The 144,179-nt window shown below is 37.4% G+C and overlaps 1 protein-coding gene across 1 annotated transcript; it reads right to left on the reverse strand.

The window, feature by feature from the left end:
- Positions 1-2,138: 2,138 nt before the first annotated feature.
- LOC100340243 (amine sulfotransferase) lies at positions 2,139-107,326 on the reverse strand. Its single transcript, XM_089333753.1, has 6 exons — positions 107,188-107,326; positions 102,882-103,090; positions 17,114-17,240; positions 16,188-16,282; positions 4,023-4,209; positions 2,139-2,257 (listed from the first exon to the last, which is right to left on the reverse strand). Exons 1-6 carry the CDS (start codon positions 107,324-107,326, stop codon positions 2,139-2,141), a joined length of 876 nt encoding a protein of 291 aa, XP_089189879.1.
- Between the last annotated feature and the right edge of the window lie 36,853 nt (positions 107,327-144,179).

The following is a 144,179-nucleotide window of genomic DNA, read 5'->3' on the forward strand; positions in this document are numbered from 1 at the left end:
AATTCCTTTCTGTTCAAAGTTTGCTGAAGTTTTTATCATGAATAGTTTTCTCAAATGCTTTTTGTGCATTCATTGGTATAAGCGCATGATCACTGTTCTTTAGTCTGTAATATGATGGATTCCATTAATTTTCAAATGTCAAGCAACCATGTCCACCTGGACTACACAATTCATATTATGAATTGCTGGATTAAATTTGACAACATCTTGTTGAGAATTACTGCAATTATGTTCATATTGTATAGTATTTCTTTCTTGTAATTTCCTTGTATATTTTTATTACTACCATAATGTTGGCTTCATAGCATGAGATATGAAATGTTCCTACTTTATTTTGTTTTCTGAAATTGTAAAGATTTTGTATTCTTTTTTCCCCAATATTTGGTAAAATTTATTAATTAACCTATATCAGAAATATGTTTTTTTTAAATTATTAATATATATCTATCATTGCTCCTGATCTAGCCAGAGCTATGTTCTTTTGTGTGATATGGGTAAATTATATCTTTCTAGGAATTGTTCCATTTCATCTTCTTATCATAGTTGCCAGCCTAGACCTATTCATGGTCCTTTATTATTCTTTTAATATCCAATGGCAATCTCTAAATGTTTCTGTGTTATTAATTTGTGTCTTTCTTTTTTCTTCTTAGCCTTTGACAGGTTTACTAGTTTTCCACATTCTTTCAAAGAACCAGCTGTTTGTGTCATTGATTTTGACCATTAGTATACAATTTCCAATTCAATTTTCTGCTCTAATTTCTATTATTTCTTCACTTCTTCTTACTTTGTAGTTAATTACTTATTTGTTCTAATTTCTTAAAGTGGAAACACAGACAACTTTCAATAATTTTACTCTTTTATTATTACTTTTTCTCACTGTGCTATTGAGTGTATCATCATATTAATAATATAACTTATTTATTTACATTAGTTTACATGGAAATTTTGCTGTTTCTGTTTGAAAACTATTATAAATTATACTCTTAGAAAGAGAGATACTCCTTTCTTTGCTTCACTCTCCAAATGGCTGCAATAGCTGGAAATGGCCCAGATTAAAGCCAGGAGCCAGGAATTCCAACCTATTCTCCTATATGGGTGACAGGGGCCCATTAGTTTTGTTTATTACCCACTGCTTTCCAAGGCACAGTATCAAGGAGCTGTATTAGAAGCAGAGCAACTGGGAGTTGTGTTGGGACTCAATATGGATGCTGGCATCACAAGTGCTTACTTATTTCACTACACCACAATGCTATCCTCAATTCAATAAAGTTTGTAAATTTCTTCCACTGCTTTCATGCTGTACCTTTTCTTCCATCTGAGAATTATGCAGAATTTCACCTGTATTTTCCCAGTCAATTAAAATGATTATCTAAATATTTCAATGTTAAATGTATGCAAAATTAATTTCATTATTGATTATGGTGGAGAAAAGTATTTTTATTAACGTTATTTAATTATTTTAAAGATTTATTTTATTTTTATTTATATAGAAGGAACTAATTTCATGCACTCATATTCACAGTTTTAGGAGCACAATAAAACTTCCCACCCTTTTATTTCATATTATATACTTCTTTGGTGTCTGATATTTAGTGCAAACCATGCAGTTAATTACTAAAAAGATATATGTTTGTGTATTATTTATTCCACTTACATCATATTTCTATTTTCACTTTTATACAGAGCCCAGAGATTAAAGTTGAATTACAAGAAAAAGGAATTTTTGGGTTTTACTGATTCTTATTTTAATATAGATAAAAAAAGAAAAATATAAGCCACAGAGCACTTTCAGCAGACATTTACAATTCTTCAACTATGCTTTGCATTTTTCACATTATTATGCAAAGTAACAATGCTATTTTGCCATTTGTTTTACTCATTATTATGCAATGTGATAATGGTATCTCTGAAATAAATTTATTAATTTTGAAAATTTTCATGACTGACCGATTTTGAGTTTAGATCCTCAGTTTGACTAGTTGAATATGAGTCAGCTATTTTTAAAGAATTTTTTTCTATGAAACTCATGGCAACTTCTACTACTAAGAATATTTCACTCATTTTATTTATTAATATATTTGTGTAATTAAGAATTAAATCAAAGTTACACATGATTAATTTTCAATGTGATCACATTTCTACTCATTTATGTCCCAGATGAATTTCAAAGGAAAATCTTTCATCTTTCTCTGAAATATCTTGTCAAATCTTTCACTCTGCTCCACAGTCAAATGATGTTTCCAATCTCCAATAGTACCTAGTGAGATAAGAACAGAAAAAGGTAACCATGTCAGCATAAAGATTGCTTCACTCATTGTAACCTTTTCTCTAAGCCACTCTAAATATCTGCTAGCTCTACCTAGGTTTTGATATATCATCTTTCCACATCACGAGATGAGCTAAGAAAATATCATAGGAATGCAGCAACAGTAATTAGAAGGGATCTTTTAAAAGTTCATGGAAAATACATATCATGAAAGAACTACTAAGGGATCTCCAAAATATTTGCAACAAAATACACATATTATTGAGTTCAATTTTCTGTGAAATTAATAAATGTTTATTTATTGAGAAGTAAAGAGAGAGAGAGAGCTAGAAAGGGACAGAGGGAGAGAGATGGAGAGAGAAAAGAATTCCAACTACATTTTCACTCCCAAATGTTCTCTATGACAAGAAGGTATAATGCTGGAGAAAGGAACACAATCCAGGTCTGCCATGTGGTTTACAGAAGCTCAATTACTTGAGCCACCATTGCTGCCAGGTCTGCATTAACAACAAGTGGGAATTGGGAGCTGGTACCTGAAATTGAACCCAGGTTCTCCATTGTGGAACATTTTCTTCTTGGCCACTAGAGTAAATGCCTGCTCCTATGTGAGCATTTTAACATTTTATTTTACTATGTGAAAGACATCATATTAAGTAAACTGTTTATATGTTATATAAGTAATACTTATATAATGTATCATATAATATAGTTCACAGTACAGCTTTACATACGAGTATTTCTTCAGTTTTAAAGGAAAGATGAAACTTCTGATGTTTCAACCAATTGAGTGAAGGTGCCAAAACTGCCATAGATTTTTTATTGGGTAGTACTTTGAATATCATTATGAAGCATAAAAAAATCAATCATAATAATTTGACAAATTTAATGATCATATTCTTGTGTAAACATTAGCATTTGCATTTGGAACAGATATCAAGCTATTATAGACGTGTGAATTACATTACACCTGATCTAGTTGAGGAATGACTAGCAGGAACTGAAAATAAATAGAAATAAAGAAGGAATAGAATTGTTTTCTGCATGAATATCAAGAAATTTCGGTAAGGAGTTTGCACAATTATCCGTAAATAAACATCCATCATCATAATGGAAAATTATTATTAAATTATAGAATAAAATATGAAAGATAATTTCAAATTACATTAGATTGATATCTATAAATTATACTCAGATATTAAAATTTTGAACTTATGGGTTATTGCTGAGTAAAATAAATATATTCACATTAACAGTAACTGCTGGTATATAATAGAAAAACATAATATGTAAAATTTTAGAATAATTGAATTCATAGAAAATCAAGTTAATAGCAGATCACTCTTATTTTATATGGAAGAAATAATAAGCAATGTCCTTTTCTAACATTTTAAAAACACATACTGAGTTTCCAACACAGAGTATTTAATGAAAAATAAAGAAAAATAGAAAAAGGAATTGATCTATTAAAAAAACTGCCTCTTTAAAGCAGAGTTTGCCAAGCTGTTTTCAAGAGATATAGCATGTGGTCTAGAAGGAAGGATTATACTATTCATTAAGCAAAGATCAGTGGTCATGGTGTGTACTAAAACACTTTTGTTTTCCTCAGAAACTGTTCAGAGCTGCTTTCAGTTTGGAGTTTTGCTACCTGTTCAGTCCTAAGTGTCTGTATAAGTTGGAAAGACATATAAGAAACCCTGAATAGTTTACCCTGTGTCCAAATCACAACATTTTTCATCTATACACAACTTAACATCACCTTTCCGCATGATCTGTCCTTCCTGGTGTCTCATCCCACATTGATTTTCTATAATATTAGTATAGTTTGCTTGTGGAATAGACTTCATGTTCTCAAATGTAGCCTGATTCATAACAGCATCCACAACCTCTTCACTCAGTTCTTTCTCAAGAAATCTGCTGATTTTAAGCACTGAGCTTCTGAAATTCTGAAATAGTAATGGTGATGAAAAAATTATTTAGGTTATGAAGAATGCATGAGTTGCAGCCCAACATACACTTTGATTGACAATGAATGCTAAATTGGTTCAAAATTTTAAAACTAATCACTGCAATATACCACATGTACAGAAAGGAGAAATATGATTATCTCAATTGACACAGAAAGAGCATTTCACAGAATTTAATTCTATATTGTGATAAAAACATTCAACAAATCAGGAATAGACTTAATCTTAATCAACATAAAAATACCTATAATTAAATGCTTTTTCAATGAAGAAATCTTAGAATATTATTATATAAATTATGGAACAAGCACAACGGTTTTTCTTCTATTTAATATAATGCTTGAAATAGTAGTCCTAGCAATTAGGAATTAGAAAAATGGCATCAACTTTGGAAAGAAAGAAGTAAAATTATGTCTGTTAATAGACATTGATCTTATGGATCTTATGTAAAAAAAAAAGCTAATGATATCCCCTACAAAAGAAAAATCAACATTACAGGATCCTAAGTCAGCAAAATAATCAGAATAATTTCTAAAAACTAGTAAGTATCAAACATAAAAAGGTATTAAGATAGTTTAAACTACATGAAAAGTATTAATATTCTTAGTAATAAAATTGATCACAAAAGTGAATGACTTATCTATTAAAAAGCACAAAACATTACCAAATGAAAAGAAATGTAACAGAAACAACTGAAACAATATGCTAAGCTCATTAATTTAGAAACCATAGTTTTAAGATTCCAAAATAGCCACAGTTTCAAGGCAGCTCTTGTCAATGTACAAACTATGTATTCTGTAGAGATAAAAATTACATCTTAAAATTTATACTGAGTCTTATGGGATCGTAAAGGCAAATAGGCTTGAGAAAGAATAATAAATTCAGTGTTTGAAAACTTGCTGCAATATCATCATAATCAAAACAGTGACATATGATATTTGTAAGCTATGCAACTTATAAAGGATTAATATCCAGTATATATAAAGAGCTCAAGAAATGCAACTGAAACAAAATAAGAAATGCAGTTAAGAAATGGGCAAAGGACATGAACAGGTGTATCTCAAAGGATTAAATTCAAATAATCAACAGACACAGAAAAAATTCTCAGAATTACTAGCTGTCAGGAAAATGCAAACCTGAACTCCAGTGAAGTTTCTCCTGACCCCATTTAGAATGCCCATCATACAAAAATCAATAAACAATAAATACAGGCGAGGATTTGGGGGAAAGGTACCCTAATTGCTTTCTGGTGGGAATGTAAACCAGTATAACCATTTTGTAAGACAGTATGAAGACGATTATCAATGTATATGCACCTAATTACAGGGCACCGATTTATTTAGAAGATTTGTTAAGGGACTTAAAGGGAGACTTAGACCCCAATACAATAGTACTGGGGGACTTCAATACTCTACTCTCAGATCAACAAGACAGAAGATCAACAAGGAGACAGTAGATTTAAACGACACTATAGCCCAAATGGATCTAACAGATATCTACAGAACTTTTCATCCTACACAGAAAGCATTTACATTCTTCTCAGCAGTACATGGAACCTTCTCTAGGATTGACCGCATACTAGGCCATAAAGCAAGTCTCAGCCAATTCAAAAGAATTAGAATCATACCATGCAGCTTCTCAGACCATAAAGGAATGAAGTTGGAAATTAGCAACTCAGGAATCCCTAGAGCATATGCAAACACATGGAGATTGAACAACATGCTCCTAAATGAACACTGGGTCATAGAAGAACTTAAAAGAGAAATCAAAAATTTTCTGGAAGTTAAAGAGGATAACAGCACAACATACCAAAACTTATGGGACGCAGCAAAAGCAGTGTTAAGAGGAAAGTTTATATCAATAGGTGCCTACATCAAGAAATTGGAAAGGCACCAAATAGATGAGCTTTCAATTCATCTCAAGGATCTAGAAAACCTACAGCAAACCAGACCCAAATCTAGTAAGAAAAGAGAAATAATTAAAATCAGAGAAGAAATCAACAGGATTGAATAAAAAAAAAATTACAAAAAATCAGCCAAACGAGGAGCTGGTTTTTTGAAGACGGTATGAAGAGTACTTAAAAATCTATCATATGACCCAGCTATTCCACTCCCTGGGAATTCATCTAAAGGAAGTGAAGTAAGCATATGAAAGAGCTATTTGTACCCCCATGTTACTGTAGTTCAATTTATAAGAGCTAAGCCTGGATCAATGCAGATGTTCAGAGACGGATGAGTGGGTAAATAATATACACTATGGAATACTACTCAGCCATAAAAAGAATGAAATCCTGTCTTTCGCAAAAAATAGATGAAACTGGAAACCATTATGCTTAGTAAGATAAGCCAGTCTCAGAAAGATAAATATCATATGTTTTCCTGTGATACCTGGCAGTTATATGATACAAAAATATGTATAGGAAAAAAATGAATATTTTGTGGTATGTTTTTTGATTTTTGTCTTCGTTTATACTCCAGTGGAACTGTGGTCTGCTTACTTTTTAAATGTTGTATATTAATATAGAGTGGATGCAAACTTTTTTCACTGGAAAATCCAATGAAAGGAAAAGAGGAAGGAGGGAAGGAGATCCAGTTGGAGGGAGAGATGGATGGAGGTTTCTTGTAACTGAACAAATGGAATGAATGAAGTTTGTTCTCTTTTATTAATATAATTTTATTTGCTTAAAAAGTGATGTATGCAGCAGTGGAAGAAAAAGATGGACCGATTTAAAGGAACCAAGATCACAGAAGTCAATTTTCACATGTATTGTCAAATGATATATCACAAGTACCAAACTTTCAATGGGAAATAACAAATTATAATGGAAAAATTTTATGTCTACATGCAAATAATAAAATTGTATCCTTATCTAATATCATGTATAAAAATTATTTTAAAAATATGTGAAATATATATGAGAGCTAAATATGTGAAATTCAAGAGATAGACATGGGGGAAATAATTTACAACATTGAATTTGACAATAATGTGACACAGAAGACTCAGATGATGACAGAAAAAATAGATCAAGGCAGGAGCCCTGGCTCAATTGGCTAATCCTTCATCTGCGGTGCCAGACCCCCGGGGTTCTAGTCCCAGTTGGAGCACTGGATTCTGTCCTGGTTGGTCCTCTTCCAGTCCAGCTCTCTGCTGTGGCCCAGAAGGCAGTGGAGGATGGCCCAAGTGCTTGGGCCCTGCACCCGCATGGGACACCAGGAGGAAGCACCTGGCTCCTGGCTTCAGATCAGCACAGTGCACTGGCCACAGCACACCAGCCGTAGCAGCACTTAGTGGGGGGGTAAACCAACGGAAGGAAGACCTTTTTCTCTCTCTCTCTCTCTCTCTCACTGTCTAACTCTGCCTGTCAAAAAAAAAATAAAAAAAATCAAATGAACTACACTAAAATTTAATACTTCTATACATCACCAGAAACAGTTAAAAATCCATCTATGCGATGAGAAAAATATTGCAAATATATATCTGAGAAAAAAATGTTAATTGGAATACATAAACAACTCATAACGTAAGAACAACACCAGCAATACAATTAAATAACTGTTAAAGGACTTTACATTTCTTCAAAGAAGATGAACAAATGTCTACTAAGCACAAGAAAATATGTTTAACAACATTCATATTGGGGAAGTTTGAATGAATCACAAAAAGATGTAACATGACTTTAGTATGGTTATTCTTTAGTAAAAAGACCAGAAAAGAAAATGGGGCAAACATATGAAAAGTTGGAACTCTTTTGACTATTTGCAGAAATGTAAAAGATACAATTGTAATTTAAAATGGCATGGAAATTCTTGAAAAAATTAAAAATAGAGTTACATAAAATTCAGGATATCTATTTCTGGTTCTATACCCCAAATAGTTCAAAGTAATGTCTCAAAAATGGGATTTCCAAACATCATTGAAATTACATCCAGTAAAAATAGTATGCATGAATTTCAAAAACTTGTTGATGAAAAAGTACATTTATTAATTTTATTTTCCACAAATTTTTGTTATGTCTTCATATATATACACTTATGTTCATTTTTTTTTTTTGACAGGCAGAGTGGACAGTGAGAGAGAGAGAGAGAGAGAGAGAGAAAATTCTTCCTTTGCCATTGGTTCACCCTCCAATGGCCGCTGCGGCTGGCGCGCTGTGGCCGGTGCACCGCGCTGATCCGATGGCAGGAGCCAGGTACTTATCCTGGTCTCCCATGGGGTGCAGGGCCCAAGCACTTGGGCCATCCTCCACTGCACTCCCTGGCCACAGCAGAGAGCTGGCCTGGAAGAGGGGCAACCGGAACAGAATCCAGCGCCCTGACCGGGACTAGAACCCGGTATGCTGGCACTGCTAGGTGGAGGATTAGCCTATTGAGCCGCGGCGCCGGCCTCACTCATGTTCATTATTTACAATCACTAAAATTACAATTTACAATCACTAAAACATGGAGGGAGCCAAGTGTAAATAGATTAATGAATATAAAATGAATACTGTATACATAAATGGAATATTATTCAGGCTTTAAAGGAAGGTAATTCTGATACATGTTAACAGTGGCACATAAAGAGATTTTATGTTAAATGACATGTCAGTCTAAGAAAAAAAAAATTAGGGACTTGGATCAGAAGCGGAATAGCCTGGACTCAAATGATGCTGGTATTGTAAGCTCCAGTTTATCCTACTATACCACAATGCCAACCCCTAAGAATGATTTTTAAAATAAACATGTTATTTTACTCAAGGAGCTAAAAGACAGTACAAAAAATGGTGCCAGACTAGTATTATAAGTGTCATAGCTGATTAAATATAGATCCCAATTTCTGAACAGAAATGAAAAGCTAGCAGAGTAAATTTTATAGCAGATCAAACAGAAGTGAATACAGCCAAGACTGACCTTAGAGCAAGGGACATAATGACCCATTGATAATTATGCATCATGTAAAGATAAAAAAGAGATGGTTATCTACAAACAGAATTTCTGCTTGTCAGATGATTCCTATGGCTCTTTCTTACATTTCCTTAAGTTTCTTCTCTTATGTTAATTCTTCCCTGATTCCTTGAGATACTACTGCCCATAAGTATGAGTCATATTCTACAAAATAGTACACTGTTTTTTTTTTTTTATTTTGGAAGGACACAGTGAACACTTCTCATCTTAACAGCTTCTGTGTCTAAAATGTACTATACCAAGGCATAAAAAAATAAGGAATTTCTTCAGTGAAATCACCAGCCATATGTGAAAAAATTTCATAGCATAGGAAGAATAAAATTTCTCACTCTATTAGATTATCCCCGTAGATATTTTACTAGATTCTCACTTCTTTTAAGATCAAATTCTTTTTAAACTTTTGTTACACTTTAAAATGTCTCACTTATAGAAGAGACATAAGACAAACATGCAAACTGTTGAACTATGAAATGAGCATTCATGATTTCAACATACACTTCAAAAACTTGAACAATGTAAATATTCCAGAATCACATCACAAAGTTCAGTTCTTATAAACTTTGTAATTACTCTCAAAAGGTAACATATCTTCTTTTTATGCTAATAAATACTTTTTAAAATTTAAATACCTAAATATGACAATTTGAATGTCTCACTAATCATGACTATATTCCAATTACTTACTCCTGGACACTTAACACAGCGAAATAGAAAACAACTGTACAGTCTCTATGGTCCTCAGACTATGACTTCCTATCAGGAAAAACCTGGAAACTTCTCTAACAAAATCACCTTGCTTTCAGTGCCATGATAAATTTATTATTGGAAAAGGACATAAGGACAGCATTAGGCAAAGGGACCAAGACATTTATAAAGCAGCAAATGAGAGAAGACCTAACAGTTACTCCAAATTTTATTGCTACCCAATTGCTGGAGAAATTTGGGAGCAGCATTTAAGACTGAGATAAAGAAACTCCACAACAACAAAACAAACGTCTTAAGAGATGGGCCGAGCACCAAAAAGGAAACCTGTTGAAGTGAAATGGACACTATGAGAAATTCTGACTTGATCAGTCCTTGCCCTGTTGATGAACAACTTAATACTTTATCCCTCCTAGTATTTTTTTGTTTGTTCTATTTAATATGATTGGTTGAATTCTATAATTAATACACAGTTATTCTTTAATGTTGAAACTTAACTGAAAAGTGAACCCTGTTAAATATAACAGGGGGAATAAGAGAGGGGAGAGATGTACAATTTGGGACATGCTCAAGCTGACTTGCCCCAAACGGTAGAGTTAGAAACATACCAGGGGATTCCAATTCAATCCCATCAAGGTGGCATGTACCAATGCCATCTCACTAGTCCAAGTGATCAATTTCTGTTCACAATTGATCATAATATTAGAACTAACAGCCAAAGGGATCACATAAACAAGACTAGTGTCTGAAAATACTAACTGATAGAATCAAAAAGGGAGAGAACGATCCAACATGGGAAGCGGGATACACAGCAGACTCATAGAATGGCAGATGTCCTAAATAGCACTCTGGCCTCAGAATCAGCCATTAAAGCACTCAGATCCAGCTGAAAAGCCCATGAGAGTATTTCAGGCATGGAAAGCCAAGGCACTCTGTCAGAAAAAAAAATGACCTAAATGAAAGATCTCTGTGAGTGAGATCCCAGAAGAAAGAACAGGCCATCAAAGAAGGAGGTACCTTTCTCTGAAGGGAGGAGAGAACTTCCACTTTGACTATGACCCTGTCGGAATATCAAAGTCGGTGAACTTAAAAGGCTTCCATAGCCTTGGCAGCTCATGGCAAGGGCCTAGGGTGATTACTGATGCCATAAACAAGAGTGTCAATTTGTTAAGTCAACAACAGGAGTCACTGTGCACTTACTCCTCGTGGAGGATCTCTGTCCTTAATGTGCTGTACAGTGTGATTTAATGCTATAACGAGTACTCAAACAGTATTTTCAGTTTGTGTTTCTATGTGAGTGCAAACTGTTGAAATCTTTACTTAATATATGCTAAACTGATCTTCTGTATATAAAGAGAATTGAAAATGAATCTTGGGCCGGTGCCATGGCTCAATAGGTTAATCCTCCGACTATCGGTGCCGGCACACCAGGTTCTAGTCCCAGTCAGGGCACTGGATTCTGTCCCGGTTGCCCCTCTTCCAGGCCAGCTCTCTGCTATGGCCCAGGAGTGCAGTGGAGGATGGCCCAAGTGCTTGGGCCCTGCACCCCATGGGAGACCAGGAGAAGCACCTGGCTCTTGGCTTCAGATCAGCATGGTGCACCAGCCGCGGTGGCCATTGGAGGGTGAACCAATGGCAAAAAGGAAGACTTTTCTCTCTGTCTCTCTCTCTCACTGTCCACTCTGCCAGTCAATAAAAAAAAAGAAAAAGAAAAAGAAAATGTATCTTGATGTGAATGGGATGGGAGAGGGAGCAGGACAGGGGAGGGTTGCAGGTGGGAGGGAAGTTATGGGGGGGTAAAGCCATTGTAATCCATAAGCTATACTTTGGAAATTTATATTCATGAAATAATAGTTAAAAAAAAAAGAGATGGGCCAAGGATCTCAATAGACATTTTTCAAAAGAGGAAATCCAAATGGCCAACAGACACATGAAAAAATGATCAGGATTACTAGCCACCAGGGAAATGCAAATGAAAACCACAATGAGGTTTCACCTCTCCTCGGTTACAATGGCTCACATACAGAAATCAACTAACCACAGATGCTGGTGAGGATTTGGGGAAAAATGGACACTAATCCACTGTTGGTGGGAATGCAAACTGGTAAAGCCACTATAGAAGTCAGTCTGGAGATTTGTGAGAAACCTGAATATAGCCCTACCACACAACCCAGCCATCCCACTCCTTGGAACTTACCCAAAGGAAATTAAATTGGCAAATGAAAGATCATCTGCACCTCAATGTTTATTGCAGTTCAATTTACAATAGCTTAGACATGGAATCAACCTAAATGTCCATCAACAGAAAACTGGATAAAGAAATTATGATATATGTACTGTATAGTATACTATACAGCAGTAAAAAACAATGAAACCTGGTCATTTGCAACAAAATGGAGGAATCTGGAAAACTTCATGCTGAGTGAAATAAGCCAGTCCCAAAGGGACAAATATCATATGTTCTCCCTGATCGGTGACAACTAACTGATCACCTCAAAGGAAACCTGTAGATGTCAAATGGACACTATGAGAAACAATGACTTGATCAGCTCTTGTCCTGACTGTCGTGGAATAACTCACTATTTTATTCCTTTTAGTGTTTTTTTTTTTTGTTCTATTTAATACCATTGACTGAACTCTTCAATTAACACACAATGATTCTTAGGTGTTTAAATTTAACTAAAAAGTGATCCCTGTTACATATAAGAGTAGAAATAAGAGAGTGGGGAGATGTACAGTTGGGCACATACTCATTTGGACTTACCCCTATTGGTAGAGCTAGAAACGTGCCAGAGGAGTCTAATTCAATCCCGTCAAGTTGGCATGTACCAATGCCATCTCACTAGTCAAAGTGATCAGTTTCAGTTCATAATTGATCATAATGATAGGATTATGTGTCAAAGGGATTGCATAAATAAGACCATTGTCTGCAAATAATTGATAGAATTAAAAAGGAGAGAACAATCCTGCATGGGAAGCAGGATATACAGCAGACTCATGGAGTGGCAAAAGCGCTAAACAAAACTCTGGTCTCAGAATCAGCCCTTAAGGCATTTGGATCTGGCTATAAGCCCATGAGAGTTTTTGCAGGCTTGGAAAGCCAAGATATGTGGCAAAAAAAAAAAAAAATGACCTAAATGAAAGATCTCTGTGAGTTAGATCCCAGTGGAAAGAAGGGGCCATCAAAGAAGGCAGTACCTTTCTCTGAAGGGAGGAGAGAACTTCCATTTTGAGTATGGCCTTGAAAAAATAAGATCGGAGTTGTTGAACTCAAGAGGCTTCCATAGGCTTGACAGCTCACGACAAGATCCTCAGGGATTACTGACGTCATTAATAAGTGTGTCAATTGTTAAATCAACAACAGGAGTCACTGTGATCCTGCTCCCGTTGTAGGACCTCTGCCCATAATGTGTTGTATTATGCGAATCAGTGGTAAAACTACTACTCAAACAGTACTCTATACTTTATGTTCTTTGTGGGTGCAGTCTGTTGAAATCTTTACTTAGTATATACTTGTCGCTCCCCCTCTTCGTGGAGGAACGACACTAAGCCCTGCCTAGGCTTCATATCCGAGTCACGGCACCATTATGTCGCTCCCCATCTTCGTGGAGGAACGACACAGGACCCTGCGCTGTTCTTTCGTCTGCTCGGCCCTCCCCGGGTTTGCTGCTGGTTCTTCCCGGGTTGGCTACCGACCCTTCCACCTCCATGGAAGGGTGGTTCCCCCTGCCACATTCCCCACTTCCGCGGGGGAGCAGCACACCGCCGGCCGGCTCTCTCGGGGGCTGCACAGGTGTTCCCCTTAGATGTTCCTGGTGCATGCCGTCTCTCTCCTCCTTTATAGTCCTCCTCTGCCAATCCCAACTCGGCTGCCCACACGCCGAGTACGCTGCTCTCCTCCAATCAGGAGCAAGTCCTACAGTTTATTGGCTGAACTGGAGGCAGCTGTGTAGAAGCTGTTTTCTCCTCTCCCAGCGCCATATTGTGGGAGAGTAGATGCATAGAATAAGTCTTAATTCCAGTAACAGTCTAGTCCGAGTTGCTCCCCACAGATCCCCCTTTCTTTTTATTTTTTTGGCGTTGATACGTGCCTGTCTTCGGTGCCCCGCGGCACACACTCTGCTCTGCTTGCTAGAGTTGCCACAGGTTCTTACAAGTCCTATCAATCAGGCAAACCGAATCCAGGTCCTCTCTTTGCCATGTTGTGAAGAGGTTTTTAGGCGCTGATGCGTGCCTGTGTTCGGTGCCCTGCAGCGCATGCTCTGCTCTGCCTGCAGGTGCTTACAAGCCCTATCAGGCAAACCGAATCCAAGCCTTCTCATTGCCATATTGTGGGGAGGCTTATTGGTGTTGGTTCGTGCCTATCTTCGGTGACCTGCAGCTCACACTCTGGTCAAGCTGCCTGCTGGTGCTTACCGCCTTACTAATCAGGCAGACCGAATCCAAGCTCTCTCATTGCTGTGTTGTGGGGAGGCCTTTCTCTATTTCTCTATCTCCGGGCATTCCTATTTCTCCTATTTTACTTCTATCTACCAGCATTCCTATTTCTCTCATTTTACTTCTAAACTTCTGTTTCTCTTATCCCTGCGGCTTCCCGGCGCCCGCCCCGAGGCTGCTTCTCGGCACCCGCCCCGCGGCGGCTTCCCAGCTCTGAGCCGCTTCAGCCCACGCCTCTCTCATCTGCGCGACTTCCCGGCTCTGAGCGGCTTGGCTTCGCGCGCGCACTCCGCGGTCTCCGCGCTAGCCCCGCATTCCCTATCTACTTGTGCCCCGCACGCTCTCTCTGCACACGGCAGCCTCCGTGAGTCACACAGCCTCAGCTCATGTTTCCGCCACTAGCATTCAATCCAAGTTCCCCTGGCTAACCTGGCGAATTCAACCCAGCTCACGTTTCCGCCCCACGATTTGGCTTCCCGTCCTTTGCTCCCCGGGCTAATCTGATGGATTCCAACCTGGCTTACGTTTCCGCTTCTGGTTTTAACTTTTCGCCCCTTATTCCCGGGCTAACTTGAGAATCCCAAAGTAGCTTTCGTCTCCGCCTCAGCCTGCCCCCGTGGCTACAATTTCCCTAACATTTTTCTCTACCCGGTATGTTTCCCCAAGCTTTCCTCCAACAATACTCCTCCCTCATTTCTCCTGGCCTCTCCCCACAGTCCGCATCCGAGTCTGTTTGTTCTAGCTTTCACTTTCGCTTTCAACCTTGGAGATTTCTCCCAGCTTCCCCCCGTAGTCTGTATCTGAATCTATGCCTAGGCTTTCAATAGCTTCTTCCGGCACCTTTTTCATCTGGCTTTTCCCTAGGCTGTTTGCTAGTCTCTCTCTCCGATATTTTCCCACTTCTTCCCGTTTCTTCCCTCCTAAGTTTCCTATCTGAGTCACGGCACCATTATGTCACTCCCCCTCTTCGTGGAGGAACGACACTAAGCCCTGCCTAGGCTTCATATCTGAGTCACGGCACCATTATGTCACTCCCCCTCTTCGTGGAGGAACGACACAGGACCCTGCGCTGTTCTTTCGTCTGCTCGGCCCTCCCCAGGTTTGCTGCTGGTTCTTCCCAGGTTGGCTACCGACCCTTCCACCTCCATGGAAGGGTGGTTCCCCCTGCCACATTCCCCACTTCCGCGGGGGAGCGGCACACCGCCGGCCAGCTCTCTCGGGGGCTGCACAGGTGTTCCTTCAGATAGATGTTCCCCTTAGATGTTCCTGGTGCATGTTGTCTCTCTCCTCCTTTATAGTCCTCCTCTGCCAATCCCAACTCGGCTGCCCACACGCCGAGTACGCTGCTCTCCTCCAATCAGGAGCAAGTCCTACAGTTTATTGGCTGAACTGGAGGCAGCTGTGTAGAAGCTGTTTTCTCCTCTCCCAGCGCCATATTGTGGGAGAGTAGATGCATAGAATAAGTCTTAATTCCAGTAACAGTCTAGTCCGAGTTGCTCCCCACATATACTAAGTTGATCTGTATATAAAGATGATTGAAAATGAATCATGATGAAGAATGGGATAGGAGAGGGAGTAGGAGATGGGATGGTTTCGGGTGGGAGGGAGGTTACTAGGGGAAAAGCCACTGTAATCCAAAAGTTGTACTTTGTAAATTTATATTTATTAAATAAAAGTTGAAAAGAAAAAAAGAAAGAAGAGAGATCTGACAAGCAAAGTAATCAAGAGAGCAGGAAAAAAATAAGACACTTAAACAAAAGCCTTAGAAAGTTGGTTAGGTGTGAAGATGTCTGGGAGAATGTAGTTTACTGGTACTAAAAGAAAAAAGGTATTTTAATGAAATGATTTCAGAAAATAACCTTCTCATCTTACCTTTTTCATATCTTCATACATCATGAACAGTATATCGAAGTCATGTTTGTGTTCGTACCAGCCTCTGATGTGATGAAACCAAAGGCTTCCTACCACTGTGAGAAAGATTGATTTATAAGATCAAGACATTGCACTCATTTTCAGCACCCTATATTATTCCTTTACTGTTTTGGAATCTTCAGAACTCAAAATTAAACTCCTGCTACTGGCCATCTATATCCATAAAATGTTTAGTGTTCTTGGGAACATTTCCATGATTTTCACAGTAACCCCCCTCAGCAATTCTACTCCATGTTAGTAGGAAAGTTTCACTGCAGAAATTAGGCAAGCATCTGAGTTTGAAGATAGCTTTTGGGTAAGTCCCTTTTTTTTCTTGCCTTCCCCACCTGAAAAACAAATGCCTCTATTTCTCCTATTATTCTCTAAGATCTAGGATAACAATATTTGCTATCAATATGAAGCTAAAACCTAAATTTAATCATCTAAATTAATGAGAGCCTGTTCCCATGATCCACAAGCTGCTTATGTCATTGTATCCTCTTAAGGAGCAGAATGAAACTGTCCACAGAGCCATATTAGGTTTTTCTACAGTTGGATAACATAGCATCCAAACCTACTCGTTAGGTATGCTGGATACAAATCCAGTTATGCAGTTAGCATGTGTGAATTACAAGAATACTTGTGGCAGTTTAATGTTCTAGTCATAACATCTTCTAACCTTTACAGTCCTCAAATGGTCCTGGAAACAATAGATAATTCATTGGGCTGCTGATTAAATTATTGTCTCCTTTTTTTTTACCACTATAGTTTTTTTCACTCTCATTGCAAATTTCCATCACAATTAAGTATGTTCCTTATATTCAAGAATTGTACTAAATGAGTTTATCACTTCATATACATATTGCTTGATAAATAATGGTAATTACCTTTTCCATCAAGAAACTTCTCCATGAAATGTTCCATGGTATCTGTAGGTTCAAATGTCATTATCCAATTTGTAAAATAAAAATATGAAACCAAAACATCCTTAGGATTTCTGTAAACATAAATAATCTGCAGAGAAAGTTATGAAGTGATTTAAAATTTTCTCATTTATTCTTATTATCCTTGCAATCCTATAATATTACATTACATGAATGCATAAATATTGTTTACACTCAGTCTTCTCGTGATAAAAATTTATGTTATCATCAAATTTGTATACCATTAAAAAGAATGTTGAAAAAATAATTTTATTCATATGACATTGCACATATGTTTAAAATTTTAGGATAAATGTCTGAATGTGAAGTTGATTATTTGTAGACTATAAATATTATGTTGCAGATTGTATAATAGCTGAAACATCTAATTTTCATAAGTATTATGTGATATTTGATGTATATCCAAGGTAGCTTTTGAAATTGTGAAAAAATGAAGAACTACTTATGATGGAAGAAATAGTTATCCATATGGAAAAACAATGCACTTTTATCACTCATCATGCTAAACATTGTTTCCTAAATTATTAATTTAAATATGAATTAAATCATTGGCATCCAGAAAACCAAAAATATATTTCTAATCTTTCAACATGGAACAAAGAAGAAAACACTTTTTCAAAATAAAATTTGGACCGTTTACTACATTGAGAGTGATTATTATCAAACATACCATAAAGTTACACAATCATGCAAATTATGAGAGAAACAACACAAGAAACAGTGGATCAATATCCAGAATATATATAAAGCATATTTAAGAGAACAGTAACAAGTAATAAAATATTGGGCAAAAACATTGTCCCTTCACAGAATAAAAAAGAATTATGGGGACTGGCACTGTGAGTGGTAGGTAAAGCCACTGCCTGAAGTGCCAGTATCCAATTTGGGCACTGGTTCAAGTCTGGGCTGCTCCACTTCCAATCCAGCTCTCTACTATGGCCTGGGAATGCAATGGAAGATGGCCCAAGTTCTTAGATGCCTGCACCCTTGTGGGAGACCTGGAAGAAGTTCCTGGCTCCTGGCTTCAGATTGGTACATCTTCAGCCATTGTGGCCATCTGGGGAGTGAACCAGTGGATGGAAGACCTCTCTCACTCTGTAACTCTGCCTTTCAAATAAAATAAAATAAGTAAATCTTAAAAATAAAAAAAAGAATGACTAGAAAAAGTACTGGTAAAACTATGAGTCATTAATCCATGTCATGAATACTTAACAACACTCTTTATTTCTAAAAAAAAATTATGGCAACAAACATAACAGGAAGTACAACATGTAACTGATGATTATGAATATTCCAATAAAGATCATTTTTTTTTGACAGGCAGAGTTAGACAGTGAGAGAGAGACAGAGATAAGGTCTTCCTTCCGTTGGTTCGCCCCCCAGATGGCCGCTATGGCTGGCGTGCTGCGCCAATCTAAATCCAGGAGCCAGGTGCTTCCTCCTGGTGTCCCATGCGGATGCAGGGCCTAAGCACTTGGGCCATCCTCCACTGTCTTCCTGGGCCACAGCAGAGAGCTGGACTGGAAGAGGAGCAGAACCAGGACAGAATCTGGTGCCCCAACCGGGATTAGAACCTGGAGTGCCAGTGCTGCAGGAGGAGGATTAGCCTTGTAAGCCGCGGCGCTGGCATGAAGATCATTTTGAGATGTACTTTTGTATGCACCACATTGACAAAATATGAAAAAGATCATTATCAAAGATTATTAGGGAAAATTTATGAGAGAAAAATTTAGAACTTGTTAATTACTGGTTTCATTATAAGCTTATACACTGGCTTTATTATGGAAATATTGCACCATCATATAAATTTGGATATTCATGTACATGGAACTTGGTAATCCTGTCCTGGAAATAGATCCTACAGAATGTTTGAAGTTGTTTCCAAATAACATCCTAAAGAAAGTACATAGCAGCACTTGTTACAAGAGCAAAATTGATGAAAAACCTAATCATTCAAAGAAGGATAAGCAGAGGTGTAATATGTATGTTTTTATACCAATTGTGAAATTATAGAGCAGCAAAAATAGTATTGAAAATGAGGCACAAACAAAAGTACATGGCAGAATTCCAGCATCAAGAAAACAAGTGTCAATGTGAATATAAATTTAAGTAAAATTTGTATCTAAATGATCTGGCAGGAAAACAAATGGTTTACACTGATAAACAGGACAGAAATTTTTTTGTACAGGACAATATAATATAATAGGTAAAGGGAAAAATTCTAGTAAGTTCATAAATAATTTGATTTGGCAAGAATCCTAATAGGAGATTTATACACACTTATGTTTAGTGGTACTTATACAAAGCATTAACAAAATCGATTTAATAATTTTTTTAAAATTCACTTGATATCTGTGTGAACCAACCCCTACAAGAGAATTTGCATAATTTTTTTTACAAACTTTTTTTTTTGACAGGCAGAGTTGACAGTGAGAGAGAGAGAGAGAGAGAGAAAGGTCTTCCTTTTGCCATTGGTACACCCTCCAATGGCCACTGTGGCCAGTGCGCTGCGGCTGGCGCATCACGCTGATCCGATGGCAGGAGCCAGGTGCTTCTCCTGGTCTCCCATGGGGTGCAGGGCCCAAGCACTTGGGCCATCCTCCACTGCACTCCCGGGCCATAGCAGAGAGCTGGCCTGGAAGAGGGGCAACTGGGACAGAATCTGGCGCCCCGAGCGGGACTAGAACCTGGTGTGCCGGCGCCGCAAGGCAGAGGATTAGCCCAGTGAGCCGCGGCGCCAGCCTGCAGAATTTTTTCATGTAGCATACAACATATGGCAATATCAACATTGTAATTGTTCAAAAAACTTCCTAATAAATCTCCCAAATTAGAATCTTACAGCACCATTACCTGACAGTAGTATCAGAATACTAATAATCAGAAAGAAAAAAACTTAAAAAGAAAATTATGTAACTATACAAAATAAAAATTCCCCAAAATAACAGACTGCTAGAATATTAAAACTAAAAAGAATTATTTAGAAGTTAACAGTATATACACAGATATAGAAAAGTGGTAGCCATCATTTGCCAGTTAATATTTTACAAATAAATATTCTAATAAATAAATGAACCATTAAATTAAAGAAGATAGACACAGAAATGTAAAAACAATATGTGGGCTGGCGCCGTGGCTCAACAGGGTAATCCTCCTCCCATGGCCCTGCACCCCATGGGAGACCAGGAGAAGCACCTAGCTCCTGGCTTCAGATCAGCACAGTGCACCAACCCAGCACGCCAGCTGTGGCGGCCATTGGAGGGTGTACCAACGGCAAAATGAAGACCTTTCTCTTTGTCTTTCTCTCTCACCATCCACTCTGCCTGTCAAAAAAAAAAAAATATGTGAAGTCATTAAAATGAAAGCAAAAAATTAAAAAAGTATAAAACAATGAATTATGTTTAAAAATTAGATATTTCTTAAAAGATAAAAACTGATGTTAAATGGAAAACTCCTCATTCCTAGAAAAAAAGTACTATAAAGAACTTCATTATTATTCTAAATGAATAAAAAATAAATCGCAGAATTGGAGTAAAATGGTAAAAGTAGTAAATATACACTATTTTCATTGTTTTGAAATGTTTCCAGAGGGAAGCTAATAATCATATACAACACATTTGGTGCATGGACGAAAAGCTGAAAAAGAGTCACATCAGGAGGCTGGAAAAAATGTAGGAATATTTCAATTCTTGTTGTCCTAGGTGTGTTTACACACACACACACACACACACATATGTATAAATATAATATGAGTGTGTTTGTTATATATAATAAATTAAAATCAATATCTATAGTCAATGAGAGTTTAAATCTTCTTCAAAAAGTTGAAGTCCTTTAAGGTAGTTTTAAATTTTTTTAAATTTGTTTAAGGAATATAACTTCATGAATTTAATATACATAAATTTGGGAACATGGTGATTCTCCCTCTCCCACTCAAACTCCTAACTTTCTTACTCATCCCTCTACCTTTCAAAGATGCTAAGTGATGTGCTACACACAGAAACACAGAAAGAAAGCCATCATCATGAAAGAATGCAAAGACAGAAATCCTCAAGTAAAGTGCAAAAAAAAATCCAAAGTAAATTACAGAAACATTCACAGAAAAGTGAAAGGGCCAGTTACTTATCAATAGTTACCTTGAATGTAAATGGCCTCGAATCTCCAGTTAAAAGATACAATGGTTGGCCGGTGCCATGGCTCAATAGGCTAATCCTCCACCTTGCGGCACCAGCACACCAGGTTCTAGTCCCGGTTGGGGCGCCAGATTCTGTCCCAGTTGCCCCTCTTCCAGGCCAGCTCTCTGCTATGGCCTGGGAGTGCAGTGGAGGATGGCCCAAGTGCTTGGGCCCTGCACCCCATGGGAGACCAGGAGAAGCACCTGGCTCCTGCCATTGGATCAGCGTGATGCGCCAGCTGCAGCGCACTGGCCACGGTGGCCATTGGAGGGTGAACCAACGGCAAAGGAAGACCTTTCTCTCTGTCTCTCTCTCTCACTGTCCACTCTGCCTCTCAAAAAAATAAATAAATAAAAGATACAATGGCCAAATGAATTCAAAACAAGGCCAATATATTTGCTGCCTACAAGAAACACACTTTGTCAAGAAGGATGCATGAAGACTGAAAGAGAAAGGAAGAAAAAATATTTCATGGTAAAATAGTTTTAAAAATAGTTGATGAGGTGATTTGCCTATTAGTTACAGCATATAAACAGTGAAGAGCTGCTACCTACTAGACAGATGTGTACATTTAGAATAGAGAATCCAGATTTGGAAGACACAATACAGAAATTTAACATATCAAAATTAGACTTCACAATACTGGAGCACTAATAAAGTGAGTAGGAACCATGTTGGGTCAGTTAGCTAACTACCATGGCAGATGACACACAATATTCCTATCTAATATTACATACTGGCTGATGTACATTTACTAACTAAAAGAAAAACATACAAATTAATTTATTAATTAATTACGCTATGCTGAGGCATCCCAAATAGCAGTGTATTCAACAAGCTAGCTGCTGGGAGTCAACAGAGAAAATCAACAAAACTACATTAGATTGTAACCATAGTATTGAGTAAATGGACTCAACCTTCATTTTCAATACATTCCACCCAATAGCTACAGAATACACTTCCTCTCATTAGTGCATTGAAAATTTTCTTGGCTAGACCATATACCAGGACATAAATCAAGTCTCAGTAAATTTTAAAAGATGGAAACCCTCCCCCCTGGCCAGCCCATGTCGTTAGCCCCAATTGCAGAGTGAACCAGCGAATGGAAGGCACTCTCCCGGTATCTGCCTTTCAGAAAAAAAAAAAAGCTTAAAAGATGGAAACCATACCATCTATCTTCTCAGACCACAAGGAACAAACTAGAAATCAACAAGAAGAATAAGAAAGCACTCATAAATACATGGCATTTAAACAGCATTCTACTGATTGGTCAATGGGTCATTGAAGAAATGAAAAGATAAAAAAATTTTCTTGAATTAATTGAAAATTAAAGGAAAACATTCAAAACTTGTGGGAGATAGACAAAAAAGTATTAAAAGGAAGGTTTAGAGCATTATAATAACAAGGATCAAAGCAGAAGTCAATGATATTGAATATAAAAATACAAAAAGCAAAAAAGCAAAACTCTGGTTTTTTGAGAAGATAAACAATAGAGAAGACTTTTTCTAGATAATCAAAAAAGATCCTAAAAAAGTAAAATAAAAGATAAAAAAGGAGGTATTACAACCAACACCATTGAAATACAAACTTTCACAAGAAATTAAATGCATTGTATATGAACAAAATAGACAATTTGAGATTTGATTGTTGTTTATAGCCTTTGTCTATACTCCTGAGGGAGAGTTTTTTTTTTTTAGTTGCTTGTTGAATTCTTTTAAGTAGAGGGTTACTCTTTGTGATTGTAAATTTAATTGAAGTCATATAGTTGTAAAAAGATAAAAAAATAAGAAAGGAAGGAGGAGATAGAGTGGGAAAAAGGGACAAATGGATGATACAGTGGGAAGTATCATTATATTCTTTAACAATATATGAAATACATATATTTGTTCCACTCTTATAAATTCCAAAAAATTAAAAAGTTTATGCTAATGAACCGGAAAGATTCACATAAATGGGTAAATTCCTGGATACATATAGCCTACCGAGAATACATTAAGAAGATACAGGAAATCTAAACAGATACATAAGCAATGAGACTGAAAGAGTAAATAAATTCTTCCATCAAGGAAAATCCAGGGTGTGATAATTTTAGTACTGAATTATATAAAATAATTAAAGGAGAACTTATTCCCATAACTTTCAAACTATTCCAATGTACTGTACAGGACTGAACCTTGCTAAATTCAGTAGGTTTCTATATGCTAATGATTAACATGTGGAAGTGCTGAATGGAGTTCCTGGCTCCTGTCTTTGGCCTGTCCCAGCTCTGGTTGTGGGCATTTGGGGAGTGAGCCATGAATGCAAGAACTCTCTCTCTCTCTCACTCTCTCTCCATTCTTTTCTTCTGTTACTGCACTCTGCCTTTCAAGTAAACTAGATTAAATAAATGAATAGTTTAAAAAAATCTTAATGTTTAAGGTAAGGAAAAAAATTTCCCCGGATAAATGTTTTTACAAGACTAAATAAAAGGCACTCTAAAAAATAGGCATGAATGGACAGGGTATTTAAAAGTTTATAAAAATATAGATGGGGCTGGTGCTGTAGTGTAGCAGGTAAAGCCACTACCTGCAGTGTTGGCATCCCATATGGGCACTGGTTCAAGACCCAGCTGCTCTACCTCCAATCCCACTCTACTATGGCCAAGGAAAGCAGTGGAAGATGGCCCAAGTCCTTGGGCCCCTTCACCTGCATGGGAGACCCAGAAGAAGCTTTTGGCTCCTGGCCTTGGATCGGTGCAGCTCCGGCCATGTACCACTGTATTCAAATCCAGGTCCATATATACATGGGAAAGCACTGAAGTAAGAAAAAGATTCATGGAAAACAATCCCAAATTATGAACCATTCTACCCCAGAAGTCACAAGTTCTTACAATGCTTTATGCAAAGAATCATCTCAGGAAGAGTACAAGGAGCTATTATAATCACTTGGAAAAAGTCCACAAGCAACAGAAAAGATATGACAGCAGCAAGATGTGTTTCGTATGTTCATAATAGCTGTTGTTCCCTTACTGAGAACACTTACTATTTTGGGTCCGTTCTTCATCTTTTTACACATACCTTAAAAGTGAAATTTCCTATTATAATGACAGTACTTGATTATTTGTTTTCCTTTTTCACATCATTGTTGCTGGTCTCAATATATTTACTTAATATATACAATTTCATTGCTAATATATAAAATTATATTTAATATATAATTTTATTAAATTATGCAAATTATGTAAAATGTAATTTTGTTTCAGACAACATGAACAGGTCAACAATCATGTAGTATTTCTCTTGGCTCAAATTTTGATTTTTCCATATTTCCTATCAGAATTGACAATATGTGCATTGCAAATAGCTTTATACTATTGAGATTTCAGGGTATGCTGTTCCTAATCATAAATACTGTTTATGATTTAAATGTGGGTTGTGCTGCTTTTGATATCTGAAAAAGGTACATTAGTACATGTTCTTTTTTTTTTTTTTTTTTTGACAGTTGGTTATAGACAGTGAGAGAGAGACAGAGAGAAAGGTCTTCCTTCCGTTGGTTTACTACCATAATGGTTGCCACGGCCGGTGCTGTGCCAAAGGAGCCGGATACTTCTTCCAAGTCTCCCATGCTGGTGTAGGGACCCAAGCACTTGGGCCATCCTCCACTGTCTTCCCGGGCCACAGCAGAGAGCTGGACTGGAAGAGGAGCAACCAGGACTAGTACCCAGTGCCCCAACCGGGACTAGAACCCAGGGTGCTGGCGCTGCAGGTGGACGATTAGCTAAGTGAGCCACAGCGCCGGCTAGTACACATGTTCTACTAAGGCTAAGTGAAGACTGGTATCACATGAGCCACTCCTTAAGCTTACCTGATTTTGGATAGGTAATTATGAAAACATCATCATCTCTAATTTCAAAGTTGTCTACATTTTCTAATAGGTTCCTATCCAAAGAATATTCAAATTTGCAGCCTTTAAAGTTGACTATATTTGAGCTTGCATTGTCCATAATTTTTCACCTGGAAGTAAAAACAGATAAAAATCTCTGCAGATTTTGAGTGTTTTATAAATATAACTAATGATAAGGGAGAGTTCAATACATGCCAAGCACCATATACATGTCTATGTGTACCAACTCATTTGCCAAATAGTATTCATATTATATATATCTTACATTAGTCAAACTATACAGTAATCCAATATTGCTTTACTGTTTTTAATCACTGTTTTAGGGAAGAGCAAACTAAGATGTTATGAGCTTAAATAGCTTCCTCTAAGACAACACAAAGGATAATTATCATGATTCCAATGTGATAGATGACGGCATTGAGGCACAGAGAAGTCAATCACATTACCCTTGGATGCCCAGTTAGTTTGAGTAGCATAGGGAAGATTTGATGTCAAACAATTTGGTGTAAGAAACCAACATTCTATTCTGGAGATTCTTAGAATTTTATATTACTTATTTGCTAATTGTTACAGAAAAAGAACATTTTTAAGGAATGTATTTTTATTTTTGTTTTATTTCTCTTAAAGTTGAATAACTGTTGTCTATGAAAGAGGCTTCTGAGGGTGTGGAATCTGATATATTGTTTTATTTTATTTCATTTATTTTTCAACTTTTGGAATGTATCATGTATTTAAACAACTCTCTATTCTTAGACACTACCGTTTCATTTCTGATTACAAACATAAGCAAGAAAAACATGGATGGCCATATATCTTTAAAAAATATTCCAAGTATTTGTTTTTTTTCTGAAAAAATAGGAGTTGAGTCAAATCAAATGCAAATATTGAAGAAGTATAATATTGTCTTATAGAAAGCTTGTGTCTACTAAAACACACTGGGAGCTAACAAATCATGTCTAAATACCCGAAGGCTTGGCACTGTCTCTGAGTTGTTAAGATGACACACTCCATATTGAAGTGCCTGGGTTTCAGTCACATCTCTGCTCCCAATTCCAGGTTTCTGCTAATGAGCACCCTCTGAAGCAGCAGGTGATAGCTCATGTAGCTGAGTCCCTGCTCCCCAAATAGGATACATGGATTGACTTTCCAACTCCAAACTCACTATATGAGCATTTGAAGATTGACACATTATGAGATCTATCTCTCTCTCCTTCCCTCTTCCTCTTCTTCTGCTCCTGCTGCTTCTTTTCTTCTCTCTCCTCCTACATTCCTAACTGTCCCTTTGTCACCTCCTTGACTCTCAACCTCTCAAATTAATTAGAAAAAATTTTTTAAGCATAATCCTATAATCCTACATCAGTTATTAATTCTATACAAGCTTAAAATAAGTTTAGGGCATAGGAACACTTTTATAAGGACCATGTGTCTTTGTCAAGTTACCTTAAAAAAAAACACTAATAGATATGGTATTTACCATATAAGTATTTCTGAAGGGTAAGAGTCTATTTACAATTATGCCAGTTGTCATTTTTTTTAAATGTAAAACAACACTAAACAAAATTCTAACAATTTATCCTAATAAGAATTTAAGGGTGCATTTTAAAAAATAAAATGCTATCATCTTGACAAAATAAACAGTAGGTATCAGAACAACTTACATAAATATAATTATTTAAAAGTGTGATGAAACCTATTTAAAAGAGTAAGAAAATTGGATAATCAAGCAAATGAAGTTGAGTCCTTTTACTATCTATCACCCCAACCCTCCGGATGCTGTCAGCAGAGGAAAGACTAATTCAGACCACACGGACTTTCCGGGAATGAATGGCATTCTTTCTGTCATTTATTAAGATTAGTCACTCAACTGATCTGTCACATACAGTTTCAGAAAAGAAAGTTATAGCAACTGTGCTGTCACAGATACAATGGAATAGGTAAAGAGTGTGAGGGGAAATCATGTAGGTCTCAACACTGTCAAGGTATTGTTGTTTAAAATTGATTATTTTAATACAAGGAATATCTAATACTCCCTCTTTCAATGTGGTCACCAAGAAAAGAGGGAAAAGTAGAAAATTAGGGAGAAAATAGTAAATATGGATGTTATGCAGAAAGAAAATGAGATTTGCAGGATGCTTTAAGTCTATACTCTCCTACTCACCGTTGTAGATCAGCTGAGCAAGTAAAAACCTCTGACAGGATTTTAGGGATGATAGGCACTGATGAATTGCTCAGAAATAAATATTCCCCATAGAGTTTGTTTTGGCCAATGACTGAAGTTGTAGAAAATGAGCAAGCAGCTCAGCTTGGAAGATTTTGTTGACGTTAGGAAAACCACATCATGTTGTTGCAGAAATGTGAAAAGACTCAAATCTTTAGAGATACTAAAGAGAATCGTGCTTAAACACAAATCATAAGCACACAATTTTGATAAATATGAAATAAACACTACATCTTGCATCTTCAAAAACAACTTCCTTGTACATCTTTTATGGTAAAAAAAATTCATGTAGACATAATTTAGGAGGTCAGTATCCAAATCAGGCCTTTATTCATTCCATTCCACTTCTTTTTCTACTCTTAGTCTCATCTAATTTGTACCCTGTATTGAAAAACTGGCTGTACCAATTTAAGATTCCAAATCCTTATATACCCATATATCATATAATTTCACTTTCCAATGTTGTTATTTTTAATTATGTTCTGTTAATTCTTAATTTATTTTAATTCTTTAATTTGTAAAAGGCTGTTATTATTACTGATTCAGCCTGCCTTTTAATACTCAAAAATAATTTATACTTTGACTCAAGTCTACACAGATATTACCTCTGGACTTGTAAACTGTCATTTACTCTTCTGTTGCTCAAATTTTTTGCTGTTGATAATGATTTTCACATTTCTACTAAGTGGAATTTTTTTTTCTTTTTTTAATTTGTTTTTTATTTAGTAAATATAAATTTCCAATGTACAGTTAATGCATTAGAATGGCTTCCCCCCCCATAATTTCCCTCCCACTCACACCCCTCCCATCTCCTGCTCCCTCTCCCATTCCATTCACATCAAGATTCATTTTCAATTATCTTTTTTTTAACTTTTATTTAATAAATATAGATTTCCAAAGACAGGTTATGGATTACATTGGCTTCCCCCCCCCAATGACTTCCCTCCCACCCGCAAACCTCCCCTTTCCCACTCCCTCTCCCCTTCCATTTTTATCAAGATTCATTTTCAATTTTCTTTATATACAGAAGATCAGTTTAGTATACATTAAGTAAAGATTTCAACCGTTTGCACCCACATAGAAACACAAAGTGAAAAATACGGTTTGAATACTCATTATAGCATTAAAACTCAATGTACAGCACATTAAGGACAGAGATCCTACATGAGGAGTAAGTGCACAGTGACTCCTGTTGTTGACTTAACAAATTGACACTCTTGTTTATGGCATCAGTAATCACCCTAGGCTCTTGTCATGAGCTGCCAAGGCTATGGAAGCCCCCTGAGTTCACTGACTCTGATCATGTTTAGACAAGGCCATGGTCAAAGTGGAAGTTCTCTCCTCCCTTCAGAGAAAGGTACCTCCTTCTTTGAAGACCTGTTCTTTCCACTGGGATCTCACTCACAGAGATCTTTCATCTAGGCATTTAGGTCCTTTTTTTTGCCAGAGTGTCTTGGCTTTCCATGCCTGAAATACTCTCATGGGCTTTTCAGCTGGATCCGAATGCCTTTAGGGCTGATTCTGAGGCCAGAGTGCTGTTTAGGACATCCACCATTCTATGCGTCTGCTATGTATCTTTCTTCCCATGTTGTATCGCTCTCCCCTTTATTTATTCTATCGGTTAGTATTAGCAGGCACTAGACTTGTTTATGTGATCCCTTTGACTCTTAGTCCTTTCATTATGATCAATTGTGAACAGAAATTGATCACTGGGACTAGTGAGATGGCATTGGTACATACCACCTTGATGGGATTGAATTGGAATCCCCTGGTATGTTTCTAACTCTACCATTTGGGGCAAGTCAGCTTGAGCATGTCCCAAATTGTACATCTCTTCCCTCTCTTATTCCCACTCTTATATTTCACAGGGATCACATTTCAGTTAAATTTCAACACTTAAGAAAACTGCATATTAACTGCAGAATTAAACCAGTATTATTAAATAGAACAGACAAAAAAAATAGTAAGAGGGATAACGTATCTTTACATACAGAAGATCAATTCAGTATATATTAAGTAAAGATTTCATCAGTTTGCACCCACACAGAAACACAAAGTGTAAAATACTGTTTCAGTACTAGTTATAGCATTACTTCACATTGGACAACACACTAAGGACAGACCCCCACATGAGAAGTAAGTACACAGTGACTCCTGTTGTTGACTTAACAATTTGACACTCTTCTTTATGGCGTCAGTAATCTCCTTAGGCTCCAGTCATGAGTTGCCAAGACTATGGAAGCCTTTTGAGTTCGTCGACTTCGAACTCATTCTGAAAGGGTCATAGTCAAAGTGGAAGTTCTCTCCTCCCTTTAGAGAAAGGTACCTCCTTCTTTGATGACCCGTTCTTTCCACTGGGATCTCACTTGCAGAGATCTTCCATTTAGATCTTCTTTTTTTTTTTCCAGGGTGTCTTGGCTTTCCATGCCTAAAATACTTTCATGGGCTCTTCAGCCATATCCGAATGCCTTAAGGGCTGATTCTGAGGCCAGAGTGCTATTTAGGACATCTGCCATTCTGTGAGTCTGCTGTGTATCCCGCATCCCATGATGGATCGTTCTCTCCCTTTTTGATTCTATTAGCTAGTATTAGCAGACACTAGTCTTGTTTGTGTGATCCCCTTGACTCTTAGACCTAACAGTGTGGTCAATTGTGAACTGAAATTGATCACTTGGATTAGTGAGAAGGTATTGGTACATGCCACATTGATGGGGTTGTATTGGGATCCCCTGGCATGATTCTAACTCCACCATTCGGGGCAAGTCTGATTGAGCATGTCCCAAATTGTACATCTCCTCCCTCTCTTATTCCCACTCTTATATTTAACAGGGATCACTTTTCAGTTAAAATTTAAACACCTAAGAATAATTGTGTGTTAATCACAGAGTTCAACGAATAGTACTAGAACAAAATAAAGAGAAAATTCTGAAGTGATAAAGTTTTACATTGTACATAAAGAGGACAAGAGCTGATTTACCCAAAGGAAATTAAATTGGCAAAGAAAAAGCTGTCTGCACATTAATGTTTATTGCAGCTCAACTCTTAATAGCTGAGACCTGGAACCAACCCAAATGCTCATCAACAGTAGACTGGATAAAGAAATTATGGGACATGTACTCTATAGAATACTATACAGCAGTCAAAACCAATGAAACCCAGTCATTTGCAACAAAATGGAGGAATCTGGAAAACATTATGCTGAGTGAACTAAGCCAGTTCCAAAGGGACAAATATCATATGTTCTCTCTGATTGGCGACAACTAACAGTGAATGTGAGCCATTCTAATCAGGGTGAGGTGAAACCTCATTGTGGTTTTGATTTGCATTTCCCTGATAGCTAGTGATCCTGAACATTTTTTCATGTGTCTGTTGGCGATTTGGATTTCCTCTTTTGGAAAAATGTCTATTGAGGTCCTTGGCCCATCTCTTAAGTGGGTTGTTTGTTTTGATCTTGTGGAGTTTCTTGATTTCTTTGTAGATTCTGGTTATTAATTCTTATCTGTTGCATAGTTTGCAAAATTTTTTCCCATTGTCAGTTGCCTCTTCACTTTCCTGTTTCTTTTGCAGTACAGAAACTTTTCAATATGATGCAATCCCAAAAGTTAATTTTGGATTTGACTGCCTGTGCTTCTGGGGTGTTTTCCAAGAAGTCTTTGCCAGTACCTATATCTTGCAGGGTTTTTCCAATGTTCCCTAATAATTTGATGGTGTCAGGTCGTAGAATTAAGTCTTTAATGCATGTTGAGTGAATTTTTGTGTAAGGTGAAAGGTAGGGGTCTTGCTTCATGATTCTGTACGTGGAAATCCAATCTTCCCAGCACCATTTATTGAATAGACTGTCCTTACTCCAGGGATTGGTTTTGGATCCTTGATCAAATATAAGTTGGCTGTAGATGTTTGGATTGATTTCTGGTGTTTCAATTCTGTTCCATTGGTCTATCCATCTGTTTCTGTGCCAGTACCATGCTGTTTTGATTACAACTGCCCTGTAGTATGTCCTGAAATCTGGTATTGTGATGCCTCCAGCTTTGTTTTTGTTGTGAAAGATTGCTTTAGCTATTTGAGGTCTCCTATGTCTCCATATGAATTTCAGCATTATTTTTTCCAGATATGAGAAAGTCCTCAGTGTTTTGATTGGTATTGCATTGACTCTGTTAATTGCTTTTTGGAGAATGGACATTTTGATGATATTGATTCTTCCAATCCATGAGCATGGAAGATTTTTCCATTTCTTGGTATCCTCTTCTATTTCTTTCTTTAAGGTTTTGTAATTTTCATCGTAGAGATCTTTAACATCCTTGGTTAAGTTTTTTTTAACTTTTATTTAATGAATATAAATTTCCAAAGTATGGCTTATGGATTACAATGGCTTCCCCCCCATAACGTCCCTCCCACCCGCAACCCTCCCCTTTCCCACTCCCTCTCCCCTTCCATTCACATCAAGATTCATTTTCGATTCTCATTATGTACAGAAGATCAGTTGAGCATACATTAAGTAAAGATTTCAACAGTTTGCTCCCACACAGAAACATAAAGTGAAAAATACTGTTTGAGTACTAGTTATAGCATTAAATCTCAATGTACAGTACAATAAGTACAAAGATCCTACATGAGGAGTAAGTGCACAGTGACTCCTGTTGTTGACTTAACAAATTGACACTCTTGTTTATGGCATCAGTAATCACCCTAGGCTCTTGTCATGAGTTGCCAAGGCTATGGAAGCCCCCTGAGTTCACTGACTCTGATCATGTTTAGACAAGGCCATGGTCAAAGTGAAAGTTCTCTCCTCCCTTCAGAGAAAGGTACCTCCTTCTTTGATGACCCATTCTTTCCACTGGGATCTCACTTGTGGAGATCTTTCATTTAGTTTTTTTTTTGTTGTTGTTCCCCCAGAGTGTCTTGGCTTTCCATGCCTGAAATACTCTCATGGGCATTTCAGCCGGATCTGCATGCCTTTAAGGGCTGATTATGAGGCCAGAATGCTGTTAGGACATTTGCCATTCTATGGGTCTGCTGTGTATCTCACTTCCCATGTTGGATCATTCTCTCCCTTTTTGATTCTATCAGCTAGTATTTGCAGACACTATTCCTGTTTATGTGAACCCTTTGGTTCTTAGTTCTATCATTATGATCAATTGTGAACAGAAATTGATCACTGGGACTAGTGAGATGGCATTGGTACATGCCACCTCGATGGGAATGAATTTGAATACCCTGGTATGTTTCTAACTCTACTGTTTGAGGTAAGTCAGCTTGAGCATGTCCTGAATTGCACATCTTTTCCCTCTCTTATTCCCACTCTTATAGTTATCATCGGTCACTTTTCAGTTAAGTTTCAGCACTTAAGAAGAATTGTGTATTGATTACAGTATTCAACCAAAAGTATTAAGTAGAACAAACAAAAAAATACTAAGAGGGATAACATATTAAGCTGCTCATCTACAGTCAGGGTGAGGGCTGATCAAGTCACCGTTTCTCATAGTGTTCATTTCACTTTAACAGGTTTCCTTTTTGGTGCTCAGTTAGTTGTCACCTATCAAGGAGAACAGGTGGTATTTGTCCCTTTAGGATTGGCTTATTTCACTCAGCATAATATTTTCCAAATTCCTAACAGGGATCACTTTTCAGTTAAAATTTAAACACCTAAGAATAATTGTGTGTTAATTACAGAGTTCAACCAATGCTACGAGAACAAAAAAAAATTTTTAAAATAGATAAAGTATTACATTGTCCATCAACTGTCAGGACAAGTGCTGATCAAGTCACTGTTTCTCATAGTGTCCATTTCACTTCAACAAGTTTCCCCTTTGGTGCTCAGTTAGTTGTCGCCAATCAGGGAGAATATATGATATTTGTCCCTTTGGGATTGGCTTAATTCATTCAGCATGATGTTTTTCAAATTCCTCCATCTTGTTGCAAGTGACTGGGTTTCATTGGTTTTGACTGCTGTATAGAGTTCTATAGAGTACATGTCCCATAATTTCTTTATCCAGTCTACTGTTGATGGGCATTTGGGTTGGTTCCAGGTCTTAGCTATTGTGAATTGAGCTGCAATAAACATTAATGTGCAGACAGCTTGTTTGTTTGCCAATTTCATTTCCTTTGGTTAAATTCCAAGTAGTGGGATGGCTGGGTTGTATGGTAGGGTTATATTCAGGTTTCTGAGGAATCTCCAGACTGACTTCCATAGTGGCTTAACCAGTTTGCATTCCCACCAACAGTGGGTTAGAGTCCCCTTTTCCCCACATCCTCTCCAGCATCTATTGTTGGTAGAATTCTGAATGCGAGCCAATCTAACTGGAGTGAGGTGGAACCTCATTGTGGTTTTGATTTGCATTTCCCTGATTGCTAGTGATCTTGAACATTTTTTCATGTGTCTGTTGGCCATTTGGATTTCCTCTTTGGAAAGATGTCTATTGAAGTCCTTGGCCCATCTCTTAAGTGGGTTGTTGGTTTTGTTTTTGTGGAGTTTCTTGATTTCTTTGTAGATTCTGGTTATCAACCCTTTATCAGTTGCATAGTTTGCAAATATTTTTTCCCATTCTGTCGGTTGTCTCTTCACTTTCCTGACTGTTTCTTTTGCAGTACAGAAACTTCTCAATTTGATGCAATCCCAAAAGTTAATTTTGGATTTGACTGCCTGTGCTTCTGGGGTGTTTTCCTAGAAGTCATTGCCGGTCCCTATATCTTTCAGGGTTTTTCCAATGCTCTCTAATAATTTGATGGTGTCAGGTCGTAGATTTAAGTCTTTAATGCATGTTGAGTGAATTTTTGTGTAAGGTGAAAGGTAGGGGTCTTCATGATTCTGCACGTGGAAATCCAATCTTCCCAGCACCATTTATTGAATAGACTGTCCTTACTCCAGGGATTGGTTTTGGACCCTTGTTCAAATATAAGTTGGCTTTAGATGTTTGGATTGATTTCTGGTGTTTCAATTCTGTTCCATTGGTCTATCCATCTGTTTCTGTACCAGTACCATGCTGTTGTGATAACAACTGCCCTGTAGTATGTCCTGAAATCTGGTATTGTGATGCCTCCAGCTTTGTTTTTGTTGTGAAAGATTGCTTTAGCTATTCGAGGTCTCCTGTGTCTCCATATAAATTTCAGCATCATTTTTTCTCGATCTGAGAAGAAGGTCTTCAGTGTCTTGATTGGTATTGCATTGAATCTATAAAATGCTTTTGGGAGAATGGACATTTTGCTGATATTGATTCTTCCAATTCATGAGCATGGAAGATTTTTCCATTTCTTGGTATCCTCTTCTATTTCGTTCTTTAAGGTTCTGTAATTTTCATCATAGAGATCTTTAATGTCCTTGGTTAAGTTTATTCCAAGGTATTTGATGGTTTTTGTAGCTATTGTGAATGGGATTGACCTTAGAAGTTCTTCCTCAGCCATGGCATTGTCTGTGTATACAAAGGCTGTTGATTTTTGTGCATTGATTTTATATCCTGCTACTTTGACAAAATCTTCTATGAGTTCCAATAGTCTCTTAGTAGAGTTCTTTGGATGCCCTAAATAAAGAATCATATCATCTGCAAAGACGGATAGTTTGAGTTATTCCTTCCCAATTTGTAGCCCTTTAATTTCTTTTTCTTGCCTAATAGCTCTGGCTAGAACCTCCAGAACTATATTGAATAGCAGTGGTGAGAGTGGGCATCCCTGTCTGCTGCCAGATCTCAGTGAAAATGCTTCCAACTTTTCCCCATTCAATAGGATGTTGGCTGTGGGTTTTTCATAGATTGCTTTGATTGTATTGAGGAATGTTCCTTCCAAACCCAGTTTGCTTAGAGTTTTCATCATGAAAGGGTGTTGTATTTTATCAAATGCTTTCTCTGCATCTATTGAGGTAATCGTATGGTTTTTCTTCTGTAGTCTGTTAACGTGGTGTATCACATTGATTGTTTTGCACACATTGAATCATCCCTGCATACCAGGGATAAATCCCACTTGGTCTGGGTGGATGATCTTTCTGATGTGTTGTTGCATTCTATTGGCCAGAATTTTATTGAGGATTTTTGTGTCTATGTTCATCAGGGATATTGTTCTGTAATTCTCTTTCAATGCTGCATCATTTTCTGGCTTAGGGATTAAGGTGATGTTGGCTTCATAGACAGAATTTGGGAGGATTCCCTCTTTTTCAATTGTTCTGTATAGTTTGAGAAGGATTGGAGTTAGTTCTTCTTTAAATGTCTGGTAGAATTCAGCAGTGAATCCATCTGGTCTTGGGCTTTTCTTTGTTGGGAGGGCATTTATTACTGTTTCAATTTCTGATTCGGTTATGGATCTGTTTAGGTTTTCTGTGTCTTCATGGTTCAATATAGGTAATTTGTATGTGTCCAGGAATCTATCCATTTCTGATAGGATTCCCTGTTTGCTGGCATACAAGTCCTTGGAGTAATTTCTGATGAGTCTTTTTATTTCTGTGGTGTCTGTTGTTATGTTTCCTTTTTCATCTCTGATTTCTTGATTTGGGTCTTTTCTCTTCCTTTTTTAGTTAGTTGGGCCAATGGGGTGTCAATTTTTTAGTTTTTCAAAAAACCAGCTCCTCGTTTGGCTGATTTTTTGGAATGTTTTTCTTGATTCAATCCTGTTGATTTCTTCTCTGATTTTAATTATTTCTCTTCTCCTACTTGTTTTGGGTCTGTTTTGCTGCAGATTTTCTAGATCCTTGAGATGTATTGAAAGCTCATCTATTTGGTTCCTTTCCAATTTCTTGATGTAGGCACCTACTGATATAAACTTTCCTCTTAACACTGCTTTTGCTGCATCCCATAAGTTTTGGTATGTTGTGCTGTTATCCTCATTTACTTCCAGAAAATTTTTGATTTCTCTTTTAAGTTCTTCTATGACCCAGTGTTCATTCAGGAGCATGTTGTTCAATCTCCATGTGTTTGCATATGCTCTAGGGATTCCTGAGTTGCTAATTTCCAACTTCATTCCTCTATGATCTGAGAAGCTGCATGGTATGATTCTAATTCTTTTGAAATGGCTGAGACTTGCTTTATGGCCTAGTATGCGGTCAATCCTAGAGAAGGTTCCATGTACTGCTGAGAAGAATGTAAATGCTTTCTGTGTAGGATGAAAAGTTCTGTAGATATCTATTAGATCCATTTGGGCTATAGTGTCGTTTAAATCTACTGTATCCTTGTTGATCTTCTGTCCTGTTGATCTGTGTATTTCTGAGAGTAGAGTATTGAAGTCCCTCAGTACTATTGTATTGGAGTCTAAGTCTCCTTTAAAGTCCCTTAACAAATCTTTTAAATAAACCAGTGCCCTGTAATTAGGTGCATATACATTGATAATTGTTATATCTTCTTGTAGAATTGATCCCTTAATCATTATATAGTGCCCCTCTTTGTCTCTCCTAGTAGTTTTTGTGGTAAAGTTTATGTTGTCCTATATTAAGATGGCTACACCTGCTCTTTTTCATTTCTGTTGGCATGGTATATCTTTTTCCAGCCTTTCACTTTCAGTCTGTATGGATCTTTGTTGGAAAGATGTGTTTCTTGTAAGCAGCCAATAGATGGGTTTCATTCCTTAAACCAATCAGCCAATTGGTGTCTTTTAACTGGACAGTTCAGGCCATTAACATTCAATGTGACTATTGATAAGTAGTAACTTTGCCCTGCCATTTGCCAAAGATATTTTCTAATATATGTTTTGAACTTCCTGTGATCTTTTGTTGTGAGGTTTCCTTCATTTACCTTCTTTCATATTGATGACCGTGTTTCTGTGTGCAACACATCTTTAAGCATCTTTTGCAGGGCTGGACGAGGGGCAACAAATTCTTTCAATTGCTGTTTGCTATGAAAGGTCTTTATTTCACCTTCATTCACAAATGAGTGCTTTGCAGGATATGATATTCTGGGCTGGCAGTTTTTCTCTCTTAGTACCTGGGCTATATCTCGCCATTCTCTCCTAGCTTGTAGGGTTTCTGATGAGAAGTCAGCTGTGAGTCTGATTGGAGTTCCTCTGAGAGTAATCTGACGCTTCTCTCGCACATTTTAGGATCTTTTCTTTATGTTTCACTGCGGTGATTTTAATTACAACGTGTCATGGTGAGGATCTCTTTTGGTCATGTTTATTAGGGGTTTTATGAGCTTCCTGTACTAGGATGTCTCTGTCCTTCTCCAAACCTGGAAAGTTCTCTGCTCTATCTCACTAAAAAGGCCTTCTAATCCTTTCTCCCTCTCCATGCCTTCAGGAACTCCTCGAACCCAAATGTTGTTTTTTTTTTTTTATAGTATCCTGAAGATTCTCGACAATATGTTTTAGATTTCTAATTTCCTCTTCTTTTCTTTGGTTTGACTGTATATTTTCCTGTGCTCTGTCTTCTAAGTCTGATATTCTCTCTTCTGCTTCACCTATTCTGTTTTCAAGGCTTTCTAATATGTTTGTCATTTGATCTATTGAATTCTTCATTTCATTATGATTTCTCGTCACTATCACAGTTTCATGTTCTACTAGTTGTTTCATTTCATTTTGATTCCTCCTTAATATTTCATTTTCACGAGAAAGATTTTCTATCTTGTCCATTAAGGATTTCTGTAGTTCAAGAATTTGTTTTTGAGAACTTCTTAATGTTCTTATCAATTTTTTGAGGTAAAATGGCACCTGCTCTTTGTCTTGCTCGGCTTTGTAAGGTGAGTGGAGAGAGAGGCTAATGTCCGTGCAGGTTCCCCTTATTCATTTTTTTTCTCTCCTCCAGTCAGCCTGGTGAACTTTCCCCAGTGGGGCTTCAGGCCTTGTTCCCTGTAGGCTCTTTCTGCCTTTCCCCACCAATGTCTTGGGTTACCGGGGTTTTTGTTTCACCTCCCCCTCCAGTGCTGGCACACAGACTCTGCGGCTCGGCCTCTGCGGTGGCTTGGCTCCCATGGCTCGGCTTCCATGTGGTGGGTTTCCTTGCTCTCCTTGTAGGTCTCTGTGACACATCCACTAGATACGGAAGAGTTTCCTCTGCAATTTTTCCTGAGCATTTTCCTGAGGCTACAGTAACTCCACTTTTATTAAACTATCTTTTCCTGGACTATTGGTGTGGGCCCTCACTATTTTATTTTTCATTTTCTAGTGACTATCTTTTCACCCTCAATTCTTCTCATTCTTCTCTCACTGGCTGCTGGGATTTCTGACACTGAAGTGAGATCTGGAGGTTGGAAAGTGATATTGTCTTTATCCTGTGAGTTAATAGTTTGGCAACCCATGGTGTTACTTGGTATATGATGCTATGTACTAAATTTTCACCTTCCTGAGTGAGTAACCAAATGTTTATTTATAGCCTCGATTATGTTCTTTGAAAATCTATATTGTCAGTATATTAAAAAGTACCATGTTTTTACTTTTATTAAATTAAGCTTAACTTTTCCAGCAGTAATGTTCAGTTTCAGGACTATTAGTTTTTTATTGTGATAATAGAGATAACAATTAATCTCCTTTAAATGCATAAAATAGTCCATAATTTTACAGAAGAATTTACATTTCCTCATCATATAGTACTAACATGGATTTATAGACTTTGATCTTTTTACTAATTCCATGCAGTTTTGATTAAAGTTGGTTTACATTATGTTAAAATAAGTAGTGAGATACATTGCCTGTTGTCTTCTGCTTTACTAGAAAATATAATCACTAATTTTTAAAATGTCTTTGATGTCTAATACATTTTTATGTTTATTTAAATTTAGTTTTCAAAGCTTATTGGGATTCTGATGGTGTGTGTATACTTATACATATATAAGAAATTTTATTACATTTTAATCTTGTTTCTCTTCTATAGAAAGCACATACCACTATTCCATAGATTGTTGTTTCTCTACCTTCATAAAGTCTTTTGCCATGTGTGTTACATTTCTTCAAAGATATTTTATAATTTGACATCTTTTTAAAGCACCTTCTATTCTCCCAATTTCTATTTCTAACAGGCTATTTTCTTAGGCAACCTTGGAATTACATTCCTCTAATTTTTCTCACAAAAGATTCTTCTGTGAAGACTGTTCTTGGCTGAAGACCTGCATTCTTCACATTGGGATCTGCCAAGGCTTCCACACTGAAGCCAAGTGTTCACCTGACTATTCCATGCCAAAGACTGCATAAAGCAGCCATACTAGTCCCATTTCTTTTCTCCTAGGATGAGACCCTCCAATAAAGCATATTGGGATGGTCCTCCCACTGGCATTGTCAAGACTCCGCAGAGCTATGTAGAAGTCAGAGGCTCTCCCTTCTTTCTTTCACTGCTTTCACAGGCGCAAACTGTATTATGGTATGAACTGCTTCCTTGCTAACCCCTTGATCCTCACTGGCATGTCCCTAATCATTATCTTTAGTGACAAATTCTCATTACTTTTCAGTGATTGCCCTCATGGGAACCTAAACTGACATTTGTCCATGTAAAATATCAGATAATTTTTGGATTTCATTTTCAGACACCTTGGTAAATTTTCTATTATTTTTAGTTAAATCTCAGATGTTTTTGTGTAAACAAGTACATAACACACATCATTTTAACTGAGATATGAATGAGCTGTTATTCTTTCTACAATATGGGCAACATGGATGGAGATGAATAAAGAGGTAAGAATTGGATGTTGGGCACAAATACACATTGGCATGTGTATTCAGGACTAAGGATCATGTAGCAGATAAGAACAATTAAGCTTTAGGTGAAGTACAGCTCTTATTTCTTATTTTACTTCTATAACTTACTAACTGTAGTGGTTTAGTAGCCCATCTAAATCTCAGTTCCACAAATTAAATATTGAGAGTTAAAGTATATTTTAGGATAAAGCATACCATTCTCAAACTAGCTTTCCTTGAAATCAACTCTTAGTATTATACCCAAATTATAAATCCAAATTTTATTATAATCAATTAAAACAGCTCCATAGCTTAATATAGTATTTATCACCTTACCTACATTTTTCAATCATTCCTTTCATTTATCTACCCAATATTAGTTTAAATAATTGAAAATGGAATGGAAGTTTTAATTTTGTTGAGGCAAGGAACTTTTTTACTTTTGATTTGAACCTATATAGCCTCAAGGTCTAAAAAAATCTGAGAAGTTAATCTTAAATCTGTTTATCAGATATAAGTATATAACTCAATTGTTATCATGATTACTGTGCAGTATTGATGGTAAATCTATAAGATATTTACCCACAAAGATTATATATCACTGTCCTTGCTCTATAAATTTTAAAATTTATTGTAGCTATAGTTATAAAATAGTTACTATGTGTATAATACAATATATTATATTAACTATATATTATATTATATATTATATATTATGTTATATATAATTATATATTAATCAATTAATAATTATTAATATTAATATTAATAATATAATTAATATATATTAATATAATTTCTTAGCTATATTTAAACTCTATTTCCAGTGTTCTATCACTGTTCACTGTGGGCATTAAGAATTAAGGCTGCATTTGAATCCCAGTTGTATAATTCGCTGAACCTTGGTTTACATCTGTACTGGTTCGATGTTGCATATTACTTAATGAGAATATTAAGTAAACTCTTTTAAATTGGAGTCATTGTAATATAAATTACAGTTTGCCACAAGGAAATAGATGTCACACTTATACCTATGGAAGAAGAAGAAAGGATACTGTACACTGAAATGGTCTGGTAGAAGGAAAGCCTGTAGTGTACCCGAAGACTAATTGAGACAAGAGAATTTCTCTGTATGTTGAGAGCTTTGTGAAGGTGGTTGTCTAGCAGAATCTAGGGTGGGCCTCAGCTAGCCCACTAACCACGTCTCAGTGTGGAGACAGGAATATGCTCTGCCTCCCACCTCCCTCAAACTGTCTTCCAGAGCAACTGGGGAAACCAGACTTAACACCATAAAGAACGGTTGTCTCCTGCTACATGTATTGGACTTCATCCACAGGAAACCTAGTGTACCTGGACTCTCATGGTCCTAAGAATGTCATCCAGTACCAATGAAGTGAACCTTCTTATCTACCTCAATACAAAGTTGGAATACATAGTCCATATGCTGCAAAATCTCTAGCCATATTAGGTATGAATGGTTTGCTTATGGGGTCTTTCCTTCCTGTTGTTGATATTCATCAGTAATAGGGTTATAAAGAAGCCAAATATCTCCACTGAATTTCTCTTGCTTTTAGGCCTGTCAAGTGACCTCTTTCTTCTGTACTCTGTACATGGCTATTTATTTTTCTGTCATTTTGTGAAAATAACTGTGATTTCAGTGAATTTTAAGATAATACAGAAAAACAATTCCATATATGAAGGGAATACCATGTGACTAAAATAAGATGTTTAACAGAATGATTAAAATAATTATGTTAACAACTGAAATCTTGAGTGAAAAATGATAAAGAAAGTGAAATAAAGCAAAATAGAGCATCAACAACTCAACTGATCTGTTAGTAGAAAGACTATATCATCTGATTAAGCAGAAAAAAATCTGTGAATTTAAAAATAGATTATTTAAAAATATCCATTAGAGGAAGAATCAAGAAAACAATGGAAACAAATCAATTGATATAACAAAAAGAGCAACATATTATTGTAAGTCCTAGTGATGTAGGATGGCCCCTTTCTAAGCTTGGTCTAAATTCCTTGCTTTACAGGACAAAGAATTAATAGAGGAACACAAATAAAGGTGAGAAGAGAAGCAAGAGTCATTTGAAGCAAAGGAAAATTTCACACTCCAAGAGTAACTACAGGCAACCCTTCCAGCTGGCACTGGTTCTACCTTTGCAACATAGCAGAAGTTGTGGTTTCTTATAAGTGGAAGGCAAAGATTAGGCTGCTCATGGAAATGGAGGTCAGGCAGTGCACCAAAAGTTGTTTGGCAATACATGGAAAGACTGTTTGAGCAGTGCAAGGACAGGTTTGCTATATCAATGCATGGACAGTGTTTTGGATTACATAGACTAGACTGTACACAGATCATTCTGCAGTGTTATTGCAGGCCAGCCACAGTTTCTTTTCCCACAGGCCTGGCTAGGGCTGTCACAGTGAGTGCCTGAGACTGACATGCTTGGGGCCATGCCATACTCTCATGACTCATGTCATGCAGGGCTACATCAGGCCAGTACTGTCAAAACTTGGGTCCTTTCATCTAGCTACCTCCCTTTCTCCATCACAGGGCAGAATAATTTGGGAAGAGAAAGAAATACAAAGCTTCTAATTGAAAAGGATGAAGTTAGATTATCCTTATTGAAAGATGATATGAAATTATATATAGAAAACCATAACAACCCAACCAAAATTGTTGTAAATGAGTTATTACTACAGTATAGCTGTGGTATGTTAAAATCAATATAGAGAAATCAGTATTATCTACTTACATTAACTTGAACTATTAAAAAGATAACTGCATCCCATTTACAATAGCTAAAATTGTAAATCACTTAGGACTATATTTAAACAGGGATGTAAAAAAATTTTACACTAGAAACTACAACATAATGATGAGAGAAATTGGGAAAGTATCCTTTGTTCATGAACTAGAAGAAATGACTTGTTAAAGTATCCACTATCCAGGTGATAAAGAAGTTTAATATAATATCCTTACAATACAATGAAATACTTCAAACAATAAGTAAAAATGATTCTAAAATCCTTTTGAGATTCACCAAAGATCCTGATTACATAAAATAGTATAGAGAAGAATGAACAAAAATAGAAATACCAAACTAATGAATTTCAAACTACACTATAGTAACAAAATGGCATGTACTGATATGAAAACAGACAGATATTCAAATGGAAGAGAATAGAAACCCCAGAAACATATCTATATATTTAGAGCCAAATACTCTTCAAAAAAATGCCAAGAACATACAGTGGGAAAAGGAAAGTATCTTTCATAAAAGGTGCTAGAAAAGTTGGATATTCACATGCAGAAGAATGAAACAGGACCCTTATCCCTAACCATATATAAAGTCTACGCACAACCAAAGTTTTAAATATCAGAAAAAAAATCCATGAAACACCTAGGAGAATTCATTATGGAAAATTACCTGGAATTGGTCTGGGAAATGACTTTCTGAATATGAACTGAAAAGCAAAAATAGACAAATGGAATTATATCAGATTACATAGTTTTTTTATTTTTTTATTTCTTTTTTTAAAATTATTTTTGATAGGCAGAGTTAGACAGTGAGAGAGAGAGACAGACAGAAAGGTCTTTCTTTTCCTTTGGTTCACCCTCCAAATGGCCGCTATGGCCCACGTGCTGCACCGATCCAGAGCAAGTAGCCAGGTGCTTCCTCCTGGTCTCCCATGCGGGTGCAGGGCCCAAGGACTTGGGCCATCCTCCACTGCCTTCCCGGGCCACAGCAGAGAGCTTGACTGGAAGAGGAGCAACCAGGACAGAATCTGCACCCCAACTGGCACTAGAACCCAGGGTGTCTGCTCCGTAGGCAGAGGGTTAGTCAAGTGAGCCGCAGCGCAGGCCCAGATTACATAGTTTTTATAATGCAATGAAGTGACCAACAGAGTGAAAGGACAATGTACAGAATGGGAAGACATATTTATAAATGGTACATTTCATTAGAGTTCCCAAATTTATTATGGACACAAAAAACTATGTAGCAAAAAAAAAATTACCTGATTTTTAAAATGGTAAGATTTTGAATACATTTTTCTAAAATAGATATACAAATACCAATTGATATTAAAAATAGTCAACATCACAAGTAATCATTGTCATGCAAATAATGAATCAATAAGATATCACATCATTCCTGTGAGAACTGGGACTCTCAGAAAGCAAAAGGTAAGTAACTGAAAAGTATATGAGGCCAGCGCGCCACGGTTCAATAGGCTAATCCTCCACCTCTGGCGCTGGCACCCTGGGTTCTGGTCCTGGTCAGAGCACTGGATTCTGTCCCGGTGGCTCCTCTTCCAGTCTAGCTCTCTGCTGTGGCCTGGGAGTGCAGTGGAGGATGGCCCAAGTCCTTGGGCCCTGCACCTGCTTGGGAGACCGGGAGAAGCACCTGGCTCCTGGCTTTGGAGCAGCACGGTGCGCTGGCCGCAGCGGCCACTGGGGGATGAACCAATGGAAATGGAAGACCTTTCTCTCTGTCTCTCTCTTTTTCACTGTCCACTCTGCCTGTCAAAAAAAAAAAAGAGAAAAATATATGAATAATGATAACCTTCCCTATTTTTGGTAGGAATGAAAATTAGTATGGCAGTTACAGAAAGCAGTATGGACACACACAAAAAGAGACACCAGGTGATTGTGTAAATGATAATACCAATCAAAAGTGGGCTCTAGCAGAAAGATTAGGAAGAAAAAAATCAGATCATAGCCATGCATGAAAAAAATAATGTTTAATAGAGACTTGTAATGAAGCATCTGAGCCAACTAGCAAGATAGTTCTGACCATTTCAACTCTCTTAACAACATGTCTTTAGCAGCTATGGGCTGGTGTGTGGGACATACAATAAGAGTGTCCATTGCTGAGTTTTATAACAATGAAGTGGCATGCAGACCACGAACCCCTTATTGGTGCTCAGGCATTTTATTTAGCCCCCTAAGGGGAAGAACCCTGACTATATGTATAGAGATAAGCAGGATCAGTGTGATCTAACTTCTCACATTGTGGCAAGAAATAACTGGTCTACCTTGGGAAATAAATTATTTGAGCCATCATTTAACTGTCCTCTTTGCAGGACTTAGCATTTTTAGCAGTTAAAATAGCAATGCTCACTATCCATTTATCAATTCTGACAGTTTCTGATGCTTTGGACACAGCCAGTAATTAGGACTGGGACCAATACCCCAAAGCACCCATAAAGGGCAGGCATACCATTTATTTGGTGTTTAAATTTATTAACAATTTTCAAAGTACCAGCCAGCCATGGTGGGCTCTCTATATTTGATGGTCATTTGCATACTTGTTTTGAAAAGTTTACTCAGGTATATTGTTCCTTAATCCACTGTTGGTGGGAATGTAAACTACTACAGCTATCGTGGAAGATAACATGGATAATCCCCAGTAGTCTGAAATAGATCTACAATATTACCCAGCCATCCCACTCTTGGGAAATTATCCAAAGGAAAAGAATTCAGCATGTGAAAGAGTTATCCATACCCCCATGTTTATTGCAGCTCAGTTCACAGTAGCTAAGATATGGATTCAATCCAAATGTCCTTAAATGAACTACCAGATAAAGAAATCTAGTGTATATAAATTATTGAATACTACTCAGTCATTAAAAAGACAAAATCCTGTCTTTTGCAACAAAATGGATGCAGTTGTAAAGCATTTTACTTAGTGAAATATCATATCATATATTTTCCCAGAACTGAGGTAAAAAGCATAGTACTAAAAAATGCAGTGTATGAGTGAAATCGACATTTGGAGTTTTGGTTGTTTACAGCCCTTGTCTCTGCTGTGGAGGAACAGTGTTTTTTAATTATTATTCTGATTATATATTGAATTATTTAATTTTTACATAGTCACTTTTTTAAACTTTTATTTAGTAAATATAAATTTCCGAAGTACAGTTTATGGATTACAATGGCTTCCCCCCACCCCATAACTTCCCACCCACCCACAACCCTTCCATCTCCCACTCCCTCTCCCATTCCATTCATATCAAGATTCATTTTCACAAAGTAAAAATACTGTTTGAGTACCAGTTATAGCATTAATTCACATTGTACAACACATTAACAACAGAGATCCTACATGAGGAGTAAGTTCATAGTGACTCCTGTTTTTGACTTAACAAATTGACACTCTTGTTTACGGCATCAGCAATCACCCTTAGGCTCTTGTCATGAGTTGCCAAGGCTATGGAAGCCTTTTGAGTTTGACAACTCTGATCTTATTTAGTCAAGGTCATAGTCAAAGTGGAAGTTCTCTCCTCCCTTCAGAAAAAGGCACCTCCTTCTTTGATGGCCCATTCTTTCTGCTGGAATCTCACTTGCAGAGATCTTTCATATTGGTTTGTTTGTTTGTTTGTTGCTATAGTGTCTTGCTTTCCATGTGCTCTTCAGCCAGATCTGAATGCCTTAAGGGCTGATTCCGAGGCCAGAGTGCTGTTTAAGACATGTGCAATTCTATGAGTCTGCTGTGTGTCCTGCTTCCCATGATGGATTGTTCTCTCCTTTTTTTTTTAAACAAAATTCACATTTTATTTAGATTCAAATAAACTATACAAAATCAATTTTTCTTCACCAAAAATAACAGCAATATTTTCTGTATTATTTCTAGAGACCACAAAACACTTATTTTTGTAGGTTTTCCAGGTTTTGCTTATAAATCAAGACAAGGCAGTAGTCATGGAAGAAGTCAGAGAAACAGGTGAGTCAGTTTTCAGTATCCATGGACTCTGACACTGTCTTGACCATTAAACACGAGTATTTGACATAAACCTGCCAACAAGATGTAGGCTCAACAAAGGAATGTAAACAGCAACACCCAGATGAGGAATGACAATAGCAGGTCCTTCCACTTCTAACTTACTCCTTTAGGATTCATTTGATCAAGACAAAATTTACACTGAAATCCTTGTGTGGTAAGATCACTAACTTCTCTCACGTAATTGTCCATTTCAGAGTTTTAACTCCTATTAGTCAAAACTCTCATTAGTCAAAGGTCAATTGTGGGCATCATTGTAAATTTCTTAAAATCTATTCCTTTCTCCCACACATCCTGAAAATTTATTTCTTCAAAACATTGCTAATTCAAATGTGTTCTCTCCTTTTTAATTCTACCAGTTAGTATTAGCAGACACTAGTCTTGTTTATATGATCCCTTTGACTCTTAATCCTATCATTATGATCAGTTGTGAACATAAATTGATCACTTGGACTAGTGAGATGGCATTGGTATATGCCACCTTGATGGGATTGAATTGGAATCGCCTGGCACGTTTCTAACTCTACCATTTGCTGCAAGTCCAACTGAGCATGTCTGAAATTGTACATCTCCTCCCTCTCTTATTCCCACTCTTATATTTAACAGAGATCACTTTTCAGTTAAATTTCAACACCTAAGAATAATTGTGTGTTAATTAAAGAGTTCAACCAATAGTATTAAGTAGAACAAAAAAAAATAGTAAAAGGAATAAAGTATTAAGTTGTTCATCAACATTCAGAACAAGGGCTTATCAAGTTACTGTATCTCATAGTGTCCATTTCGCTTCAACAGGTTTCCTTTTTGGTGCTCGGTTAGTTGTAACCGATCAGGGAGAACATATGATATTTGTCCCTTTGAGACTGGCTTAATTCAGCATAATGTTTTCCAGATTCCTCCATTTTGTTGCAAATTCTTTACTTAGCGGATGGTTAAGCTTATGGATATGAAATAAACTGAAGATACGTCATTTAAAATTTCAAGAATAAGAAAGGAAGGTGAAAGGAGGGTGGGAGCATGGGTGGGATAGAGGGTAAAGTGTGAAGTATCATATGCCATTAAATCTGTATATGAAATACATGAAATTCAATGTATATAAAATATTTTAAAATATTTGTTTTCTTTGATAATTTTTGTGTGTCTGAGCAGAAGTAGACTTCAATACCAGGATGTGATACTTTTGAAGGCTGTCTCGCTTATTCTAAGGTTAGCAACAAATATATAAAATATAGAAAATCCCACAACAAATGACAATATAAAGATAATGTAGTAAAATTGTTCACATGCAGCAAAAGAAGTACTGACTGAATTTTATAACATTACCTAATACAACACATAGGTTTTAAATAATACAATAAGAATGATTCAAAAACAGAAAAACCATTATCAAAACAAATTCAAATTTGTAGAAGGAAAGAAATAATAAATTCTCAGCAGAAATGAATGAAATTGAGGTGAAAACAGAAATTAAATGAATAGTTAAATTGCTAAAGTTTATATCCAGTAATAATTTACTAGACTAGCCAAGTATCAAAAAGAGTTCATCAAAATAAATAAAATTAAAGATTAAAAATTGAATTATGATTGATATGATAGAAATGCAAAAAGTAATTGGAGATTATATGAACAATTATACTGCAAGAAATTGGAAAATATAGAAGGATGGCATATATTTCATGATACATGCAACCTGTCAAAATTGAACCATTTGTATATGTAAACCTGAACAGACTTACGAGTAATCAAACTGAATCATTAATAATATGCATATCAACAGCAAAAACCCTAGAACCAAGTAGCTATACTGTTGAATTACACTAAATATTTATGGAAAAATTGATACAGAGTCTCTGAAACTATTTTAAAAACTGAAGAGAATAAAACTTATTCTAAAGAACAGGATTATTTTGATGGTCAAACTAGGGAAGGAAACAAAAAGAGAAAATTAGAAACCAATCTCCTGTAACAGATACCAAAATTCTCAATAAATTCCTAAAATTAAAATGCAATATCACATCAAAAATATCATTTTTTAAAATTTTATTTAATAAATTTAAATTTCCAAAGTACAACTTTGAATTATAGCGGCTTCTTTCCCCTATAACCTCCCGCCTACCCGCAACCATCCCATCTCCCACTCTGTCTCCCATCCCATTCATATCAAGATTCATTTTCAATTATCTTTATACATAGAAGATCAATTTATATACTAAGTAAGTATATACTAAGTAAAGATTTCAACAGACTGCACCCACACAGAAACACAAAGTATAAAGTACTATTTGAGTACTAGTTATGCCATTAATTCACATAGAACAACACATTAAAGACAGAGATCCTACATGGGAGTAAGTGCACAATGACTCCTGTTGTTGATTTAACAATGGACACTGTTATTTATGACGTCAGCAATCACCCTAGGCTCTTGTCATGAGCTGCCAAGGCTATGGAAGCCTTTTGAGTTCGCCAACTCCGATCATATTTAGACTGGCCATAGTCAAAATGGAAGTTCTCTCCTCCCTTCGGAGAAAGGTATCTCTTTCCAAAAAGATCATTTATCACAATCAAGTGGTATTCATCTCAGGGATGCAAGGTTGATTGATCATATAAAATTAGTAAAATATATATACATATCTAGTATAATACATAAACAGAATGAAGGCTTTAAAAGCATATGTTCATTTCAATTTATGTAGAAAAGGGATCCAATAAGATTCAGTATCCTTCATGATCAAAAATTAATATAGTCAAATTATGTACAGTATGAATATACCACAGCATAATAAAGAATATATTGGACAAGCCAAAGGCTATCAGTGTATCTAATTGGGAAAATATAAGGTTTTCTTTCTAAATATGTATGAAACAAGGATGCTCACTTTCATCACTTTTCTTCAACATATTACTGAAACCCTTACTCATAGCAATTAGGCATGAGAAAAAATAATGGGCATCTGAATTGGAAAAGAAGAAATCATACAAAGTCAATATGCAAAAATCAGTATGATTGAGGCTGGTGCTGTGGTGCAGTGGATTAATACCCTGGTCTGAAACACTGGCATCCCATATGGGAGCTGGTTCAAGACCTAGCTGCTCTACTTCTGATCCAGCTCTCTGCTATGGCCTGGGAAAGCAGTAGAAGATGGCCCAATTGTTTGAGCCCTTGCACCTTCGTGGGAACCTGGAAGAAGCTCCTGGCTCCTGGCTTCAGATTGGCACAGCTCTGGCCATTGTGGTCAATTGGGGAGTAAACCAGTGGATGGAAGACCTCTCTCTCCCTCTCTCTCCCCGCCCCCCTGCCTCTTGGCTCTCTGTGTAACTCTGACTTTCAAATAAATAAATCAATCTTAAAAAAAAAAACAGTGGGATTGTTAACCACCAATGATGAATTATCTGAAAAAGAAATTAAGAAATTATATTTCCAATGGCTATAAAAGTAAAGTATCATCCAATAAATTAAATAAAAGTGGTGAACAATGTCAAAAATGAAAATGATACTTAATTGACAAAGTAAATTGAAGAGAACAAAGAAAAATAGAAATGTACATCGTGTTTATGCTTTGGAATAATCAATATAAGATGTGAATAACAAACAACAGAACATACAGATTCCATGCCATTGTTATCAAAATTTCAATGAAATTTTTCACATAACTGTAGGGAACATAGCTGCTGCCAAAGCACTGTCAGTTGAGAACACACTTCCCCTGAACACAGAGTGTGGCCACAGAATGTGGGAACAGCTCTTGCCAAAGCATTCTCAGTTGAGAACACATTCTTCCTGAACATAGGGTGTGGTTTCAGGATTGGATTAGAGATAATAGATGGCCTATTATCAAGAAGAACATTGAGTTCTCACGTGAATGTTGGCTCCCATGCAGCTACTTTTCTTGACTTACTTATATAGTAAACTAAGTCACAGGCACCCACCAATGTTTTGACAATCATTCTGTATTTATCAAGTCATTTTACAAGTAATCTTAGAGCACACATGTGTGCTATACAAATGGATGATGTAATCCTTGTCATTAAAAGAAGCACACTGGTATAAAAGGAGCACGTTGTATAATGCAAAAAGTATTTAGAAACATAGCAACTGGTTCTTACAAGGAGTAAATGGGGCTAAGAATCAGACAGAAACATCTGGATTTGACCTCTACAGATGAGTAGAAGACAGAGAAGGGTATTGTAGGCACCATTTCTTTGAGTTGTATAGATAATAATAAATTTTAAAGAATTTGAAGCCTTTTTGCAAGACTTGTTTTCAAACTCCTATTCCTATTCTGTATGTACTGCTCAATTAATTTCTCAGATACATTGTTAGGTTTAAAAAATGCTATTTAATCATGTCATTAATTATATAGAGAAAGGGATATATGAGCACAGAGAGAGACATGCGCAAATATCTATTTCAAATGCATTCATTTATTTGAAAGACTACATGAGGCATCACTCATACTTGCTGTCCCAGAGGAAGGATTTTGAGGGACTACAGACTCTGTGCTCTTTCTATATTGTTTGATTTGATTACCCCCATGTATTACCAAATTAAATAAATGTATATATTCCTTACAACAAAACAGTTTTTATGACTGTTCCAATTGCTAAATAGCATCATTTACCCTGAATATTCTTAGGCGTTTAAAATCATTCAGCAAGTGTAATACTTTTTGCATTATACAACGTGCTCCTTTTATACCTGTGCAAATACTATTATTGAGGATTTTTTTTGTTTGCTTATTTGTCTGTTTTAAATCCATGGACAGTTTGTGAGTTTCTTAAAGCTTTTATTTCTCTTTGAATCCCCATTCCCTAGTATAGTGTCTGGTATATAATAGATGTTCAGTAAATATTTGCTTGATTGAAGAAAAAGGTGAAAGAATGTTAATCTTCATTGTTCGTAGCTTCCATGTTACATCTCCTTGTTGTTGTTTTTTGATATTTGACTTGAAATATTTATCTTTTCAATGACATCGTATTTTAAAGCAATGAAGCAGGAAAAAAATTATAGGTGAAAAGTAAGATGAATAAATTACCTGGAAATATTTATACAATTCAACTTTTATACATTTTCACGAGAAAAATAGGTAATCCTTTCCATTTTTGTGGCATCGGTTTCTGGGGAAAAGCTATCATGGCCAAAATAAATCTGTCTGCAACCTTAATCCTAAAAAAAAAAAAAAAAAAAAAAAAAAAAAAAAAAAAAAAAAAAAAAAAAAGAAGCACACTGGGACAGCAATAGGCATTGTGGCAGCACTCTTCAGAGGAAGAGTTCCTGTGTTCTGTCTCTTTTTGTTTGCTAACACACCCCAATATATAACTAACAGCTGAAATGGAACCAAAAAAGACAACAAATAGACAAGATCATCTTGAGAACACAAGTAGGAAGTAGAAGGCCTTGCAGGATCTAACTTTAAAATATATTACAAAACTCTAGTAATTAAAACATGTTATTGGCATGGAAATATTCAGAGACTAGTGGAACCGAATAGAAAACCTAGACATAAACATGCATATCTGCTGTCTACTGAAAATTGAAAAAGGTTAGTTAACACACTGAAACAAGGACAGTCTTCAATAAAAGTTGGTGGTAAAATTAGAAATCTGCATATACAAGAATGAAACTAGTCTTCATGCCTCACCATGTAGTAAAGGCATTTCAAAATGAATTAAACATTCAAATGCACTAGAATGAGGAAAGATTTCATGGCTCAGACCCCCAAAGCACAGGAAACAAAGGCAAAAATAGACCAAAGGGTTTTCTTCAAATTAGTTTCTTCACAGCTAAGGAAATCAGAAACAGTAAAGAGATCACCTACATTATGGAAGAAAATATTTGTCAACTATACCTTGACAAGGAGTTTCTTAAATTTAGAGATATTCTTAAATTTTTTTAAACTTTTATTTAATGAATATAAATTTCCAAAGTACAGCTTATGGATTACAATGGCTTCCCAACCATAACGTCCCTCCCACCCGCAACCCTCCCCTTTCCCACTCCCTCTCCCCTTCCATTCACATCAAGATTCATTTTCGTTTCTCTTTATATACAGAAGATCAGTTTAGCATACATAAGTAAAGATTTCAACAGTTTGCTCCCACACAGAAACATAAAGTGACAAATACTGTTTGAGTACTAGTTATAGCATTAAATCTCAATGTACAGCACACTAAGGACAAAGATCCTACATGAGGAGTAAGTGCACAGTGACTCCTGTTGTTGACTTAACAAATTGACACTCTTGTTTATGGCATCAGTAATCACCCTAGGCTCTTGTCATGAGCTGCCAAGGCTATGGAAGCCCCCTGAGTTCACTGACTCTGATCATATTTAGACAAGGCCGTGGTCAAAGTGGAAGTTCTCTCCTCCCTTTAGAGCAAGGTACCTCCTTTGATGACCCGTTCTTTCCACTGGGATCTCACTCGCACAGATCTTTCATTTAGGTTTTTTTTTTTTTTCCCCAGAGTGTCTTTGCTTTCCATGCCTGAAATACTCTTATGGGCTTTTCATCTGGATCCGCATGCCTTAAGGGCTGACTCTGAGGCCAGAGTGCTGTTTAGGACATCTGCCATCCTATGAGTCTGCTGTGTATCTCACTTCCCATGTTCGATCATTCTCTCCCTTTTTATTCAGCTAGTATTTGCAGACACTATTCTACTATTCTTTTTTTTTTTTTTTTTTGACAGGCAGAGTGGACAGTGAGAGAGAGACAGAGAGAAAGGTCTTCCTTTGCCGTTGGTTCACTCTCCAATGGCCGCCGCTGCAGCCGGCGCACCGCGCTGATCCGATGGCAGGAGCCAGGATCCAGGTGCTTTTCCTGGTCTCCCATGGGGTGCAGGGCCCAAGCACCTGGGCCATCCTCCACTGCACTCCCTGGCCATAGAAGAGAGCTGGCCTGGAAGAGGGGCAACCGGGACAGAATCCGGTGCCCCGACCGGGACTAGAACCCGGTGTGCCGGCGCCGCAAGGTGGAGGATTAGCCTATTGAGCCACGGCGCCGGCTTGCAGACACTATTCTTGTTTATGTGATCCCTTTGGTTCTTAGTCTTACCATTATGATCAATTGTGAACAGAAATTGATCACTGGGACTAGTGAGATGGCATTGGTATATGCCACCTTGATGGGATTGAATTGGAATCCCCTGGTATGTTTCTAACTCTACTGTTTGAGGTAAGTCAGCTTGAGCATGTCCCGAATTGCACATCTCTTCCCTCTCTTATTCCCACTCTTATATTTAACAGTGATCACTTTTCAGTTAAGTTTCAGCACTTAAGAAGAATTGTGTATTGATTACAGTATTCAACCAAAAGTATTAAGCAGAACAAACAAAAAAAAATACTAAGAGGGATAACATATTAAGCTGCTCATCTACAGTCAGGGTGAGTGCTGATCAAGTCACCGTTTCTCATAGTGTTCATTTCACTTTAAGAGGTTTCCTTTTTGGTGCTCAGTTAGTTGTCACCTATCAAGGAGAACAAGTGGTATTTGTCCCTTTGGGATTGACTTATTTCACTCAGCGTAATGTTTTTCAAATTCCTAACAGAGATCACTTTTCAGTTAAAATTTAAACAGCTAAGAATAATTGTGTATTAATTACAGAGTTCAACTAATGGTACTAGAACAAAAACAATACTAAAATGGATAAAGTATTACATTGTACATCAACTGTCAGGACAAGAGCTGATCAAGTCACTGTTTCTCATAGTGTCCTTTTATTTCAACAAGTTTCCCCTTTGGTGCTCAGTTAGTTGAAGAGATTAAAATATCTTGGATTGGATTAAGATGGTAGAGTAGGTAGTGAGCTTACCAGTCCAGACCAGGAGAAGATAGTTTTTAAAAGGTGGCAAGAGCACAGTCTCAGGGAAAAGTCAGGGAGAAAATGGCAGAGGAAACACCATGCAAGTTACAGGGACAAAGTGGACCTATGTGGAGGGTGTGGCCATGCACAAATCATCAGCTGAGAACCTCCGCACCAGCTTTGGGCAGAGGTGAGACCAGACTTCAGCAGCCAAATCCCTGCAATAAAGCTGCAGGTAGTCAGGAGAGAATCTGGTTTGAATCCCTGTTGGGGATACTGTACCTGCCAAACCAGAGTAGAAAAAAAATGGGGGGCACATTTCTCTCTTCCCAGTCACCTTGCAATGGTATCCTATAACTAGCTGATACAGAGTGAGCACCATTTTGGACATACATAACACCTGCACCAGCTCATTTCTGCACTCAGCATCCTGCAGAGCAGAGACTCATGAGTTTGGTGGGGAGAAGTGATGGGGAACTGGGTGCTCATGACTGTGGGAGGCTTGTGTGCCAGGACTGTGAAAACACTGAGACTGCCAGGCTCTGAAAACACTGAAGCTGTGTGGGAAGGCTCAGGGTGTGGTTGGTACTTGGGGCAGTCACTGTGGAAGTCTCCACATACTCAGGGTTCCCTGGTTCCCTGGTCAGGGACGTTGCTGGGGAAGCTGCTTACACCGAGGACTGCACAGATCCTTTGAGTGGTCTTTATGGAAGTGTGGATAAATATTACACCCACTGTGGCTAGTGCCCAGGAAAGGGTGTCCTTTGAGAAGAGGAAATAAGCTGAGTCTACCCCAACAGAAGAAAAACCTCCCCTCTGGAAAAAAAAGAGGCTTACCATGTTCAACCTGGACACTTGCTTTACCCTGGAGCCCTGAACAAAGTTCTCTGGCCAGACCCACCACATGCCTCTAGGTGTTTGCTGAAAGCAGACACTCGACTAATCCAAACAGGTATAGTTCCAAGATAAAAGCCGCCAAAACAAACAAACAAAAAAACCAATGAGTATATCCACAAATGCAGAGTAATAAACACACCAAGTCAAGAAACAAGAATAAGGAACACAACATGACACCCCCAAAAGAATATAACACTTTAATACTCGATTATGGAGATGAAGTTTTAATAATACAAGAAATGGAATTCAAATAAGTACTCATAATATTACATAGAAATAATCAGAAGCAAATTCATGAGCTAATGAAATTGGTACAACATGAAAGAAAATTTCTTCCATGAAATTTAGATCTCAAAGAGAAAGCAAGGGCTGGCACTGTGGCACAGTGGGTTAACACCCTGGTCTGAAGCTCTGGCATCCCATATGAGCGCCAGTTCAAGACCTGGCTGCTCCACTTCCTACCCAGCTCTCTGCTATGGCCTAGGAAAGCAGTAGAAGATGGCCCAAGTGCTTGGGTCCCTGCACTCACATGGGAGACCCAGAGGAAGCTCCTGGCTCCTGACTTCAGATTTGCGCAGCTCTAACCATTTGTTGGGCCAATTGGGGAGCGAACCAGCCAATGGAAGACCTCTCTCTCTCTCTCTCTCTCTTTCTGTGTCTCCTCTCTCTGTGTAACTCTATGAAATAACTAAATAAATCTTTTTTTAAAAAAGGAGAAAGCAAAATGAAATCTTGGAAATAAGGAATTCAGTAGAACAAATAAAAAATGCAGCCAAGCCTTAACAACAGAATCGGTGAAGCATAAGAAAGAATATCCAAATAAAAAGACAAATAGAGAAAATTATACAGTCAGACAAAAAATAAGAAGGAATTAGAAAGCTAAAAAACACTATTGGGAATCTACAGGATACTATCAAACATCCTAACATATGGGTTCTAGGAGTTCCTGAAGGCATGGAAAGAGAGAAAGGATTTAAACGCATTTTTAGTGAAATAATAACAGAAAACTTCCATAATTAGAAAAAGAGAGGGACATCCAAGTACAGGAAGCACATGGAACTCCTAACATACATGACCAGAAAAGATCTTCAGCATGATACATTGTAATTAAACTGTCCACAGTAAAACAGAAAGAAAAGATTCTAAAATGTACATGAGATTAATGCTGGATTACTTACAGAAGATCTCCAATTGAACTCACAGTGGATTTCTCACCAGAAACCCAACAGGCTAGGAGAGCATGGTGAGATATATCCCAAGTCTTAAGAGAAAAAAACTCAAACCAGAATATGTACCATACAAAACTCTCACTTAAAAGTGAAGATGAGATAAAGACCTTCCATAACAAATAGGAATTGAAAGAATTTGTCATCACCTGTTCAACCCTGCAGAAGACATTTAAGGATGTGCTACGCAGAGAAATACAGGAACATGGTCATCACCATGAAAGGAGGTGAAGGGAGAAGATCGCCCAGGAAAAGTACAAAGGAAATCCAAAGTAAACAATGAATGTTTATGGAAAAATGGCAAGGAAAGTGGTTACTTATCAATAGTTACCTTGAATACAAATGGCCTCAACCCTGGTTAAAAGACACAGACTGGCAGTCTGGATTAAAAAACAAAACCCACCTATTTGCTGCCTACCAGAAACACATCTCACAAACAAAAAAACATGCAGACTGAAAGTGAAAAGGTTGAAAAAAGATATTCCATCCTAACAGAAACCAAAAAAGAGCTGGAATAGCCTTCCTAATATCAGACAAAATAGACATTAACACAAAATCTGTTAAAAGAGACAAAGAAGGGCACTATGTAATAATTAAGCTATCAATTCAAAAGGAAGATGTAACTATTATAAATGTATATGCATCTAATTACTGGGCACTGTTCTATTTAAAAGAAATGTTAAGGGATTTAAAGGAAGACATAGAAACAAATACAGCAGTAATGGGGGACTTCAAAGCCACAATTTCAGCAATGGACTGATAAACTAGACAGAAAATCAGCAAGGAAACAACAGAGTTAATCAACACTATAGACCAAATGGACCTAAAAGATATCTACAGAGATTTCTATCCTATAGTTTCAGAATACACATTCTTCTCAGCAGTGCATGGAACTTTTTCTAGTATGGACCACATGCTGGGCCATAAAGCAAGTATCAGCAAATTAAAAAAATAAAATCATATCATGTATCTTCCCTGACCACAATGCAATGAAGCTGGATATCAGCAATGCAGGAATATCAAGAAAATATACAAACACATGGAGACTGAACAACATGCTCTTTAATGAACAGTGCATCACTGAAGAAATTAAAAGAGAAATCAAAAATTTTCTGGAAACATATGAAGATAACAATACAACATACCAAAACTTGTGGGATACAACAAAAACAGTGTTATGAGGCAAGTGTATAACAATTGGTATCTACATCAAGAAATTGGAGAGGCACTAAATAAATGAGCTATCAATGCATCTCAATGATCTAGAAAAACTACAGCAAACCAAACTAAAATTAGTAGGAGAAAATAAATATTTAAAATTATAGAAGAAATCAACAAAATTAAAACCCAAAACAACAAAAAAGATCAGAAAAATGAAGAGTTTTTTTTTAAATAAACAAAATGACACACCATTGGCCCAACTAATCAAGAAAAGGAGAGAGAACACCAAAATCAATAAAATTTAGATAAAAAAATGTAACAACAGACATCACAGAAATAAAAAGAATCATTAGAAATTACTACAAAGATCTATATGCCACAACTTAGGAAACATAGAAGAAATGGAGATTCCTGGACAAATACAATCTACCTAAATTGAGCCATGAAGACATAGAAAACCCAAACAGACCCATAATCAAGCAAGAATTGAATTAATAATAAAGTTATAATTATGAAATGTATCAAGTTTTAAATGTAAAGCTGTATAGTTTTGCATACATTCATATGGACTTACTTCTAAGGGTTTAAATTAAAATCTTGCCATGGGATCCCAAATCCCCTTAAGTGGGGTGGTAAAATTACCATCTTAAGTATTAAAGTGATCTTTTGGCTAGGATAAGTGTCTGGTAATAATAATAGATAGAATTAAAAAAGCATGAATGCTCCAACATAAAAAGTAGTTCTCACAGCGGACTCATAGAATGACAATCACTTTAAATAGCACTCTGACTTCAGAATCAGCCCCTAAAGCATTCTGGTCTTATTGAAAAGCCCATGAGAAAACTTCAAGCATGGAAAGCCAAGACATTGAGGCAGAAAAATGTCCTACATGAGGATCTCAGAGAGTGAGACCCCAGTTGAAAGATTTGGTCATCAAAGAAGTAGGTACTTTTCTCTGAAGTGAGGAGAGAACTTCTACTTTGTGAATGGCTTTGTCTAATACTTATGAAGTTTGCGGATTCAAAAGGTTTCCATAGTCAAGGCAGCTCATGTCAAGTGTCTTGGGTAATCACTGACATCATACTTAAGAGTGTTAATTGTTAAATTAACAACAAGCATCACTGTGCACTAACTTCTCATGCAGGACCTCTGTCCTCAAAGAGTTGTATTATAACCATGTCTAAGTGCTCCTAAAAGATGTATCATTCTTGGATGCTTCCTTAATGTTAACTGAAATTTTAAAAAAAGGAAAGTGAAATTAATTCAAGATGCAATGATTTTTGAACAACCCTGTCTCAACTGTTGAGGAACAATTTTTTGTTTTGTTTTGACTTCTTCTTTTTTTACTGTGCAAATTGTGGAACACTTTACTTAATATAGAATTGGTCTTCTGTGTACAAATTTAATCAAAAATGGATGAAAGTAAAGAATGCGGTTGGGAATGGGAGAGAGAGGAGGTGAAGGTTTGGGAGAGTGGATGGGAGGGCAGATATGGTGGGAAGAATCACTATATAACTAAAGTTGTATTATGAAATGCATGAAGTCTGTATTCCCTAGTTAAAAGGTTTCTTTTTTTTTGGGGGGGGGGATAAAATAAAATGCAGGTTAAAAAATAAGAGATTAAAACATCTTGATAATAGAAACTTCAAATAATCCAATATAAAAAATGAATAGTATATCTAAAAGACATTTCTCAACAGGATATATATATAAATGACCAAGAAGTATATATATATATTTTTTCATCACTTTTCATCAGGTAATTGCAAATCAAAGCAAAAATGTGATATTACCTTATTCTCATTAGGTTAAGAGAAAAAATAACAAGTTTTAGTGAGAATACCACACACTTTAGTGCAATTGTAAATAAGTACAGCCATTGTAAAATTAATATGGAAATTCCTCAAAAAAATCACAACTGAAAGCAGGAGTACTATATGATCAAACAATCCTACTATATGTTATCTAATAGATATAAATCAAGGGAAATTGAATTAATCTGTCAAAATGACATATTTCCTATGTTTATCACAGTACTCTGCACGATATCCACAAAATGGAAACAAGCTATGTTCCCATCCACTAATGAATGAATAAAGAGAATATGGTAAATGTACACAAAGGAATACTACTAGTCCTAAAAAGAAATAAAATCACTCACGACAAGGATGAAATTGCAACAAGATGAAACTGATATTGTTGTAACAATATCACTTGTAAGTGAAATAAAGAAAGCACAGAAAGATTCACAGTTAACTCATATGTGGAGTCTGATAAAAAAAGGTGCTCTCAAAAAACTTAAAACTATAATGATGGTCACCAGATACAGGGGAAGACACAGGGGATGGGAAACGGGGAATATTGATTAATGAGTACTAACTTATAGCCAGATAGGAGTAAGGAATTCTTGGGTTTCTCTTGCATTTTAGGAAATCCAGAAATGTCAACATGGTGTATATTATGGCAGAAACATATAGAGGCACCACCATTGGTGCCTCCAAGCATATTTCTTAGTAGGAAACTGCAGTCATTAGGCAGAGGTGAGAACTGAACCCATGTACTCAACAGGTGAGATGTGGGAAACTTAACACATTTTAACTGGTAGTCTAAATACCCACCCCTCCTTTAATGATTCTTCTACCACAAGGAAGTTTTTGGGGAAAATTGCTTAAAGTACATAAGCAAGTCCTAGGGCTAGTCCCTGTCAAATATTAACTTAGACCTACACCACAGGAAAGTTCTGCGTTGATGCAAACTTTTCCTGAAAGGAAATAGTAACTACTTGCCACAGTGTTAGAAAGATTTACAAAGTTGCTAGCCCATGAAACTCTTGGCTGGATGAAGATTTGAACCTGTGTTTATAAACTTTGTATTAATTTTTAGGCCTGAACTTACAATATAACAGTTTTACCCAAGTGTCTTCCAGGAGAAAAGCTACCCTCCCCATACCAGAATTAGTGTATGATCATGCAAGATCCCTACATTTCTGGCATGGACATTTGTGCTGATTCATTTGAAATGCACCTGGTCTCCATTATGTAAGAGCAAGTAGAGGCACTGGGGATGGAATAGGGGAATTGAATGCTTTCTCTTACTATTCGATCACAAGAAATGGTAAATGCTTAATTCATTTTTCATTTGTTATTGCATCAATGGCCACTCTAACATCTAGCTATTCAACTCTCCAGCTCAGCTGAGCTTCTGAAACTGGGTTAATAGAAAATAAATACAAACAACAGAAAATGTGTGTTCTAGATGGAGAATAAAATGATCTTTATCATCTTTTTGGTTATTATACCATCAAAAGTAGTAGCTCAAATAAATTTTTAAATTATGTGTTATTAAGATGTCCAACAAAATGAGATTTAATGTAATTAAAACACTGCTTAAAAGGATCTCATTTATTTACTAATTGAAGGAATAAATGCATTCTCTAATCATAATTAAACACCATATTTTGTTCAAACCAATTGACAATCAAAAGAAAGGACAGAAGTCTGAATTACTGTAATGTCATGAATTTCATGATTTACAGTATAAGAAGATATTATTTTAACAGACCTTATGTCATGTATAAGATGTTCCAGAGATGAGTTAAAACAAGATAGCTTAATATTTCAGTGATAAAATACATTTTCCAGGCTTAGTCAAATTAATCACATTATAAGTGGCTAGATGCTTAGTTGCCTTTGGAAAAAGCATATGCTCCAGGCCAAATGTTGGAATGAAGGGCTGCAATGACATTTCAGATTGAGATTTGAGGATAACTGTGTTGTCCATGCAGGTTATTGTACATTTCTGAAACCCAAATAGAAATTCCAAAACTTAACTCCTAAATAGACAAGAATCTGCTGTGTAACAAAGAAACTATTTAAATAAATCTTAAACACACACACAAACACACATGCATGCACATGCATTTGATATAGAAAGAAAAACTGGAGTATATGTTTGTCCTACTAGCTAATCCACTTGCATTTGATGTATATGTGACTGGCTTTAAATCCCAAGAATGGCTCATGACTTTAGCTTCCTGGGAGGCAGTGGTAATGATTCAAGGAATTGGGTTACTTTCAATTATGTAGTAGCCCTGGATTCCGTTCCTATTTTCTGGCTTCAATCTCTTGCTGTGAGTGTGTTGTGGTGAATCAGCAGATGGGCTCCATCTCTGTTTGTGTGCCTCTCAAATAAATTTTTCTTAAAAAACTAAGCAAAGCAAGAAAAGTTAAATGTCATCACTTTAATGCTAAATCAGGAGAGCATCTCATGAATGCTTTGGCATGATGTAAACTATGACCAGGTGTCCATTTTACATCTGTAGCAAGTTTTCCTAAGGGAGGTGATTCTTATCTAGTAGAGGGAGTAATCTTTGATGGCCAAATAAAAGATCAAATCACTGTTATGGAAAACTTACAGTTCGAAGAGCAAAGGTTACTCCAAAACAAAATAACTAAGGAACAAGAATTTGGAGTCAAGTATGGATTTAACAGAAATCAAAAACCAATACCACTTGTAATATTTTACTATGATTGCATCATGTGGTCTGTTATCCTTATTTTTTCTTTTCAACTTTTATTTAATAAATATAAATTTCCAAAGTATAATTTTGGATTAGAGCAGCTTTTTCCCCCATAGCCCTCCTCCCTCCAGCAACCATCCTGTCTCCCACTCCCTCTCCCATCCCATTCTTCATCAAGATTCATTTTCAATTATCTTTATATTCAGAAGATTAACTTTGTCTATACTAAGTAAAGATATCAACAGACTGCACCAACAAAGACACACAAAGTTTAGAGTGCTGTTTAGAAGTAGCCTTACCATAAATTCACATAGTACAACACATTAAGGACAGAGTTCCTACATGGGGAGCAGGATCACAGTGACTCCTGTTGTTGATTTAAAATTTGACACTCTTATTTTTGACGTCAGTAATCACCTGAAGCTCTTGTCATGAGCTGCCAAGGCTATGGAAGTGTCTTGAGTTTACCAGCTCCAAACTATTTAGATAAGTCCATAGTCAAAGTGCAAGTTCTCCCCTCCCTTCAGAGAAAGGTACTGCCTTTTTTGATATGGCCCCTTCTTTCCACTGGGATCTCACTCACAGAGATCTTTCATTTAGGTCATTTTTTTGCCACAATATCTTGGCTTTCCAAGCCTGCAAAACTCTCATGGGCTTTCAGCCAGATCCAAATACCTTAAGGGCTGATTCTGAGGCCAGAGTGATGTTTAGGGCTTTTGTCATTCCATGAGTCTTCTGTGCATCCTGCTTCCCATGTAGGATCATTCTCTCCTTTTTATTTCTATCAATTATTTGCAGACACTAGTCTTGTTTATGTGATCCCTTTGACACTTAATCCTATCATTATGATCAATTATGATCTTACACTGATCACTTTAGCAAGTAAGATGCACTGGTACATGCCACCTTGATGAGACTGAACTGGAATCCCCTGGCACATTTCTAGCTCTATCATTAGGGGTAAGTCTGAGTGAGCATGTACCAAACTGTACATCTCCTCCAACTCTTATTCCTACTCTTATAATTAACAGGGGAAAGTTTTCAGTTAAATTTAAATGACTAAGAATAATTGTGTTTTAGTTAAAGAGTTCAAACAATGGTATTAAGCAGAACAAAAAAATAATGTGAAACCTCATTGTGGTTTTGATTTGCATTTCCCTGATTGCTAGTGATCCTGAACATTTTTTCATGTGTCTGTTGGCCATTTGGATTTCCTCTTTTGAAAAATGTCTATTGAGGTCCTTAGCCCATCTCTTAAGTGGGTTGTTTATTTGATGTTGTGGAGTTTCTTGATCTCTTTGTAGATTCTGGATATTAATTCTTTTTTTTTGACAGGCAGAGTGGACAGTGAGAGAGAGAGAGACAGAGAGAAAGGTCTTCCTTTGCCGTTGGTTCACCCTCCAATATCCGCCACGGCCGGCGCGCTGCGGCCGGCGCACCGCGCTGATCCGATGGCAGGAGCCACGTGCATATCCTGGTCTCCCATGGGGTGCAGAGTCCAAGGACTGGTGCCATCCTCCACTGCACTCCCTGGCCACAGCAGAGAGCTGGCCTGGAAGAGGGGCAACCGGGACAGAATCCGGCGCCCCGACCGGGACTAGAACCCGGTGTGCCAGCGCTGCAAGGTGGAGGATTAGCCTAGTGAGCCGCGGCACTGGCCCTGGTTATTAATTCTTATCTGTTGCATAGTTTGCAAATATTTTTCCCATTCTGTTGGTTGTCTCTTCACTCTCCTGACTGTTTCTTTTGAAGTACAGAAACTTCTCAACTTGATGCAATTCCAATTGTTAATTTTGGCTTTGATTGCCTGTGCCTCTTGAGTCTTTTCCAAGAAGACTTTGCTTGTGCCTATATCTTGCAGGGTTGGTCCAGTGCTCTCTAATAAATTGATGGTGTTGGGTCATAGATTTAGATCTTTAATCCATGTTGAGTGGATTTTTGTGTAAGGTGTTAGGTAGGGGTCTTGCTTCTTGCTTCTGCACGTGGAAATCCAGTTTTCCCAGCACCATTTGTTGAATAGACTGTCCTTGCTCAAGGAATTGGTTTTGGATTATTGATCAAATATAAGTTGGCTGTAGATGTTTGGATTGATTTCTGTTGTTTCTGTTCTGTTCCATTGTTCTATCCATCTGTTTCTGTACCAGTATCATGCTGTTTTGATTGCAGCAGCCCTGTAGTATGTCCTGAAATCTGGTATTGTGATGCCTCTGGCTTTGTTTTTGTTGTGAAAGATTGCTTTAGCTATTTCAATTTCCTGTGCCTCCATATGAATTTCAGCATCATTTTTTCCAGATCTGAGAAGAATGTCTTTGGTATCCTGATTGGAATTGCATTGAATCTATAAATTGCTTTTGGGAGAATGGACATTTTGATGATATTGATTCTTCCAATCGATGAGCATGGAAGATTTCTCCATTTTTTGGTATAATCTTCTATTTCTTTCTTTAAGGTTTTGTAATTCTCATCGTAGAGATCTTTAACATCCTTGGTTAAGTTTATTCCAAGGTATTTGTTTGTTTTTGTAGCTATTGTGAATGGGATTGATCTTAGAAGTTCTTTTTCACCTGTGGCATTGCCTGTGTATACAAAGGCTGTTGATTTTTGTGCATTGATTTTATATCCTGCTACTTTGCCAAACTCTTCTATGAGTTCCAATAGTCTCTTAGTAGAGTTCTTTGGATCCCCTAAATCTAGAATCATATCACATTAAAAGAGGGATAGTTTGATTTGTTCCTTTTCAATTTCTATCCCTTTAATTTCTTTTTCTTGCCTAATGGCTTTGGCTAAAAGTTCCAGTACTATATTGAATAGCAGTGGTGAGAGTGGGCATCCCTGTCTGGTACCAGATCTCAGTGGAAATGCTTTCAGCTTTTCCCCTTCAATAGGATACTGGTGGTGTGTTTTTCATAAATTGCTTTGATTGTATTGAGGAATGTTCCTTCCATACCCTGTTTGCTTAGAGTTTTCATCGTGAAAGGGTGCTGTATTTTATCAAATGTTTTCTCTGCATCCATTGAGGTAATCATTTTATTTTCTTTTGCAGTTTGTTAATGTGGTGCATCACATTGATTGATTTGTGAATGTTGAACCATCCCTGCATACCAGGGATAAATCCCACTTGGTCTGGGTGGATGATCTTTCTGATGTGTTGTTGCATTCTATTGGCCAGAATTTTATTGAGGATTTTTGCGTCTATGTTCCTCAGGGAAATTGGTGTGTAATTCTCTTTCTGTTGAGCCTACTTTTCTCAGTCTTTTCAAACTCTTTATGACTTCCTCTCTATCAGCAGGTTAGTGGAAAAAATTTCACAGGGTACCCCGGAGAAGAATACAGGGCATTGAATCAAGCCAGACTAGAGAAGGAAGTGGCTGGAGAGTGAGGACATCTAGTCCTTGGTGGTCTAGAATAATATAGCCATTCTCCCATAGGACAACAAATGTTTCACAAAAAATCCCCTTTCTTTATCCAAAAAAATTCCCTGTCTTTCATAACTTTCCTCACCAAGAGTACATTTTCATGCTTGTGACCTTGTATTTCTCCATCTGCTGATTTCCTTCATTTATCTTGAAATAATCATTTAAAAATCTCCAAATTTAGACATTTCTAAGTAAAAGAGCACATCAAATTGCTATTTCAGTTACTTTCATGCACTCTTGAATTATTTTTCATATATAGATATTTTATGAAAATATTTGTTGACCAACCCAGTTGTTTTCATATAATTTGAGATGCTAAGACTACTTAAGCCTACATTTAGAAACATACAATTTACTTTTACCTAGTTTACATTTAGCCACTCTACTTGGATGATTAAGACATTGAGATATTATATCATATCTGTATTTGAATCAAGGTCAAAATTATACTTATGTGGAATTTTACTCCTATTGAAACAACTTTAGCTGGAATTCAGTGACATAAGCCAGCATCTATCAAGAGGACATTTGTCATTCTTTCTCAGGGAGTCGAAGACCAAGCAGTGTTGCTGTAAAACACCATAATTTCCCATTTATAGATTTAAAGCAAAATTTTTAATTTTGCAAAGTCTATCACAGGGGAATATAATAATATATTTGACTACACATTGCTGTATTTGGACAAATCTATTAAACCAAGTTACAAAACAAGTTTGGGAAGTTACGAAGCAATTTTTTAAAACTTTTATTTAATAAATATAAATTTCCAAGGTACAACTTTTGGGGAATAGCAGCTTTTTCCTCCTCCCTCCAGCAACCATCCCATCTCCCACTCTCTCTCCCATCCCATTCTTCACCAAGATTCATTTTCAATTATCTTTATATACAGAAGATCAACTTAGTATATACTAAGAAAATATTTCAACAGTTTGCACCCACACAGATACACAAAGTATAAAGTACTGTTTGAGTACCAGTTTGACTGTTAATTCTCATAGTACAACACATTAAGGACAGAGGTCCTACATGGGGAGTAAGTGCACAGTGACTCCCATTGTTGATTTAACAATTGACACTCTTGTTTATGACATCAGTAATCATCTGAGGCTCTTGTCATGAGCTGTCAAGGCTATGGAAACCTCTTGAGTTCACAAATTCTGATCTTATTTAGACAAGATGGCAGGAGAGGGAGGGAGCAAACTGATAGTCTGGGAAAAGATAGTTTAATAAAAATGTAGATATTGTAGTTTCAGGGAAGAGTTAGGGAAAAAACTACAGAGGAATCTCTTCCAGAACTAGTGGGACACAGTGGACCTACGTGGGGGCACGGGCACCCATGGCTCGGGACCCCAGCTGCTGAGTCTATGCAGCAGCAGTGGAAAGGGAGGTGAGACAAAACCTCATTAGCCTGAGACACTGGCGGGAAAGTGGCAGGAAGAGCTTAGAGGGAATGAGGCTTGAAGCCCCATGGGGAAAATTCACCAGACTAACTAGAGGAGAGGAAAAAAGATAAAAGGGACCAGTCCAGACACGATTCTCTCTTTCCACTCACCTTACAAAGGTGAGCAAGACAAAGAGCAGGCACCATTTTGGACATATGTAAAAGCTGCGCCAGCTCAGGACTGCACCCACTGTCAGCCAAGCAGATAAACCTGATTCTGGTTGGGAGAAATAACAGGAGGTAAAGACCTAGTGAATGTGTGGAGCTTATGAACTGGGACTGTGAAAAAAAATGAGGGTATGTGAGAGAACTCATGAAGTACCTGAGATGTGAATACTCAGTGCAAGACGCCACAAACTCAGTAACCTTGGCAATCCAGTGGGAGAGTGCAAGGGAATCTGAGCTTATACTGAGCACTACACAGATCCTTTGTGTGGTTCTTGGGACAGAGCAGACAAATAATACCCACAGGGGCTAGCACTCAGACGCTTATTGCCTTCAAGGAGAATAGCTCAGCTGTGTGGATTTACTTCCCTTCTGAATAAAAAAGAGAGAGAGACAGAGAAGATTTACCATGCCAAACCTGGGTGTATCACCTTTGGCACATCCTTAACCCTGAGGAACCGAACAGAACTCTCTGGCCACACCCATCACAGGCCTCTAAAGATCCACCAAAGCAGACAGTCCACTTAATCTAGAGTCATAGTATAATGAGAAAAGCCACCACAATGAAGAAAAAAAAAAGAAGAAACCAAAGAATATCTCCACAGAAACTGAGGAAAGAACAAGGAAGACATTATGATACCCCCAAATGAACATGACACTCCAATTCAAGATTATGAAGATGAAGATATAGAAGAAATGCAAGATAAAGATTTCAAAAAAATTATGATAATAACATTTAGAAGTTCTCAAAAACAAATTCTTGAACTACAGAAATCCTTACTGGACAGGATAGAAAAATCTCTCATGAAAATGAAATCTTAAGGAGGAATCAAAATGAAATGAAGAATCTAGTAGAACATGAAATTGTGATATTAAAGAAATATCAAAATGAAATGAAGAATTTAATAGATCAAATGACAAATGCATTAGAGAGCCTTAAAAACGGAATCAGTGAAGCAGAAGAGAGAATATTGGACTTAGAAGACAGAGCACTGGAAAGTATACAGTCAAACTGAAGAAAAGAAGGGGAAATTAGAAATCTAAAACATATTGTCGGGAATCTACAGGATACTATTAAAAAAAACATTTGGGTTCGAGGAGTTCCTGAAGGCATGGAGAGAGAGAAAGGATTAGAAGGCCTTTTTAGTGAGATACTAGCAGAAAACTTCCTGGGTTTGGAGAAGGACAGAGACATCCTAGTACAGGAAGCTCATAGAACCCCTAGTAAACATGACCAAAAGAGATCCTTACCACAACATGTTGTAAATAAATTCATCACATAAACAAAAGATTCTAAAAAGTGCAAGAGAGAAACGTCAGATTACTCTCAGAGGATCTCCAATTAGACTCACAACAGACTTCTCATAAGAAACCCTTCAGGATAGGAGGGAATGGTGATATATATATAACCCAGGTACAAAGAGAAAAAAAAAAAAACTGCCAGCCAAGGATATTATATCCTGCAAAGCTCTCATTTGTGAATGAAGGTGACACAAATACCTTTCATAAGAAACAGAAATTGAAATTTTCACCACTCATCCAGCCCTTTAAAAGATGCTTAAAGATATGTAACAAACAGAAACACGGCCATCAATATGAAAGAAGGTAAAGGAAGAAAACCTTCCAGCAAAAGATTACAGGAAGTTCAAAGCATATATTAGAAATATATTTGGGATAATGGTAAGGCAAAATTACTACTTATCAATAGTCACATTGAATGTTAATGGCCTCAACACTCTAGTTAAAAGACACAGACTGGCTGAATGGTTTAAGGAACAAAACACATTTATTGGCTGCTTACAAGGAACACGTGTTTCCAACAAAGATGCATACACACTGAAAGTAAAAGGCTGGAAAAAGTTATTTCACACCAACAGAAACCAAAGATGAGCTGGCATAGCCATCTTAATACCAGACAAAATAAACTTTAACACTAAAACTGTTAAGAGAGACAAAGAGGGGCCCTATATAATGATTAAGGGACCAATTCAACAGGAAGATATAACTAATATAAACATATATGCACCTAATTACAGGGCACCAAATGAAGATGTCACTCCAATACAAGATTATGAAGATGAAGAGATAGAGGAAATGCAAGGGTCAGCCCCACAGCTCACTAGGTTAATTCTCCGCCTGCGGCACCGTCACCCTGGGGTTCTAGTCCCGGTTGGGGCACCAGATTCTGTCCCGGTTGCCCTCTTCCAGTCCAGGTCTCTGCTGTGGCCCGGGAAGGCAGTAGAGGATGGCCCAAGTGCTTGGGCCTTGCACCTGCATGGGAGACCAGGAGGAAGCACCTGGCTCCTGGCCTTGGATTGGTGCAGTGCGCCAGCCGTAGTAGCCATTTGAGGGGTGAACCAATGGAAAAAGGAAGACCTTTCTCTCTCTCTCTCTCTCTCTCTCTCTCACCGTCTAACTCTGCCTGTCAAAAAAAAAAAAAAAGAGGAAATGCAAGATACGGATTTCAAATAATTTATAAGAACATTTATAAGTTCTCAAAAACAAATGCATGAACCACTGAAATTCATATAGGACAGGACAGAAAGGCCTCCAAATGTTATATTCGGAAGCAAGTTACAGAAGATGGTAAAGGTCAGGGCCGAATTATGGAATCTATTTCAGAAATCCAGCAGCTGCACTGGGGCATGTGCTCTCCAAATTATGTAGCCCGAATTGAGCTCAGGGGTGAGTTTACAAAGGAGAAAAATCACATTTTGTTGCAAGTTAATTACAAAGCCAAGCATTTGTTGCAGAAGTTACAGCAAGCAAATTACGCTTATCTTGGGATTTTCCAGCACTTAATGTAAACCAGTGTTAGAGATAGCATTCTTACAAGATTAGTTTTTGAGTAGATAGCAGTTATTTGGTTAGAAAAAAATAGAGTACACTCAGGGAAACATGGAGTAACTATGGTCAGGCCATAGCTCACTGGCACTTCATTATCAATGATACTATGCATTATATTAAAGAAACTTGCCTATTCTTTCTTGTCTACCTATAACATTACTATTACTTTTTTTTTAACTTTAATTTAATGAATATAAATTTCCAAAGTACAGCTTATAGATTACAATGGCTTCCCCCCCATAACTTCTCTCCCACCCACACCCTCCCCTTTCCCGCTCTCTCTCCACTTCCATTGACATCAAGATTCATTTTCAATTCTCTTTATATACAGAAGATCAGTTTAGCATACATTAAGTAAAGATTTCAACAGTTTGCACCCACATAGAAACACAAAGTGAAAAATACTGTACAGCACATTAAGGACAGATATCCTCCATGAGGAGTAAGTGCACAGTGACTCCTGTTGTTGACTTAACAATTTGACACTCTTGTTTATGGCATCAGTAATTACCCGATGCTCTTATCATGAGTTGCCAAGGCTATGGAAGCCCCCTGAGTTCACTGACTCTGATCATTTTTAGGCAAAGTTGTAGTCAGAATGGAAGTTCTCTCCTCCCTTCAGAGAAAGGTACCTCCTTCTTTGATGACCCGTTCTTTCCACTGGGATCTCACTTGCGGAGATCTTTCATTTATGTCATTTTTTTTTTTTGCCAGAGTGTCTTGGCTTTCCATGCCTGAAATATTCTCATGGGCTTTTCAGCTGGATCTGCATGCCTTAAGGGCTGATTCTGAGGCCAGAGTGCTGTTTAGGACATCTGCCATTCTATGGGTCTGCTGTGTATCTCACTTCCCATGTTGGATCATTCTCTCCCTCTTTTATTCTATCAGCTAGTATTTGCAGACACTATTTTTGTTTATGTGATCCCTTTGGTTCTTAGTCCTATCATTATGATCAATTGTGAACAGAATTGATCACTGGGACTAGTGAGATGGCATTGGTACGTGCCACCTTGATGGGATTGAATTGGAATCCCCTGGTATGTTGCTAACTCTACTATTTGGGACAAGTCAAATTGAGCATGTCCCGAATTGCACATCTCTTTCCTCTCTTATTCCCACTCTTATCTTTAACAGCGATCACTTTTTAGTTAATTTTCAACACTTAAGAATAACTGTGTATTGATTACAGTATTCAACCAAAAGTATTAAGTAGAACAAAGAAAAAAATACTAAGAGGGATAACGTATTAAGTTGTTCATCAACAGTCAGGGCAAGGACTGATCAAGTCACCATTTCTCATAGTGTTCATTTCACTTTAAGAAGTTTCCTTTTTGGTGCTCGGTTAGTTGTCACCGATCAGGGAAAATATATGATATTTGTCCCTTTGGGACTGGCTTATTTCACTCAGCATAATGTTTTCCAAATTCCTAACAGGGATCACTTTTCAGTTAAAATTTAAACACCCTTACTATTATTGTTGAGAATCCCAGCAATGCTCAAGGTTAAGAGCAACAGTAACATTTGTGTTTGTAAACAGGTAAAAATACTCTTGAGGACTTCCATAATCACAGGATCAATCCAACCTGTGAACTGAAAAATGTTGCTAGCCCCAAAAAAGTCAAGAAGTTGCTCACCCTTATGTTTAATTTTCTGGCACATATCTGATGATCTTGGCTACATCTACAGCACCATTATTAGTTTTCTTTTCCTTGCTGAATATGGTCCAACTTATTAGTGTCCACTGAGAGGATCTGGAGACATGGAGTCGCGGATTCCATTGTGTCCTTACACCTACTAGCTATGTGAGCAGTGATAATTTTCATAAAGTCCCTTTGTCTCAGAATTTATGTGAAAAATTGTATTATTTTACAGTATCTGTGAAAGTCCATGATAAGAATATCATTATATCATAAACTTACAGGCCTTTATTTTTATTAGTGTTTTTGTCAATATATTTAGATATTAATCTCATTTTGCATTTTGTAATTGGATACTTTCTTCAGCTTTCTTATGCCTGAGTACTTAAATGATATAAACTGCTATTATTCCAACATTCTCACTTTTCTTTCTCTTTTTTTTAACATTTTTTTTAACTTTTATTTAATGAATATAAATTTCCAAAGTACGGCTTATGGATTACAATGGCTTCCCCCCCATACTGTCCCTCCCACCCACAACCCTCCCCTTTCCCACTCCCTCTCCCCTTCCATTCACATCAAGATTCATTTTCGATTATCTTAATATACAGAAGATCAGCTTAGTATACATTAAGGATTTCAACAATTTGCTCCCACACAGAAACATAAAGTGAAAAATAATAGATGATTTTTTTTTAAATGATGATGAAATAAGATCAGACCTATTGTCATGTTTAATCCCAGTGAGAGTCAAGTTGGGAATTGATAATTTCTTTTTTTTTTTTTTTACAGAAGATCAGTTTAGTATGCATTAAGTAAAGATTTCAACAGTTTGCACCCCCATAGAAACACAAAGTGAAATATATTGTTTGAGTACTCGTTATAGCATTAAATCTCAATGCACAGCACATTAAGGACAGAGATCCTACATGAGGAGTAGTAAAAGTAACATTTTATGATGCAGACAGTTTGATCATTCACAGAACTTAAATGTGGTTGTAAAGTATAAAAATAACATATTCTCATAATAAACATTTAAACACTACGGTTATAATATGAGAAAAATACACACATATACACTTTGGAAATCAACCCAGGTTGGATAGTTACAATTATGCATATTTTTAAGTCAACTGACAAAATACATGGCCTTTTTCTTTCTAGAAAAATTGCTTTGCCCTGGTCTAATTTATCTTTTTCATTAAGATAAGAGGGAGTACATGTATTAGGAATTTAGTTTTATAATATGAGAAAAATACACACATATACACTTTGGAAATCAACCCAGGTTGGATAGTTACAGTTATGCATATTTTTAAGTCAATTGATGAAATGCATGGCCTTTTTCTTTCTAGAAAAATCACTTTGCCCTGGTCTAATTTATCTTTTTTATTAAGTTAAGAGGGAGTACATGTATTAGGAATATAGTTTTTTTATTTTTTTAACATTTATTTAATAAATATAAATTCCCAAAGTACAGCTTATGGATCACAGTGGCTTTTTTTCCCCCATAACTTTCCTCCCACCCACAACCCTCCTATTTCACGCTCCCTCTCCCATCCCATTCACATCAAGATTCATTTTCAATTTTCTTTATATACAGAAGATCAATTTAGTATATATTAAGTAAGGATTTAAACAGTTTGCACCCACACAGAAACACAAAGTGTAAAATACTGTTTCAGTACTAGTTATAGCATTAATTTACATTGTACAACACATTAAGGGCAGAGATCCTACATGAGGAGTAAGAGCACAGTGACTCCTGTTGTTGACTTAACAATTTGACACTCTTGTTTATGGTGTCAGTAATCACCCGATGCTCTTGTCATGAGTTGCCAAGGCTATGGAAGCCTTTTGAGTTCACCAAGTCCAATCTCAGTTGGACAAGGTCATAGTCCAAGTGGAAGTTCTCTCCTCACTTCAGAGAAAGGCACCTCCTTTTTTGATGGCCCATTCTTTCTACTGGGATCTTACTTGCAGAGATCTTCCATTTAGTTTTGTTGTTGTTGTTTGTTTGTTTGTTTTTTGCTTTTTTTTTTTTGCCAGAGTGTCTTGGCTTTCCATGCTTAAAATACTCTCATCAGCTCTTCAGCCAGATCCAAATGCCTTAAGGGCTGATTCTGAGGCCAGAGTGCTGTTTAGGACATCTGCCATTCTATAAGTCTGCTGTGTATCTCACTTCCCATGTTGGATCTTTCTCTCCCTTTTTCATTCTATCAGTTAGTATTAGCAGACACTAGGCTTGTTTATGTGATCCTAAATTGGCCTTCCTCTCTGCAGGCAGGTTAGTTGGAAAAAAATGCAGACTGTGGGATGTAGAAAAATACAGGACATGGGACCAAACCAGCCTAAGAATGGAGGGGCTAAAGTGTCCCCTAGGAGACAGGATGTGCTCTCAGGCAAGGAGCCAAAGTGGCTCTGAGTCCTATGTCCTTACTCCATCAATCCCGAGTATTAAATGAAGCACCAGTTTTGTTCTGGCTGCAGGTCTGTGGAAAACTGTTTCCTCATCATCATATCTGCTGTTCATGGTGTATCATGGATGTAGATCTGTGAGGCTCCCACAGGAAATATAATTCTTATTGGAATATTTCTAGTGTCCAAGACAAAACCATTTCCCTTTATTTTCCCTGTTACAAATTTCATTTGATACATAATGTTTTATTTTATTTTCACTGTTTAGAGATGCATGTTACTTGCAATAAAAATAAACAACCTACACTGAACTCGAAAGTAGAGGCATATTTAATTCTTAAGTCTTGTTTCAGTTTTTAACAATTATTTAATTTATATTCATCTTATTTGTATGACATTTCTTTAGCTATCCGGTGTCTCCTGTGTTTCCATATGTATTTCAGCACCATTTTTTCTATGTCTGAGAAGAATGTCTTAGGTATCACTTTGAATCTGTAAATGCTTTTTGAAGAATGGACATTTTGATGATATTTATCTTTCCAATCTATGAACATAGAAGACTTTCCCATTTTTTTCTTCTTCTATTTCTTTCTTTCATCTTTAGTAGTTCTTATAATAGAGATCTTTGACATTTTTAATTAAATTTATTCCAACGTATTTGATTTTTTTGCAGTTATTGTGAATAGAATTGATCTTAGAAATTCAGTCTCAGCCTTGGCATTGACTTTGTATACAAAATCTGTTGATTTTTCTGTATTGATTTTATATCCTGCTACTTTAGCAAACTCTTCTATGAGTTACAATGGTATCTTGGTGGAGTCTTCTGGATCCCCGTATACAGAATCATGTCATCTGCAAATAGGAATAGTTTGACTTCCTTCTTCTGAATTTGTATCCCTTTGATTACTTTTTCTTGCCTAATGGCTCTGGCTAATACTTCCAGGACTATATGCAATAGCAATGTTGAGAATGGGCATTCTTGTCTGGTACCAGATCTCAGCGGGAATGCTTCCTATTTTTCCCATTCAATAGAATAATCAACATGGGGAGCAGTCCACACAGCAGACTCATAGAAAGAGAATAGTTTGAATTAACATTCTGACCTCATTATCAGATCTTGAGCTTCCTTGTCTGTCTGAAAAGCCTGTGCCATCATTTCAGGCATGGAAAGCCAAGACACTGTGGCAAAAATATTCGACATGAAGGATCTCTGTGAGGGAACCCCATTGGAATGAAGTGTCTATCAAAGAAGGATGTACTTTTCTCGAAAACAAAGAGAGAACCTCCACTTTGCTTATGGTCTTGTCCAAATACTGACAGAGTTTGTGTACTCAAAAGGCTTCCACAGCCTGGCAGTTCATTTCAAGAGCCTCAGGTGGTCACTGATGTGATACATGAGTATTAATTGCTAAATAAACAACAGGAGTCACTGTGCACTTATACTCTATGAAAGATGTCTGTCCTCAATGAGTTGTATTGAGAGTTAACTGTAAACCCAGTTCTCAACCAGTTTGTGTGTGTGTGTGTGTGTATATGTGCAAATGGTTGAAATCTTTACTTAGTATAGAGTTGGTCTTCTGTGTACAAAGTTAATTGACAATTATCTGAATGGAGAATGGGAATGGCAAGAGGAGAGGGAGGGGGAAAGGGGTGTGAGTGCAGGTGGTTGGGCTGATTGATGAGACATATAAGTATATTCCAAAATTCTGCTTATGAAATTTGTACTTCTTAAAATAAAAATTCAAAAACAAAAAATAGGATGCCAGCTGTGGGTTTCTCATAAATTGCCTTTATTGTGTTGAGGAATGTTCCTTCTATACTCAACTTGCTTAGAGTTTCCTTCATGAAAGGGTGTTGTATTTTATTAAATGCTTACTCTGCATCTATTGAGATAATCACATGGTTTTTGTTCTTTTGTTTGTTAATGTGAAGTATCACATTGACTGATTTGCAAATGTTGAACCATCCCAGCATATGAGGAATAGATCCCTCTTTGTTTGAGTGGATCATCTTTTTGATGTGTTGTTAGATTCAATTGGCTAGAATTTTGAGGATTTTTACATCTATGTTCATCATGGTCTGTAATTCTCTTTCTCTGGTGCATCTTTTTCAGGTTTAGGAATTAAGGTTATCCTTGCTTCATAGAAATAATTTGGGAGGATTCTCTCCCTTTCTATTGTTTTTAATAGCTTGAGAAGTATTGGAGTTAATTCTTCTTGAAATGTCTGATAGAATTCAGCAGTTTTCTAGTAGTTTATATCCATCTTGAAATCTGTCACCTATTACATTCACCATCCCACTGAATTGCATTGATAAATTAATTTTTCTTTTTGCTTAATTTCTAATTACTTTGATGGAATGAGAAAATGTGTGCCCATAGTGAAATAATACCAAGGTCAATGAGGCACTTTATGCTTACCAATAATTTGAAAATCCTTGAATATTAGAATTTATTCTTGTCTCCATTATGCATTTGATTTTTTTTTATTCCAGAAGCCCCATAATAAGCTTGTTATACAATACCTAAAATGTTTTCTGTCTTCCTTGTGGAAGGGCATGGATTAGGTTACTGTGTAAATGAATCATCTGAATTGGATTTGGTCTGGTCTGATTCATACATGTGTGTTCATCCAAATAAACATGGACTAACAGACATAGATCATTTGTAATATTTCTCCTCTCCCTACTTTATTGTATTTAAGATGGGCTACAACATAAAGCTAGAGCAACCATACAAACAAGAACATAGAGGTGATAGGTTTTCCTTTATTCAAAAATTTGCAAAAATTGTATGCATAATTTGTGTCCTGGCTACTCCAATTTTGATTCAGTTGCATGATAATGCACATTCTGTGATGCAGCTGGAAATGGTCTACTGCATGGTTCCCTGCACCCATGTGGGAGATAGTGATTGAGTCCTGGGCTTTTGTATTCACCTAGTCCAGCTCTGACTGTTACAGGCACTTGGAGAGTGAATCAGTGGATGAAAATTTTCTGTCCATATGTATATATCGATCTCTTTGCCATTCAAATATAATGATCAAAAATAAATAAAAAATTTAAAGAACAACATTAACATTTTTGTCTTCCTTTTTTAACTTTTATTTAATAAATATAAATTTCCAAAGTACAACTTTTGGATTACAGTGGCTTTTTCCCACAATAACCTTCCTCCCACCTGCATCCGCCCCATGTCCCGCTTTCTCTCCCATCCCATTCACATCAAGATTCATTTTCAATTATCTTTATATACAGAATATCAATGTAGTATATACTAAGTAAAGATTTCAACAGTTTGCACCCAAAAAGAAACACAAAGTATAAAGTACGGTTTGATTACTAGTTATACCGTTAATTCACATAGTACAACACATTAAGGACAGAGATCCTCCACGAGGAGTAAGTGCACAGTGACTCCTGTTGTTGACTGAACAATGGACACTCTTATTTCTGACATCAGTAATCACCCAAGGCTTTTGTCATGAGTTACCAAGGCTATGGAAGCCTTTTGAGATCACCAACTCTGATCTTATTTAGACAAGTCCATAGTCAAAGTGGAAGTTCTCTCCTCCCTTCAGAGAAAGGTACCTTCTTCTTTGATGGCCTGTTCTTTCTGCTGGGATCTCACTCACGGAGATCTTTTATTTAGGTCATTTTTTTTCCCAGGGTGTCTTGGCTTTCCATGCCTGAAATATTCTCATGGGCTTTTTAGCCAGATCCGCATGCCTTAAGGGCTGATTCTGAGGCCAGAATGCTGTTTAGGACATCTGCCATTCTATGAGTCTGCTATGTATGCCGCTTCCCGTGTTGGATCGTTCTATCCTTTTTAATTCTATCAGCTAGTATTAGCAGACACTAGTCTTGTGTATGTGATCCTTTTGACTCTTAATCCTATCATATGATCAGTTGTGAACTGAAACTGATCACTTGGACTAGTGTGATGGCCTTGGTACATGCTACCTTGATGGGATTGAATTGGAATCCTCTGGCACATTTCTAGCTCTACCATTAGGGGTAAGTCCTATTGAGCATGTACCAAACTGTACATCTCCTCCCTCTCTTATCCCCACTCTTATATTTAACAGGGATCACTTTTCAGTTAAATTTAAATACCTAAGAATAATTGTGTGTTAATTAAAGAGTTCAACCAATGGTATTAGTAGGACAAAAAAATAACTTAGTAAGTTATCCCTCGACAGTCAGGACAAGGGCTGATCAAGTCATTGTTTCTCATACTGTCCATTTCATTTCAACATGTTTCCTTTTTGGTGCTCATTAGTTGTCACCAATCAGGGAGAACATATGATATTTGTCCCTTTGGGACTGGCTTAATTCACTCAGCATGATTCATTTTCCAGAATCCTCCATTTTGTTGCAAATTTCAAGATTTCATTTTTTTTTACTGCTGTATAGTATTCTATAGAGTACATGTCCCATAATCTCTTTATCCAGTCTACTGTTGATGGGTTTCATGAGGTTGATAGCTTGATTCCAGGTCTTAGCTATTGTGAATTGAGCTTCAATAAACATTGAGGTGCAGACAGCTCTTTTATTTGCCCATTTAATTTCCTTTGGGTAATTTCCAAGGAGTGGGATGGCTGGGTTGTATTGTAGGGTTATATTCAGGTTTCTGAGGAATTTCCAGACTAACTTCCATAGTGGCTTTACCAGTTTGCATTCCCACTAACAGTGGGTTAAACACTAACCTTCATTTATATATATATATATATATATATATATATATATATATTCACCCTTTGTAGTCTGCTGTTGACTTTGAAATCCATTCATAAATGTTACTGAAAATAGTAATACTCCTTTATTTAGCAAGATTTAGTATCATTTTCTGATAGACTGTGTGACTCCATTTTTTTTCCAACCTAATACCTCACAAGATTTTCTTGGATGTTATCACACATCTATCCTTTCTGTTGATTATCTACCCTTTACTGTGCAGGCACTGAGCACAATAGACCATTTGGAGATTCACAAAAGCAACAAGCTCTCCTCGCTTTCTGAGCTTTGATATTTTATACAGTTTCTCAGAAGTTGTTTCACTCTTGTCAGCCTAATTTTTGGTATTTCTCTTTCATTGCTTAAAAGTTTGAAGAAACATTTATTTTGTGACTACTGTATATGAGGCATTTAAAATTCTTGTAATATTAAACAATAGAGATTCCATTTCTCATAGAGAATTAAGTCTCAGTGTATGGGTAGGAATGGGAAAGATATAAATAAAATGTGTACATAAATATAGAACTATACACTGTAGTATACCATATAAAAATACATGAACATAAAAGTTAACTGGATCCTATTCTAAGTTATAAGCTCAGGAAAAACTTTTTTTCAGAGAAAAGGGTCACACATGAAGGGCCTTTGGTTAGAAGCATTTTAGAAGCATTGGGGTTAATTAGAAATTGACAAGAGGTTTGGTTATATAAATGGCTCTAAAGGAGAGCATGAATGAAAACTATTTTAAGATCTTGAATCTGAGACATTAAAGTTAAATTGTGGTAAAAAAAATGTAACAAACATGTACTATCTTCACTGAGAGCAGTGGCTTTGTGGAGAACTCCTACATGGCTGGCCTTGATATGAGAAATGACCCCCTAAAATCTATACAAAAATGCGGCCTTTCAAAGTTCCCCAGAAGTCCTATCTGGGTCACCATATGATATCAGAAATGAACCTTAAGATATGTATGAAAATGTGGCCACTTAAGGGTCCCCAGAAGTACCAGTTGGGGTGCCAAATATGCTATTGAAATTTGGGGTGCCATATGATATCACCATATGCTTATCAGTAAATCCCCAATATTAATAAGCCTGAGAGGGTTCTTGCCTAATATTTAGAGAAGAATTCTAAATACCGGCATAAATAAATGAGGCAGCATGGTATATTTTAGGCTTTTATTTAGTGAGAAAGATGCACAGGAGAGTGAGAACTTTATCTAAGAGAGAGAGGAGTAAATCAGAGTTCATACCGAGTACGAGGAACCAGCCACTTGGAGGAGCATCTGGGCCAGAAAGCCTAAGGTGCGTGGCCTGAAGGCAACACACCCTGGAGGTGCAAGGCTACAGCCAGCCCCCACCTGGCTAGAGGCCAGGGCAAAGAAGAAGCGTGGATACACCGTGTCCCAGGCTTTTAATCTACTTCCAAAGGGGGGTGGTTAATTAACCTGATTGGCCAGGTAGGGGCATGAGGTCACACAGGGACATGGTGAAGCTATCAGGTAGGATGTGAGGTCACACAGGGGTGTGGCAGAGGCATGGTCTTCAAGCTCACAAACCTAATCAATTTTAACCTGTATGCCTTCCTACTTCAGCCTCACACCCACTGAGTTCTCTTCCATGCCATGGGGGCTATGAGTGGCTCATCAACACAGTTGTGAAGACTGACAAAACTGGATACATCCAGCAGTGGCTGATCAAATCCATGGAGTCTGTGATGGTGAACTATGACACGACTGCAGAATTCCATCAACAAAGTGGTGCACCTGCACTAAGGCAAGGACAGCCTGGCCAGCGAGAGTGTGGCGTTTCAGAACCTGGCCATGCTCAAGCTTTCCAACAAGGCTTTTAAGAAGTTCCACTTTGATTATACCAATGAGAGGGCCCTGTGGTGCACGCTGCAGGAGGACCTGGTGAAAGATGTGCTGAGCCATGCACACATACAGAATGAACTGCAGCACGTGAGAACTGGGAGGTGTTCAGGGTCATCTTCCCAACTGGCAACAGCAAGGTTTTCCTTACCTTAAACCTGCTGTGCATGATACGGAAAGCTCAGAAGATCTTTCGCATCAACCCTTGCCTTCCGTCCGAACTGCACCCCATCAAAGTGGTAGAGTGAGTGAAGGAATTGAGCAAGAAGCTGGTGATTGTGAATGGGGATAACCCACTAAGCCAGCAGGCACAGGAGAGCACCACCCTGCTCTTCAATATCCACCTGTGCTCCAGGCTGTGCTCCCACCTCATGGATGAGGAGTTTCAGCTCAGAGGAGAGGCCTTTCACTGGCTGCTTGGGGAGATGGAGTCCAAGTTCAACCAAGCCATTACCCATCCTGGGGAAATGGTGGGAGCTCTGGCTGCACAGTCCCTCAGAGAACCTGCCACCCAGATGACCTTGAACACCTTCCACTATGCCAGTGTGTCTGCCAAGAATGTGATGCTGGGTGTGACTTGACTTAAGGAGTTCATCAACATTTCCAAGAAGCCAAACCCCCTCGCTTACTGTCTTTCTCCTGGGCCAGTCTGCTCGAGATGCTGAGAGAGCTAAGGACATTCTGTGCTGCCTGGAGCATACGACTTTGAGGAAGGTGACTGCCATCACAACCATCTACTATGACCGCAACCCCCAGAGCACAGTGATGACAGAGGATCAAGAGTGGGCGAATGTCTACTATGAGATGCCAGACTTTGATGTGGCCTGAATCTCCCCCTGGCTGTTGTGAATGGAGCTGGATCAGGAGCTCATCACTGATAGAAAGCTGTCCATGGAACAGATTGTTGAAAAGATCAACGTTGGCTTTGGCGATGACTTAAATTGCATCTTCAATGATGACAGTGCATAGAAGCATGGTGCGGGCAAGAGGCACAGTCAAGACACAGACACCAGGAGTCAGGTGAAAGCAGGCCAGAGGTGAGCAGCTCACAGACTCATTTATTTCAATTGGTATAACAGCTTATATAGCCGAGGAAGCCCATTTGGTCAAGGGATGGTTTATACCATAACCAATCACAGCCTGTTGCCAGGCAGGCTCCTTTTCCAGGTGGGTTCTGAAGCCATTCCTGAATTACTGATGCTCACTTGCCAGTGGCCATCTTTGCACGGCTTTCTCATTCCACCACATTTCCCCCTTTTTGTTTATTTTTGAGCAACAGGAGGTATGATCCTCGGCCATATCATTGTTGGTCCCATTTCCATATGGTCTCCTCATGCAGCTGTGCCTGTCTTAGGTTGTCCCCCAGGGGATCTTACCCATCGTTGACTAATCAGCCCTCAAAATGGGAGAGCACGAGAGTGCTTGCTCAGATGAGGGTAGAAATGAGGAACAATGGTAATAAGGACAGCACACAGGCTGCGGGCCATTCAAGTGGCTGGCCAGAGCTAAGTGGGGTATAAAGTGGTAGGGGATGTGGCTGTGGAAAGTTCCTCAGTGAAGGATGATAGGGCAGCAGCTTGACAATCAGTAGCAGGTGCTTCCACTAACAAGGCGGACCCTCAGTCTTGTTCAGCTGGTTATGGTTGATGGTCAGTTGCAGGCTTGATGTTTCTGGCTGGTACCCAAATGGGCTGTCCTGCATTCTCTGAAAAGGCACAAGCATATCCTTGGCACTTGTTAGCAGAAGCCTTTTTACGATCTGAATTCTGTATCTGCTTTGACATTAACTGCAAACATGCAGCTGGGATGGGGTCTAGCAGCTGCCCTGAGAGCCTTGGGTGCCAAGGGACTGCCACAAACATGGGAATCCTTACTGGGTGTGGATGGGTTGACCTCGCATGGGTTATCACCTCCAGGTTGTCTAAGTTCATCCCACGGATATTTGGGGGGTGGCTTACTAGGCATTGCTGTGTTGTCTGCTGTCATGTCATTTTCACTGTCGGAGCCCTCTCTCTCTAAGTCATCCACTGTTGCCTGTGAGGCAGAGGCCTAGAGTGACAGGCTCTTATCACTCACAGATTCATTATGGTTGGTGATCTGTGTGGGCTTCTGAGAGGGCGGTGGTTTCCCATGTTTGAGCACTTAAGAGCAGCATGCCATTTCAACTCTAGCCAAAGAAAAGACACTCATAGCACTGCTGCCATAACAAAATAAATTCCTAGCACCTCAGCAGCTGATGGCATTATGCAGGGGGTTTCCTATGTTAGATGAACTGACAGTGGTGTATCAGATCATAAGTATGTCCTATGCTTAGTGGGGGACTTCCTTGATTCATTAGGTCAAGGCTGTATAGCCACATAGTATCTCTCAAGCATCACCTCTCAAGTGAAGGAAGATGACTTGGTTCCAAATTCTGGGATTATCAGTCCCTTATGTGAATTTGCCCGGCAAACCAAAATAAAAGGAGGGTCAGAGAAGTGGATTACACTTCTGGGAGGTGTGTGACTAACACAGGGTACTTCAAATAAGGAAAAGGACAAACACAAGGACAAGTACATGGAAAGGTTTGTAGGAGGGGGGTTCTGTGCTCACCCTCACAGAACCAAACAGCACACAAAATCCCAAGGGACCTACTTGCTGAATCATGGGGGGGATTCTCACCAAGTCTGTACTGCTGTCTCTCTCTCAGCCACAATTGGTGCCAGATGTTGAGGTTGATTTGTTCTGAGAGAAGTGCAGTAGAAGCAAGAGGCGAGGAGTCAGGACACAGACTGGGAGTCCGGTGAAAGCGGGCTAGAAGCGAGCATATCATAGACTCTTTTATTTCAGTTGGTACAGCAGCTTCTATAGCTGAGGCAGCCAATCTTGTCAAGGGGCAGTTTATGCCGTAACCAATCACTGCCCGTTGCCAGCCAGGCACCTTTACCAGGTGGGTTCCAAAGCCATTTCCTGAGTAACTGAAGCTTGCTCACAAGCACCATCTTGGCACAGCCTTCTCATTCCACCACAATACAAGATGTCAAACTTTAAAAATTCAATGTAGAGATTAAAAAAGGCTTATTTTGGTCACCCTAGGGACCCATGGTCTGGTCTGGTGTCTCTCTCTTTCATTCTCTCTCTCTCTCTCTCTTACAGCCTTGGGGTTCCTCAGGAGTTTTGGAACATGTTCCTTTTCTCTAAGTTGGTCAACAAATTTCTTCACTGTTACTTGCAATAAAAAGAAAATCAGGCTTTGAATGGGGAGGCATGTTTAATTATTGTCTTATTTTATTTTTAAAAAATTATTTATAATCATTTTATTTGAAAAGGGGAAAAGGAGAGTGAGAGTAAGAGAGAGAGAGAGAAAGAGGCATATATAGAGATATTTCACATCTCTTGTTTCACTCCCCAAATGCTTACAACAGTCAGTGCATGGCCAAGCTGAAGCCAAGAGCCCAGATTTTAATCCCAGTCACCCATGTGGGTTTCAGTGTTCCAAGGATTAAGGCCATCATTCATTGTCTCTTAAGGTTTTCTTTAACAGGAAGCTAGACTGGAGGCAGAGTAGCCAATACTGGAACCAGACTCTCTGATATGGGATGCAGTTATCCTAGGAAGCCCCTAAATCATTGTGCCAAATAGCTGCCCCATCTTCAGTCTTATATTAAGAGTTGAAAAATAAAGGCACTATCTGTAGATTATATTTTCTATTTCCTCTTTTCAAGATACTGGTTGTACTGATGACAGTCATCAGAATAGAACAAAGAAATTAGAGTGAGTTTTGTTTAGACACAATATATGCACTGATTATTATTGGAAGTCATTGTCTTACTTCTTGTGAGATGTCTGTTTCATTGCTTATTTACCTAAGTACTGATGGGAAAAGGCATAAACTTTTTATATTTTGTATGAAGAGATAAATCTGTTCCTACTTTTAAAACCACATTCTGTTTCTAGAAAATAAGAAAATCTTCAGAGATATGTGTTTAAAAGCCAGTAGAATATATAATCTCAGCTGAACTATAAGGATTACTGAGACTAAAAATTGAAGAAGCAAGATCCAAATAGGAAAAAAATAGATTTTATGTAAACCATTAGATACATTAAATTTGCATTATAAAATTTGTGTCCTATGATTGGGTACATATATATTTACTATATTCATGTCTTGTGAATTGATCTCTTAGTCATTACATAATGATTATCTTTGTTCTTTTAACAATTTTTGTCTTAAAGTGCAGTTTGTCTGATGAGAGTATAGTCACTCCTGCTGGCTTTTGATTTCTATTTTCATGGATGTATTTGTCCATAACTTCATTACAGTTAGTGTATGTCTTTACTAGTGAAGTGTGTTTCTTGTAGATAGTATATTGTTACATTGTACTTCCGTTTCATTCAGAGCATGTATCTTTTCCTTGTATAATTTAGTCCATTTAAATTCAAACTTATTTTTGATAAGAAATGACATAGGGCATTTTCCTATAAATATTCTATTGTTTATTTCAAATCTCCTCTGCTATTTTCCTAAGAAGTTTTCTGCCTTCATATTATTTCTTTTTTTAACTTTTATTTAATGAATATAAATTTCCAAAGTATGGCTTATGGATTACAATGGCTTCCCCCCCATAACGTCCCTCCCACCTGCAACCCTCCCCTTTCCCACTCCCTCTCCCCTTCCATTCGCATCAAGATTCATTTTCAATTCTCTTTATATACAGAAGATCAGTTTAGCATACATTAAGTAAAGATTTCAACAGTTTGCTCCCACACAGAAACATAAAGTGAAAAATACTGTTTGAGTACTAGTTATAGCATTAAATCTGAATGTACAGCACACTAAGGACAGAAATCCTACATGAGGAGTAAGTGCACAGTGACTCCTGTTGTTGACTTAACAAATTGGCACTCTTGTTTATGGCCTCAGTAATCACCCTAGGCTCTTGTCATGAGCTGCCAAGGCTATGGAAGCCCCCTGAGTTCACTGTCTCTGATCATATTTAGACAAGGCCATGGTCAAAGTGGAAGTTCTCTCCTCCCTTCAGAGAAAGGTACCTCCTTCTTTAATGACCCATTCTTTCCACTGGGATCTCACTTGCGGAGATCTTTCATTTAGGGTTTTTTTTTCCCCCCAGAGTGTCTTGGCTTTCCATGCATGAAGTACTCTCATGGGCATTTCAGCCAGATCCACATGCCTTAAGGGCTGCTTATGAGGCCAGAGTGCTGTTAGGACATTTGCCATTCTATGGGTCTGCTGTGTATCTCACTTCCCATGTTGGATCATTCTCTCCCTTTTTGATTCTATCAGCTAGTATTTGCAGACACTATTCTTGTTTATGTGATCCCTTTGGTTCTTAGTCCTATCATTAAGATCAACTGTGAATAGAAATTGATCACTGGGACTAGTGAGATGGCATTGGTACATGCCACCTTGATGGGATTGAATTGGAATCCCCTGGTATGTTTCTAAGTCTACCGTTTGAGGTAAGTCAGCTTGAGCATGTCCCGAATTGCACATCTCTTCCCTCTCTTATTGCCACTCTTATATTTAACAGTGATCACTTTTCAGTTAAGTTTCAGCACTTAAGAAGAATTGTGTATTGATTACAGTATTCAACCAAAAGTATTAAGTAGAACAGACAAAAAAATACTAAGAGGGATAACATATTAAGCTGCTGATCAACAGTCAGGGTGAGTGCTGATCAAGTCACCGTTTCTCATAGTGTTCATTTCACTTTAAGAGGTTTCCTTTTTGGTGCTCAGTTAGTTGTCACCTATCAAGAAGAACAAGTGGTGTTTGTCCCTTTGGGATTGGCTTATTTCACTCAACATAATGTTTTCCAAATTCCTAACATGGATCACACTTCAGTTAATATTTAAACACCTAAGAACAATTGTGTGTTAATTACAGAGTTCAACCAATGCTACGAGAACAAAAAAAAATACTAAAATGGATAAAGTATTACATTGTACATCAACATTCAGGACAAGAGCTGATCAAGTCACCGTTTCTCACAGTGTCCATTTCACTTCAACAAGTTTCCCCTTTGGTGCTCAGTTAGTTGTCGCCAATCAGGGAGAACATATGATATTTGTCCCTTTGGGAGTGGCTTAATTCACTCAGCATGATGTTTTCCAAATTCCTCCATCTTGTTGCAAATGACTGGGTTTCGTTGTTTTTGATTGCTGTATAGTATTCAATAGAGTACATGTCCCATAATTTCTTTATCCAGTCTACTGTTGATGGGCATTTGGGTTGGTTCCAGGTCTTAACTACTGTGAACTGAGCTGCAATAAACATTAATGTGCAGACTGCTTTTTTGTTTGCCAATTTAATTTCCTCTGGGTAAATTCAAAGGAGCAGGATGGCTGGGTTGAATGTTAGGGTTATATTCAGTTTTCTGAGGAATCTCCAGACTGACTTCCATAGTGGCTTAACCAGTTTGCATTCCCACCAACAGTGGGTTAGTGTCCCTTTTTCCCCACATCCTCTCCAGCATCTATTGTTGGTAGATTTCTGAATGTGAGCCATTCTAATAGGGGTGAGGTGCAACCTCATTGTGGTTCGTTCAAATAAATAAATTTAAAAAAAAGAAACAAAAATGGGAAAATCTTCCATGTTCATGAATCAGTATCATCAAAATGTCCATACTACCAAAAGGAACTTATAGATTCAATGTGATACCCATCAAAATACCAAGGACATTCTTCTCATATATAGAAAAAATGATGTTGAAATTCATATGTAGAATCAAACTGATGCTTCTCACCCCCTAAACTAGATTATCCGGAAGCTGTGCCATGCAGCCTTTCTCCCATCTGTCAGACTTCTTAAGTGACTGTGTCTCGGAGGACCTACGGGGAGAGCAAGATCACCCACCGCATGGAAGCTGAGCCGCGGGAGCCACCGGAGCTGCCGGAGCTGCTGGAGCCGTGGGAGCCGCAGGGTCTGTGCGCCAGTGCTGGAAAGGGAGGTGAGACAAAAACTTCTCGGTAACCTGAGACATTGGCGGGGAAAGGCAGAAAGAGCCTACAGAGAACGAGGCCTGAAACCCTACTAGGGAATGTTCATCAGGCTGGCTGGAGGAGAGAAAAAATCAAATAAATAAGGGGAACTGGCACAGACACTAACCTCTCTCTCCACTCACTTACAAAGCAGAGCAAGACAAAGAGCAGGTGCCATTTTACGTAAGTAAAGCGGAGCATGCCATTTTGCATATGTAAAGCAGGTGCCCCTCATTAGCCAAGCAGAAAAACCTGACTCTGGTGGGGAGCAATAACAGGAGGATAACACCTAATGAAACTGTGGAGCTAACCAACTGAGACTGTGAAAAACTGAGGGAGGGGAGAGAACTCACCGATTACACAAACTCCATAACCTGGGCAATCTGGTGAGCAACTGTGGTGAAATCTGAGACCACACTGAGGGCTGTATAAACTCTTTGTGTGGTCCCAGCAGTAAGCAGACGAATACCCACAGGGGCCAGATTTCATACATCAACTACTCTCAATTCCACTCAGCTGTGTGGAATTACATCCCAACTGAGTCAAAAAAATAAAAAAAGAGAGAGACAGAGACAGAGAGAGAGCGAGAACAAGCAAGAGAACAATCAGGGTGAATCACCTTTGACACACCCTTAACCCTGAAGAACCAAACAGAGCTCTCTGGCCACACCCATCACAGCTCTAAGGATCCATCAAAAGTAGACAGTCCTCCTAATCTAGAGTCACAGTATAACAAGAAAAAACACCACACCAAAAAAAACAAAGAATACCTCCGATATGTCAAACAACAGACGCAAAAGCCGAGGCAACAAGAACAAGGAAGACACTATGACGCCCCCAAATGAAAAAGACACCCCAATTCAAAATTATGAAGATGATGAGATAGAAGAAATGCAAGAAGCAGATCTCAAACACTTGATAAGAACATTAAGAAGTTCTCAAAAACAAATTCTCAAACTACAGAAAAACTTAATGGACAAGATAGAAAATCTCTCTCATGGAAATGAAATATTAAGGAGGAATCAAAATAAAATGAAAAAACTAGCAGAACATGAAACTGTGATAGTGATGAGAAATCATAATGAAATGAAGAATTCAATAGATCAAATGACAAACACATTAGAGAGCCTTAAAAACAGAATGGGTGAAGCAGAAGAGAGAATATCGGACTTAGAAGACAGAGCACAGGAAAATATACAGTCAAACCAAAGAAAAGAAGAGGAAATTAGAAATCTAAAAAATATTGTCGATAATCTTCAGGATACTATTAAAAAACCCAACTTTCGGGTTTGAGGAGTTCCTGAAGGCATGGAAAGGGAGAAAGGATTAGAAGGCCTTTTTAGTGAGATATTAGCAGAAAATTTCCCAGGTTTGGAGAAGGACAGAGACATCCTAGTACAGGAAGCTCACAGAACCCCCAATAAACATGACCATAAGAGATCCTCACCACGACACATTGTAATTAAACTCACGGCAGTGAAACAGAAAGAAAAGATCCTAAAATGTGCAAGAGAGAAACGTCAGATTACTCTCAGAGGATCTCCAATCAGACTCACAGCTGACTTCTCATCAGAAACCCTACAAGCTAGAAGGGAATGGTGAGATATAGCCCAGGTACTAAGAGAGGAAAACTGCCAGCCCAGAATATTATATCCTGCTAAGCTCTCATTTGTGAATGAAGGTGAAATAAAGATGTTTCACAGCAAACAGAAATTGAAAGAATTTGTTGCCACTCGTCCAGCCCTGCAAAAGATGCTTAAAGATGTGTTGCACACAGAAACACAAAAACACGGTCATCAATATGAAAGAAGGTAAATGAAGGAAACCTCACAGCAAAAGATCACAGGAAGTTCAAAACATATATTAGAAAATATCTTTGGCAAATGGCAGGGCAAAGTTACTACTTGTCAGTAATCACAATGAACGTTAATGGCCTGAACTGTCCAGTTAAAAGACACAGATTGGCTGATTGGGATAAGAAACAAAACCCATCTATTGGCTGCTTACAAGAAACACATCTTTCCAATAAAGATGCATACAGACTGAAAGTGAAAGGCTGGAAAAAGATATACCATGCCAACAGAAATGAAAAAAGAGCAGGCATAGCCATCTTAATATCAGACAACATAAACTTTACCACAAAAGCTGTTAGGAGAGACAAAGAGGGGCAATATATAATGATTAAGGGACAGTTCAACAGGAAGATATAAAGATTATCAATGTATATGCAGCTAATTACAGGGCATCGTTTTATTTAAAACATTTTAAGGGACTAAAAGGAGACTTAGACCCCAATACAATAGTACTGGGGGACTTCAATACTCCACTCTCAGAAATAGATAGATCAACAGACAGAAGATCAACAAGGAGACAGTAGATTTAAATGACACTATAGCCGAAATGGATCTAACAGATATCTATAGAACTTTGCATACTATATATAAAGCATTTACATTCTTCTCAGAAGTGCAGGAAACTTTCTCAAGGATCGACCACATAGTAGGCCATAAAGCAAGTCTCAGAAAATTCAAATGAATTAGAATCATACCATGCAGCTTCTCAGACCATAAAGGAATGAAGTTGGAAATTAGCAACTCAGGAATCCCTAGAGCATACGCAAACACATGGAGATTGAACAACATGCTCCTGAATGAACAATTGGTCATAGAAGAAATTAAAAGAGAAATGAACAATTTTCTGGAAGTAAATGAGGATAACAGCACAACATACCAAAACTTATGGGACGCAGCAAAAGCAGTGTTAAGAGGAAAGATTATATCAATAGGTGCTTAAATCAAGAAATTGGAAAGGCACCAAATAGATGAGCTTTCAATGCATCTCAAGGATCTAGAAAATCTGCAGCAAACCAGACCTAAATCTAGTATAGAGGAATAATTAAAATCAGAGAAGAAATCAACAGGATTGAATCCAAAAAAAAATTACAAAAAATCAGCCTAATGAGAAGCTGGTTTTTTCAAAAAATATAAAAAATTGACACCCCATTGGCCCAACTAACTAAAAAAAGAAAAGATCAAAATCAATAAAATCAGAGATGAAAAAGGAAATGTAACAACCGACACCACAGAAATAAAGAGAATCATCAGAAATTACTACAAGGACTTGTATGCCAGAAAACAGGGAAACATCAGAATTTGATAGATTCCTGGACACATGCAACCTACCTAAATTGAACCAGGAAGACATAGAAAAATTAAATAGACCCATAACTGAGACAGAATTGATACAGTAATAAAGGCCCTCCCAACAAAGAAAAGCCCAGGACCAGATGGATTCACTGCTGAATTCTACCAGACATTTGAAGAAGAACTAACTCCAATTCTTCTCAAACTATTCAGAACAATCTAAAAAGAAGGAATCCTCTGAAATTCTTTCTATGAAGCCAGCATCACTTTAATTCCTAAGCCAGAAAAAGATGCAGCATTGAACGAGAATTACAGACCTATCTCCCTGATGAACATAGATGCAAAAATCCTCAATAAAATTCTTGCCAATAGAATGCAACAACACATCAGAAAGATCATCCACCCAGACCAAGTGGGATTTATCCCTGGTATGCAGGGATGGTTCAGTGTTCACAAAACAATCAATATGATACACCACATTAACAGACTGCAAAAGAAAAAACATATGATTATCTCAATAGATGCCGAGAAAGCATTTGATAAAATACAACACCCTTTCATGATGAAAACTCTAAGCAAACAGGGTATGGAAGGAACATTCCTCAATACAATCAAAGCAATTTATGAAAAACCCACGGCCAACATCCTATTGAATGGGGAAAAGTTGGAAGCATTTTCACTGAGATCTTGCAGCAGACAGGGATGTGTACTCTCACCACTGCTATTCAATATAGTTCTGGAAGTTTTAGCCAGAGCTATTAGGCAAGAAAAAGAAATTAAAGGGATACAAATTGGGAAGGAAGAACTCAAACTATCCCTCTTTGCAGATGATATGATTCTTTACTTAGGCGACCCAAAGAACTCTACTAAGAGACTATTGGAACACATAGAAGAGTCTGGCAATGTAGCAGGATATAAAATCAATGCACAAAAACCAACAGCCTTTGTATACTCATCAATGTCACGGCTGAGGAAACCTTCTAAGATCAATCCCATTAACAATAGCTACAAAAACAATGAAATACCTTGGAATAAACTTAACCAAGGACGTTAAGGATCTTTACGATGAGAATTACAGAACCTAAAAGAAAGAAATAGAAGAGGATACCAAAAAATGGAGAAATCTTCCATGCTCATGGATTGGAAGAATCAATATCATCAAAATGTCCATTCCCAAAAAGCAATTTATACATTCAATGCAATACCAATCAAGATACCGAAGACCATCTTCTCAGATCTGGAAAAAATGATGCTGAAATTCATATGGTGACACAGGAGACCTCGAATAGCTAAAGCAATCTTGTACATAAAAACAAAGCCGGAGACATCACAATACCAGATTTCAGGACATACTACAGGGCAGTTGTTATCAAAACAGCATAGTACTGGTACAGAGACAGAAGGATAGACCAATGGAACAGAATTGAAACACCAGAAATCAATCCAAAACATCTACAGCCAACTTATATTTGATCAAGGATCCAAAACCAATCCCTGGAGTAAGGACAGTCTATTCAATAAATGGTGCTGGGAAAATTGGATTTCCACGTGCAGAATCATGAAGCAAGACCCGTACCTTTCAGCTTACACAGAAATCCACTCAACATGGATTAAAGACTTAAATCTATGACACAACACCATCAAATTATTAGAGAGCATTGGAAAACCCTGCAAGATATAGGTACTGGCAAAGACTTCTTGGAAAATACATCAGAGCACATGCAATCAAAACCAAAATTAACTATTGGGATTGTATCAAATTGAGAAGTTTCTGTATTGCAAAAGAAACAGTCAGGAAAGTGAAGAGGCAACCAACAGAATGAAAAAAATATTTGCAAACTATGCAACAGATAAAGGGTTGATAACCAGAATCTACAAAGAGATCAAGAAACTCCACAACATCAAAACAGACAACCCACTTAAGAGATGGGCCCAGGACCTCAATAGACATTTTTCAAAAGAGGAAATCCAAATGGCCAACAGACACATGAGAAAATGTTCAAGATCACTAGCAATCAGGGAAATGCAAATCAAAACCACAATGAGGTTTCACCTCAACCCTGTTAGAATGGCTCACATGCAGAAATGTACCAACAATAGATGCTGGAGAGGATGTGAGGAAAAGGGGACTCTAACCCACTGTTGGTGGGAATGCAAATTGGTGAAGCCACTATGGAAGTCAATCTGGAGATTCCTCAGAAACCTGAATATAACCCTAACATTCAACCAAGCCATAAAACTCCTTGGATTTTACACAAAGGAAGTTAAATTGGCAAACAAAAAAACTGTCTGCACATTAATGTTTATTGCAGCTCAATTCACAGTAGTTAAGACCTGGAACCAACCCAAATGCCCATCAACAGTAGACTGGATAAAGAAATTATGGGACATGTACTCTATAGAATACTATACAGCAGTCAAAAACAATGATATCTGGTCATTTGCAACAAGATGGAGGAATTTGGAAAACATCATGCTGAGTGAATTAAGCCAGTCCCAAAGGGACAAATATCATAAGTTGTCCCTGATTGGCAACAACTAACTGAGCACCAAAGAGGAGGCCTTTAGAAGTGAAATGGACACTATGAGAAAGAATGACTTGATCAGCCCTTGTCCTGACGGTTGATGTACAATGTAATACTTTATCCCTTTTAGTATTTTTTTTGTTCTAGTACTACTGGTGGAACTCTGTAATTAACACACAATTATTCTTAGGTGTTTAAATTTAACTGAAAAGTGATCCCTGTTAAATATAAGAGTGTGAATAAGAGAGGGAGGAGATGTACAATTTGGGACATGCTCAATCGGACTTGCCCCAAATGATGGAGTTAGAAATCTGCCAGGGGATTCCAATACAATCCCATCAAGTTTGCATGTTCCAATTCCATCTCACTAGCCCAAGTGATCAATTTCAGTTCACAATTGATCACACTGATAGGTCTAAGAGTCAAAGGGATCACACAAAAAAGACCAGTGTCTGCTAGTACTAACTGATAGAATCAAAAAGGGAGAGAATGATCCAACATGGGAAGGGGGATACACAGCAGACTCATAGAATGGCAGATGTCCTAAACAGCACTCTGGCCTCAGAATCAGCCCTTAAGGTGTTCAGATATGGCTGAAGATCCCATGAGAGTATTTTAGGCATGGAAAGCCAAGACACTCTGGCAAAAAAAAAAAAAAAAGACCTAAATGAAAGGTCTCTGTGATTGAGATCCCAGTGGAAAGAATGGGGCCATCAAAGAAGGAGGTACCTTTCTCTGAAGGGAGGAGAGAACTTCCACTTTGATTATGACCCTGTTGGAATAAGATCGAAGTCAGTGAACTCAAAAGGCTTCCATAGCCTTGGCAACTCATGACTAGAGCCTGGGGAGATTACTGAACAAGAGTGTCAAATTGTTAAATCAACAACAGGAGTCACTGTGTACTTACTTCTCATGTGGGATCTGTCGTTAATGTGTTGTCCAATGGGAAGTAATGCTATAACTAGTACTGAAACAGTATTTTGTGCTTTGTGTTTTTGAGTGGGTGTAAACCGATGGAATCTTTACTTAATATATACTAAATCGATCTTCTGTGTATAAAGATGATTGAAGATGAATCTTGATGTGAATGGAATGGGAGAGGGAGCGTGAGATGGCAGGGCTGCAAGTGGTAGGGAAATTATGGGGGGGAAGCTATTGTATTCCATTAGTTGTACTTTGGAAATTTACATTTACTAAATAAAATTTTAAAAAGGAAATATTATACCACAGAAACAATACCAGAGGCATAACAATACCAGATTTGAAGACATACCACAGGACAGCTATAATCAAAATAGCCTGCTGCTACAAAAACAGATGGATACACCAATGGAACAGAATATAAACACCATCATCAATCCAAATAGCTACATTCAACTGATTTTTGACAAAGGAGCTAAAATCAACCTGTGGAGCAAGGACAATCTTTTATTTTTTTATTTTTTTTATCTTTTATTTAATGAATATAAATTTCCAAAGTACAGCTTATGGATTACAATGGCTTCCCCCCATAACTTCCCTCCCACCCGCAATGCTCCCCTTTTCCTCTCCCTCCCCCCTTCCATTCACATCAAGATTCATTTTCAATTCTCTTATATACAGAAGATCAGTTTAGCATATATGAAGTAAAGATTTCAACAGTTTGCACCCACATAGAAACACAAAGTGAAAAATACTGTTTGAGTACTAGTTATAGCATTAAATCACAATGTACAGCACATTAAGGACAGAGATCCTACATGAGGAGTAAGTGCACAGTGACTCCTGACAATCTTTTCAACAAATGGTGCTGAGAAAACTGGATCACCACATGCAGAAAAATGAAGCAAGACCTTTACCTGACACCTTTCACCAAAATCCACTCATCATGAACTAATGACCTAAATCTATGACCTGATATCATCAAATTATTAGAGAACATTGGAGAACCCTTCAAGACAGTGGCATAGACAAAAAGTCCCTGGAAAAGACTTCAGAAGCACTGGGGATCAAAGCCAATACAGACAAATGGAATTACCTCAAATTGAGAAGCTTTTGCACTACAAATGGAGCAATCAGCAAGGTTAAAATATAAATGACAGAATGGGAGAAAATATTCACAAACTACACAACTGATAAAAGATCAATAATCAAAATATGTGAAGAGATCAAGAAACTTAACAACAATGAAACAATCCATTTAATAAATTGGCAACGGACTTAAACAGGCATTTTTCGAAAGAAGAAATCCAAATTCCAAACAGATACATGAAAAATTGTGCAGGACCACTAGCTATCAGAGATACGCAGATCAAAACCACAATGACGTAACACCTCACCCCATTTAGAATGGCTTTCATACAGAAATCAACAAACAAAAGCTGGGAATGATGTGAGGAAAAAGGTACACTAATCTGCTGTTGGTGGGAATGTAAACTGGTGAAGCCACTATGAAAGACAGTGTGGCAATACCTCAGAGGTCTGAACACAGGCTACCATATGACCCAGCCATCCAGCTTTGGGACTCTAGCCAAGGGAAATGAAATCAGTAAACAAAAGAGCTATCTGCACCTGCATGTTTATGGCAGCTCATTTCACAAAAGCAAAGACATAGAATCAACCCAAATGCCCATCACCTGAAGCCTGGATAAAAAAATATGGTATATATAGACCATGGAATACTTCAGAGCAGTAAAAAAGGTGTCTGGGCATCTGCAATAATATGAAAGAAACTGGAAGACATCATACTTAGTAAAATAGGCCAATCTCAAAGGGACAAATTCTTATGTTCTCATAACATCTGATAACTAATATAGCACATAAAATGCAACATGTAGAAATGAAATTGACACTATGAGAAGCAATTATTCTGAACAGCTCATCTCTTGACTGCTGAGGAACAGCTTTTTATTCTATATTTTTGGTTATCCTTTCCTTTCTTTTCCTCTAGAATATTTTCCTTACCTTTTTCTCTTTCATACGAATCATTGAACACTATACTTAACATAGTTAATCATATATATATATAAATTTAATTGAAAATAGATCCTAGTAGGCCGGTGCCATGGCTCACTTGGCTAATCCTCCACCTGTGGTGCCGGCACCCCAGGTTCTAGTCTCAGTTGGGGTGCCGGATTCTGTCCCCGTTGCTCCTCTTCCAGTCCAACTCTCTGCTGAGGCCTGGGAAGGCAGTGGAGGATGGCCCAAGTTCTTGGGCCCTGCACCAACATGGAATACCAGGAGGAAGCACCTGGCTCCTGGCTTCGAATCGGCGCAGTGCACAGGCCATAGCGCACTGGCTGTAGCGGCCATTTTGGGGGTGAACCAATGGAAAAAGAAGACCTTTCTCTCTGTCTCTCTCTCTCACTGTCTAACTCTTCCTGTCAAAAGAAAATAGATTCTAGTAAAGAACAAAAGTTAGAATAATAAAGGGAAGAGGAATGAGAGTAGGAGAGTGGGTGAGAGGACAGGTACAGTGGGAAGAATTGCCAAGAACATACAGCTATAATTTTGAAAAGTATGAAGGGTATAACTGCAAAGCAGTATAGTCCTTTTACTTTCCTATAGACTCACTTCTAAAGGTACAGCTAAACAAAATTCCGTAGGACCCCAAAATCCCCTTAGCTGGCTGATAAAAATAGCAGCTTAATTTTTATAAAGACCAAATAGATAGGATCAAGTACCAAATTAACCATATCGATAGTATCAAGTAAACAAATGATCATATAATTAAGACTAAGTATATGGAAACAATAATAAACAGAATTATGATAGAGAGATGGCTCCAACATGGGAGGCAGTCAATACAGCAGACTCATAGAAAGACAATTGCTTTAGGTAGCATTCCGAATTCAAAATCATCCCTTAAAGCACTTCAGTCAGGCTGGTAAGCCCAGGAGGAGCATATCAGGTATGGAAAGCCAAGACACTCTGGCAAAAGATGTCCTACACAAAGGATCCCTATGGGCAAGACCCCAGAGGTAAGAAGGGGCCACCAAAGAAGGATGTACTTTTCTCTGAAGGGAAGGGAGAACTTCTACTTTGCTTATGGATCTGTCAAGCTAGTGGATCCAAAGGGCTTCCATAGCCAAGACAGATCATGTCAAGTGCCTTGGACAATTATTGGTGTCATACATAGGAGTGTTATTTTTTAAATAAACAACAGGAGTCACTGTGCACTAACTTCCCATGCAGGATCTCTGTCCCCAAAGAGTGTACCTTGAAACTTAATAGCAAAAGTAGTTCTCAAGAAGCACTTTCTTTTGGTATATTAAAAGTAGGATATTATTATGTCTCATAAGCTATAGCTATGTCCAAGAGCTCACAAAAGAAGAGGCATCCTTGGATTATTCTTTAAAGACAATTAAGTTTCCAAAATGAAAATAGGAGGAAGAAAGAAGGGATAAGAGGAAGGGGGGAAAACAAAATCATCTTCAAGAAGCAATAATAGATCAGCCCTTGTATAGGCAGTTGAGGAACACTTCTGCTAGTTTTGTTTACTCCATTCTTTTTTTTTCTTTTTCTTTCTTTTTATTTCGCTTTCTTGGATAAAACAAGAAAGAGCAGGAAGTAGAGGGAATGGGCAGGAGGGCAGGCATGGAGGGAAGAATTACCATGTACATAATGTATTTATGAGACACATACAAAATAAAAATAAATTAAAAAAGAAAGATATCAGACTCTCTGAGGATATATAGCCCGGGAAATCCATATTCATCTCACAGTCACACATAAAAAAACCTATTTCCTGCAGCAGATCAGATCACTGTGTCAATCACAGAAACAACTGACACTGATTAAAGCAAAAGAAATCACCAAAAGATATACTTCAGAGCTCACATGGAATCAAAACCAAAACAATAAGCCAAGTGATATCCTGCATTCTTTCAAAACCATAAACTCCCACCCCCCACAAAAAACCTTGTCCATAAACATGAAGGAACTAATACACCAGATGCACAAACATCACTGTAAAGACACAGGAAACATGAAGAAGTAAGGTAGCATAAACCTCCAAAAACACACAATAGTTCTCCAGAAATAGATCCTGAACTGAAGCAAATATATGAAAATCATTATTGAAATAAAACTCAGTGTGATGCAATAATATACAAATAGATATGAAAGTGGCCGGCGCTGTGGCTCACTAGGCTAATCCTCTGCCTTGCGGCACTGGCACACCAGGTTCTAGTCCCGGTCAGGGCACCAGATTCTGTCCCGGTTGCCCCTCTTTCAGGCCAGCTCTCTGCTGTGGCCTGGGAGGGCAGTGGAGGATGGCCCAAGTCCTTGGGCCCTGCACCCCATGGGAGACCAGGATAAGTACCTGGCTCCTGCCATCGGATCAGCACAGTGCGCCGGCCGCAGTGCGCTGGCCGCGGCGGCCATTGGAGGATGAACCAACAGCAAAGGAAGACCTTTCTCTCTGTCTCTCTCTCTCACTGTCCACTCTGCCTGTCAAAAAAAAAATAGATAAGAAAGTAATTGAGAAAATCAATAAATGACACAAATAAAATGTTTCTAAGGAAGCAGAAATCATTCAGAAGAATCAAATAAATTCTGGAAATGAAGTCAATCAGAGAAATAAAAATAATACGATCAATAGCTTTGACAGACAATAAATGAAGTAGAGAAAATAATTTCTGACTAGGACAAGATCTTTTAAATAACCCAATCAGAAAAAAAATGAGAAAATAATTTAAAAATAAAGAAGAAAATGAGCATAAAATATGAGATATCATGAAATGACCAAATATTCATATATCAGGGGATCCTGAATAAAAGAAGGAAAAAGGAATTGAGAAACTACTAAATGAAATAATAGTTGAAGATTTACCAGGTCTTGAAAGAGATATGGATATCCTTATACAGGAAGCTCAAAGGACCTTAAAAAGACCCAACTGGAAAAGATCTTCAAGGCATACTGTAGTCAAATTTGCAAAATTTAAGGGCAAGCAGAGAATCATAAACACAGTAATAGAAAAGCATCAAGTTACACATAAAGCAAAAGAAAGTAGAATAACAGCATTGTTCACAATAGTCAAAAAATTGAATCAATGAAAGTGTCAAATATCAGATGAATGGATAAGGAAATGTGATTATATGTATGTATATATGTGTGTGTGTGTGTACAGATATATACACACATAAGCAGAATGTAATATTAGTCAACTTTTAAAAAAATGAAATTCTACCATCTGCAGCAAAATGGATGCAACTGGAGGACATGACGTGTGTGAAATAAGCTGGACAGAAAGGAGAGTTCCACTGTTTTCCCTTACATGTGAATCTAAAATCAAAAAAGAAAAAGTTCAAAAACAAGAAACAAAAAAAGGAAGAAATGCCAATGTGTATCAATACTATGTCTTCATCAAGCCAAAGATTAATAATGCTACAAATAATTTCAACCATTCTGTCAGTTCACTTTCTTGACTGTTTCTTTTGCTGTACAACAACTTTTCAATTTGAGGTAATCCCATTTGTTCATTTTTGCTTTGACTGTCTGTGCCTCTGGGGTCTTTTCCAGGAATTCTTTGCTTGTGCCAATGTCTTGCAAGGTTTTCTCAATGTTCTTGATCAATTTAATGGTGTCAGGGCATAGATTTAGTTCTTTAATCCATGTTGAGTGGATTTTTGTGTAAGGTGTAAGGTAGGGGTCTTGCTTCATGCTTCTACATGTGGACATCTAGTTTTCCCAGAACAATTTGTTGAAGAGACTATCCTTGCTCCAGGGATTTGGAAGAATGTCTTTGGTATTTTGATTGGTATAGCATTGAATCTGTAAATTGCTTTTGGAAGAATGGACATTTTGATGATATTGATTCTTCCAATCCATGAACATGGAAGATTTTTCCGTTTTTTGTATTTTTCTCTATTTCTTTTATTAAAGTTTTGTAATTCCTATCATAGAGATCTTTGACATTCTTGGTTAAATTTATTCCAAAGTATTTGATTTCTTTTGTAGCTATTGTGAATGGAATTGATCTTAGAAATTCTTTCTCAGTTGTGGCATTGTCTGTGTATACAGAGGTTGTTGATTTTTGTGTATTGACTTTATAACCAGCTACTTTACCAAACTCTTCTATGAGTTCCAATAGTCTCTTAGTGGAATTCTTTGGATCTCTTATATAAAGAATCATGTCATCTGCAAGTAGAAATAGTGTGACTTCTTCCTTCCCAATTTGTATCTCTCGGATTCCTTTTTCTTGTCTAATGGCTCTAGCTAAAAGTTCCTGAACTATATTGAATAGCAATGGTGAGAGTGGGCATCCTGTCTTGTACTGGGTCTCAGTGGGAATGCTTCCTTCTTTTCTCCATTCAATATGATGCTGGCTGAGGGTTTGTCATAAATTGTCTGACTGTTGAAGAATATTCCTTCTATACCATCTGCTTTGCTAAGAAACACACAGGAAAGGGGCCGGCGCCGTGGCTCACTTGGTTAATCCTCCACCTGTGGTGCCGGCATCCCATATGGGTGCTGGATTCTAGTACTGGTTGCTCCTCTTCCAGTCCAGCTCTCTGCTGTTGCCCAGGAGGGCAATGGAGGATGGCCCAAGTGCTTGGGCCCCTGCACCTGCATGGGAGATCAGGAGGAAGCACCTGGGTCCTGGTTTTGGATCAGCACAGCGCCAGTGGTGGCAGCCATTTGGGGAGTGAACCAAAGGAAGGAAGACTTTTCTTTCTGTCTCTCTCACTGTCTGTAACTCTACCTGTCAAATAAAGAAAGAAAGAAAAAGAAACACCCAGGAAAGTGAAGTGGCAACTGATAGAATGGGATAAAATATTTGCAAACGATACACTGATAAAAGATTAATAACCAGAATCTGCAACTAGATCAAGAAACTCCACACTGACAAAAGAAACAACCCAGTTAAGAGATGGACAAAGAACTTAAACAGACATTTTTCAAAAGAGGAAATCAAAATGACCAACAAACACTTGAATAGATGTTCAGGATCATTAGGGGAAATGCAAATCAAAACCACAATGAAGTTTTACCTCACTCCAGTTAGAATTGCCCTCATACAGAAATCAAAAAACAACAAATGCTGGAGAGGATGTGGGGAAAAGAGCACCCTAACCCACTGTTGGTGGGAATATAAACTGGTAAAACCACTATGGAAGACAGTATGGGTATACCTCAAATATCTGAATGTAGACCTACTATACAACCCAGCTATCCCACAACTGGGAATTTATCCAAGGGAAATGAAATCAGTAAACAAAAGAGCTATCTGCACCCCCATATTTATTGCAGCTCAATTCACAATAACTAAGACATGCAATCAACCTAAATGCCCATCACCCCAAGACTGGATAAAGAAATTATGGGATATGTACACTATGGAATATTACACATCAGTAAAAAATAATGAAATCTGATCATTTGCAACAAAATAGATCAAGCTGTAAAACTTCATACTTTGTGAAATAATCCAGTCCCAAAGAGACAAATACAATATGTTCTCCCTGATCTGAGAATTAATAGTGCTCCTAAAATGAAAGCTATAGAAGCGAAATTGACCCTTCTAAAAACAATGACTTGAATAGCCCTTGTCCTATCGAGGGTTTTTTTCTTTCTTACTTTTTATTTTGCATTTCCTTTTTCTTTTCTCTTATTCGTGTTATATGTTGAACTCTTTAAATAACATAGAATTAATTATATGTATATAAAGTCAATTGAAAAAAGATCCCAGTAAAAAATAAGAGGGGTAATAAGAGAGGTAGGAGGTAGTCAATAACTGTAAAGCTGTATAGTTCTGCATACAGTCCTACAGACTTAATTCTAAGGGTACAGCCTAAAAACGTCATGGGACTCCAAACCCATTAAAATCAGTGGTATAAATGCCATCTTAATTGCTTAAGTGATCATATTAAATGTTAAAGACAGCATATGGGTAGGTTTAAGTGTAAAAGTGATCATATAAATAACAGCAAGTGCCTTGTAATAATAATATACAAAATTAAAAAGAAGGAGATGCCCAATATGGGAAGCAGTTCACACAGCAGACTCCTAGACATTCACTGTAAATAACACTCTGACCTCAGAATGAACCCTTAAACCTACTTGGTCTGGCTGAATTTTGTGTACTGATGTGCAAGAACTTTTTCTATGTACTATTTAATTGCATTGTAAATAACAAGGAAGATGGCTGTGGACATGCACATATATAATTTCATATATATTATTAGTGTACAAAATAATATCATAAAGATACAATAGAAACATTTGAAAGAATAAGAATGACTAGGCTGGGGAAATAGTTAGAAAAGGTGTACTGCCTGTGCAAAATGTCCATAAGATATTTTTATGACTTACTTTAGTCTTTTTGTTCTTCAGACCCTTGGGTGCTAAATAATATGGAATGTGGGAAGTAAAGAGGTGTGGGGATGGTCTGTTTTCAATGTCCATTGGATGATTTCTGTATTCAAAGAAAGGGACTCTGTAAGCTGTTTTCAAGTTTTCCATTCTGTTACGATGTCCCTCAAAATAAATCAAGCTTAGTATCTGCTGAGCCCAGATGGTACCTGACAAAATAGATAATAATGTTTTTAACTCTGCCATAGTTTTTAATAATGTAAAATAATTTTGAGCTTTCTTTTAAACATTCCAGATATACTTATGAAATCACATATTTTTCTGTTTTTGTTTTTTTCTGTATTTTACATTAAAATTAGTAAAGATAAAATCAAAGACTTCCTTCAAGACTTGTTTTTTTCTGGTTTTATGACTGAGGTGATTCATAGTATTGCAGAAGCTCCTTCTCTGTGTTTCGTGCACATTATATAGGGTTGCTTATTACTATCTTTTGTGTATACTTTTATTTCTCCATCCATAAACTCCTTCCTTGATATTTTATTCTTTAATAGAATTAACAAATTAAGACCTTATGGCATAAATATGCCCTCAAAATGAAATTGGAGTGTGTTCAGTTTTAAGGTCTCCAAATTATGAAATATTTTTCTGCCCAACTGCAAGGCTTTGCAGTTGAGCAAAAGGAGGAAAAAGGAATAACTTCAGTGTTTTGTTGTGTCTTGATTTCTTTTTTAAAAGATTTATTTTCTTTATTTGAAAGGTAGATTTACAGAGAAAGAGCGAGAGAGACACAGAGAGAGTGATCTTTCATCCACTGGTTCACTCCTGAAATTGCCACAATGGCCAGGCCTAGGCCAGGCCAAAGCCAGGAGCATATTCCTGGTCTCCTACATAGGTTCAGGGACCCAAGTACTTGGACTATCATCTGCTGTTTTTGCAGGAAAATTAGCAGGGAGCTGGATCAGAAGTGGAGCATCTAGAATCGAACCATCCAGCTCTCATATGTCTCCAGACATCCAAACGGGAGACCTAGACTATTTTTTTTTCTGCTTTTGAATCTGGTCTATGCACAATTGGTTGATATTTGCATTATTAGAGTGAACCAGTGGATGAGTTTTTTCTTTTCTTCCTCTCTCACTTCCTCCATTCTGAACTCATTTTCTTCCTCCTTTCTTTCTACTTCCTTCCTTCCCCCTGCCCCCTTTTCTTCCTTCTCATATTTCTCCTCCCTCCCTCCTCCCTCCCTCCTTCCTCCTTCCTTCCTTCCTTCCTTCCTTCCTTCCTTCCTTCCTTCCTTCCTTCCTTCCTTTCACTCTCTTTCTTTCTCCCTTGCTTTCTTGCTTCTTTTTCTTTCTTTCATCTCACTGCATCTCAAATATGTAAAAAAATTACTTTTTTGACAAAAGCAGTATTTTAAGGACTCCTATGTCCAAAAGGACTTTATTTTTCCACTTTATCATACTAAATGTCTTCAGATAGAGAAATGTGTATGGAGTTAGTAGATGACAGATAGGTAATAGATAATAAATGATTGATAGATAGATAGACAGACAGACAGACAGACAGAAAGAATCTTTCCAGGAAACCCAAAGGTCAAGGCCCTTTGGAAAACTAAAGCAGAATCTAGTTGTTATGAAATACTTATGAAGAAAACCAAACTTGTTGGAAAATTAACCTTTATAGAATGTTAAGTCTCTAAATAGAAAGGCATTGACAATTTTGAGATGAAAGATTTTGTGTTGGCTAAGACCTGTTAACAATATGTTTTTCAGAGCAAAACTTGTTTTCAAATTTAATAAATGCCTATAATGGTTTATTTTCACAAAATTTGTTATGGACCTGTCACATTTCAAAATCATAAAGGAACCAAAAGTGATACCATCAGCAAGAAATTCTCTATGGATAATAACCTAGAGCCACATGATCCCATAGCAGTGATGCAACTCCATGTTGTCTCCTATCACAAGAGGGCTCTCCTACTTTTTCTTCCTGCCCATTGCATGTTTGTTCAAACTAATCATGAAGTCTCACACATACAAACTCTGCAGAGGTACCAGCTGTCCCTGCTTCAATGCTTCCATTACGATATACAATCTCCTGGTATTGCTTACAACCTATCTAAAATATATTTGTATTATTATTTTTTAAGTTATAAACAACATGTTGTCTTGTAAAGAAACTTTAAAAACTTGTAAAATATTCTCCAAACACAGAGAAAGGCTAAAGAGAATGAAAACCTAGTTGCCTGGTTTCATTGGTTTATGCTGTGTTTGTATTGAAGTGTACCACTGAGCTCCATGAAAATGTACAAGTATCATATGTTAATCAAAACATTAAATAAATATTAAAATAATTTATTTTTATTTTGAACCATGAATGGGTATTACATCTTCCAAATAAATATTAAAAACATGACACAAAAGTGTAACAAATTTTTTCTTGAGAAAAAAGTTATTTAGCATTATTTAGACAACAGAAATATCTCATCTGAATCTTAAACTGAATCCACTCTCAAACATAACTTCTATTAGCAAATTGCAGCATATTCTTCTACTTTACTGTAGACATTGTATGGAAACCATTTGTCATCTGTGAAGGCAAAGTAGGCTGATGTATTTTATTTGTGTGTGTGTGGGTGTGTGTGTGTGTTCATAATTCACCTAGATTTGGCCAAACATATAACAAAGTTGCCTGCTTTTCTCATTACTTCAGATCACCTACATACTCATCAAAGAATTACAGTTCAAATACTGAAACAATCATTGATTTTTAACTTAAATATACTGACAGTTGAAAAGTGTGCTTTAACACTCTGGCCTCAGAATCAGCCCTCAAGGCATGCGGATCCGGCTGAAAAGCCCATGAGAGTATTTCAGGCATGGAAAGCCAAGACACTCTGGGGAAAAAAAAAAAAAACACCTAAATGAAAGATCTCTGCGAGTGAGATCCCAGTGGAAAGAACGGGTCATCAAAGAAGGAGGTACCTGTCTCTGAAGAGAGGAGAGAACTTCCACTTTGACCATGGCCTTGTCTAAATATGATCAGAGTCGGTGAATTCAGGGGGCTTCCATAGCCTTGGCAGCTCATGACAAGAGCCTAGGGTGATTACTGATGCCATAAACAAGAGTGTCAATTTGTTAAGTCAACAACAGGAGTCACTGTGCACTTACTCCTCATGTAGGATCTCTGTCCTTAGTGTGCTGTACATTGAGATTTAATGCTATAACTAGTACTCAAACAGTATTTTTCACTTTATGTTTCTGTGTGGGAGCAAACTGTTGAAATCTTTACTTAATGTATGCTAAACTGATCTTCTGTATAGAAAGAGAAACGAAAATGAATCTTGATGTGAATGGAAGGGGAGAGGGAGTGGATAAGGGGAGGGTTGCGGGTTAGAGGGACGTTATGGGGGGGAAGCCATTGTAATCCATAAGCTGTACTTTGGAAATTTATATTCATTAAATAAAAGTTAAAAAAAAGAAAAGTGTGCTTTAAGACACATGTATCTCCATAGTGTCAGAACACAACATTCTATCCACTTTCTCTGTTTATTGATCTCAATAATTGGTTGAAGTTGATATATTCCACCCATGGTTGCTATAGAATCAACCAGTTCCAATTATATGTGGTAAAGCACTGAAGAAATAGATTCATGGATGACAACCCCAAATTCTGAACAACTCTACCCCAGCAGTCACACCAAGTTCTTATGCTGCTTCAGGTAAAGAATCATCTCATAAAGAACACATAATTGCCTGGAAAAAATCTGCCAGCAACAGAAAGGATATGACAGCAACAACATGTGCTTCTTACATTCATAATAGCTGTTGTTCCCCTACTAAGAATACTTATTCTTGAGTCTATCCCTCATCTATTTAAGAGTAAAATTTCCTGGTATAATGACAGTACTTGATTATTTGTTTTCCTATATCACATCATTGCTGTTGGGTCTTTATATATTTTCTTAATAGATGTAATTCCATCAATACTATATAAAATTATATTCATAAGATATACAATTTTATTAAATTATATATAATTTATTTCAGACAATATGAATAGGTTGATTATTATGTAGTACCTCTCTTGGCCCAAATTTTGATTTCTCCATATTTCCCAGGAAAAGACAATATTTGCATTGCAAATGGATTTAGACCATTGAGATTTCAGGAAATTTTGTTTCTGATCATAAGTAGTGATTTAAATGTGAGTTTTGCTGCTGTTGATATTGGAAAAATGCATATCAGTACACATGTTCTACCAAATCTAAGTGTAGACTGGTATCAGATGAGCCATACCTTAAACATACCTGATTTAGGATATGTGATTATGAAAACATCATCATCTCTAATTTCAAAGTTGTCTACATTTTCTAGTAGTTCCATATCCAGAGTAGATTCAAAATTAAAGCCTTTAAAATTGACTACATTTGTACTGGGATTGTCCATATTTTGTTTTACCTAGAAGTAAAAGCAGATAAGTGTCTCTAAAAATTCTGAGCATTTTATAACAATGACTAATGCTGAGTGTTCAGTATATGCCAAGTACTATTAAAATGTCTTATGTGCACCAATTCATTTGCCAAATAATATTAATATTACATATATTACATCATTTAAGCTTCACATTTATCCAGTGTTGCTTTACTGGTTTTATCACTATTTTAGGGATGAGCAAACTAAGATTCTGTGATTTAAACAGTTTTCTTTAAAATCTTACATGGGATGATTATCATGATTCCAATGTGACAGATGAAGACATTGAGGCACAGAGAAGTCAAGTACATTACTCATGGTTATCCTGCTAGTTTGAGTAGAGCTGGGAAGATTTTATATCAAACAATTTTGTCAAAGAATGCAAGATTCTATTCTAGAGATTCTTAGAATTTTATGTATTTATTTCTTACTTTTCTTATTGTTATAGAAATAAGAAAGTTTTTAATGAATATATTTTTATTTCTGCTTTATTTCTCCTAAAATTGAATAACTGTTGACTATGAAAGAGGCTTCTGAGGGTTTGGAATTTGATATTTTGTTTTATTTTATTCCATTTATTTTTCAACTGTTTGAATGTATCATCAGGTATTTAACCAACCCACTATTCTTAGACAATACCATTTCATTTATCATTGCAAACAGAATCAAGAAAAACACTGATGGCCATGTATCTTTAAACAATATTCCAACTCAAATAATTTTTTTTTCCTGAAAGCATAAGCTTTGAGTTAAATCAAATGCAAGTACTGAAGACATTTCAGTATGATCTTACAGAAAAGTTGTGTCTATTCAAACTCACTGGGAGCTAACATTTCATCAACTAAATACCTGAAGGCTTGGCATTGTCACCTAGTTGTTAAGATGCCAACATTCCATATTGAAGTGCCTGGGTTTGAGTCCCATTTCTGCCCCCTATTCCAGGTTGCTGCTAATGAGCACCCTGAGAAGGAGCAGGTGATAGCTCATGTAGCTGAGTCCCTGCCACCCAAATGGGATACCTGGAATGAATATCCGACTCTAAACTCCCTGTATATGATCATTTGAAAATTGAACACATTATGAGATCCCTCTCTCTCTCTCTCTTGCTCTCACTCTCTCCCTCTCTTTCTCCTTCTCCTCCTCCTCCTTCTTCTTCCTCTTCCTCTCCCTCTCCCTTCCCCTCTTTTCCCCCTTCCCTTAGCCCCTTATCCTTCCCTTTCCTCTCCTTCTCCCTCTTCTTCTCCCTCTCCCCCTTCCTCTACCTCTTCCTCTTCCTCTCTCTCTCCCTCTCCTTCTTCCTCCTCCTACTCCTCTCCTTCTTCTTCTTCTCCTCTCCCCTCCTGTCTTCCTAACTCTCCCTTTCCCCACTCTGACTCTCTGCCTCTAAAGTAATAAATAAAAATATTTTAAGTATCATTCTACATTACCTACTAATCATATACATGCTTGAAAATATGCTTAGGATTTAAGAAACACTTTTATAAGAAATATGTGTCTTTGTCAAGTTACCTTAAAAAAACACAAGTAGATATGGAGTTTACCATATAAATATTTCTGAAGGGAAAGCATCTAGTCACAATTATCCCAGTTGTCAATTTTTTTTAAAATGTATAGCAATGCTAAACAAAATTCTAAGTTATATTAAGAGAGATTGAGACTGCATTTTAGAAATTAAAATATTGTCATCTTGACAAAATGAACAATAGGTATAAGAATCAGCTTACATACAGGTAATTATTTGAAGGTGTTTAAAAGTAAGAAAATGTACTATTTAAACAAGTGAAGTTGAGTCCTTTTATTATCTATCACCCTAACACTCTGGATGCTGTCAGTGGAGGAAAGACTGTCAGACTGCACAGACTGAATGAGTATAAATCTTTCTGTCATTTATTAAGGTTAGTCATTCAACTGATCTGTCACACACCGTCTCAGGAGAGAAAGGCATAGGAACTGTTATTTATCAGATATAGTGGAATAGGGACGGAGTAAGCAGAGAAATCATGTAGGTTCTCAACATTCTCAAGATATATATTGTTTGGGCCGGCGCCGTGGCTCAATAGGCTAATCCTCCACCTTGCGGCGCCAGCACACCAGGTTCTAGTGCCGGTCGGGGTGCCGGATTCTGTCCCGGTTGCCCCTCTTCCAGGCCAGCTTTCTGCTGTGGCCAGGGAGTGCAGTGGATGATGGCCCAAGTCCTTGGGCCCTGCACCCGCATGGGAGACCAGGAGAAGTACCTGGCTCCTGACTTCAGATCCTTTGGATGCGCTGGCTGCTGTGGCCCGCACGCTGCGGGCCACAGCAGCCATTGGAGGGTGAACCAATGGCAAAAGGAAGACCTTTCTCTGTCTCTCTCTCTCTCTCACTGTCCACTCTGCCTGTCAAAAAAAAAAAAAAAAAGATATATATTGTTTGAACTGATTATTTAAATATAAGGAATATTTGATATTCCCTCTCTCAATGTCATCAAGAAAAGAGGAAAAATAGAAAATCAAGGAGAAAATAGTAAATACGCATGATGCATGTTATGCAGAACGAAGATAAGATTTGCAAGGCGCTTTAAGTCTATACTTTCCTATTCACCATTGTAGATCAACTGAACAAGTAAAATCACTTCTGGTAGGATTTTAGGGATGATAGGGACTGATGCACTGCTCAGAAATAAATATACCCTGAAGAGTTTGGGCCAATGATTGAAGTTGTAGAAAATGAGCAAGCAGCTCAACTTGGAAAAGTTAACTAAGATTTTGTTGACGTTAGGCAAATGACATCATGTTGAAATGTGAAAAGACCCAAACCTTAAGAGATACTAAAGAGAACCATGCTTAAACACAAATCATAAGCACTAAGTTTTGGCAGATATAAAACAAACACTATGTCTTGCATTTTAGAGGAACAACTTCTTTGCACATGTTTTATGGTAAAATTATTCCTGTAGACTTATGACAGGAGGTTGGTATCCAACTCAGAACTTTCTTCATACTATTCCACTGCTTTAGTACTCTGACTCTCATCTGATTCATTTCAAGTATTGAAAAACTGGCACCACAGGCAAAGTATTAACCTACTGTGTCACAACACCAGCCCCATGGTATAATGATTTTTACATTTACTTTAAATTTAGTTTTTCAAAGCTTATTGGGATTGGAATTGTTTTTGTGTATTTATAAATATATAAAGAATGTTACCATATTTTAATTTTATTTCTCTTATATAAGAAGAACATAACACTATTCCATAGATTATTGTTTCTCAATATTTTGTATTTTGGTTTTTCTTAGCTTCCACATATGAGCGAGATGTGTGTTGTTGATTTTTCTGTGTGTGGCTATTTCATTTAATATAATGTTCTCGCCGGCGCCTCGGCTCACTAGGCTAATCCTCCGCCTAGCAGCGCCGGCACACCGGGTTCTAGTCCCGGTCGGGGCACCGGATTCTGTCCCGGTTGCCCCTCTTTCAGGACAGCTCTCTGCTGTGGCCCGGGAGTGCAGTGGAGGATGGCCCAAGTCCTTGGGCCCTGCACCTGCATGGGAGACCAGGAGAAGCACCTGGCTCCTGCCTTCAGATCAGCGCAGTGCGCCGGCAGCAGCGCGCTGGCCACGGCGACCACTGGAGGATGAACCAACAGCAAAGGAAGACCTTTCTCTCTGTCTCTCTCTCTCACTGTCCACTCTGCCTGTCAAAAAAAAAAAATATATAATGTTCTCTATTCTATCTGTTTAGATGAAAACGACAGGATTTCATTTTTATGTCTGAATAATATTACATTATATCAATTTCTATACCTGCATAAATTTATCCAATGATGGACACACTGGTTGATTTCATAGTTTGGCTATTTGGAATAGAGCTCCAATACAGCTATCTCTTAGCTAGGTGGATTTTGTGAATTTTGGATATGTACCCTATAGTGGCATTGCTGGATGGTAAAGCAACTCTAATTCTATTTTTAAGGGCATTTAAGGGCTGAGGTGATACCTCACTGAGGTTTTCATGTGACTTTCCTGAAATGTATGATACTCAGCATTTTTTCTTATATTTGTTAGTCATACGTAATTATTCCTTTGAGAACTATCTACTTAGGTCCTTTGCCATTTTTTTTTTTTTACCTAGAAGCCTTTTATTTAAGGGATACTATATTTCTTAATTTATATTTATGAAATGTATGAACTTTGTCTATTTCTTAAATGGCTTACTTTTCTGTTGTTGAGTGACTTATATATTCAGGATATTATCCTTTGAAATACAAGTAGTTTGCAAATATTCTTACTCAGTATTTCAGATCTGCCATTCTGTTGATTGTTTCTTTTGCTGTACAGAATCTTCTCAGTTTGTTATAACCCCATTTGTCTAGTTTTGCCTTTGTTTCATGAACTTTTGGGTATTATCAACAAATTGTTGCCTGCCTCAATGTCTCAAAGCATTTTCCCATGTTTTCTTCTAGTCATTTGATAGTTTCAGGTATTATAGGGAGGTCTCCATCCTATTTTTGTATTATGTGGGAGGTAAGGATTCAATGTCATTCTGCCATTGTATATATACATCCAGCTTTGTTAGCATCATTTACTGAAAATACTATCCTTCCTCCAGTGTATGTTCATGGCATCTTTGTTAAAAATGAGTTGACTGAATTTTAGCTTAGAAGGAATTCCAGTCACCCACTGACTCTTGCTTCAGCATGGGGAGCTGGCTGGGGTCTGAGGAACTGCCCGGTTTGGAGCAGGGAATTCAACCTACTTCTCCCCCACCTAGTCACATGGAGCACCACACTCAGAAGCGAAAAGTCAGGCAGTGCTCCTCTGTTCTGTTCCTAACAATATCAGAATCAGCATCAGGAGGATAAGCCATCTTCAAAAAGATAAATGATAGGAGACTGCAGAAGCCAATGTTGCTGGTGATATTGCCCGAGAGAGCACCATGTGGTCCCATTCCATTGGTTGCCTTCACTTTGCTGTTTCTTTTGCAATGTAGAAGCTTCTCAGCTTGATGTAATCCCAGTTGTCAATATGGCTTTGATAGCTTGTGTTTCTGGGGTCTTTTAAGAAGTCTTCATCTAAGCCAATGTCTGATAATGTTTCCCTATGCTTTCTAATAATTTGATATTTATATTTAGGTCTTCAATCCATTATGAGAACATTTTTATGTTAGGTTGGGGTCTTGCTTTATACTTATGCATGCAAAAATCCAGTTTTCCCAGGATCATTTGTTGAAGAGACTGTCTTTTTGCCAGGGATTTATTTGAGCTTCTCTGTCAAGATAAGTTTGTTGTAGATGCATGGATTGATCTCTGAACAAATCAGATTTCTATTCTGTTCCATTGGTCTACACATCTGTTTTTTCCAAATACCAGGCTGTTTTGATTATAACTGGCCTGTAGTATGTCTTAAAATCCCCTACTGTGCTGCCTCCAGATTTGTTCTGTTGTATGAGGTTTCTTTAGATATTTTGGGTCTCCTGTGCTTGATATGAATTTCAACATTGTTATTCTAGATCAAATAAGAATGTCTGTGGTATTTTGATTGGAATCGCATTGAATCTGTACATTGCTTTTGCTAGTATGACATTTTGATGCTACTGAATCTTGCAACCCATGAAAATGTAAGATTTTTGCCTTTTGGTGTCTTTTTTATTTTTTTCTTTAGTGTTTTGTAATTTTCAACACAGAGATCTTTGACGTCCTTGGTTAAATTTGTTCCAAAGTATTTAAGGTTTTTTTTTTTTTTTTTTTTTTTTTTTTTTTTTTTTTAGCTACTGTGAATAGGATTGTTCTTAGACATTCTTTCTAAGCCATGACATTACTTTTGTATACAAAGACTATTGATTTTTTGTGTGATAATTTTATACTGCCACTTTACCAACCTCTTTTATGAGCTCCAATAGTCTCTTAAGGGAGTCTTTTGGATCCCCTATGTATATAGATTCATAGAATCTCTAAATAGGGATATTTTGATTTCTTCCTTCCCAGTTTGTATCCCTTTGGTTTATTTTTATTATTCAATGGCTCTGGCATACAAAAGACACCTGGTTATCTCCCATTACCTGGCTGGCCTGAGAGAAAGAGCTGACCTGAATAGGAGGTTAGTATGAAACAGCTGGAATCTCTAAAAGAAAATTTACATTTCTACCTGCAATTTTACTGACTCTAGCTCTCAATAACATTGGTTACTTTTTGAAGCCAAGCAAAATGAAGGGCTTTTTCATCTTATGGAGAGACAACAGAGTTTGCAGCTCTGAACTGGGAGTTGTTTGATCCCAAGGCCATTTCCAGTGGCCAAATATTGATAGAGCTGGCAGAACTCCTCAGATGCTGGCTTCTGTCACACAGCTGTTTGCCCAATGTCCTGGCTTTCCACATAAAGGACATAACAGCAACAACAACAAAAACAGGTCATCTTTGGGAGTGGACTGGTCTCATTGGGTCTTGGTGATGACAGAACACCCTGTAAAACAATCAGTTGTTCTGCCATCCATCTTTACATTGTTCCTGCTGCCCCACTCACGCCTGTTCCTCTTTGTCTCTGTTAAAGTAGACCACAAGGGCAGCCTTTAATGCAGCCAAGGAAGTGCTCAGTCCAGTCCCTAATCTTTTGTGTTCTGAGTTTGACTTCTGTAGTGACATGCATATTCTGACAGTGTATTTCCTGTAAGGTAAGACAATACCCATAAGGAGAGGTCTGCCTTTCTAGATGAGCTCAAAGCATAATGATCATCTTATCCCTTCAAGATTTGAAGTAATTAGTATAATTTTGTCTCTCCCTTAGTTTGGTTTGAAAAGGGTGGGGGGATTGCCTGTTTATTGTGCCCATGGCAAAATAAATCTAGCTGTGAAATCATATAATTTAAGCTCTAACTTTTGAATATGCTATTCAATCTTCTATATATGGTCAGGTTGTTACTGAAAAAAAGGTTAGCTATACCTTTTATAAGGTCTGGGGTATCAAACTATACATCCTGATGGATAGTCCTTCTGAATAGAATCAGTTTTCCAACTTGAAGACAAGAGAAAAATTGCTTACTCTCAGTAACTTTGCCTCATGTGAAAATTAGCAAGCAATTTTAACAAATATCAGCATCATAAAAGACATTTTCCTAAAGGCCCAATGCTTTCTGTAAATTGTAAGACAAGAGTACATATGGGACCAGCGCCGTGGTTCAGTATGTTAATCCTCCACCTGTGGTGCCAGCATCCCATATGGGTGTGGTTTTATTCCCTGCTGCTCCTCTTCCAATCCAGCTCTCTGCTGTGGCCTGGGAAAGCAGTAGAAAATGGCTGAAGTGCTTGGGCCCTTGCACCCGCATGGGAGACCAGAAAGAAGCACCTGGCTCCTGGCTTCGGATCGGCACAGCTCCGGCCGTTGTGGCCATCTGGGGAGTGAACCCACGGAAGGAAGATTTTTCTGTCTCTCTTTCTCACTGTCTATAACTCTACCTCTCAAATAAATACATAAAATCTTTTTTTAAAAAAGAGTACATATATTTAGAAACATTTATATTTTACATTTATCAATTTTATTTTTATCCATTTATTTAAATTATCTAAGAAAATAAAATATGAGATAAACGTGATTATTATCTAAGTCACAATTTTTGCCAAGCAGCTCTAGAAGCTTAAATTGGAGTCTATGGAGAGCAATAAGCATTACATCATACCTTTGCTTATATTATTTCTTTTTATGTCACTATTTACCTTTATGATTGCAAACATCTAACACAAGTATAGCTTGTTTGACCAGCAAAACCCAAACACAAATATACCAATGATTTAATAACTTTTAATTTTTAGTTTCTTAAAACAACCTATCAGAAATTTATTCAAGTCAGATGAACCAAAAAGATATTTTGGGTTAATTTATTAGGTTTGATTTTTATGAGGTCTCTTTGATCTGTAAATCAAGTAAAATAAAGGTGGTTTTTTTTTTTTTTTTTTTTTACAGGCAGAGTGGACAGTGAGAGAGAGAGACAGAGAGAAAGGTCTTCCTTTGCCGTTGGTTCACCCTCCAATGGCCACTGCAGCTGGCGCGCTGTGGCCAGCACACCGCGCTGATCCGATGGCAGGAGTCAGGTACTTATCCTGGTCTCCCATGGGGTGCAGGGCCCAAGGACTTGGGCCATCCTCCACTGCCCTCCCAGGCCACAGCAGAGAGCTGGCCTGGAAGAGGGGCATCTGGATAGAACCCGGCGCCCCTACCGGGACTAGAACCTGGGGTGCCGGCGCCGCAAGGTGGAGGATTAGCCTATTGAGCCACGGCACCGGCCTACTTCTTGTTCTTAGTAATAAGAATTAACCTTAGTTTTTCTCAGTTGGCACCTGTAGTCCGTTGTTAAACTTTAGCTTTATCTGTTTACAGGGCTGTGCCAAAGTAATGAATACCACAGAGATCAAGGAAAAAGTCCTTGGAACTTACAAGAGGAAATATTTAAACACAAACCCAACAATGTTTTAATTTCTATGAACACTTTCTTTTTGTATTTTTGTTTTTTAACATTTATTTTATATCTTTGAGAAGTAGAGCTACAGAGAGAAAGAGAGAGAGAGAGAGAGGTCTTCATTGGCTGGCTCATTCCCCAAATGGTTTCAAAGGCCGGAGTTGACCCTATCTGAAACCAGGAGCCAGGAGCTTCTTGTGCATCTCCCATGTGAATGCAGGGGCCCAGGATCTGGGCCATCCTGCACTGTTTTCCCAGGTACAATAGCAGGGAACTATATTGAAAGTAGAGAGCTGAGACTTGAACCAGCACCCATATGATATGCCTGCCTTGCAGTCTTGCAGGCTGGGGCTTTAACCCACTGTGCCAAAGCTCCATCCCCCATATTTTTCATTTTTAGAATTATGGAAGCTCTTACCTAGTCCATTGATTTTAAAGTTGACAGAAAACCTGCATTTAAGAACATTTGTTAGATTCTTTTTTATAAATCTGATTGTGTTTTTAGAGAACACAAAACTGTGGATGATAAAAGATTTTAAACAGCAATAGTTAAATTATAAAACTCATTAGCTGACGATTAGAGGCTCCTGTTTTCTCCAAACAGTATTTTTAGAAAGCACCTGTAGGATTTTATGACCACTTCTCCCTTTTAGGCCTCTGTTCTTTTTCATTAAAATACAATCATTACTGATAACAACTCAAGATCACTGGACTCGTAACTTTAGGACATTTGTGTCATGACTTAAAGTTTAGCACCACTTCACATCTTGACAGTACTTATAATATAATCCAAGTGGCATAAGTAGTTGGTGTCTCTGTAAGATGATAGATATATCCTTGTGACATTTCCAGGGGTCCAGTTGGAAATAACAAAGTCCAAAAAATTTGGAACTTTGATTTTTCGAATACCTGTCAAAGATGTCAAGAAGGTTTAAAATATTTTGTTGAAAATAGGATCCCTTAACATCATGACATAATATAGACCAGATTTAATCAATATTATAAAGTAGTACTCAAATACTTTTAAATTAGTACATATTTAAACAAACCATAACTTTAAAACTCAGCTGTTTTTTAAACAATCGGAACTTAGAAACACAGAATCCTAATATTACCTCAACAGGATACAATATCTATGTTTCTTTTGTCTGTGACAAAAATGACTGTTTAGTGTCAGCACATGGAATTATCTCATAGCTTGGAACAATTTAAGCAAGTCAGAACTAGGAAAGAGAAGAGAGCTTACTGGAGCTGGCTAGAAAATTGACTAAAAACTATTTAGAAGGAGATGATGCAGTTTTTATACAGATTTCAAAATTGCAGATCAAGATTATTTTGAAATATTTACTAACATGTATGTATTTTAACAACTTTGTCGCTTTAACACAGGATCAGATTTTAATTCTATATCACTGTGCCTTTGGTATTAATGTCAATTTTTAAAAGAACTGTAAGCAGTTTTTAATAATTATAATAAATTTTTATCACGCACAAGTCTTATGAGATTTATTTCCATCAAAACCTCTGTGGCTTTCTCATACTTTTTAGAACTTACTTAAATGTTTTAGTATTCTGTTCTAGCTTTCCCTTTCCAGTCTAGAATATGCAGGCATTCTACCTTAGGAAGACACGTTTTCATAAACAATGCCCTTTCTGTATCTAAAAATAATATCTGTCTTTCATAACCTTCCTCACCAAGAACACATTTTCATGCTTGCAACTTTTTTCGCCTGTCTGCTGATTTCCTTGGCTTACTTCAAAATAATTCTTTAAAATTCTCCAAATTAACACAGCATTTTCTATATAAAAGAACACATCAAATTCAACTTCAGCTACTTTCAGGCAGTCTTTAATTATTCTCATATTTTGATAATGAATAAAAATATTTGTTAGCAAACCCAGTTTTTATATAATTTAAGAAGCTATGAATACTTAAGCTTACATTTAGAAATATTTATCTCATTTACCTTTACCCAGTTTACATTTAGCAATTATACCTGGATGATGGAGGACACTGAGATATTATATCATACCTTTATCTGAATCAAGGTCAAAATTACATTTATTTGAAATTTTACTCCTTTTAATGAAACAACTCTAGCTGGAAATCAGTGACATAAACCACAGTTCTATGAAGCAGACATTTGTCATTCGGTCTCACAGAGTACTGAAACCAAGCAGTGTTGCTTTAAGACTCCATCTTTTCTCTTTTTTAGATTTTAAACCAAAATTTGAACTTTGTAAAATCTACCATAGAGGGCTAGGTACAGCTGAATCAAAGTAGGCTGAGAGCCATTGCCCTGGCATTTTCATGCATGAGATTGATATTTATCAAATTTACCTGTTTAGATTTTAGATATCTGAGTCCTTTTTTTTTCTTACTCAACAAACACCTTAGGCCAACAACCCTGGGTCAACCGTCAGTTACTTGGGATTCTATCTAAAACAAACACATGTTCAGGTAGCTGCCACATGTTCCAAGAGTAACTTGCCAGGGGCTGGTGTGCCAGGGGTGAGGAGCACACTGGATGTTGTTAGCTTACTCTCTTCCTGCTCCCAGCAAAGGGTTGGTGTTAACATACCATAAACCAAAAAAAGCCAAAAAGACTGCCTCTCTCTTAAACTGTAGTGAAGGAAGAGGGGAGTGGGACTTTCAGAGGGTTTTGAGTGTTAGGTTTTAGGATTTTAGGGTTCAAAGAACAAGAGGAGATGAAAAATGCATTTGGGGGCTGATCTCCTGGTATCGACCTGGTAGGTACCTCCCAGAGGTAATGAAAGTGGAAACCAACAGGCACTACAAAGGAAGGTGTACCTGCCAGGAGTATCCACCCCAGTGCATCTGGGGTGACAGAAGCCTCTCTTGCCAATCGAAATGGGATTTTAATCAGGTCCCATGTTGCATGCAGTGGTGAGATCTGGCAAAGGTCTCTAGCTCGGATTCCATCAGCAAATAATAAAGTGCAAGCTGGGGTTGAGGAGATAGTGAACAAGACAGTTTGTCACAGTAAGTAGAAGAAAGTTCAGAGGTGGTGGGACAGTTTTTACCTAGACCATGAAGGAACAGCCAATTTCCAAAGATATCACTGTGGGCAAGAAGCTGATCTGCAGCTTCCCCATACAGGCTACCAAATGTATGGAAAGGGAGCAAAACAGAGGACACAGGACACAGATTGAATGCCAAAACAAATTTAATCAAGGGAAAATATTTTCAGAGAGGCACACATGCAGAGTGAATACATTGCAGAATGTATAAATGTGGTTACAGGCTGGCTTTATATAGCATAAGCTAGGTCAGTGCTATGAGGGGAGGCGGATGGTAGAGTAAGTTAACCGCTCTCAGTCTTTTCAAACTCAATGGGCCTTCCTCACTGCAGGAAGGTTAGTTGGAAAGAAATCCAGACTCTGGGATATAGAAGAATACAGGACATGTAACCAAGTCAGCCTAAGAATTGAGGGGCTAAAATGTCCCCTGGGAGATAGGATCTGCTCTCAGATGAGGAGCCAAAATGTCTCTGAGACCTATGTCCTTACTCCATCAGTCCAGACTCTCTGAGTATTAAATGAGGCACCCTTTTTGCTCTGGCTACTTGCTGCTGATATGAGAAGCTGATGCGGGGTGGGATATCTATTCTCTTGATTGGATGACTGAAGAACAGTCTTGTGATGTTCATGCATTAAGTAGGGATATAACAGTCACCGGTTCCTGTAAGAACTTTTGAAATACAGCATTTATACATGCTAGTAGGTGTACAATGATCATGAGGATAAAAGGAGACAACTGAGACATTGTCGTGGCGGAAAAAATGGTCAAAATATGGCTGGATTGTTTTGGAGGACTATTTTGTTAGTATGTTTTTTTATGGGTTCGCATCCTTCTCTTGCCACACCTTATGCATGGGAGTAAAAGCAGCATTCTTCACTCAGAAAGAGAGGCAAAGTCCCCTTTTGACAGTGGACACATCTAGTCTTGGTGGTTTTAAAGGATCACATCCATCAAGGCATCCTCTTGATCCAAGACATGAGACAGTTGCTGCACTAGGTTGTTTATATCTTCATGTGACTGAAGTAACAGTCTGATGTTTTTGCCTTGGATATTGCTGGTCTTGACCCTCCTGTCCCAATTCCTGCCAGAACACCCACTGAGATTAGCAAGGGGGTAAGACAAAAATCCCTCTTGATTTGGTGGATTAGAGGGATGCAAAATAGAGATCGGTCTAAAGTATAGTACAAAGGAAGAAACAGGAAAGCAAGAGTACAAGTCCCTGTGCAGTCAGTGGGAATTCAGATGCCCTGCTGGTTATGGCAGAGAAACAACAATCCTGCTTTTTTTTTTTTTTTTTTTTTTTTTAGCGTGAACATGTTGGCAAGGACCTGTGGGATGAAGTTAGTCTGCCCAACTTCTAGTCATGGGCTCCCTCATTCCTTCCTTCTGTGTGGAAATCTGGCTGCTGACAAGGGTTAGGACAATGCCTGATCTCAGCTAAGAACCCAGATCACTCTGAGACCTACGTCCTTGCTCTGTCAATGACCTTGATGGGTATACCAAAAGATCTAGGTTTCCTTAGAGGTATTGCAGATTTCCATCCTTCAAATCCAGGGATGATTCCTTACAAAAAGATTAGTAAGTTTTTCCAATGTACTTTGATACCAAAACAGAACAAAAATATGTCTGCCCTGTAAAAAGTGTTCATGGTCATTAAGGAAGCAGACATGTTTGCTGAAACTTGTCTCCAGTGCTTCTTGCTGAAGAACACCATTGCCCCACCATCCCAGAAGTGCAGGGGTCTCAGAGGTCGAGCCTGCACTCTGTAATCTATAATTCTGGTCTTCACCTTATTCATCAAACAAACTTCACTCTTCACTATGAAAATCATACTTTCCTCTGTAACTTTCTCACAGTAGCTGTTTTCTCTCTCAAGATGGGTTTTTGTCCTCCCTATATATTCCACCACAGAATATGAGCCATCCTCCTCTGTAAGAACACCTCAGTTTTAGTTGCATGTTTTCTACCAATATCATCTATTATCCATACTTTCTACTATCTTCAAGCAACGGTAAGGTAAATTTGCTCATTCCCTGAAAATGAGCTCCTTGATCGCTGAAAAATAAAGTCAGCACATTCTATACTCTTATTCCCATTGAGTGAATCCAAAAGTCTAATAAAAGGCATTATTTTAATTGCAAAATTATTTATTAATAGTGGGGGCAGCCATCTGACTGCATTATGTCTTCAAACACAGTTGTGAATGAGTGCTTATTTTATCATTCCTCATCTATCTTACCCTATATAAATATGGGATACTATAGATTTTTATTTACCATTTAAAAATACATGTATTTACATAAAACCATGAATTAAAATATATAAATGAGGATTACATCAGGCTGAAAAGCTTCTGCATTGCCAAAGAAACACTCAGAAAATTGATGAGGCAATGGACAGAATAGAGAAAATATTTGCAAACTACACAACTGATAAAGGGGTAATATCCAAAATCTGTTAGGTTTCCAGAAATTTAACCACAACAAAACAAACAATCCAGTTAAGAAATGGGCAAATGACTTCGACATTCATTTTTCAGGAGAGGAAATTCAGATAGTCAATAGACACTCGGAAAGGTGCTCAGGATCACCCCACTCCATTAGAATAGCTCTCATATAGAAATCAACAAACAACAAATATTGGTGAGGATTTGGGAAAAAAGCTACCATGATTTATTCTTGGTGGGAATGTTAACTGGTATAATCACTATGGAAGAGAGTATGGTGATGCCTCAGAAAGCTGAATATAGATGTACCATATCCAATCATCCCAGTCCTGGGAATTTACCCAAACCAAAAGAAATCCACCAACTGAAGACTAGATAAAGAAATCGTGGTATTTTACATACTATGGAATACTAATCAGTTATAAAAAAACAAGCTGAAATCTTATCTTCTGCAACAAAATGGATGCAACTGGAAACTATTATACTTAATGAAGTAAATCATTACCAAAAAGATGGATACCATTTGTTTTCTCTGACCTGGAATAACTAAAAGAGTACCTAAAATGTAATGCATTGCAATGAAGAGGACATTTTGAGAACTGATGATTGTTTTACAGCCCTTATCTCTTCTGTTGAAGCAGAAGTGTTCTCTTCATATCATTTGTTGATCACTTTTACTTAGTGTAGGGTTAACCTTAGGATCATTAAGTAAAAATTAAGGGTGAGAATGGAAGAGGGAAGAGGAAGAAATGTTGGAGCATGAGCAGAAAGGAAGTTGGGATTGGAAGTATCACTATGTCTATTTGACTTTGGTTGTCTGTGCTTCTGAGCATTTTTCAAAATCTTTGCCTATTCCAATGTTTTGCATATTTCCCCAATGTTCTTCTCTAGTAATTTCATGGTATCACTTCATAAATTTAGTTCCTTGATCCATTTTGAGTTGATTTTTGTATAACGTGTGAGGAGGAGATTTTGTTTCATACTTCTCCATGAGGAGATCCAGTTTTCCCAGCACCATTTGTAAAGAGACTGTCCTTGGTATAGGGATTGATTTTAGCATCTTTGCCAAAGATTGGTAGGTTATAGATACGTGATTATAAATGCCTTACAGTATGTCTGGTATTTTGATGTCTATGGCTTTGTTTTTGTTTAGGATCGCTTTAGCTATTTGGAGTCTCTGGTGTTTCCAATGAATTTTAGCATCTTTTTTTTAGGTCTGAGAATAATGTAACTGGTATTTAGTTGAGAATACATTAAATCTATAATTGCCTTTGGTGGTATGGACATTTTGATATTAATTCTTCTAATCTACCAACATGGAATATTTTTCCATTTTTTTGTGTCTCCTATTTCTTTAAATATTTGCATGTTTCATTATAGAGACCTTTACCACCTTTGCTAAATTTACTTCAGGGTATTTAAATTTTTGTAACTATTGTGAATGGGACTGATTTGATGTATAGGGGAAGCTGTTTTCTTTCCCCGGTCCTTCCCGGATTTGCTGCACTCCCCGGCCTCCACGGAGGACTGGCACCAGCGAGCTCTCTGACTGACTCTCTCAGGGGGCCGGCCCCGCATGTTGTCTCTCTCTCCCTTTTATAGTCCTCTCCCACCAATCCGTGCTCTGCTTCCTGCATGCTGAGCACACCACTCTCTTCCAATCCGAGGTTGGGTCAGGAATCAGCTAATTGACGAAGCAGCTGTGTAAGATTTGTTTACTCTCTCTCAGCGCTATATGGTGGGAGATCAGACGCATAGAGTTAGTTTCAGTCCACAGTCTCAGTACTTATTTGTCTCCCGGGTGCCCCGTCATGTTGCAGGAGATGGACCCTGCTCCCCACAGAAGCCCTCCCAGATCTCTTACTCTCAGTAACTTGATATTAAGTGAAAACTTAGGAAACAATTTTAACTGTCAAATACCAGCAACTTATAAAAACATTTGCCCACATTTCCAATGCCTTTTGTAAATTTTAAGACAAGAGTACATGTATTTGGAAGCTTTTATCTTTTACATTTACCAATTTATTTTTTAACAATTATAATTAAATTACCAAAGAAACTAAAATTTGAGATAAAGCATGGTTGTTATCTTAAATTGTGATTTTTGCTCCTTGTCTCTAAAAGCGTAAATTGTACTTTATGTGTAGCAATGAGCATTACATCATAACTTTACCTATATTATTTCTAACATCTAACACATATATAACTTGTTTGACCAGAAAACTCAAGTACAAACATGCAACAACTTAAAATAATTTTTAGTTTCATTCTACCAACAAACTTCAAGTAAACTGTCTGTCAGAGATTTATTAAATTGCGTGAACCAAAAAGATATTTTAAGTCAGTTTAGTAGTTTTAATTCTATGAGCACTCTTTTATCTATAAACCAAGTAAAATATAACTCTTAATAAAGTTTCCCATGTAGACATAAAATATGTATGCAATTACAACAAGTAATATACATTTCAGGACCAGAACAACAAAGCAGTTTTGGTAACAGCTTCGTAAAATCTTTAACTGATTTTTAGAAATTACCATCAATCAACTAGAATTAGTTCTGTTCTTAGTAACCTGAATTAATCATACTTTTTCTCAGTTGAAACCTGTAGTCCATTGTTAAACTTTAGCACTATCTGTTTAAAGCACTGTGTCAAAATACTGAATACAACAGAAAGGGAAGAGGCTCCCTTTTTTCCAGCTCTGGTTTGCTCCCTTTCTCCCTCCTGGTGGGCCCCTGGAGACTGTTATGAAGGTCCTTGTTTACCTTCTGGCCGACTTTAATAAAGTCCTATGTATTCACTTTCTAAATAAATCTTAGACATTACCATGCTAATGCTGTGTTTGAGCCTAAACTTAGAATTCTTCTCTAAGTAAAAAGCAAGAGCCCAAGACATTAATGTTGGCTTCACATATCCCACAACAATCCCGTAACTTGGAACAATTTAATAGAGGCAGAACTAGGAAAAGGAAGAGAGCTTACTGGAGTCAGCTAGAAAATTGACTAAACAGAAACTATTTAGAAGGAGATGCTGCAGTTTTTAAGAAGATTTCAAAATTAGATACCAAGGTTATTTCAAAATATTTATTAACATTTACATGCATTTCAACAACCTTGGTGCATTAACAGAGGATCAGATTGTAATTCTGTGTACCTTTGGTATTACTGTTAAAGTCTTAGAAAGAATTATGGTCAGTTTTTGTCACATAAAAGTCTTACAAGATTTATTCATGTTAAAACTTCTGTGGGGGCCAGCGCTGTGGCTCAGTGAGTTAAAGCCCCAGTCTACAGCACCGGCATCCCTTATGGGTGCCAGTTTCCGTTCTGGCTGCCCCACTTATGGTTCAACTCTTTGCTATAGCCTGGGAAAGCAGTGGAAGATAGTTGAAGTCCTTGGGCCCCTGTGCTCACATGAGAGACCCAGAAGAAGCTCCTGGCTCCTGGCTTCAGATCAGCAAAGTTCTGCCATTGCAACCATCTGGGGAGTGAACCAACCAATGGAGCACTTCCTCTCTCCTTCTCTTTCTCTCTCTCTGTCTTCCTCCCTCCCTCCCTCTCTCTCTCTCTCTCTCTTTCTCTTTTTTCTTGCCTCTAACTCTCTATAACTCTGCATTTCAAATAATTAAATCTTAAATAAAAAAAACTTCTGTGACTTTCTCACACTTTCTGCAACTTACTTAAATGCTTAAGTATTCCATTCTTGTCTTTCCCTTTCAGGCTAATATAATGCAGCCATACTCCTGTAGGACAACAAATGTTTCACAAGCAATGCCCTTTCTTTATCCAAAAAATTGCTGTCTTTCATACTTTCCTCACCAAGAACACATTTTCATGTTTGTGATCTTTTTTCCCCCATCTGCTGATTTCCTTGATTTATCTTGAAATAATCCTTTAAAAATCCCCAAATTTGGACAACATTTCCTAAACAAAAGAGCACATCAAATTTCAACCTTAGTTACTTTCAAGCAATCTTAAGTTATTTGTCATATATGGCATTTTGTGAAAATATTTGTTAACAAACCCAGATCTTTTTGTATAATTGGATATGTTAAGACTGCTTAAGTTTACATTTAGAAATATTTATCTCATTTACCTTTACCCAGTTTATACTTCAAAGAGTTTTGAATGTGTTCTGTTATAGATTTTTGCATAAGTAACATCAACATGTTTGTAGTCATCCTTTCCAATCACTTCTTTTGTGATGCCTCATGGGGGGGTGGATTTCAGAACAAATGCTTTTTATCAATGATATTATACATTATTTTGAGGATTTTTGCTTGTTCTTTCTTGTCTACTCATGTTATCAATATTATTTTAGAGCATCCCTACTATGCTCAAGATTAAGAGCAACAGGAAAATTTGTGTTTGTACACAAGATAAAATTGTCTTGAGGACTTACATAATCACAGGATCAATCCAATCTGTGAACCGAAAAAGGTCACTAGCCCTAAAAGTTCAAGAAGTTGTTTACTCTTCTGTTTAATTTTCTGGCACATATCTGGTGATCTTGGCCATCTGGTGATCTTGGCCACCATTCAGAGTTTTCTTTTCCTTGCTGAATATGTTCCAACCCATCAGTGTCCACTGAGATGATCTGGAGATATGGAGTCGTGGATTCCATTGTGTCGTTCCACCTACTAATTATGTGAGCAGTGATAATTTTCTTAAAGACTACTTACCTGGCACAGGTTCTGATGTTACAGATATTCCAAAATACAATCTCTATTGCAGATATCTGTTGATATAAAGTAAAATTTCAAAATGAGTAAAGTAGGCCGGTGCCGTGGCTCAAAAGGCTAATCCTCCACCTTGCGGCGCCAGCACACCGAGTTCTAGTCCCAGTCAGGGCGCCAGATTCTGTCCCAGTTGCCCCTCTTCCAGGCCAGCTCTCTGCTGTAGCCCGGGAAGGCAGTGGAGGATGGCCCAAGTGCTTGGGCCCTGCACCCCATGGGAGACCAGGAGAAGCACCTGGCTCCTGCCATCGGATCAGCACGGTGCGCCGGCCGCAGCGCGCCAGCCGCGGTGGCCATTGGAGGGTGAACCAACGGTAAAGGAAGACCTTTCTCTCAGTCTCTCTCTCTCACTGTCCACTCTGCCTGTCAAAAAAAATAAAATAAATAAATAAATAAATGAGTAAAGTATCTGCATATCTATATCTATATATAAATATATACACACACATTAAGTAAACTAAGACCTATGCAGACAAAAATGTGCTGTTGTTTTTATTACATAATTCTGAAATTAAGAAATTGAAGTATAAGTCTCAAGCACCAGTCATTATGTTTAAATAAATAGGGATATCTTTTTAATGGTGATTCTTAGATTTATTGAATTAATACAAATTTAAATATGTATACAAAGTTTAGATAGATGTTTAATAATTTTCACGTGCAGAAAAATTAAGTTGTAGAACAGTAGCTAAGATGAGCCCTTTTTTATGAAAAACTATATTCAAAGTACCTATACTCCCTTTTATCTCAGTGAAAAAGAAAAACTAGACCAGGGCAAATACATGTATAATTGCATTATTTTAAATGCAATTATTAATTAAAGATTTTAGTTAAGGTTGTTGGCTAAGTAATATTTTGCCTAGAATATTTTGATATTTTACAGTGGTTTCAGTTAAATTATATTTATGAATGCTTCATTTTCCAGTGAAATTTTCATGTAGCAAACCAACAAATTCAAAATATATTACAAAGTATATGAGAAGTTATGTCTAAATTACCTTTATATCACAAAAAGATGTGGGGAAAATACAATACCATATTTCAGGATTTTGTCTTTAAAACTGTTGCTTAATTTGTATATGCCTTATGATCCCTTCTTGTCATTTATTGCTTGCATCTAATGAGTCATTTAAAGCTGGAAATTAAATACAACTGTACAAGCAGATCAATCATTCAGCACTTTATTGGCTAACTGATGTGCCAAGATTCCAAACTGTCTTGTTTTAATTCCCTCAGTTAGGCAATAGTGATTTATTCTTACATCCATCAAATTTATCCAGTGACTGCCACCTACTGGGCATTGTTCAAAGCACTGAACAAAACAGATTACATTTCTTTTTCTGCAGCTAAAATGCTATAAAGCAAGCATAGCAAATAAGCAGCTTTTTTAATAGAGGGTAAAGAGATAAACATTTGGGTATTAAAAAAATAGACTGTAGAGAATTGGTGCACAGAAAGGCATGGTGGAGGATTTGGGATATTAGCGTTGTCAGACCAGTCAAGGTTGGCCTCAGAGACATAATAGATTTTGAATATTTTCTTCATAAATTTTAATTTATGGTAAAAACATTCTTACAGTGAACCTTCAGATACTTGGGAAATATGTAGTATCAAAAACTTGCATGGATTTCATTTTTTTCCACAGAATAAACATCCTTAGTTGCATTTTCCCATAAACTTTGAAATTCCCTTTGTATATCTTCAAGCTCTATCTACCTAAAGAATCCTTATTCACACATAAAGTTTGATTGTGGATCTTTATTCTGGTATGCACATCGCTTGCTTTACATGGAACTGATGTGTGATCATGTGTTACCACTTGAAGTCCTCAGAGACATTCTGTAAAAATCAGCAAATTTATTGAAAAACAGCTGACCAAGAAAGGAAAAGAATCTAGTGAAACAGGCTCCTTTTAAAAGCATAGAAAAGGATCTCAGAGCAAATTACAACTCTCTGGTCCACATCCTTGGAAGAACAGAGGAAAAAAAAAACACTTCCTACAAAAAAGATGATAATAAGATACTGATATTTTTGCCAAAATGAGGGTTAGGGTGCACTATCAGAAGATTCTTGCGGCCGGCGCCTTGGCTCACTAGACTAATCCTCCACCTGCGGTGCCGGATTCTAGTCCCAGTCGGGGCGCCGGTTTCTGTCCCGGTTAATCCTCTTCCAGTCCAGCTCTCTGCTGTGGCCTGGGAGTGCAGTGGAGGATGGCCCAAGTGCTTGGGCCCTGCACCCGCATGGGAGACCAGGAGGAAGCACCTGGCTCCTGGCTTTGGATCGGTGCCGCGCAGCGCGGTGGCCATAGCAGCCATTTGGGGGGTAAACCAACGGAAGGAAGACTTTTCTCTCTGTCTAACTCTGCCTGTCAAAAAAAAAAAAAAAAAAGATTCTTGTTACATTTTTCAGTCAGGTAGATGGGATTTGCTTCACTCCTAGCATCTTTTGTGGCTGATGTATTTCCTTGGTGAATTAATCAGATCTTCCAAACTCTGAAATAACTAACAGGTATGATTTTGACTGCTAATTTGGTAGTAATTGTTGTGTAGTAATATTAAACTAAGACTCATTATGTTACTAAGTCCTAAAAAACCCAGTGGGTTAGATGTTGATGATATTACCTAACAGAAGTTTCAAGAGAAATTAAATAAGTAACCTAGTTTTACAAAGTGTCACATAGTAGAGCTGGTTTGACACTGAAACTGTCTAATTACAGAAGCTATAATTCCAATTGTGCTCCTTTTAGAACTACAACTATCATTCTCCTAGAATTACCACTGTCACAGAAGATTTCTTTTCTATTTTCAATTTTAACTTTCAAATCCTTGTGAGACTCTCTATAAGCTTTCCTTTCATGCTCTCCCTATGTGTTGCATATGATTTGCTTTTAATTTTTTAAGCTTGTTTTAGTTTCTATAAAGATTTTATTTATTTATTTGAGAGGCAGAGTTAAAGACAGAGAGAGGGAGAGACAGAGAAAAAGGTCTTCCAACTGCTGGTTCACTCCCCAAATGGCCACAATGGCAGGAGCTGAGCCAATCCAAAGTCAGCAGGCAGGTGCTTCTTGTGAGTCTCCCACATGGGTGCAAGGGCTCAAGTTCTTGGGCCATCTACTGCTTTCCCATGACATCAGCTCAGAGGTAGATTGGAAGAGGAGCAGCTGGGTCACGAACCAGCTACCATATGGGATGCTGGCATCACAGCGGAGACTTAGCCTACTATACCACGGTGTTGGCTCATATATGGTTCTTAGTCTCCTTATATATATCTTCCTGATTTCACAACATTGAAATTTGTACAGTTTTATGGTTTTATCATTTTGCTCCAATTATATGGCTATAACTATAACTTGTTCATTTTGAATAATGAAATGCTTTATATTCTTTTTTTTCCAGGAATAAGTAGTTTTCTACTGTGCCCAGTTATAATCCTGTAAAGAAATATTTATTTTTATAAACATAATTTATTGGCCGGCGCTGTGACGTAGCTAGTAAGGTCACTGCCTGAAGAGCCCATATCCCTTATGGGTGCCAGTTCAGTCCCTGCTGCTTCACTTTCAATACTGCTCTTTGCTATGGCCTAGGAAAGCAGTAGAAGATGGCCCAAGTTCTTGGGCCCCTGCACCTGCATGGGAGACCCAGAAGAAGCTCCTGGCTCCTGGCTCCTGGCTTCTGGCTTCAGATCAGCGTAGCTCTAGTTGTTGCGGCCAGTTGGGGAGTGAACCAGTGGATGGAAGACCTCTCTCTCTCTCTCTCTCTCTGCCTCTCCTTCTTTCTGTGTGTAACTCTGACATTCAAATAAATAAATAAATAAATGTAGAAAAATATAATTTAATATACTCTTCTTTTAAAATTTTTGTTTCATTTATATTTCTTCTATTGTGTTTGCATTTCTGATTCTATCTTATTGATTAAATACTTACTACATCTATATCTAATATTTATTTCTGAAATACATTTTGAAATGATAGGTACCATTTTTAGTAAAACTCTGGATGCACTGTTAATATCTAAATAATTCTTTTCAGCTTTATTTTTAATATTCTGTGATTTTGAGAACATTTTTATTTCCTACTATTTACATAATCTTATTTTTAATTTTTTTCTTGATATTAATATTGTGATGCTATCTTCATGCAATGGTACTGTAAGATTTTAATTTGGGGAATTTATTAAGGAGCTTTTTCAGTAATTAAAGGATCAATATTTCAATATGCTTTACAACTTCATAATATGATGCACATTTCTGTAATTCATACAGATATCAGCTAAATTTTTAAATAAATTTGTTAAATCAATTTTTATTACTTTAAAAGTATATGTAAAGATAAATGTGTACAAGTCCCCCACTATGATTGTTGCTAAATCAAGACATTTATGGACTTGCTAGAATTTACCATCTACCTTTTTATATCATGTTATTCAGTACTCATGGATTCCATTTCTGTTGATCATTGTGAACTAAATATGTGTCGTTTTGTCTGATCATTTGGACTTAAAATTTTATTTAAATTTCTGTTCATATTGTCACTTTTCTTCTTTGTCCTGAGATTTTGCTATATGCATTTCTTTATTCTTCATTTGCAATACTATTTTCACTGCTGTATAATTGTACAAATCGTGTAAGTACTTATGTCACAGATCTGATTTCCTTTAATTGAACTACTAGGTTATTCCTGTATTTTGCTCTTATAATTAATGATAGTACTAATACTTCTTTAGGATGTCTCCTGGACAAATCTATACTAGCTTTCCTAGACTCTATAGAATAAAATTACGAAGTCACGAGTACAAGGAAATAATAGGAAAATACAATATCTTATTAAGAATGTAGGTGTAATAGTTTATCATGATGCTAGTATTAGATGAGTTTTTAATTTTTCTCATAATAATTTTTCCCTAGTAACTTTTCATATTGGACTTTTTCATTTCTTGTCAATGTAGAATGTATAAAATATATCTCAAATTGGCCTTCATTTGCATATTTATAGTCATAAGTTTGATGTAGTATTTCCTGCTATGTTCATTGACCATAATTATTTTTTATTCTCTGAAATGAATATGTTTTGCCCATTTATTAGTAATTTGTATTGTTCTCCTAACTTTGCTTTATAGATATTGTGGTTGCTAATATAGTGTTATCTGTGTTGTTTTTTTTATTTTTATTTTTATTTTTATTTTTTTTGGACAGGCAGAGTGGACAGTGAGAGAGAGAGACAGAGAGAAAGGTCTTCCTTTGCCGTTGGTTCACCCTCCAATGGCCGCCGCGGCCAGCGCGCTGATCCGGTGGCAGGAGCCAGGAGCCAGGTGCTTTTCCTGGTCTCCCATGGGGTGCAGGGCCCAAGCACCTGGGCCATCCTCCACTGCACTCCCTGGCCACAGCAGAGGGCTGGCCTGGAAGAGGGGCAACCGGGACAGAATCCGGCGCCCTGACCGGGACTAGAACCCGGTGTGCCGGCGCCGCTAGGCGGAGGATTAGCCTAGTGAGCCGCGGCGCCAGCCAATCTGTGTTGTTTCCCCATATTCTGTGCATTTTGGCAACTTTATAGCACATTTTGGTTAAAAGCATTCTTAACATAGAGAAAATGATAATTTATTTACTTTAAGTAATTTTTTGTCTTTAAAATATTTTCATATTCCAAGACTGGAAACACATTTTTTATTTATTTGGATCTCAACATTTCTTTCATATTTAAATCAATCCCTTAGTAAATAATGTTTTTCCATAGTGTGAAATAAAAATGCATTGCTTCTCTATACAGATAATTACTTATCCCATAATAATAAGTAATTCTTAATTTTCTCTATTATCTCCAGTGTTAGCTTGGCTATCCACAAATATCACATAGTGCTTAAGAAAGGTAATTGTTATTGCCTTTATGGAAGGTAATTTGTAATATTTATCTGGTCTACAAATAAGTTTAGAAATTTATCCTTAAAGGGGAGAGTGATCCAACATGGGAAGTGAGATACTCAGCAGACTCATAGAATGGCAGATGTCCTAAATAGCACTCTGGCCTCAGAATCAGCCCTAAAGGCATTTGGATCTGGCTGAAAAGCCCATGAGAGTATTTCAGGCATGGAAAGCCAAGACACTCAGGCAAAAGATCTCTGTGAGTGAGATCTCAGTGGAAAGAACAGGTCTTCAAAGAAGGAGGTACCTTTCTCTGAAGGGAGGAGAGAACCTCCACTTTGACTATGACCTTGTCTAAACAAGATAAGAATCAGAGAACTCAGAGGGCTTCCATAGCCTTGGAAACTCATGACTGGAGCATAGGGAGATTACTGATGCCATAGACAGGAGTGTCAATTGGTAAAGTCAACAACAGGAGTCACTGTGCACTTACTCCTCATGTAGGATCTCTGTCCTTAATGTGCTGTGCATTGAGATTTAATGCTATAACGAGTACTCAAACAATATATTTCACTTTGTGTTTCTATGGGGGTGCAAACTGTTGAAATCTTTACTTAATGCATACTAAACTGATCTTCTGTAAAAAAAAAAAAGAAAGAAATTATCAACTCCCAACTTGACTCTCACTGGGATTAAACATGACAATAGGTCTGATTTGATTTCATCATCATTTAAAAAAAAAATCATCTATTATTTTTCACTTTATGTTTCTGTGTGGGAGCAAACTGTTGAAATCCTTACTTAATGTATACTAAGCTGATCTTCTGTATATTAAGATAATCGAAAATGAATCTTGATGTGAATGGAAGGGGAGAGGGAGTGGGAAAGGGGAGCGTTGTTGGTGGGAGGGACGGTATGGGGGGGAAGCCATAAATCCATAAATCGTACTTTAGAAATTTATATTCATTAAATAAAAGTAAAAAAAACAATTGTTAAGTCAACAACAGGAGTCACTGTGTACTTACTTCTCATGTGGGATCTGTCCTTAATGTGTTGCCCAATGTGAAGTAATGGTATAACTAGTACTGAAACAGTATTTTACACGTTGTGTTTCTGTGTGGGTGCAAACTGATGAAATCTTTACTTGATATATACTGAATTGATCTTCTGTATATAAAGATAATTGAAAATGCATCTTGATGTGAATGGAATGGGAGAGGGAGTGGGAGATGGGAGGGGTGCGAGTGGGAGGGAAATTATGGGGGGGGCAATGTAATCCATAAACTGTACTTTGGAAATTTATATTTACTAAATAAAAAATAAATTAAAAAAATAAAAGAAAAAAAAATTTTAAACACATATGCAAAGTCATGTGAATAAAGTTAGTTGTTGCAGCTTTTTTTGTAATGGCAAACAAAATGATGAAATATAAATTTCCAATGCTGGTAGATTGATGAAAATCGATTATTATGTATTCATGTAACTAAATATTATAGGGCTTTTAGGTAGAGTCTGTAAGTATAGCCAAGAACTGTTATATTATTTCATAATTCTCTTTGCAGATTATTTACAGCTACAGAAATCCTAAGAAAGTTTTGGTTCATATTTTTATTTTTCACGCTGCTTAAGCATACATGAACCTATAGATACTGTAGAACATTTTATGGCAAAATTTCTAGATGGAAAAGGTAATTATGATCATGTATCAAACAATATGTTTTGGAGCCAGCGCCATGGCTCACTTGGTTAATCCTCTGCCTGAGACGCCGGCATCCCATATGGACGCCGGGTTCTACTCCTAGTTGCTCCTCTTCCAGTCCAGTTCTCTGCTGTGGCACGGGAGGACAGTGCAGGATGGCCGAAGTGCTTGGGCCCTGCACCCGCATGGGAGACCAGGAGGAAGCACCTGGCTCCTGGCTTCGGATTGGCGCAGCGCCAGCTGTAGCCGCCATTTGGTGAGTGAACCAACAGAAGGAAGACCTTTCTCTCTGTCTCTCTCTCTCACTGCCTGTAACTGTCAAATAAATAAATAAATCTTTAAAAAAATAAAAAAAAATGTTTATGAGATTATACTGTCATTACCAACATTCTTGAATTTAAGGAACTTATTTTAGAGAGAGGGAACTTTGCAGTGAGAGTGGAATACATGGAAGTGATACAATCGGATAGTAATTCAGTCTTCAAACCAATGGATTTTCTGTCCGTGCCAGGATTATTTGGGGATAGTGAAGTTTGCAAATATATTTTATTTAGAAGATGTTTTGACCAGATAATTGAAGAGCTACAATTGTTCTTGCAATGCACACTAGCTAGAGTCATATATCCACTTGTAGCTCCATCATGGAACTGTGATAGGCCTTATATGACAACTAAGGACGATTTCATTCTAGTAGTTAGGTACATTTTTACAAGAAGATTGTCAGATGTTGAATCACTCTTTCAATAACTTAGATGATTCAATTCAGGTTCTGTCTACAACGTAGACAATAAATATTGTCAGCCTAGACCTTAGAGAATAAGCAGAGGAATGGAGACATATATTTTCACGTGTAGATGGTAGACAAATGAAGGGACCTACTCTAAAGAAATCTTCAAACTGTTGAAATCTTTACTTAATGTATGCTAAACTGATCTTCTGTATATAAAGAGAATCGAAAATGAATCTTGATGTGAATGGAAGGGGAGAGGGAGTGGATAAGGGGAGGGTTGCGGGTTGGAGGGACGTTATGGGGGGGAAGCCATTGTAATCAATATTCTGTACTTTGGAAATTTATATTCATTAAATAAAAGTTAAAAAAAAGAAATCTTCAAACACAGATGGCTGGACTAGTTTCTGCAGTGATATTTTCATACATACATACAGTACAATTGCTGATACAGATTTCTGTGAAAATCATGTAAATATTCCCCAAAGCACCAATCATTTTAAAATGGTGTTATAGATGGCCAGCTGCAAGAGTTCCATTTTTATTTCTGAAGATTCCATAACAGAAATGTTACAATATATTTTGCTGAAAATGTTAGAAATGACTTGATCTTGAAACTTAATTTCTCTCACACTGTTAGGAAGTCTTTGGTTTGATCACATCAGAGGCTGTTATGAACATAAATATAACTTCAATATGTCCCACAATGGGTGAACAAGTGAGGAAGAAGTATTCTTAACACAGTCTGATGAAGTATAGGTTAACAATTATATAAATACAGGAGACAAATAAGTAGTATGTACTTATACTTAATGTATTTGGACACTATAAAAATTTTTACTGCAATAAAAAAAAGTGCAGCCAGCGCCGTGGCTCAATAGACTAATCCTCTGCCTGCGGCGCTGGCACACCGGATTCTAGTCCCAGTCAGGGCGCCAGATTCTGTCCCGGTTGCCCCTCTTCCAGTCCAGCTCTCTGCTGTGGCCAGGGAGTGCAGTGGAGGATGGCCCAAGTGCTTGGGCCCTGCACCCCCATGGGAGACCAGGAGAAGCACCTGGCCCCTGGATTCAGATCAGTGCAGTGCGCCAGCAGCAGCGCGCCGGCCACAGAGCACCGGCCGCGGCACCATTGGAGGGTGAACCAATGGTAAAGGAAGACCTTTCTCTCTGTCTCTCTCTCACTGTCCAACCTGCCTGAAAAAAAAATGCAAACATCTCCAGGAATATTTATTGAAACATAGTAAGTGAATTGCAGCAACCTACCTATACATGAAAAATATAATAAATATTGTACAGGCATACAACAAAATCCTATTAAAATATGAGAAAATAGAAAATTATGAACTAATGTGCAAGAACTTTTTCCATGTGCTATTTAACTATATTGCAAAAAACGTGCATGATATTGAGTACATGTATATACTTAAAATCCCATATATATCTTGATATGCAAGATGACAGCATAAAGATAAAATAATCACATTTTGAAGAATATGCGTGAGTATGGCTAGGGAACAATAGGTGATAGAAAAGGTGTGATGCTGTGCAAAAGTCTCAAGCTAGTTCTTTGACTCAGTATAGCTTTTTTGTTCTTCAGACCCTTGGGAACTAAATAATATGGCAGATGGGAAGGGAAGAGGTGAGGGGATGGTCTTTTGTCATAGCCCATTAGGTAACCACTGTATTCAAAGGAGACTATACATTGTGTCCAAGTTTTCAGTTCTCTTATGATGTCCTTCAAAATAAATCAAGCCTAGTAACTGCTGAGTCCAAATGGTACCTGTAAAAATAGAAATGATTGTTTTCGACTCCAATGTACAATTTATAAATGTCAGCACCATTATAGCTGAAGTTTTCTTTCTTTTAAATATTCCAAATGTATTCATGATATTGTCTACTTTTTTGTTTGCCTCTTTTCTGTATTTTATATTATAATTAATCATGACATAATCAAAGATTATTACTTTTTTTTTCACTTCCAGACCTGTGGTGGTTCTGATTATGTGATAGAGGTGATTCAGGTCACTTTAGGAACTGCTTCTTTGTGTTTCCTATACTTCATGCAAGGCCCCTTGTTACTAAGAGATCAAAAATTTAAGTGTTTTTGCTCATTTTTTATTTCTTGACCAGTCAAATCTTGTCACTGGCCATGGATGAGTATGAGAAATTCTCCATTTCTGTTAGAATGAACTTGATTTGATGAAATAGAAAAATACTAAGGCTTGGCCATAGTTACAAAAATGTTTAGTCTAAATTATTTATCAGTGAAAATGTGGATTTGGGCATGCTAAAATTTAAAGAAAAATCAAAAACCCAAAAAGACAGAAATGACCATGTGTGTGATTTGCTGCAAATATTGTGCTTTGTCAAATTTTGCTTTAAATCTTTGACCATTATTCCAAAATGACACAATGGTGTTTCTAATGAAGATAACAAGGATCACAGGCTCCAGTACCAGTAATGATGAGTTGCCAATAAGTTCTATAGCATATCATGAGCATTTATCACCACTCAACCTTGGCACAGGCCCTCCAAGAGCAACTGGCAATTTATTGTTGACTATTGAGTCCATTGGTGCTATACCAGTTGAGTAATTTCATGGAGACAACCACCGTACACTTTCCTGTCGTTGCCAAATCTTTGCCTGGGAATATGGACTATAGCTATGCAATCAGAGTCTGTGAACATACATCAAGAAACACAATTGATTCCTTACCTCCAGAAAATAAGCAGTGACCACACATATCGCTGTAATTATTGGAATCTTAGTATGGTCACACACCAAGCAAACTATAGGTCTTCTTGGACTAATTTTTTTGAGGTCTATGCAATTTTATACATAATTTACAAACTTCAGAAGCAGCTAAGTTGTTCATCATCCATTCAATAGATAAACGCATGAAAAAAACTGTGGTATATGAAAATAACACGAGGTGTTTTTAAAGCATGAAGATCCATAAAGATGGTTATCATTGTTGGATAACTGTTCTTCAAGAGAAACCCCTGAAAACATATAGCTCTTTCTCTATTTTTTTAAACTTTTATTTAGTAAATATAAATTCCCAAAGTACAGTTTATAGATTACAATGGATTCCCCCCCCCATAACTTCCCTCCCACCTGCAACCCTCCCATCTTCCCCTCCCTCTCCCATTCCATTCACATCAAGATTCATTTTCAATTATCTTTATATGCAGAAGATCTATTTAGTATATATTAAGTAAAGATTTCATCAGTTTGCACCACACAGAACATAAAGTGTAATATATTGTTTCAGTACTAGTTATAGCATTAATTCACATTGAACAACACATTAAGGACAGAGATCCTACATGAGGAGTAAGTACACAGTGACTCCTGTTGTTGACTTAACAATTTGACACTCTTGTTTATGGCGTCAGTAATCTCCCTAGGCTCTTGTCATGAGTTGCCCAGGCTATGGAAGCCTCTTGAGTTCACTGACTTCGATCTTATTCAGACAAGGTCATAGTCAAAGTGGAAGTTCTTTCTTACCTTCAGATAAAGGTACCTCCTTTTTTGATGGCCCATTCTTTCTACTGAGATCTCACTCCCAGAGATCTTTCAATTAGGTAGTTTTTTTGTTTGTTTGTTTTTGCCAGAGTGTCTTGGCTTTCCATGCCTAAAATACTCTCATAGGCCCTTCAGCCAGATCCAAATGCCTTAAGAGCTGATTCTGAGGCCAGAGTGCTGTTTAGGACATCTGACATTCTGTGAGTCTGCTGTGTATCCCGCTTCCCATGTTGGATCGTTCTCTCCCTTTTTGATTCTATCAGTTATTATTAGCAGACACTAGTCTTGTTTGCATGATCCCTTTGACTCTTAGAGCTATCAGTGTGATCAATTGTGAACTGAAATTGATCACTTGGACTAGTGAGATGGCATCGGTACATGCAACCTTGATGGGATTGCATTGGAATCTCCTGGCACATTTCTAACTCCATCATTTGAGGCAAGTCTGATTGAGAATGTCCCAAACTGTACATGTCCTCCCTCTCTTATTCCCACTCTTATATTTAACAGGGATCACTTTTCAGTTAAATTTAAACACCTAAGAATAAATTATTATGTCATATGTCATGAGTAATAAAATCCATGAATTCTGAACCTGGAAGTCCCTGAAGTATCACCATCTTGGAAACTCTCTTAGGCTAACTTATTAGTTGCATTATGGACAAATTCAGACTTCTAGAATTTGACAACCAAAACATTGGATGCCGTATCTATAATAAAACAGAATGTCTTCCTCACAATACCCTATAAGTTAGAACATAGCAAGTCTGGTAATAAAAAACAAATATATGCAGCTGACACCATGGCATAGCAGGTAAAATTGCCACCTGCAGTGCCAACATTCCATATGGACACCGGTTTGAGTCTCATCTGTGTGTGTGTCTGGGTGTGTGTGTGTCTTTCTCGCTCTTTCTCCCATCTTTCTGCCTATAAAATAAATAAGAAAGCAAATATTTTAAAATATCATCTCACTTTAGTTACTAAATCTATAAATATTTAGGAATAAATTTAGGAAGTGAATAGAGCTTTCATAAAAACCATGCGTCTTTGTTAAATTATCTCAAAGAAATCACAAGTAAATGAGAAACTAGGCATAAAGTTATTTCTGAAATGCAAGAATATATTCATAATGAAGTCAGTTGTCAAAATATTAATAAATATTAATAATATTAATATTAATAAATTATTATTAATTATAAAATAATACTACATAAAATTCTAACCAGTTCATTTATGAGAGTTCAGGATATCTTTTAGAAATTAAAATGGTGGGCTGGCACCGCGGCTCACTAGACTAATCCTCCACCTGCAGCACCAGCACCCTGGGCTCTAGTCCTAGTTGGGGAGCCAGATTCTGTCCGGGTTGCTCCTCTTCCAGTCCAGCTCTCTGCTGTGGCCCGGGAAGGCAGTGGAGGATGGCGCAAGTGCTTGGGCCCTGCACCCGCGTGGGAGACCAGGAGGAAGCACCTGGCTCCTGGCTTCAGATCGGCACCAGCTGCAGCACGCCAGCCATAGCGGCCACTTGGAGGGGTGAACCAAGGGAAAAAGGAAGACCTTTCTCTCTGTCTCTCTCTCTCTCACTGTCTAACTATGCCTGTTAAAAAAAAGAAATTGAAATGTCATGGTCTGGACAAAATAAACAGTAAGTATATTAACAGAATTGTGGTTTTAGAATCAAATATATACTTATTTAAAAATATGATAATACCTACTTAATGAGTAAGAATATAGACCATTATCTATTAAGATACTTTCAAATTATCTCCCTACAAGCTGAATTCTATGCAACTTGAACTCTTGAAAAGTGGGGTTAGAATATCAGGGTTACAAGAATAGTTTCCATAGAGGTAGTTGAGCTATTTTAACATTAACATACCAGACTTCCAAGGAAAATCCTTTGAGAACTCAGCCTTTGGAATGTGGCAAGGGGCAATTTATAATGCAGGAGATGGATTAGTGGAGAAATATATATGTAGAAACCATAGTTGAAATGTAATGTAAAAATGCAGTGAGAGTCACTATCACATCCCTCTTAGCAGCCTAGAAACCCCTCACACTCACTCCAAAAACCAGCCAAACTCCAGGAAAAAAACAAAAAACAAAAAACAAAAAACAAAAAACAAACAAAAACCAGATGCTGAGTAAAGAGGAAAGGGTGTCTGAAAAACAACACATACTTTCTTAATGAACATCATTTGTTTATGTCATTTAATAGGGTTAGTGACTTAGCTGATGTGTCTTTTATAGTCTCAGTAGAGAAAATTATAAGAGCTGTTATGTCACAAAGATAATGGAGTAGGGACAGAGTTTGAGGGGAATTCATGTGGGATCTTTATCCATTGTTTGCATTTCTTCAATAAATATGGAGAAAGCAATTGTAGGAATGGAAAGAATGTCTGATTCTTCCTCGTATTATTTAACTGAGGTCTGAAAGGAAGCAAGAAAAAATAGAAAATTAGGAAGAAAAAAGGAAATACATATGGTATGCAGAAAGAAGGATATTTCTTTATTCTCATTTTTAAAAATAATTTTTATTTATATAAAGGGAATGTAGTTCATATATTTCAAAAAAACAGTATAAGAACATAATGCTACAACTCATCCTGCCCTCCCACATTCCCTCTTCTTTTTTTTTCTTATTTTTCCTTTAGTTTCTACAATGACATAAGTTCAACTCGCTTTATAATCACAAGCTTAACCCTGCACTAAATAAAGAATTCAACAAGTAGTAAGTAGAAAAACCACTGTTCCTCAGAGTATAAAAGGTGGGGTTTGAAAAAGAGACTTTTTTTCTATCATTTCCGACTCACTGTTGTAGATCACCTATGAAGTAAGTCACCTCTGACACAATTTCGGAGATGCTAGAACTTATTGCTGGGAAATAAATACTCTTTGAAGAGTTTGTTTTGGCCAATGGATAAGGTTTTAGAACGTGAGCAGGCTTCTCAGCTTTGAAAATTTGAGGCCAGCACCGCAGCTCAATAAGCTAATCCTCCACCTTGCGGCGCCGGCACACCAGGTTCTAGTCCCAGTCAGGGTGCCGGATTCTGTCCCGGTTGCCCCTCTTCCAGGCCAGCTCTCTGCTATGGCCTGGGAGTGCAGTGGAGGATGGCCCAAGTGCTTGGGCCCTGCACCCCATGGGAGATCAGGAGAAGCACCTGGCTCCTGCCTTCAGATCAGCACGGTGTGCCAACAGCAGCGCGCTGGCCACGGCGGCCATTGGAGGGTGAACCAACGGCAAAGGAAGACCTTTCTCTCTGTCTCTCTCTCTCTCACTGTCCACTCTGCCTGTAAAAAATGAATTGAGTAAAATTTTGTTGACATTAGGAAAGCTACATCTTATTGTTGGAGAAATGTAAAAAAATTTAAGATGCCAAACATAAACAATCACAGTTACTAAATTTTGGCAATTAGGAAATAAATAGGATGTATTTTATTCTATAAAAAGTAACTTCTTGCACATGGTTCATGGTAAGGAGAGCCTGTAGATATAAGTTGGGAAGATTGTGCCCATATCAGGTATTTACTTGTACAATCCTGATTTCTACACTTATCTGGATTGTTTCTTCTAAAGAAAGATTTACTGTGCCAACAGAAGGTTTCAAAGTTTTTTTTTAACTTTTATTTAATAAATATAAATTTCCAAAGTACAATTTTTTGATTATAGCGGCTTTCCCCCCCATAACCTCCAACCCACCTGCAACCCTCCCATCTCAAACTCACTCTCCTATCCCATTCTTTATCAAGATTCATTTTCAATTCTCTTTATATACAGATCAACTTAGTATTTACTAAATAAAGATTTCAACAGTTTGTACCCACACAATTACACAAAGTATAAAGTACTATATTCACATAGTAAAACACATTAAGGACAGAGGTCCTACATGGGGAGTAGGTGCACAGTGACTCCTGTTGTTGATTTAACAATTGATACTCTTATTTATGACATCAGTAATCACCTGAGGCTATTGTCATGAGTTGCCAAGGCTATGGAAGCATCTTGAGTTCACAAACTCCGATCTTATTTAGCAAAGGCCATAGTCAAAGTGGAAGTTCTCGCCTCTCTTCATAGAAAGGTACCTCCTGTTTGATAGCCCGTTCTTTCCACTGGCATCTCACTCGCAGAGATCTTTCATTTAGGTCATTTTTTTTGACACAGTGTCTTGGCTTTTTTTTTTTTTTTTTGACAGGCAGAGTGGACAGTGAGAGAGAGAGAGACAGAGAGAAAGGTCTTCCTTTACCATTGGTTCACCCTCCAATGGCCGCCGCGGCCACTGCGCTGCTGTTGGCGCACCGTGCTGATCTGAAGGCCGGAGCCAGGTGCTTCTCCTGGTCTCCCAAGCGGGTGCAGGGCCCAAGCACTTGGGCCATCCTCCACTGCACTCCCGGGCCATAGCAGAGAGCTGGCCTGGAAGAGGGGCAACCGGGGCAGAATCCGGTGCCCCGACCGGGACTAGAACCTGGTGTGCCGGCACCGCTAGGTGGAGGATTAGCCTGTTGAGCCACAGCACGGGCTAGTGTCTTGTCTTTCCATGCCTTCAAAACTCTCATGGGCTTTTTAGCCAGATCCAAATGCCTTAAGGGCTGATTCTGAGGCTAGAGTGCTGTTTAGGACATCTGCCATCCTATGAGTCTGCTGTGTATCCTGCTTCCCATGTTGGATCATTCTCTGGTTTTTATCAGTTATTATTAGCAGACACTAGTCTTGTTTATGTGATCCCTTTGACGCTTAATCCTATCATTATGATCAATTATGACCTGAAACTGATCACTTTGACTACTAAGATGGCATTGCCATGCCACCTTGAAGGGACAGAATTGGAATCCCCTGGCACGTTTCTAGCTCTACCATTAGGGATAAGTCCAACTGAGCATGTGCCGAACTTTACATCTCCTCCCTCTCTTATTCCCACTCTTATATTTAGCAGGAATCACTTTTCAGTTAAGTTTAAACAACTAAGAATAGTTGTGTGTTAGTTAAAAAGTTCAACTAATGGTATTAAGTAGAACAAAAAAATACAAAAAGGAATAAAATAATAAGTTGTTCCTCAACAGTCAGGACAAGGGCTGATCAAGTTATTGTTTCTCATAGTGTCCATTTCACCTCTACAGGCTTCAAAGTTTTATAAATCCATAGAGTATATCAATTCATTTTACATTGTTTTCTTTCTAAGTTATGCACTTACAATACTGTGAATTCTTTAAAGGTAGGTATTACAGACAATTAAACCTGCATTTTTGTCTTCAGCAATAATTAAAATTTGTCTCATTGCTGTCCTAACATCTTCCCTGGACTGTTAACCTACTGTTTAGTCCTCTGCTTCTCAAATGTGGCTTTTGATAATGATTTTCATATTTCCAATAAATACAGCATTTCATTCTATGAAAGATTTTTACTCTTCAATTCTTCATTAGTCAAGAATTAAAATTTAATATAAGGTTAATACAAGGTTATACATACTGAGCATATGTCTTATTTCTCAAAATGTTTATAAATTAAGATAATATTCACAAAATATTCCGTGTGTTTAAACATAGCTTTCTGTGAGTGGTAGAACTCAAGTTGAGTAGAGTATTTGTTAAAATGAATAGGATAACCAGTAATTTCTGAATACATAACAAATTTTCATTGGACTAAATTCTTTAAAGTTTTTTGAGATGTGTTGGATCTTTTTCTTCTTCTCTGTGTTTAATTTGTGATAATTGAAAAATTACCAAGATATATTTATAGATCATAAACTCTTCATATATCAATAGTCATTTCCTGATTTTGACAACTGTTCTGTGTGTATAACATAGAATATAAGTATTCTTAGAAAATATTCATTCAGTTAATTAGTATTAAAGAGGCACTATTCTTAAATAATTCATTAATATTTATGAAGGAAGAAAAAGAGAGAATGATAAACAGAATAATTAGAAAAAACATAAACACTGATTATTTGAGTAAGAGTACACAAGTAATCTTTATTAAAGTGATTTTATTTATGTTTAAAATTATATAAAAATTAAAAAATTTTTCCAAGTCCATAACACTGAAGCTATTTGCAATGCATTTAATATCAGAGTGAGATTCTTTATGTTTAAGCATTCCTTTATAAGTATGAAAAATACAAATAATCCAGTAAGATAAAGATTAAAGTTATGCATAAGTAGTCATACAAAAATAGATTTGAATAGAGTTTTAAATTACATTTTAAATACTCTACCTGATAGTCACCATATAAAAAATTTAAACTATAATTGGCAGAATGGAAGTGGTGATGCTATGTGTATAAGAGGAGACGCAGTAATAGGAACTGTTAAGCCTTTACAAAATAAAAAAAAAAAAATGTGTATGCATCCCTTGGCAAGCAATTTGTCTATATATGA

The sequence above is a fragment of the Oryctolagus cuniculus genome, chromosome 5, assembly GCF_051225735.1.
Source record: "Oryctolagus cuniculus isolate XC-2025 breed Fujian yellow rabbit chromosome 5, ASM5122573v1, whole genome shotgun sequence".
NCBI classification, from domain to species: Eukaryota; Metazoa; Chordata; class Mammalia; order Lagomorpha; family Leporidae; genus Oryctolagus; species Oryctolagus cuniculus.

Bases quoted from the DNA above. Each gene is read 5' to 3' on its own strand.
- LOC100340243 (XM_089333753.1), bottom strand. From the start codon at position 107,326: ATGGACAATCCCAGTACAAATGTAGTCAATTTTAAAGGCTTTAATTTT. The intron at 17,241-102,881 runs GTAAGTCATAAA...CTTTCTCTGCAG, and splicing joins TGAAGAACAAAAAGACTAAA to ATTATTTATGTTTACAGAAA. The intron at 16,283-17,113 runs GTAATTACCATT...TCTTTCTCACAG, and splicing joins GAAGTTTCTTGATGGAAAAG to TGGTAGGAAGCCTTTGGTTT.